Here is a 144,179-nt window from a genome sequence, read left to right as displayed (position 1 = left end):
ACTTCCTTATAACGTGTGTCCACTGCATTCCAAGACGACCAATCATGGTTTTATTTTTGTTACAAAATTTAGTTGTCAAAATATTTTGTCTAAATATGATTACATTATTTTGGACAATTGTCATTGCTACTTATTACAATAAAAAATATGTGGCTGGAAATAAATATGACAACATTAAATAAATACAACCAATATGACCTACATTTCATGAAGATGGAAAATCAAATTCAATGCAACTGACAATTGTCTTTGCAAATCAGAGATGAATGAAGGAGAAGATAGGAAATCACAGTAATATACAGGGTGCCAATAAAGTCATAATATTTGATACTACCATTTCTTTATGCGTTTTTTTATTGTATAGCAAATACATGGCTATCAAAATGGGCAAAAAAAAAATGCTCACACAGCATTTCCTGTAATCGGAGTTTAATTTTGCAGGAACCTGCAGTCTTTAAAGCTGAGACTTTTGTTCTGTCCTTCCGTTATTCTGTCAATAGTATATCTTAATAAATTATGCTTTATCTCAGTTGTGATACTCTACGAACGAATGAAGTAACGGCTTTATGAGCATATCTATATTGATCATTTCGATTAGAAATGACTAAGCGTTGAAACTACAGGGAGATTTAAAAAAAATACTGTAACAATCTTTATACATCGCTGTGTAGCCCACTTGCAAGTGAATGTTTCATTGGATTGTGCCCTCTTACTGATATATTCTCCAAACGACTGCAATAACCTTATAGATTAAATTAAATTATGATGTATGTATGTATGTATGTAGGAAAGTATAATATAACATACATTATATATATATATATATATATATATATATATATATATATATATAATATAGAATATGCATAAAACAAAGAATGATATATATTGTATGTGTATATATTTGGTAAATATAGAGTCTACATATTTCTAATTATGTATTATTTTGTCTGGAATGACTAGGGCAACTACACAATAGGTGAGATTAAAGAAGAATACTTTAACCATGTAAACAATGCTTACCTGTATGCCAAATTAGATGTCGCCGAGTAACTCGCTTAACGACTTCTCATTGATGGTTATGTCCTCTGTCTGTAACATAATGAGCCAAATGGCAAAAATTAACCAATTCTTTATTCGAATCGATTATCATTGCTTGAGCAAAATAAAAGAAAAAAAACTACAAAGTAAGATAACGTACAACAATGGTTTTGTATGTTCTTGCTGATTAGGAAAGAAGGCAAAGCTAGTTGCAGGAAATTCTCGTTTCAACTGGATTGCAATATGAATTGAGTGATGGAAGGCAAATTCTACATGATTACTATTTTATCGATTATGAAGATATAGTAAGAAAATACATATCGGGCTAATAATTCTACGAGTATCTCAATATTCTTGATACCGAAACGTCAGGTAAAAAAAAAAAGTGGATATGATTTCAGTTTCAATCTGTCCCGACGGACAAACATTGAAAATATTGCCTTCAAAAAGACTCGATAGAAAACTATGTCACTGTTAGACTACAATCTGTCGATATTGATTGCGTTTTGTTTTGACCACATTTTTTTTTCTGTGAATTAGATTTGAAACTATAGCAAATAAAAGCAATGTTTACGCACCGACTATTTCATTCTATCGCAATACATCAATCATCTCCACCAACACTATCATTTATTTTTGTATCACTTTTTTTGTTGACCCTGTTGTCATCAAAGTTTTAATTTACCATATCTTTATTAGCATCTATAGAATATAATATAACCTAATGCGTTCAGGTCTTTCCCCCATTCTGCTCAATAAACCTAATCGTTCATCTGCATTTTTTTTTCAAATTCGGTAACGTAATATAATCATATTTTGTTAATAGAGTTAAAATACAAGTTTGTTCCTTTTCTTCGAGTCAAAAACATTGAATCTGAATAGTGATGACTTTTGTGACATTACTGAAAAGAATTTTGATTTATGTTTGAAATTTCCTTGAAAAAAATATGTGAAGAAAAAAACACAAACATAATCATGTGCAGTAAATGATGGTATAGTCATGTATATATACATGTGCTATATCTGATACTTACTTTCCAGCGTCTGTCTTTTGAAGCAATTGTCGTCAAAAATATTCTAGGTACTTTACGAAAGTTCAAGGTGGCACGTTCCAGATGAGGTAAACAACACAGAAAGTTAGCTAAGTGTGTTGCTACAAGTGGTTCTGAAATGCAATCTCTGTAAAACCTCATATCAAGTTCGCGGATCTGCAGAAGAAAAAATAAAAATAGATTTTTAAGATGCTAATCTACGAAAACAAATGAGACAAGAAAAAAAAAAACCCGAAGCATGATAAGAGACAAGGCCCCCCCCCCAAAAAAAAAAAAATGGTTTGTTCCTTTGACCAACAAAAAATCATGGATATTTCCGGTGTTTCGACTGTGTGTTTGTGGGTGTGTGTGCGTCTTTTTTTTTTACTCTTTCAAGCTTATTTTTATTCCATTAATTTCATCTTCTACGAATTTTTGAACGATTGTGAGCCCAAAATTATCAATTTTTAAAGAGTCTATTTATGTTTCATCACATCGGCCCGTCGTAAATCGTGTTGTACTATATAGCGTATTAAAGCCGCGCGGAACGGCAGGCTAAGTTGAGCATGCACTCCTATAAAGCTATAGCTTTTTGTCGCACGTGCGTGCACGCACATGAGCAAAAAAAAGATATGGATGAGCAAACAAAAACAAATGGATTATGCATAGACAAATGTCAAACGTATACCTGACTGGTTGATGCTGAGGATGCTGCTACTGAGAAGAAACCTTCGGGCAAGCAGGGACATTCAAGAAGGAATCTCAAAAGGCGTGGCATGGAACAAACCCATCGGGCCAAATCTTCTCCCGCTGCGAATTGATATTCTTCATCACTTTCCTTGTTGCTAAAAATAATCATTGTCAAATCCCGAATCTGTTCACACACAGGGACAAATGCAGCAATCGAAGAAAATAAGGGAAGCATGTAACATGTATGTTCTTACTTTATTGCCTAGTGGCATTCGTATGTATAATATCTTGTATTGCATTTATTTTCTATTTTTTTTCTGATACACTGCATCGTTTGTAGATAATAGCATCATTGGCCGATAGAAATGATAATAAAGATAAAATTCGATTGCTAGTACAAGCATTGGGAAAATATCTTGAAGATCGTAACATGAACACTTACTGGACGGAATAGGAAGCATTTGTGGATTCATATCGAATCTCGCTCTATCTCATTGTCTTATCACAGGATACTAGAGCAAAGATACTATGTGCGCTTTGTATGATCTTATACAGTGGATGTGGTGGCAGCCTGTGTTTAAATATGCAATTTAATCGGACAAGGATCGCTATATTCATGGTTCAGGGCACCTGTAGTACAATATAGTTGTCTAAAATTTTACGCGCTCCTTGAAATTATGGAGGTGTTCATGACCGGTCACTATGAGGACATTGTTTGTCATGTGTTGTTTTTTTTATTATCCATTTTCACATACACACACACACACACACACGCACACATTCTCTCTCGCGCTTTGTGTTGAGGGTTGGCAGGTGGGAGATTGGTTCCTGTAATAGATAGAAGTTCACAAGAATTTAGGTAGGGCACAATTGTGTTGGGTGAAGAGGGCTTTCAAAACATAACAATGCAGAGTGCATTAATAGTCTGGGAGACATACCGTACAGTCTGTGTAAACCCATGGATTCGCACGGGTGGTGTTAGTCTCTTGAAAAGCAACTTCCGAGGTAAAATGATACTTGGGGATGCGAGAAACTGTACTAACATTTCACAACAAAATCATTTGTAATGCTCCTAGACAGAGGTCGATATGCTTTACAGAATATTTTCTAACGAGATATGAATGAGTGACCACTTAAAGATTTCATATTTCGGTGTGTATAGTTGTTGTTGGCAGAAAAAAGAAAATGTCGGTACAAATGGCGTGATGTAATTACATGAAGATAATGTTATTGATTTTGGAGGTATTCTTATGTTCTAGTAGGTTAAAGATAATATAAAGTTTTGGTACCTCAAAAGTTTCCCTGAATTTCCTTGTCTTAGTTTGTGTTTCAGGTCAAAGTACCTTTCATATAACGAACACTGTGAGACTTACTCGCCCCAAAGTACTTTAACCTGAAACACAAACTAAGACAAGGAAATTCGGGGAAACTTTTGAGGAAGCAAAACTTTATTATCTTTAAATGATTAGTGATAGGTGACATACCTGACAAGCTTCCGAGAGGTTGGCGGCTGTTGAGAAGAATTCATCTCTCAAACGATTCAAACTGAAGCTCGAAAGATGTCTCATATTACACACCCATTTGGCACAGTCTACACCCATTGACGGCTGATATTGAGACTTTTCATTCCAGATGTCGCCAAACAACTTCAGCTTATGTATCTGTAGAAAAACACACATACAAACAAACATCAAAAAATGTGAACACGACAGGAGCCCATGTTTGCAGCCAGTAGCAATAAGAATGAAATGACAAGAGCCGGGAACATGACTCGAAGAAGTTACACGCATTGATAAACACGAGGAGGATCAAATGATATCCTGGGATTTAGATGCCATAAGACATAATTATGCTTGCTTTATCTCTTTTGCTCTTGGTAATATTTCGAAATGAGGTTACTGCTTGGTAAATTTAATAGTCGCAAAATAAAAGGTTAAGGCACTGCAATTCTTACCTCGTGCACATGCTCCACAGACACACACACACTCACACATACAAACATGTATGTACACTCTTAGAAAAAAAGGTTCTTTTGAGCACCATTAAATGGTTCTCGGCACTGTCACAATAGCGACACCCTTTTAGGTGCTCGTGAGAACCTTTTCTAAATGGTGCTTGTCGGCACCTTTTGCAAAAGGTGCCCATTAGAACCTTTTTCCCGATGAAATGGTGCTCGTGAGTACCATTTAAAAGGTGCCCATGGGCACCTTTTTGACTCTTTTCAAAAGGTGCTCATGGGAACCATTTCATTGGAAAAGGTTCTAATGGGCACCAATGTTAAAAGGTGCTGACAGGCACCATTTAAAAAAGGTTCTCACAGGCTCCAAAAAAGGTGTCGCTATTGTGACAGTGCTGAGAACCATTTAATGGTGCTCAAAAGAACCTTTTTTTTTTCTTAGAATGTAGTATGTGAATTGATGTCTGTGTGTTTTTGGTGTGTTTCACATGCAGTGCTGGTAAGGTGCTTCACTGGCACCATTCTTAAAGGTACATTACCTATCAACTGCATTGAAAATGTGCATCACAAACTCATTTGAAATGAAATGAATTCATCTGAATTTCATCTCATCAGTCAAACATACGTTCAAAACATGTATATTAGCAATACATCAGCATATCATACATTATCGTTGACACTGGAAAAAAAAAAGAGCAAGGATAACACACCCATGCACACAAAGTTTCACAAGCATGAATACATGTACATGACATTCACCAATATTTTTTCATGAAACATTACTCAATAACTGAAAACCATAGAAATTTGTTCTTTCACATATTCGCAGAAATGTATTTATTCACCTTCACTTTTACAATCTAAAGGTGAGGTTTGTATTTGTCATGTTATAATCTGTCAAATATTCTTAACAAAATATTTTCATTTGTTCACTGATTTTTTTCCACAATATTTGTCATTTGTGTACCGAGCAGTTCTTGAAACACCATCACACATCTCTGTACAGATGATGTGAAATAGCAAGAGGTGCATCAGGCTTTTGAAATACAAAACAAAATGTCTAATTCTCTGTGAAATAATTCCTGCATGGATGAGATACAGTAATTGTGTAAGTCTTAAGATAGGCAGAATTCAAGTACATTACCTGCTTAAGTAGTATGAGGAACTTTTTCCACATATTTGCTATTTTGTTTGGTGTTGTTGGTTTTTTTTTCTTTTAACGCATATTTGTCCTAAAAGCAACTACAAAGGGCAGGAAAACAATTCTATTAAACAGGACTTTTGGTATTGTCACAGAAAACATACATTATATTGCTGGTATGATACTTGGGATAGGATAAGCTTTACACTTCGTCACTTCACTTCACTTCACATTCATAACGTCGAGTACTTGAATTAACTTATCTCTGTATACGAGTGACCTTTTTTGTTGTTGTTGTTGTTCTGCAATTTGAAAGCACCATAGACACATCTATACAACTGCAAATACAAGAAGAGTATCAATTCAGGTTAATCATGACTTCTGACAATTTACAGCATGTCCTACGGAAACACACACACACACACAAAAGAAAAGAAAAGAAAAGAACACATTGTTTTATAATGAGAAGGATAATAAGAATCCCAAGGGGAAAAGAGATAGGATACCACACCCACACAGTTTCACAAGCATGAATGAACAAAATTCCTCAACCATGATCTAAAATATATAACATTGGGAATCGATAAAAATTTGAAGAGTTTGATAGCAAAAACCGATAAGTCCATTTTTGAAGATTTTGAAGTACGGTCTCTGTCATAAAGTACAAAATAATTTATTAAATTATAAATTGGTTACTACATATAAAGGTACATTTTTGAAGTTATGGTCAAAAGAAGCAAAAATTTTCTTATTGTTCTCTTTATTTTTCTTGACCTTTAATCGCAAATATCTCCATTTGGCAAATATGGACTTATCGGTTTTTGCGAACAAACCCTTCATTTACACTTTTTTTAAAAGCAGAGCAACAAATTCATTAGAGTAAACTATATACAATGCAGGCCTAAAGCTGAGGTTTGAATTTGCTGTCCTATAACCTGCCTATGGCAATAATATGTTGTTAGCATTTGTCATTTTGTTCACCAAATTTGCCAACAGTCTTTTAAACACCACCACCACGTACATGTACATTTTGTATTTCTGCAAAAGCAATATAAACTGGTGACAAGAGGTGCATCAGTGCTTTGAAATAAATCACATAATCTTCAATTCTCTACACAATACGTAATTCCTGCGTGGGTATAAATGCAATAAGTTTTACCAGTCTAGGTGCAAACGTTAAAAGTGTGCAGAAATCGACCACACAATGACTGGAGAAGTAAAGAGCATTTTCCATTTGTGCTTTTAAAGTTTAGAACTATGAATGACTCCACTTTTCAGATTGGCATCTGGTCGGATCTCATTACGTCTACCCCCCCCCCCCCCCAATACAGTTGATTCAAAGCTGTTAAATGCAAATTATAGTGAAACATTATCACTGGTACATTGTAAGTTGCAAATACTGTACTGATTGGGATCATAACAACACATATGTGACCCTCCATCACACAAACCAACAAAAAGTCGCCTGACATGAATATTTGGTTGACGGCAGATTCTGAAAGAGCAGCTATAAAATACACTATAAAGTCAATGCAAATGGACTTACCTACCCTATCTACATAATTTCTCAAAGGTTTTCTCTGGCAGCATCAGTGTTTTTTTTCTTTGACTCAGCTCATTCTTGGCTAGCGTAGGTTTCTGGTCGATGCTGTCAACGGGCTATCGGGCTAAAATTGTCATTCTGATTGATGTATTCTTTTGGTCACCCAGCTCATCCTTGACTAGCCCATCGGTTCTGTTTGATGCTGTCAACGGGCTATTGACAGGCCGTCATTCTGATCGATGTATCGTCTTAGCCACACAGCTCATTCTCGACTAGCCCAGGGTTCTGGCTGATGCTGCAAATGGGCTATCCCGGGCTCTTACTCTGATCGATGAATTCCTGTGGCCGCCCAGCTCATTCTTGGCTAGTGTTAAGCCTACGGTTCTGGCCGATGTTGTCAACGGTCTGTCACGGGCTGTCTCTCTGATCAATGTAGAGTCTACCTTTTTCCCTAACCGCACCAGCGACCCAAACACGTACGTACTGCTTCATCGTCCCGGCCAGAGTTACTTGTTCCCTGGTTTCTGTGCATGTTGGTGTGTCCACTTCCCTGCATGATATATGAATTGAAAGATACAATAGACCTACACCGCGTTAATAAAACAATGTCATTGCTATAATTCGATAAACAGAACACGGCATTACATGACGTGACTCCTCACTTTAATAGAACAAGCCTGAAAACATACTGAAGAGATTTTGACCTAACAGTTAGGCCTACTGCCCACTGGGCTGTAGACAGACCTCTATTGGCTCTAACGTTAACACTGACAGTTATAACTTAAAGTTATAGAACAAATTGCCTTATTGCGCATGTAGACGGTATAGACCTTACCCCGGGGCGCTCCTTGTACACAGTTATCTTTGCGTTCGGCGTTTGGGCTATGTTTCGGAGTTAGTAGACTCTATTTTTAATAGACATAGAAATGTCTAAACGTTACATGCATACCTAGCAAAATAACTTAGCCCGGCCCAGTCGCTGTAAAAACGTACAGCTATGGCTATGCTCCGGCCCCGCACGGCGTCTGTTCGGGCTAGCCCATGAGCCATTGCTATGCCAAATTTCTAATTGTAAAGTGTCAGGCCTAACATGTTATTGTTAGATCTGGATCTACTGTACCTGGTAAACATATACACAAGATCAAATTAGATCAAATTAGATCTAACATTAGGATCTAGCTAACCGTTAAAGGTTAATCACTGACTGAAAACGAAAACTGAGTGATGAATCTAACACTTCTAACAGTAAACACGTAACATTCTAACTTGATTTTGTACCAACGAATGTCATCTAAAAATGAGATAAAACCACATTAAAACTAAAAATCTTACCTCTTCTCCTAAATTGTGATGACTGCCATGGCGAAAATGGAATTGACAGTGACACGTTTCCAGTCCACTTTGTCAAAATTAATGTCTAACGTTACCGGGTGCCCTTCGTTGTGGGTGTTGATGTGTAAGTGTATACACTAGCCGTCTGCTATTACTGCTGCATGTGTAATTATGGGTATTGCATTGGCACTCTGCCGCTATGTGCTCTGTGGTGGTAGGTTTGCATAGGCGCAGGCGCAGGCAGGCAGCACAGGGCTACATAGCCGCGGCACGCGCCGCGGTTACATAGTCCTACAGTGCAGTACTAGTATGTGTACGTTTACGCGTACGCATATCTGATCGAGCGCTAAAATTGGATGGTGGCAGCTGTCAGTTGGCACGCAGCCAAGAGAAGTCATTAGTCTACGATAAAAACAATTATGTACTTTTTATTATCACAGCAGTAGAAACAAATACAATATTTTTGTACCAATAGCACAGTTTTGGTGATTCTTACATCTAGCATTCGAATATACAGCAAGGGGAAAAATGAAAGTGGACCTAAAGATATTGTTTGACCTGCAGGAGTACCACAAATAACACTCGGGGACTGGGTCGCATACTAGCAAATGGTGACCAAGGGAACCATTTCGATTGGGAACCATTTATAGGTGCTCATCGGAACCATTTTGCGAGAACCATCTGATGAGAACCATTTTGGAGCCGACGAGAACCATTTGAGAACCTTTTTTTCTTAGAGTGTAGGAAGAGTTTGTTTGCAAAAACCGAATGGTCCATTTTTGAAGATTTTGAAGTACGGTCTCTGTCATAAAGTACAAAATAATACCTTTTAAATGATATATTGGTCACTACATATAAAGGTACATTTTTGATGATATGGTCAAAAGAAGCAACATGTTTCTTATTATTCTCTTTATTTTTCTTGACCTTTAATCGCAAATATCTCCATTTTGCAAATATGGACTTATCGGCTTTGGTGAACAAACTCTTCATATGTTTATATACGTGTATATATATATCTGTGTGTGTGCGCGTATCTCACTCTCCCTGCACAGTCTACTGTGTCCCTCTAGCTCTACATTTATATTCAACAATTATCCATGTTTCCAATTTTTTTTACCCTTTTTATCGTCAGTTGAACAAATTGTAATATCAATAACGATGTGTCTCACGAAGTAATCAAGCTGGAACTAGTTGGGTTTTTTAATAGTCACGTAACATTTTTTAAAGCATTATGTATTTTCTTATACCTCTGATTAATCACATGCATATTTGTAAAATGCCAAAAAGGTATGTATTGTGCATTGCATTGTGTTCAAATGCCCAAGAGGGTATGTATTGTGCATTGCATTGTGTTCAAATGCCCAAGAGGGTATGTATTGTGCATTGCATTGTGTTCAACTGGCATGTCTTGTATTCTTTTTATCTATGTTTTCATTCAACATGTGTAATGTATTGTGTAAAGACGTTAAAAATGGTATTTCTATAATTCATTTTGGATATGTTTTACATCAATTCTGTATCGAACACCAAGTCAGAGTGCACTAAACTTAGATTTCATATCATGTTGGTATGACATGTCTTTTTATGTTTTTATTCAGTTTTCATCTTCTCTTTTGGTGTTTTTTGCTGCATCCCTTAATCTTTTCATTTTTCTCTCCTCCTTTGGTGTTTTCCTTTTCCTAACCCCCTTTTCTTATTTTTCTTCCCCTTCTCTCCAATCTAACTCTCTCTCTCTCTCTCTCTCTCTCACTCCCGTTTCCTCGTCTCCACCTTCATTCTCAGTCTAACAACTTTTTGAATGCTTCTTTTCTTTCTCTTGATCCTTTTATTTTCTATCTTACTGTCACTTACAAGAATTGTGATGATATTTAAAAAAAAAATGATGGGTATCCTGTATGGAATCAATCTGGACTTATTTACTTATTGAGTTATCTTTATGATTTTATTCGATTATTATGAAGTGATTGTTATTATCTGTACACGTGCGTTTCCTTATTTGTTCTTCTCGTGTCGTATATTCTTTTATGTTTTTCTATGAGACACAATTCAGCAATTGAGCTGCCAAGTTTGAGAATACTTGAATGTGCCTAATAATCTCTTATTATTTGAGTACTGAAATTAAGTGCAATGAATTGAAATGAAATGAAATTGAATTGAATTAAATTGAACTGACTAGATTTACCTGACATGTCGAAGCCTTTTCGCTGAGGACTTTATAGAAGTCCGTGTGAAATTTCGAGTCACCTATTGTTACTTCCTGCAGCACACGGCTAGAACACATACCCTCCGCCAAGTCACGTGACAAAGTTCTCCCACAGCTTATAAGGTCAATATATAACGATTTCTACGGGAAGCAAACATTTGTTGATAAGAAACATTAATAACCAACAGTTCAATATTCAAGAATCGTTCTTGTTGTTGTTTTGAAAGTACAATAATTAGGGCACAAATGAACTATAAAGAGATAACAGGGCTGACTACGTCAGCACTCGTCGTACATTCTAAGCAAACTAGGTTCAACTTTGTACCTTTATTAATGTCACACTAGAAATATTTTCATGGGTGGAACTTTGCACCTTTTATACTTGACAGGTGCAAAGATCTACCTTTAAAGGTAGACTCTGGTCTGCCTCTCTTTCAGATATGATATAATGAGCAGTATAAAATCTTGCAATCCATTTACTCTGTCGTGACAGAAATATCGTTTAACTTTGTAAAAACAGTGCATGTTTCAATTAGGCTCGTGTAAAGGATGTCGTCGAAAGACATCCAATACAATAAGAACATTAACAATTACAGGTTTTGCTCGACAATATATGCCTAAGAAAAAAGAGATGACAGGGTCGAATCAAATTAGAAATCACCTCATCATCAATGACAGGATAATAATTCAAACTCTGACAATTTTTTTTTTCTAAATAGCATTCGAATTGGGACTCTCCAAACTTCCGTCTTGAAAGGATTTCGACAAATCAGGTTTTGAAATGTCAGTGAAATTAAACTAAAATATTTCTGATTTTGCATTCAATTACACAAAGAAAACGACGCACGCACACATTCAATTACTGAATGGTCATTTTTTTTTCATAATCTTGGGAAGCTTTATGAATGAATATCCTGGCTGATTCACTCACCACTTGGTCACAGTGCACCATAAAAACAATTCCCGACTTTGTGTATTCTGGTGTATGTGATACTAGTTTATATTCTTCCCATCTTTCTCCCACTCCTCTGGCGGCCTCCTCAGTATGACACTCAAATGCAACATCAACGCAGAAATACCGGTCATTAGTCTTTTTCAAGTCGTTGATGATATCAAGACAAAGCTCTGTCCCTAAAGCTGAAGTAAAGTAGAGTAGATAACGGAACTCCTTGTATCGACTGAGAACTCCGCTTTTTAGTTTGTTATACTTTGTGCGATCACTGGAATATAACGTTGCAATGTGCATCCCTGCAATATATTCTTGGAACAATTTGTGCGGAAACCTAATCCTTGACACCTCGAAAGAAGTTGGGATGTTGCCGTCGAGCCGACGATCCCTGCTGAAGATATCTCTTTCCATTGCCAAAACCCCGACTCGGCTGCATATTTCCATTGCATTCAAACATTCGATGAATTGCTCTTCAGGAAATGAAAGATTCCTTCGTAATAAACCAGTCAGCGCTGTCTCACTTATTTCTTGAATGGCTCTATCAGCTTCATCTACATGGTCATCGGCATTATGATTTTGTACATCATCATAAAATTTCGATGCGTAATGTACTTTCAAAAAAGATATTATTTCACGAAAGACATTAGAAAAAGATCGCAGTTGCTGCATTTCTTTTCGCCTTTCTTCATTTAAATCGTTCCACATGAGACAAAGCATTGCACAATATATAGGAAACGGAGCCATATTCGTCGATATAACACCATTCTCTTCCATGAAACTGATCAAATCATCTGCAAGATTGTCTTTCTCTCTCATTTCAAAGTACTTCTTGATATAAGTTGATAAATTCTCCTTGTTAAATCCTTCAATGCTTATAAAAGAGTAGGCTTCGCGAAGACTCTTTTCCGATTTGAACTCGTCAGTTCTCCATGGTCGTGTGGTTACAATTACCTTGACTGACTTATATTGATCTAATCCTAGAATGCGAAGGACCTCACCCTTGTTCTTGTCACTCAAACTCCCATTAAACTCATCGAACCCATCAAATACAATGAGAACTTTGTTTGGATTTGATGAGATATAATTGTTTATCTGTTTTGCTGTTGCTCCAATTGACTTGGAGAGATATCTCTGCACAATATCGCCTATAGTCTCTACATTCGTGACAATTCGTAGAGGGAAAACTAGCACCATGTCCAGATCCTGGTAAACCCTACCCTGGTACCAGTCCCAAGCAATTTTAGCGCAAAGCGTTGATTTGCCGACACCTGCCTCACCCTGGATCAGAATGCGCTTCGAAAGTTTTCCGCTTTCATCGTTGGTCAAAAGATCCTCGTACGTTATTGGTGCCTTACGCATGGTGCTAATGTCTATTAGACTCAAGTTGGTATAAATTTTGTCCAACTCAAACTGTCCTAGAAGTATGAAGATGAGTGGATCCAACGTAACATTGCGTTGAGACATGCGGTAATATGCTTTCAATTCTTCTTGACATTGCTGTACTTGTTCCTCCGTAAGTGATGAAGATTCAACTAATGGTCCTTGAAAGACAATCAAGACAGACAAAGAGAAGTATTTTGTTTTACTTTATATCAATTAAATTACACAAACCCACACACAGACACTCCAATGAACGTTTATGTACAATACTAGTACATGTTTATATCATATATGTATATATATATATATATATATATATATATGATATGCTATTTATTATCATAATATTATATTTATTATGTATAGTATCATATAAGTTAGTTTCCCTTGGCAATTTTGGATATATCTCAAAAAGTATTTTACCAATTTTTCTCATAACATGAATGGCATATCATTGCTACGAGATATCATTATTGTTGTGAAATAAAAAGTATTTTATGTCAAAATGCATGGGAAAAAAGTTGCACTTAAGGTTATATGAAGCATATTGTGTAAGTTAGCAAATGACCTTTTTCAATTGCTATGTAATTCTAAGGAATTTCTTCAGGTACAATGTGCTTCCCTATTAAACAGATGTAATTCATACGTATTAAACAGCATGCCTTTTCAATAATTATGAAAATGTTGGTCGAAGCCATGGGCTTTTTAATTCCAATTGTGGTTGATCACATTAATGTGCTTATGGCCATTTTCATCATGCCGTTTCTGCAAACTATGGAAGAGGGAGAGCTACAGCTTTCCTTGAAGCTGTGGTTCCGATTAAGGAGGTGGCCAGGAGACTAGGGGTTTCGCCCAACAAGTTTCAGGAAACTGGAGAGGTCAAAGATCTGATTGTTTGATTATTTGTGTAAAAGTCAAGGCAAATCACAAAAGTGCAACTTTTTTTCATGCATTTTAACATAAAATGCTTATTTTTCACACCAATAATGATATGGTGGCAATGATATGCCATTCATAATATGAGAAATAGAATTCCCTATTCATTCCCGTTTGAATTATGAAAATCGGTAAAATACCTTTTGAGATATATCCAAAAATTCTTGGGGGAGACTTACTTTTTTCGGTGAGCGTATTTTTTAGCGTATTATGACACATGTATTGTTATTGTTCATTAGGTAGATAGTAAAATTTCTAATCACTATATAATTGATATTGCGGCTATGCATTTTTTTTCTGTAATCGCGGTTATTGCAATCTTTTATTGATTGTGAAAGCAAAGAAAAAATTAGCAATCCCTGTAAATCAATGATAAACACTTCCTTCCCTCCTCAGGTTTCTGCTTTTTCTTTGATATAAGACTATTAACTTTTCAACAAGCCTATTAAACAAACAAAGAAAAATGTGTTTCCGGGACTAATCGGAATATTAGCTATCGTTATATTTTTGCCATAAAGAATAATAACTACAGAAAAAAAAAAGATTATGCAGAAAATAACAACTAAATGTCCTAATATAAAAAGAATATATAACTACAGATTATTCTTAACCAAGGATAAGAACGTAGTACGAGGATTTTTTTTTCATACTCAGCATTATATCTTCTTCTTCTCCTCGCTCTGGTCTGTGTGGTCTCTGCCAGCAGGGAATCCAACCACATCCTGTAAAATATTAAATGAACGACGACAACTAATACTAGCCATAGTTTTCAAGTTTATCAATATAAATGTAATTAAATGTATAACAATTGTAGCAATTGACTAGAATATTCCGTTGGATATTACATGTGAAAATTAATTTACTGACAAATCATCACATTTTTTCAATGTTTTCTTTCAAAAGCGGTAAACGAAGGACAAGTTGTAATGGAATATCACACTATTCATTTTACCACAAACTAGACATGCATCTGTCGTTGTTAACATCTTGTTTAACTTTATGCTGAATATACCGCTGAAAGGCTGTGCTGAACTGGTTAATCAGACAGATGATATTACAAAGATCCAAATCCATTTTTTGGGGGCTGATTTCATGTAAAATGTTTACGGTTATTAATCTTAATAATATTACTCTGCGCAATGTTCCACCCTAAAAAAGTATAGATATGATTATACACAGATAAAAAGAAAACAAAAGTCGAAACCTGTTCGCGGTAGGTAATCAGGGTGGTAGTGTTGAAGAAACATGCCAACAAGAAGAAATAGTGTGACCATGGTGACAGGTACAGCAATGACTAGTCCAATGACGAGACCAGTATTACCACGTTTTCCTGAAATTTGATATAGACACATTTTTCATTGATTTAGACAATAAATTGTAGCTACAATAATACCTAATTATGTTTAATGAAACCTTCACTTTATTTTTTTCATATATTGACATAAACAGAACCGTCATACACGTGTCGACGGTAGGAAGCTTTAGATCTGCAACGCGAATGCTAATAGGACGCAGCCTCTCGACACAACAGCCATGCCTATGTACTTACACCATTTTTAGCCTAACAGCGTGTTTGCATAACAGATCTAAGTGTCGATATGCATTTTTAAGTGAAATGCTGTGAATTACGTTCAAGGGTTTCTTTCCTTGTCTTCGCGAAATAAAACGTGATTCCTACAGAATGGACCTTTGTCCCTTGCCAGGTTATTACTTTACAAAAAACAACAACAACAACAATAAATAAATACAAAAAAATCCTGTGACAAACCTGTTAACATCTGTAAGGGCATTGATGTGATCCAACAAACATGAAGTTAACAACTTTTTACAAACCTGGTAAGTGTAGAATGGTGATTTCTATTGTCGACGTGCCAAATAGCGAATCTCCAGCAGCCGTACACATAAAGGTTTGCTCTGTCCCGTGTTTAGCTGAAACAGTGATTGTTTCGAACCTCTCGTACGTGTCGTCGGGTAGTGTTGTCTGTTTGGAAGCCACAGAATGCAGTGTTTTTCCCGTCTCATCGGTCCACAGCATGGAAATATTAGGCCTGAATCCACTCACGACACACGTAATGTTGACCGAATTAGTTTCGAAGTTAGTTTGGTATATGCACGGGCTTTGATGGGACTGACTCCCGTAGACGCATTGCTCGATTGTATGCTTTAACGCCACAGCTATATAGGGAGACATGAAATTATACATGTAATAAAGTATAATACATGCAGTGCACTCTCGTTACAACGAAAACGGTTATAACGAAATTTCGTTATGACGAAGGGAAGCTTCACGTACAAATATCATCATTATGAAAGTCCATGGGGGAAAACTCGCTTGCATCGAACAGGGGTACGGATAGATTTATCTTTTAACGAAGTCATTGACGAAGATAAACAAAAAGAAAATTGGCTGCGGTATAAAAGACTCAAAGATTACGAAGTTACGCAGCAGAACAAACATTTGGAGAGGGTCTCTCCATGGGCGAAAGTTTGACATTTAATTGTGTTTAAAAAGAAATCACTCTGCTTTCCGCTCAGTGGAACACCCAGTCTATATGAGGATAACATGCACTATTATCATGACGATCGGAATTAAAATAAATTTCTGTTGTTTTTTTTTTTCCTCTGGTTCGTTATTACTTGCTCGTAATTTGAAAATGAAATAAGAAAAAAATTCGTCAATCAGGAAATAAATGACAGATTAATGATACATAAGGAATACAATGAAAAATAAAATGATTACAGGGAATCTTCGTTGGGAGCATAAAACAATGTTCAGCAATCCGAAAAAGGAAGTAGATAAGAACAAGCCCAGCCAAAGCTTAGCAATCATATACGCATCATTAGCACCAACGTCGAGAGAATGACCCATAAACGGCGCAAGAATAAATTTTGGCTCCATTGCCGGCACACGTCCGAATGTTGGACATTGCGATCCTTTTGATTGTTTCCCGTTTCTCTTACATTACCTTATATCCATTTCTTCACATTCACCAATATTGTATACGGGGCTGTTATTGCTTTGTTAATTTTGGTAATCATAATCAAACTATTAACGGACGAACATGCAAGTTAATTCAGTCTACAAGTTTCATTTAAAGTCTTTTTGTTAATCATAAAAACAAGTATTTAAAGCAAACTTTTCACATAGTGTCATGGACAGAATCTTGTGGCTTGGAAGGTTCTTATTGGGCGAATTCAGGTGATTTTAGAAAAAGTAGTAGTAAATCAATTAAGTTTTGTGACACGTATTAAGATATTTACTTAGTTGTTTTAGTAATATTTTGGGTATTTAAAAACCCGCGGTACCTCACTTATTCGGTAAACAAACACACATGTTTGTTCCAGATTCTTAAAGATGACACATTAACGTGAAGGGATTATGATTTTGATCCCCTAGGAGAGGCTTTTGGAAGGGAAGCTAGCAAAATCACCACTTATCGTCAGTTTTGGGATCGGAAGATAGCACAGTAGCAAGATGTCTGTGCAAATGCATTTGGCGAAATGTAGCTGGCATGGAGAGCTGAGAAGTAGTGTCATAATTTAGTGTAATAGTACTATTATACGTCACCGTCCTTTTATCTCATTTGCATCATCATGTGTATAAGAATTCTACCACTGCGATCAAAGACGAACTACAGGAGAAAAGACACGTTTAGTATGTCTTTAATATATCTTTGGTCTTTAGTTAGTTAGATGCTACATGACGTATACTAAGCTATTTACGAGTCATTCTGTTATCTCTTGGTTCGCATGTACATTGAACTTTTGATCAAATAATGTATCAAATTCATTGAGATGGTATTTCTTCCTTTAAGTTTTTCTTTCACTTTGGAGGACACAATGAATAAATGAAGAGTTTGTTCCCAAAAACCGATAAGTCCATATTTGCCAAATGGAGATATTTGCGATTATAGGTCAAGAAAAACAAAGAGAATAATAAGAAAATGTTTGCTTCCTTTGCCCATAACTTCAAAAATGTACCTTTATATGTAGTGACCAATATATCATTTAAAAGGTATTATTTTGTACTTTATGACAGAGACCGTACTTCAAAATCTTCCAAAATGGACTTATCGGTTTTTGCGAACAAACTCTTCAAATATCACTTACAGCTAATCGTCATATAGGTGGAATTGTCATAATCGTCTAGATTCTCCATTACCACCTGACAATGGTAAAGACCCTCATCTGCCACTTTCAAGTCGGTGATGACCAAGCTAAAGTTCCTGTCAATGTTGAATCGTTCCTCCACGCTCTTAAAGTTCCCATCCACAAATTTAGCCATGGTCCTCCCTTGCTGCTGCTCATCTGAGATGCCCTTCTTGATCCAATAAACAACGAAAGGTTCCTCCTGGATATCACACGGCAGTCGGATGTCTTCCCCTTTCCATGCCCGAATGGTAGGAATCGTGCCTACAACTGAGGCTAGATGATGGAAATTTAAAGTTCATGATTATGCATGTTTTAGACTGACTACATGTTCTATCGTATGAATGCTACTTGACCCAATGGCATGTTTTCGAGAGTAAAGAAATCAGAATGTTAAGGTGCGTCACTTCTGCTAGCAGAGATAGCGAAAATATGTTTTACGCTCTCATTCACGACTATTTCTTTTTTCCAGCTGATACAGGAGAGCAATTTCTTTCATGTATGTTTGTGATTCGCACACTCAAGGTCAATTCTAAAGCTCTGTAACTATTAAAAGGACGTGGTAATGTTTAGGAACCTTCAGTTCAATCACAGCAATCATTGCTGACCTGCAAACTCTAAAAACCATGTTCCCCTTTCTTCTACTACCAAAGATATCAAAATAATTGTCAACAATCGATATTGATTATGACATAATCAAAATGATTATGGCATCTAAAATCTAGCAACAATCGATGACGCAGTTAAGTCTGCATTAAAACATCACTAATGATAAACTGAAAAGTTTTAGATTACATCTTTCTTATTCATTTCTTTCGTCCTGATATTATTAACAATTCGTATGCTGCTGTTAAAGATACTTTTTTTAACGAATTTACCGTTGTCCCTGCTCGTGGACCTCTTTGTAAAAGAATGACATAGCATCAGATGTAGGTGAGGATTAAACTAACTTTTCACGAGAGACAAAGAAGCACCTTATAAAAACGTACAAGAGCATACCATTCGAAGAGAAATTCAAAGTTTATGTGAGGAAAATATGTTTGGGAATGACTGAGACATTGAAAAACAAAGTAAATCAAAGCAACCCTAATAAAAAGTGAATACCACCTTTTATTCGAATCGTTCTGTTTTAGATATCTCAGCCAACTCATAACCAAATTTCATAAAATAGATAATGAAATCCTTTTGGAATTACATGTTTTTCACATTTCGTAAGAGGTTTCTCATTATCTCACCGACAAAAATGTGAGAAAGCTGAATTAGATCTCAGCCAAAAATCTACTATTCCTTTAAAAAAACATGAAAACGCTGAACTGATAGTGATGGCAGGTTTATGAATATAAAGATACGCTTACCTTTTGCATTGTGGCCACATAGCACAGAAGCAGCCAATGTTGGTATTACAATGAGAACGGTGGCTTTTGTATCCATCACGGGTAGTCAAGACAGAATAAGTCATAAAGAATAGACTAAATTCACGGTTTTATGTCCGAAAGAAAAAAATGTCCAATAATCCGAATTTCATCATTCTCAAAGAAACTGGGGGAGGGGGGTCAAACACGTCCAAGCAATGCACCTATCCCAGATGACCGAAATTTACTGGATGAATTTATAGTGTGCATAGAAATGTGACGCTCCTTCTCGTGATGTAACCGTTTGGTCGCTAGTTTTTACGATCAATAAGATATGCACATATGTCGTAGATTGCGTGCCATAGTTTATTCAACATGCACGTTTATACTGATGTTGTCAGAGTGTAAGGGTCAATGAAGAGTAAATATGAATATTTACATGAAAAGTACATGATGAGCATGATATCGTAAAATGCGCAGGAGTACAAACTTCTTAACTCGATCTACTGTTGTTTTCTTTTATTCCTCACACGGCCAAAGGTCAAACCGATACATTAGCTGCACAGTTGAAGTGCGTGCGGTCTACACTTGTTGTAGATAAGAGCGTCCTTTGCTTATTAGAAATATCAAATTAGAGTGGTGCAAGTTCCATCATGTCCATCGCATTCAAGACTATGTCATAACATGGAAGTGTAGAGAAGGAATGGAATCTCAATCCACTTTGTGCGAATTTATAGGTGGTTATATTGAATGACAATGAATGCTTAGCATTTCATGGACTTAGATGGTCCCTGCTCCAATCCTCTCTTCCATATAAAAAGTTAGGATGTGGAGATTAAAGAAGACTTTCTTGATTTTGACAATTTTGAGCTGTTTCAGAGGAAGCGTTGTCACAGAACTTTTTTTGGAAATATGCTCCGGAACAAATGTTTCACTTTGTCTTCAAATCTTTAATTTTTTCAATACTCCAGGACTGAAATAAAGAGCAATATTTGTATCCCTTAAAGGTCATTTAACTATCTTGCTCACATTTTCCATAAATTACTAAGGAAAAGAAAGATATTTTATCATGGAAATCATATACACACACACACACACACACACACACACACACACACACACATATATATATATATATATATATATATATATATATATATATATATATATATTGCATATAGCATTATTTCAGCAGTTGAGCATGGCAAAGTAGGCAGTACGCCTTACCTCGGTCTGCATATCTAGAAATGTCTCATATGACATGTCTACTAAATAATACAATGGATCCCAGTTGAAATGATGCGAAAAGATCACGTACCATATAGATAATGTCTGGGTGTTTGCATAGTACTATAACTATACTCATAAATGTTACACAGAAGACGGACTTTGGGCTCAATACAGAGTCTACAAGAACTTCACCAGTCACATACGCACCCAACAGCGTGTACGTCAAAAAAAAAACAACAACAACATCAACAACTATATTTGCGATCTTTGGAAGTCATAGCAGCGGTCACACAAAAAACAAGGTTTGCACAATGTTCCAGGCCACCAGGGGTGCTTCATCCAGTGTTCACATAGATAACATTATGAATGAAATGAAACTATGTGCACCCTATACAACGGTATTTCTCTTGTGAGTGACGAAATTTGACAGAGTACGCAACTTGAGAAAGAAGAATTTCCGTAGTTGTTCGTGTTTTCAAACGTAGAAATCATTCCGTTGCCTTCAATAACTGAAAGGCAACGGAATGAGTAAGATGTGTCAGATATAGTGTACGACGCTGCCACGTGTTTGAGAGGCTTATCCGTTATTATGCATATGAACGCAGTCCCTCATACAATGGTGGATCCAGAAGAGGGCGCGCCGGGCGCGATCCCCCTCTTTATTTTGTTTTTGTTGTTTTGTTTTTTTGCAAACGAAAGAAAAAGAAAAAAAAAGGGCGTGCGCCCCCTTTACTTTTTTAAAGGCTCCTCCCCTTTACGGAATTCCTGGATCTGCCAGTGTTATGGTGTACGCTATTGTCACATCACTCTCATGCGTATCATGGTCATAACTCGCCACAACCTTGCCTCAGAATACTTCCTTAGATGAACTAGCCCTTCGGCAAGACATTAGGACATAAGGAGGAATGATTGACTAAGACTTACCTGCAAGCTGTTGGTTTAGTTTTTGCTATGGATGTTTGATTTTGTGTGGTTTTTCATATAAAATGAATCTGTAATGATGGTATAGTAGGTAAAAGGAGTGTTTGTTTTTGTTTGTTTGTTTGTTTGTTTGTTTGTTTGTTTGTTTGTTTGTTTTAATTGTTCCATATTCCACATTTCAACAAATAAATAAACCATAAACATAACAACACAAAAGCATGTTGGATGAATTGTCAAGTGCAGCACTTATAAAGCCCAGGGGGGGGGGGGGGCACATTGTGCCCCCCTACCATATTTTCATTTGCCACTCCCACACCCTTTATTCGATTTCAACCAAATTTGGTGACTTTTCCTATAATCTTATTGCAAACATTGTGATATATAATTTAGCTATGTCCGATATTGCTGGTTGCCATGGCAACCGTAAACTGACAACCATGTTCGTCAGATTTTGCATGATTTTCTCTTCCAATTTCAGTTAACAGTATAATAATGGATGAAATGGGGGTTTTCTTGGCTGTAATTTGCTGAAGGACCAAAATATGAAGTAATAATGGTTGTGAATTACCCTGAAATGCTCTTCTTATTATTTCCTTTATTTTTGTACGACATAGGAATCAAACAATAGATATAATAGAAATAATTGAAAATATAGCATTTTTCAAAGACTACCATTTTATTTTGGGTTATTTTCACACAAGCTTTGCCTGTACCTGCAAACTCAAAATTTCAATATTTTGGAAATATGAAATGTGATAGCAATATATGTACCCATTCCAAGCTGTACATCATAGGTTTCATACATTTCTTTATATTGTAATGAATAGCGCCTCCACATGTTGACCTTGAGAAATTTCAACCATTACAAATAGTGAAATTGTACAAATTGAAGACCTGAATATAAGAACGACCCAAGTCCAATTTTTGGCCAAATTCAGTTTGACATGGGAAATTGTAGCTTATGCAATGACTCATCTTGTGTATAAATGATAAATCCTAATTACCCCCGGAAGTGCCTGAAATGAATGAGTTAAATCTTATATCAATGTAAGAATGAAGGACTTGGGTCATTCTTACATTCATATAATAGCGCCCTCTCTCATCCTTCTCTCATCTCTATAGCAGAATATCATGTATATGAATCAAAGAACGACCCAAGTCCACCACACAAAATGGCCTCTCCACAATTGATGTAAATGTTAATTGTCATGATAATATATGTTTTAATTTGTATATACAATGTTGCCTTCCCATCACAATTAAATAGAATATTATTGAACAAATAAAAAAGATATAACGTTTGTTTTTAGTTTACTCGAAATGGTCTTCCATGGACTTGGGTCATTCTTATATTCATATACTCAATTACTTTTCCTTTATGGTAAATATGAAAATGATTGATATGAGATAGAAACATATATACTGGGGATAAAGAAATAAAAAAGAAAAAAACATGATTTTAGCATATTTCCTATGTATTTCTTTATATTTTGGTAAATAGCACCCTCAGTGGATGACCTTGAGAAATTTCAAATGTCGGGTCATGTAGAGTATTAGTTGTTCTATTCATGTGGCAAATATGACGGTCATACATAATATAATAAAGAAGTTATATAGAAGGGCACAATGTGCCCCTCCCCCCCCCCCCCCCCCCCTTGGTCCTGGAAGGTGTCAAAATAGCTTGGGCTATATAGGGTTAAGACAATTTACCATGTGAAATATGAGGAATCTACATAGAAGCACTGCTTGTAGGGTGTAGATTCCCAGATGGCTGATATGAGATTAATTCTTACTTGATATTAATATTGATTGGATTAATTCTCTTTCCAAATCATTCCAAAATTTAGGTCCTGTAGTAGTTTTTGTTTTTAAAGCAGAGTAGTTTTTGTTTTTTAAAGCAGATACGGTCCGTACAGGAGAGAGATGAAAAGAATCTTTTTGCCTCCTAGGGTAAGAATGAATTTCAGTATTTTTAACAAACATGGAAGAAAATATATCGGGAAGACCACCTGAGTTTAACTGATACATAAGTGTTCCGATATTGAAATAATATATATCCTGGATCTTAAGAATTCTACTTGAAAAAAAGAAAAGAAAAATAGGCATTAGTGTGTTCAAGGAATGTGGCGACGTTAATTATCCGTATAGCTCTTTCATACCTCTTTTATAGAGTGTCATTCCTAATGTGAATATTTTGCACTTTAACCTTGATTAAATCATGTAGGCCCTACTTTACATGCAAGCATTAGGCATCATGATACATCATATCCCGATGACGTATTAACATCGTTCATGGTCTTCCTCAAGGATATTCATGTGACCATGCATCACAAAACCAACAAAAAGTCGCACGCCTTCATTTCACTTGAGGACTCAAAATAGATGAAACGGGTCAGCCCAGTCAATCTTGAGTTTTTCATGTTTTCTGAAAGGAAAATTTTTATTGTATATTATTCTAAAGTCAGGATCGTAAAACAGGAAAGATTGTTTTAAGTACTTAATATCGATTTGTTTGTTTTTTTTCTTGGCTTTGCTTCGTAAACGAAGATTTAGGGGCATTTACGTCCACGTCTGGCGCAAGCTCGCTGGTGGCTGAAGAGGCCAATTCGTGACAGGCACAATCGACCACAGCGGCTGCAAGGGAATGACAAGTCCGGGTTTTGTGCTGTGGCAACACGGTTCTTCCTCCTTCTTCGCTTTTCTTCGAGAGTAGCCCTACGGTTGCTCTCAAAGGAGGACACTGATTGGTGAAGTGCGTGTCGCCAGGACCCTCGGTCAGCGGCAAGGGATGACCACTGCCGATAGTCGATGTTGCAGGTAGATAGAGACTTTTTCAGAGAGTCTTTGTACCTCTTCTTTGGTGCTCCTCTGTTACGGTGCCCAGTGGAGAGTTCACCATAGAGAGTGATCTTGGGTAGGCGGTGATCCTCCATTCTCGTTACGTGCCCTGCCCATCGCAACTGCATTTTCAACAGCATGGCCTCGACACTGGTGATCCCTGCTTGTTGAAGCACATCCACGTTTGTGATGTAGTCGCTCCAATGGATGTTGAGGATAGAGCGCAGACATCGTTGGTGGAAACGTTCCAGGAGTCGCAGGTGGTGTCTGTAAGTGACCCAGGACTCAGAGCCATACAGGAGGGTGGTAAGTACCACAGCTCTGTAAACACTGATCTTTGTGGCTTTCTTGAGGTGCTTGTTTTTCCAGACACGTCTGTGGAGTCTGCCAAAAGCACTATTAGCCTTTGCCAGTCTATTATCCACTTCCTTGTCGATTTTTGCATCAGAGGAGATGATACATCCCAGGTAGGTGAACTGTTTGACTGCCTTCAATTCTTTCTCACAGATTGTAATGTGGGATGGGCAATACGCTTCCTGGGGGCGGGCTGGTGGAGAACCTCTGTCTTCTTCAGGCCGACTTCGAGACCAAAGAGCTGAGATGTCTCTGCAAAGCAGGATGTTACACGTTGCAGGGCAGCCTCTGTGTGGGTTACGAGGGGCAGCATCATCGGCAAAAAGTAGCTCTCGAATCAGTTGCTCTACGGTCTTGGTGTGGGCCTGTAGACGTCGTAAGTTGAACAGGCTACCATCGGTGCGGTATCGAATGTAAATGCCGTCCTCGTCACCGAGGTCATCCGTGGTCCGTTTAAGTATCATGCTGAAGAAGATAGTGAAGAGAGTTGGTGCGAGGACGCAGCCCTGCTTCACACCGTTTGTGATTGGGAAAGGTTCCGAGAGTTCATTTCTGTTTCTGACCTGGCCACACTGATCTTCGTGAAGCTGCATGACCATGTTAAGAAACTTGGATGGACAGCCAAGACGCTCCAGGATCTGCCAAAGGCCTTTCCTGCTCACAGTATCGAAAGCCTTTGTCAGGTCTACGATGGTGACATATAGGCCCTTGTTTTGTTCACGGCATTTTTTTTGGAGCTGCCTGAGGACGAATACCATGTCAGTAGTACCCCTGGAGGAACCTTTTGATTTCTTGGAAACACTTTGCACACTCTTCACTCGTAACTTTAATTTTGAAAGGATTGTACACTGCTTTGAAACTTGGTATTAGTCATTGATAGAAGTGATTTGTTGATAGAGCGAGCTCACCTTCCGCTTTAACTCATAATCCCTTCATTGTTGTTACTATGAAATTTTATGTCGATTTTTTTTTTGTCCTATTCATTGCACAGAGCACGGGTTGGTAGAGATGTTAAGGTTTAGATAGATCCTCTAAGGCCTACTTCAGGGCCTCTTTTCTTTTCCAGAACGTGTCCTTTCTTTCCAATACTTAAATAGGAGAGTCATTTTGAATTAAGTTTATTTCATTTTAAAGCTAAAAGTCTGCTCTTCCAGAATCTGGCCTTAACTAAAAATCCATGTCTGGCGACTTTTTGTTGGTTTTGCGGTGGAAGGTCACATTTGATTCTAGAACATGTTCAGCCTCAGCCTATCAGTAGTTGAAGGGCTGCACGCAATCATAAGCATACGATGAATGGCAGAGAGAGACAGAAAGAGTCTTGTGGCGAATAAATATCTAGTTATTCGTCAGGCATGATATTCTCCCATGACCTCATCTTCCCTTTAAAACGTAGGGGGACAACATGACTAAAATAATCGTGCATTTGGTAAAAATGAAAACGAAAAAAAAAAAATCTGTATATTATCTTACGTTGACACAGGAAAGTGAGCACACAAGATTTGAGAAGATTTCAAATGCTCACTACAATACATAAAACACAAGTGGAAAATGATAAATGATGACAAATAACATAGTTTCCTCAGTGGGATATCGAAAATAAAACCTTAAACCAGCGCATTAAAACGTGGCACAAAGAAAGATATTTTTCCCTTAAGTAGCAGAATGATGCACTTTTTTTTTCAAATCGAAACCACACAATCAAGAAAATATTAACATGGATTTTTCTTAATTTATCATTTGTTGTTTTTTTTTACATAGCAGATTTTGATCTATCACTGTGATTTAGCATAGTGTTATCTTAGACATTTTACAATAAATGAAATATTTCATGTAAAACTCTGGTGTGCCTCGTTGAATTGATCATTTCATTTTTCACCTCATAAAATATTCTGTTCATTGCAATCATTAAGTCATTATTAGTATTATTAAGAAATGAAAAGAGGTCTCTACGACAAAGGTACCTAATCACACTGTTCTATAACAGAGGTGTTCATGAAAAATTGTCAAATACTCATTTTTTTTTTATTCGTTGTACGATCCCAAACTTATAAGAATGATGAAGCAGAAATTCAGCTCTTTCAAAAAAATATACAAACTTAAGATTCGCCAGGTGGACTCGTTTCACCTTTATTGATCCCCACGTAAAATAGGGGGATGTGTTGGTTTTGTGATGCACCGTCACAATTTAAAGGCATTATTTACCATTTGCAGATGGAAAAAAAAAGACAGCTTTAGTACTTTAAAATAGTTTTAACGTGTGAGTTTGGGGTACAAACAACCAATGTAAAAATGTTAATGTTAAATGATAATACAAATTAATGTGAACAATAGAAAAGGCCCGTTTCACCTTTACTGAGTGGTCACGTAATTTAGGGTGTGTTTTGCTATTGTGATGCACAGTCACAATTTAAAGGCATTACCTATAATTTATTTGCAGGTGAAATATAAAAGTAAGAGATTTAGTGGTTCAGAATGTTCCTATGTGACTTGGGGATAGAACAACCATTGTAAAAATGGTATTAGTATTATCAATAGTAAGTATTGTTGATACAGAATAACGATGCCTCTAAGATCGAATGTTTCACTCTCAAATTGACAAGAGATGCAATTCTGAAGTTTCACAGCAATGCTGTGCTCTTGCTATGATACTGTAATAGTTCTAAGATACTTACATCGTTTTACCTATCATCAAACCTATACGTTAGACAAACGACCGATGAAAATTGTGCACAAATCAAAAGGAAGACATGTTTCTCGTTGTACGTAGTTCATCAAAACTTTACTAACCCGTGACAACAAACACACTGAACGGCCAAACAAACGGCCAGACAAAATCTTCCTGTACTTTGTTTACACAGGAATATTACACATGCATATGTAACCGTCAACAGTTGGTCAAAATGTCCAACTGTACGCAACAAAATAACACAAACGGTCCATGTGCTTTGAAAGCACTTAAATACGTATAGCAATCGACAAATAGTAATATGGAAACGAAGATAGAATGTACATCATTTTAAGGGAAAATGTTACCGTTTTACATAATGAAGAAGGTATACAATTTTTGACCGTTATAAACGCTAGTGAAGGTTTCAGCCATTGTTGTAAGCATGACCAAAAAAGAGTATCTACATAACAATAAGAAAGAATTAGATACTTACTATGCGAAGTTAAAGGGGGAAAAAATCTATCAGTGCATACTTTCATTTCAATTTTGACTACATATTCACACACAATATTGTGCAGTGAAGCAATGCAATTTGAGTGATGTATATCCTACATCCATAACAAATATTCAATTTTTACTTTACATGGGAGCGAGATTTTGATTTATATTGATAGAAGAGAAAAAAAAAACGGTTGCCGTACATCATGAAGGATAAGCATTGTGTCGCTTTATTGTAAATGCACAAGAATCCCTACATTACATTTACGACTGCTGTGAAGTAGAAATTCAAAAATTTTAAAAGAGTCTGATATCAAGCACACATGTACTTTCCAATATTTTACAAAGCATTTCTTGTACGGATTTGAAGTCTGTTTAAATACTAATTTACATATTATTAACATATACATGTAAGGAGCAACAATTTTATGAAACATCCTTCTTACAAGAATATACCATGATACAAAACATAAATCCCGTTGAAATACGATCATTTCATCGTTAGCCAATGTAAACTTGTTTCAAAATAGCACCTTGCTGTCATTTTGTAGTTGATAAACCATTGATGTCGTCTGGTATTATAACATATTTTTCCTAACATATAGCAAGCACCTGTAAGTGGCTCGGGATCTTGCACATCATTTTGATACCTTCAACTCCTGACTCTTTCATTACGCGAATTGTATAAAGATTCTCTCCTGTAATAACCACGAGCGGGACAAGTGATAGATACACTGTAATGAGGAATGAATATAACATATCGTGTTTGTATCATTCGTAAATATAAATGTCATCTTGGGAGATATACCAGCCTGAGAAAAGAAGAGTTGGATTGGCTTGTTAGGAGTGCTGAACATCTTTCACATTGACAAATCTCATATTCGTGCTGAATTGATTTTTTAGGTCGCTAGGGTTAAATAGTTTGCTTCTTGTCTCCATCGTCTAATTTATGATCATGATTACGACGTACTAACAAAAGGACATAGATTTTAGTCTCGTGTATGTACACACTGAATAAAAAACATCATAGCAATTCATTGTAATGACAAGTGTCATAACCCATCGTTCACGTACTTTTTTTTTCCTTATAGCATATGTCTATTTCCCATTTTTTTTTTTCCGGGGGAGGGAAGAGGGGAGGGCGGCCGTGGGTGATCTTTTATCTCATGCCGAAAATAGGTTTGAAATATCCTTTTCTGTTCATAGATATCTATTCACTTCTACCCATATCTCTTAAAAATACCAAAAACAATTGATCAGGTATCACTTTTCATCCATGGAATCAAAATCGATCAGTTCGTCTGATGAGCAGATTTTCGCACTTTGAAAGGAGAACTTAGCAAAGGTAATACTTTGAACTCAATTCAATTTTCTTTGTAATTATACATGGCAATAGGACGTATCGCATCTTTACAAAAAGAAGTGGAAACCTGACTAACAACTCCATCATTCAATATCTCAACCGCCCTTTAACACCTTTTTTTATTTACAATTACGTCCCCTACCTTAAGACTCACCAGAATAGGTGAAACTGAATTTTCACTCGTCCTCATAGTTTAACAGGTTATGCTCTATATGATATCACTTATAACTTGTCACTATTGGACCATCCTAAACATATTCAAAAGTGCTTGAAATGTTACATATTAGAGAGACCTGGCAGGTGCAATTTTCTAGAAAAGGGAGAAAAAAAACCTCGTATTGATTGTCACTCAATATTGTTGTGAACAAGCTGAGTGTCAAATCTTTTGGGTTTTTTTTTTTGAAAAAAAAAGTCTAGTACAGGAAATTCTACAATCCGCGGCATTTTGGGAGTTTTGGGCTGGACGGTCACAACCATCAAAAACAACACAAACCCTCTACACTCTCATGTCCCCTCCCCCTCTACACGCAGCCATTTCCACACTGACACCGACTATACTCCCCATGCCCTTTAAAGGGACTGTACAGTACTGGTTGAGGTAGGGATTCATGTTTTGAACATTCCTAAGTGAGATAATGAAAAGCCTCTTATGAAATATGAAAGAGCATGTAATTCTAAGAAGGATTCAACGTTTATTTGATGAAAATTAGTTTTCAAATGGCTGAGATATCCCCAAAAGTGCTAATAATTAAAGGCGACATGCCACAACTTCATAAGGATCTCTTTGTTTCACCTTGTTTTGGGATATCTCAGCCATTCCAAACCCGATTTTCATCGAATAAACTTTTGATACCCCTTAGAACTGGATGCTCTTTGACATTTCATAGATTGGTTTCTGAATATCTCGCAAAATGTTAAAAGCTAAATCTACACCTCGACCAGAACTGAACACACCCTTTAACTTTTTAAGGTATGACATGCATCCCATGCCTAATAAATTTCTCTTAGAGGATGTTGTGGCTCTTTCTTGTAACATTTAGCATCTCTTAGTTCCTCTCTGGTGTCTTGACTTTGTTCTCTTCTCTGTCTTTTTCTACGTCCTGGTGCTTATTGTCTTGCCTTTCTGGTCCTAGTCTAGAGACGCCATCTCCTGGAACAAATTTCCATCCCCGCTTGTTTCAGGTTCGTTCGGAGCTGGTAAGTTTTCTTGCCTAGAAGTCTGGCATGTTGTGAGTCTTCCCTCATCTTCTGGGCTGGTGCTAGCACTGGGTCTCTATGTTTGAAAGTGACAAAAAAAGCTTATAAGATTTATGAATAAAGCACAGAAATAGGTGATGAGATCACGATTTAATTTACAGATTGTTTCAGAGTATTTTTTTAATAAGGAAGATGTCTGTTACTAAATACAAGAACACGGATAAGGCCGTAGAATTACACTTAAACAAGCGATCTTTACCGGAATAATAATACATGTAATGCTAATGATGATAGTATAAAAAGATAAATACCAAGGGTAGCCTTGTCAATATCGACACTACCACAGGGCCCTGCCATACCATAACTTTATACATTATAGTGTTGGCAGGTACCCACTACAAATGTTGCGAGAGGGACATTGTGGGTAAAACATCGTATCAAATTAAGGACGTTAGCATTTGATTAGATTCGAACTCGGGTCCTCCGACTGGCCAGGAGTCTCTTATATGATTCCCACGTTTCCACAAAAAGAATTACCTTTACGGTTCATCATTGAACCTACAAAGTAAAGGTATTTACGAAGAAATATGTCTTAAATCATTTTTAAACTAAATGTTTTAATAAAACATGGTCAAACCATAGACGTAAGAGTCATTCTTTAGTTTTTGATATTTTCCACGACGATCGAAAAAATGCTTTGCGTTCACTGTGGAAAAAAAATAATGTCAATGGTGCAATTATTACTATAACAGATATGGAGAATATTATGTATTCAATAAAAATAACAATCATATGCGGTCATACAAAGTAGTTAATGAAGAAATTTTGATGATAATGAGTAAGGTGCCGGAACACACGTTTATACTTATTCTGAAGAGCTTGCTTGCAAAAGGAGCTAAATCGATAATTTTTCAGTAGATCCAGCGCTTTCTGGAAGTAAGCTCTTCATACACACACACACATAAGCAAAACTGATCTTGCCGCCTCCTTCTCCTTTATCAAAGGCAAAAATGTGGATATACAAATGAATATGTCCTACTAACACAAAGTTCGCTAACTTATAGTTTGCTACACTTTCCAGTTCATGTCGGGTTATAAATAAGGGTTTTCTTTTCTTAATTTTCTATTGTTTGTCTGTCACAATAAGTACCTAAAATACTAAACGAACGTGTGTACGTATATCTTAAACCTGTTTACGTATCATCCATCACTATCTAAAAACGAATATGAATCAAAACTGATGAAACAAAAGCAAAAATACCGATGAATAATTTGTCGCATTGAATATCGAGAAACTCTCTTAATGGCTTCCTGTTGACGGTTATGCTTTCCACCTGCAGTATTATGAGAAATATGAAATGAATACATCTAATGTTTTTTTTTTCAATTCAATTCAATCATAGTTTATTTCCAATCATCGAAAATCAAAAAAAAAATAGTACAAAGCATACATGTGACGAAATATTGTTCAAACGTTTGCAAAAGATTCATGTAATATATATACGAGACAAATTTTAGAACAACATATAACATGTACAATATTTAGGAAAACACTGTATAAATACTTCGTGGGCGAGCGGAAAATAAATTCGATTATGGAAAATAGTGATCCACTAAAAAGCATAGCTTGTCGGACGTGGATCGCTAGACAAATAATGAGTAAATTATATACTATTCTATAACAATATACATGTAATTATTTTGAGATACACCGGTTGGGAAAAAAATATAGAATACCAATGCTAGTGCCCGGACACTGCTCACTGAACCACGTGTACCGGGAAAATATGACAAGGACAACACGTTCGTACACACATTCGATTACCCACACGTCATATACACTGTAAGACGCGAGACAGTACCGAGAGGAGAGAAGACGGTAACAATACAAGTCTACGAAGAAGTTTCATATGAAGACCAATCGAATCTCATTGCTTTTAAGAATGATGGGATGGCAATACATTATGCATATTAGATGACATCATTATGTTCTTGCTGATAAAGATTGGTGCAGATAGATTAACTCCAAGGATTTTGTTGGTAGTTTCTTATAATCTTGCAGGTTATAAACTGTTGGTGCAGGAGATTATTTCACGCACTTTCACTCAACTGTGTTCTTTCAACTTCAAATTGATATTGCTTACATTAAATAAATAAACTACGCTTCTATTGAAGGAAAAATTAATGGTGTGCAATACAAGATGTTAACCAGTATACCCTGATTGATAACGTAACGTCAAAAATGTGAATGTTTTCATGTCAACTGCAAGTTTAGGAATAAACATATCACCCCTTTGAAAGATACCACTTACGAAAAATATAATTAGACTTTATAAGGTAAGATTATTATCATGTTTAAAGTGTTCATGATGTAAGCTTTCTTCTGGTTTATAACCTAGTGTATAAAGCTTACAAATATGAAAAAAAAATAATGTAAATCTGATAGACAGCTGAGGCGCAGAGTGGCGTAAGTCACAGTAATACCCCCATTCACAGAGACTTTCTCTCAACTGTCACTCATCGGAAGCTAACTTCATCGCTTTCGGCCACCCAAGCAGAAATACGAATCGTAGTCCGATGAATCCGACCCGTGTTAGTTGACTATCATGTCAGTGTCGGACATTTCGGGGGTTATCCGATGAGGCAAAATCGTCGGATGAGGATTATACCTGATATGTCTGACAGTCACCTGACAGTCAACTAACCAAGTCGGATTCATCAGTCTGTGATCCGATACACTTCGGTGGGTGGCGGGAACCAACAAACATTGTTTCCGATGAGTGACCGATGAGAACAAATTTCTGTGGAATGGGGGTATAAGGCTAATACGCTTACGGCTGTGTGTGATCTCATATAGATGTTCTGTGAACTGTACTTTGAAAGGGAACGCCAAGCAAAGACACCTGTTCTCATAACCCATCATAAATTCTTTGATGCCAGTCCAAACAATAGCACCAGGACACTACCCAAGATCACGGGCTGTAAAAAAATAAGAAATAGATAAATAAGAAATAAATAAATAAATAAAATGAAAAAGATAGGAAAAAATGATTGAATAGATAAATAACTACATTAAATCAATAAAGACATAAATAAATAAAAATGACGTCATCGCCCATGCTCCAGATATGCATGGTTTACAGCATTTGCGCGAAATACAAGGGTATCCAGTGGATCGGTGGATATGGGTTAATTTTTTTTTTCAGTACACTGTGTCAGGCATTTAAATGTGAAAATGAAATGCGAAGTATAATACTTACATTACAGTCTGTGACTTGTAAAGCAATTGTCGTGAAAAATATCGGAGGCAGGTCACGGCATTCGATCTGGGCACATTCCAGATGGGGTATACAACAAAGAAATTTCGCTAAATCTGCTGCTATTCCTGGCTCTTCTAGCCACCCTGTGTAAAACCACAGGTAAATTTCGCGGACCTGCAGGAAAAAAAAAAGAAACAACATCAACAATAAAGGCTGATTTTCAATGATATCGACACATACATAAACAATCAAACAAAAGCGACACCAAAGTGCCTGCCAAAAAGAAAGTAATGGCAGGAAATTATAACACACACACAGCCACAGACGCACGCAAAGTTTGACAGGTGAGAGGAGAGAGTCATTCCGCTGTTGTGGTTTTTCTTCACATTATGTTTCAATGATTGCACAAGTCATACTTATCACAGAGGAAGGACTGCAGAAAGTTTGATTGGTTGAAAAAAAAGGAGGAAGAAGAATCGAATGCCACGTCCAATTATCACAAAAGGGCTGTTAGGCTGATTTACTGCTATCTCAATACACAGAACAGTACAGAATTTCCACCAAGTTCTGATATCAGCTACTTGCCTACTTGCAATCATGACAGTTTTAACTTGGTCGCTTCAAGTGAGTTCATTTGCTTTTCTAATCAAATAAATATCACCATACATGCCATATATGTACCCCGACCAGAGAGTGAGAAAAAAAAAATGCATCAGATGAGTACCCCCCTTTGACAGATATATATATTTTTCACATCCGTTATTCGTCGGAGGTGATTTTGCTTTTGTTGGTTTTTGCTTTTCGTTGTTGTTGCTCTTTTTCGGGGGGGGGGGGGGGGGGGGGTTCTGGTCACCTACCGAGATGTTTGGTATCACAGTCCGATGAATCTGATTTCTGTTGGTCGGCCTGTCGGGCCAGTTTCACACTTGTCGGTTGTGATCCGTCAATCATTTTTTTTTTTCGAGATCAAAGCTTAGTCCGCCATCGGATACCATTTCCGGTCGAGTTATTGATTAATAAGTACAGAGTCAATAAGATGTGCGCATTACATTTGTGACATATATGGTGGCCGACGATTAAAAACAAAGGGTCCTATCAGGGTCAGACAACAGTGGTGCTTCAAAGAGTAGGATGTCATCAAGATTGCAATTGTGCGGATGGGTCCAAGGAAGAATAAGACTGGTCAAAAACTCATAGTACAGCGCCTAGGAGTCAACGACCAAACCCCCCTTCAGCATTTTAAGTCCCAGCAACCCCAATTTCAAGTGCCAGCTGCCCATCGTACTTCTTCACTCGAATCTACACCTACATTAGTTAATGCCTCATCGGATCACACCAACACGTCTGACACTAGCCTAACACGAATAGGATTCATCAGACTGTTATACGATACACTTCAGCGGGCGACCGGATGAGAATATTTTTGCTTCAGACTAGTGACAGATAAACAAAAAGTTGTGTGTGTGTGTGTGTGTGTGTGTGTGTGTGTGTGTGTGTGACAAGGACTTACCTGACAGTTCGAAGACTTTTCACTGAGGATCTTGTAGAAGTCCGTGTGAAACCGTGAGTTAGTTATTATCACTCTGCGCAGCATGCTACTGAAACTAACACCTTCTGCCAAGTCACTTGACATAGTTTTTCCGCAGTTCAGCTCGTAAATAGATAACACACGCTAATGGGAAGAATATTGAATGATATAAGGTGACAGCAAAAATCGGCAATAAGTGATATGGGAATGTACAGATGGAGTTGTTTGTATTTGAGGAAAAGTAGAACTGAACGGAAATGGGTATACCAGACATCGGCATTCATGCTAATGGCTCTTAATAGTTAATACAGATATTACGTAATGCGCAGTAAGACATCTCGCTTGAGATGGAGCTTAGGCAGCTTTTTAATAGCATGGTCACACCTGAACATCAACTACATTGTACAAGTAGCAGCTTGTCAGCTCTAAATTTTTCAAGATCAGTCTTATTTTACTAGAGCGTGAAACATTATAATACACTTTCCTCCCCTCGACATTAAAGTACTCTGTCATTAAAGAAATATGTCATACAAGAAGTGTACTACTTTTTTGCTGTTAATGCAAGAAGGTTCTTGTAAAAGACATTATGTGTTTACAGAATTAGCAAATTAAGTTTCTGCTCAACAAGACGTACAGAAAAAAGATGTGGCAGTTTCGAATCAACACACTTGTCAGTTTATCATCATAAGAACAAATTTGCTTTAAACTCTAACAAGATAACTTCTACATGTACATTTGACCTCTATATAAACTTATATCTAAAGGCGATTTCACCAAATTCGCGTTAGGTTTTAAAACAGAGGAGGCAAGTAATTTTGCAGTCAATCAAACATTTGGAAAGAAAAAACCGCACGCACGAAGAAAAGCATGATCTTTTCTCATATTTTTCTTTTGTGTGTGTGGCTTTATAAATCGATATCTATAAGCTGTGCCACTTACCACTTGGTTACAATGCACCATGAAAACAATTCCAGACTTTGTGTGTTCAGACGTATATGACGCTAGTATGTGTTCTCTCCACCTTTCTCCCACTGCTCCGGCGGCCTCCTCACTATGACATTCAAACGCAACGTCAACACAGTAATGCTGATCATTAGTCCTTTTCAAGTCGTTGATGATATCAACACCAAGTTCATTTCCTAAAGCTGAGGTAAAGTAGAGTAGGTAACGGAATTCTTTATATCGACTGAAAAGTTTGCGTTTCAATTCGTTGTACTTGGGGCGATCATTGGTGAATAAATTCCCAATATATAACCCTGCAATATATTCTTGGAACAATTTGTGGGGGAACGATACCGCTGGCACAAAGGATGAGCTGTGGACTTTGCGGCGACTCTGCCATGTGATGACATCCATCTCTCTTGTCAAGACCCCGACACTGCAGCAAGTTTCCATGGCATCGCGACGTTCTTTAAATTGTTCTTCAGCAAATGAAAGATTCCTTTCTAATAAACCGACCAATGCTATCTCACTAATATCTTCGATTGCTCTACCAGCTTCATTCACATGCTCAACAACGTTCAAATTCTGTAGCTTTTCACAAAATTTCGATGCACAATGTTCTTCCAGAAAAGAGATCATTTTTTGAAAAACATGAGAGAAAGTTTGCAATGTATGCATTTCTTTTCGTCTTTTTTCACTGAAGTCGTTCCACATGAGGCAAAGCATTGCACAGAAGATAGGAAATGGGGCCACGTCCGACCGGATGACATCATTTTCTTCCATGAAACTAATCAAGCCTTCTGCAAGAATGTCTCTGTCTCTAATTCGAAAGTATCTCGTGATATAAGATGAGATGTTCTCCATATTAAACCCGTCGACGCGTATAAAAGTGTAAGTTTCGCGAAGACTCTTGTTCAATTTGAATTCGTTCGTTTTCCACGGTCGTGTGGTTACAATTACATTACATGACGTATATTGCTCTAATCCTAGGATGCGAATTATCCCACTGCTGTCTTCTTCGCACAATTTCCCGCTAAACTCGTCGAACCCATCAAATACAAGAAGAATCTTACTTTGGTTTCCTAATATGTAATTACATAAGTTATTCGGCGTCGCTGTTTTGGAAGTAGAGAAATATCTTGTCCAAATATCACCAACACTTTTTACATTCTGGACATCTCGAAGAGGAACTAACAGCACCATGTCCAAATCCTGGAGAATATTACCCTGACACCAGTCCCAGGCAATTTTGGCGCAGAGCGTTGACTTACCGACGCCTGCCTCACCGTAGATCAGAAGGCGCTTTGGCAGATTTTCGCTTCCATCGTTGGTCAAAAGATCGTCGTATGATATAGGTATGTTATGCTCGCTACTTTGGTTGATAAGACTCAAGTCTACATAAATCTTATTCAATTCAACACCACTCATATCGAATGGATCCATCCTAACCTTGCCCAATGACTCACAGTAATATGCCTTCAGGTCTTCTTTGCATTGCTGAACTTGTTCCTTTGTAAGTAACGATGAGCTAAGTGGTGATTCTAGTAAGGAGAAAACAAAAATAAAAGAGGCAATGAAAGCATTTTCATTTCATCTGAATAATCTTTAAATGCACATTACAATATCTATAGTACAATTTACAGAAAATCAGATTAAACAAGAACATTACTAATTTCAAAACGTTCTCTACGAGATTCTGAAATTCATGCTAAGTGTAGCACTGTTGTGTGCTATCTCACAGTGAGCCTTCGACAGTACTCTTCTGTTTATGTCTTCTAACATATGAAGCCGTAGACTTACATTATCTTGACTGGTAAAAATTGACACGGTATAGGGGCTTGGGACTACAATGCGAGCGTTTAGAGAAATGTTTTGACATTTCTTATCAAAATAACTAGAACCCGAGTGCACTACCCACCTCTTGGTAAGGATAAATAAAGCAACAATTATTTCGGGAACTATTTTTGAATTGGCATAAATTATAGTGTCGTGGTATTACAAAATCAAAACAAAATTGATCTTGTTGAATATAGCGATACATTTCACGATATAATAGAAAAAAGTAACTACTATTTCATTCAAACACAAAGAGAACAAAAACACATTAAGAGGGAGAGAGAAAGAGAGAGAGAGCGTAAAGAGGAGAAATAGATATATCCAAATAAAGTCAAATATTTGCAGATATAATAATGCCTTTCAAAACTGTAAACTTTGGCTTAGAGGTCAATTTTAAGAATATTTTTTTTCTTCTTTTTTAATTCAATTTCAGTTTTATTTCGTATTTCTCAAAGACAATGAAACCCCCCCCCCCCAAAAAAAAAAAAAAAAAAAAAAATCCTAGTATCCCGGCTATGATACACAACAAATTATTAGAAACCTAGCAAACATGGGGATCAATCTATAAAAATTTAGATCTCAGTTTAAATGCTAAATCAATCACGAACCTACCAGATCTAACTACTCAGGATGAGGTTGTAAAGGTGTTTAAATGTGTTAGGTACCTTGGATTTACTTTTTAACACCATATTATAAACATCTGTAAATCTGCATCTTGGGGTATGTACAAAATAGGGAAGATCAGGCGTCTTTTTTCAATCATCAGCTGAGCGACTCGTCCATGCCTTCGTCTCCCCTTATCTGGATTACTGCAACTCCCTCCTTGGTGACCGATTTAACTTTCTTCTGAAACTCACGTGCTTTATCGGTTGGTTGTTGTTGTTGTTTTTATTTTTGGAAGCGCACACAATTAGTTATTTATGACTGTATCTCTGTTTGACAATTTTTTTCGTCTTTTTGTCACTGTTATTTTAATAGTTTCTAGGCATTTTCCTAATGTTATTGTGTTTTGTCGTCTTCTTGTCCGAACAGCAACAAAGCGCTTCGAAACACCAGTAAAGTTTACACCATATAAATGCAACTATTATTATCACTATTATCCTTATTACCAAGAAATACGATGGAAGTCTCATAAAATTGAGTTTTTTAAGCATATTGTGATAATCAATATGCTTCTTTTCAATACAAGATTACAAGACTGATCACCATGTTCGCTAGGATTTGTTGTGTGTCATAGCCGGATACTAGTATTTTTTTTTTTTTTTTTTTGGGGGGGGGGGCTTTTTCCTTGAGAAATACATATATAAAAACATTGTTCAAATTTTAATTCTAAGCCAAAGTTTAAAGGTTTGAAAGGCATTATTTTATCTGAAATATTTGACTTTATTTGGATATTTGGGGGTTGGTTTGTAGGCTTTGTTCGAATCCCCACTTACAACGGACTAAATAATGATCAATGAGAGCTACATGAATTACTCCACTCTGTCTTGTTTTATCGAAATTGTTTGTAATAAAGCGATCCGCTAATGCTGAAGTCACATTTGTTAACCTTGTTGGTTTAGTGATGACTTGCTTCAAATTAGAATTATTCAATATCTGACAAAAGCGTTTCGATTAAAATAAAGTTCGATCCAGAGTACCACAGTTTATAACACCAAATGATAACCACGTCCATGTTGATGTCGTCAGTTCTCTGAAAAATGCCTCAAATTTCTTCAACAACATTTAATGGTCTTTACCATGCCAACACAAATGTATTTTTTTTTCATATGTGTTAACTTCCTTTCAACCGGTAATAACTCCGACCTTTCATTTGCCAAATCTAAACGTAATTTGTGATTAATGCTCGACTTGATATGTGATTATGCAGCAACTCGTCATTCATAACTGTATTTATCATTCCAAATGAGATCGTAGCCATGTATTTTGAGTTCGGCATCATAAATGTTCCCATCACGCAACAATCGAATTTATCACATATTTTTGAAAGAATATACGAGTGAATGGGAATCCTTTGCACCGACAGATTTTCTAATCTGAACATTTGTATGGTTATCTTCATTCGGATTTACGTAACAACCTTCCTGCTCGTTTACACACTTGAAGTTTGCTCTGCAAAGGTATCATCTAACGATGAATGAAATGGAATTTCTATAAATAAACACCGATCACAAATCCAGTCACAGTCAGATTAAGATATTCTTCTATGGACATTTGTGCACTTTAAATGACACCACTTCTGGCAATACGCACACATCAAACCATTTTGATTACTTCGAACCGGAGTGCCACATGCAATACACGGAAAATCTAATCGATCCGGCATATTATAAGAGATACAAAGAATTGTATTGCTCATTTGAACTTAATAAAGTAAGTTGTGCCTGTGTTCCATCTTCTCAATATTTGCAATTGTGGTTATAGGACATTTCCGTTCCGTCGTCATGTGTTAGAGCAGTGTTTCTGTCATCCAAGATCCAAATTCGATGACTTTCACGTGCGTTCGTACCTCACCGATATAAAGTCGTTGTCTTGTCGGCGTTAGATCTTCGTGGATGATACGCGTTCCTTTTCATAGATCGGCGCGCTTCTTGTAGATTTCCATTCCCTTGCTAGTTTCACGATGATCGCCTCGTCTTCTGTCCGTCCCATTCTCGCGGGGTGACGCGATGACTCCGATCAGATCAATATGCAGTGGCATGATGTCGAACTTGAGCTTATGATCTCCCGGACGACGTCGATGACCAATTGGTCCGTGTTCTTGTCATTATGTTCAGGAATTCCTTGAAAGATTAGGTAATTCCTGCGACTGTATTGTTCTCGACCTTCACAAACTCGTTCGAGGTGATCGACCTTCTTCTGCAGTTTGTCAGCTGTTGCGACAAGTGATGTGATATTGGAAGTCCATTTCTTTTTGCCCTGTATACCTCCTGGGTTACATTTCCTTGATTGCTGCCACAGCAGCCTCGACCAGTCGACTACGTGTATGGTCATTATTCAGAGTTTTGCTGACATGATGGTCATGTACAGTGAGCAGGAGTTTGGCTTCTGCCTGGACGGTTGACTTACCATCAGGACCATCGTCACTATCTATGGCTGTGATACACCCGTTTCTGCCAGCAAGACCGCTGGTGAAGGTCCGGTCCTCCCTATGTTACGAGTCATCGGCATACTCATTGTATCTGGGGCTGGTTTCCGTGTTGATTTCTCAAGTTCCGTATAACGATTTTATTCCAGAATGCATCGAAAATGAATGTCACCGATGATCGCAGAGTTTCTTCTATGTTCGAACAGTGTGATATGATAAGTGTTCTCCCGTTCCCACGAAAATATTGAGAAGTTCCGGAGCCCAATAGACAATTTAACATGTAGCAACGTGTAGGCAACGTCTAACACAACACAGTGACTGTTGGAGAAGAGTCGAACTGAGTCATAAAAACGACAGGGATATGGACGTAAATATTTGGGAACCTGATTAATCATCCAACGTGAAAGTGGGCAGTCATGATTGGCACTGTCACGATTTCATGAGTCATTTATAATCACTTAAGTGTATTATGTGTTAGCAGCAAGAACTACAGCAATTGCACGTTCCCTTTTCCCTCTGTCCACAAATGCCAATGCACGAGCCGTCATGACAAAGAGGGAGGCGGAGTTACAAACACAACGATGATGGGGACCAATGACATTTTATTATATTCCCCTATTAACTCCCCGTCTCTTCTTTTTTTTCCTGTACCTTGCATCGACGCTGAGTATGTAAATAAAGGAAGGTGAATATAAAGCTTTGCTATGTTAACTGGGTTATGTGTGTGTAAAGTGCCCTGTTCTTCTTTTCTTTCTTTTTTTACCCAAGTGCCATGAACAGAAGGATTTTTTTTCTGGATATAAAAGTGATTAACTGTATGAATTTTGTGCGGACATGTCTGATTTGTTGTCATTAAATGAAGAGATGTGGCTGGTGAGTCAGAGTGTAAACTACCTGATCCTCTCGCGTCTTATAGACCGGGCGCGAGCCCAGCATACCCCCTGTCGCTGACAGCCCCAACCCAGGGCTGGTATGCTTGGTCGGGAATGTGTACAATATATACGTACACATGTTTATAATAATATACAAACATTATGCCAACAAAAGTTCATGACTTCTGAAACATGATTTAAGTAATTGATTTTTTCACCTCTTAGGACTGATGTTATCATTGAATATGATGAGAGTTTGGCCCGAGATTACCAAATTACAAAAGAGCCATTTTGTATCAAAATGCGACATACCCGATTTGATAACGCTGAATGGATTCCCCTCATCCCTCATATTATATAGATTTTCCGTTGATGAGTTTCACAGAATACTTGCACTTATGATTTAAAAAAGAAAATGAGTTGTACAATTTCATTAGCTTATCGCATTTTGATAAGTAGGGCCTATTAAGCATAGTAATGCATTGTCTTCAAACTAGTCACGGGTGCTTTTGAAGTAAATGGTCCTTAGTTAAGTTAACCCAGCAGAACAAAGATATATGTGGACAACATGAACTCAATTTGCTATAAAAAAAACAGCTACAAAGAAGAAATGGGGTTTTTATCTAATCTTACTCTAAATTGGGTTATTCTTAAGATTTGTTCATACCCATCAGCATTAGTTCGTATTCTTCATCAAACTTATCTGGTCTTCGTTTTCTCCGACTGCAGGAAACCACGACACATCCTGTGAAGGACAACATAAACAACGACACAGCAGTGATACAAATGATTAGTTTCCAGTGTGTGTATACATTATAATCAATATCTTATACCTGAATTCATTTGAAGTCCTAGTTTTGCTGAATTTTGTCTGCGGTATCTTACAAAACGTTATATTAAAAAAAGTAATAATCTATCATCCAAATGTTAAATCTTACCTTTCTTCCTGTTTTGTATAAATCCAAATCTGAGTGTGTTCTGAATCTATTACAATACATTTGTTGAAATTGGGGCACGTTTACTTATGGTATAGCCCAGCTACGGTTAATCGAAGGTCAGATGTGAAAAAGGACTGCAGCATCCTCCTTTTTCATAGGTCGAGTGTTAATGCAAAATCATTTTTTTTTATTACCCTAGATGTAATGAACAATCTCAGCCCCCCCCCAAAAAAAAAACCAAACAAACAAACAAACAAACAAACAAAAACGACCCTATGTCTAAACAAAATCAGACACCTTTTCGTCGTAGGTATTCAGGATGGTATGGTTGAAGAAACTTACCAACAAGGAGAATAAGGATGGCTAGGGCAATTGGTACTCCAATGACTATTCCAATGATGAGACACAAATTATCACGTTTTCCTGAAATTTGATAGAGACACAGTTGAATCACGTATCCATGCATTGAACAGTTTAGAAAACGGTTAAGAACTGAATAAATACCTCTGTATCTTTGCAACGTTAACCTGTTTCTTTTTCTGTGTGTTAATGTCAGAGATGTGGAGATTGTTTGCATGAATAATTATGATCGTCTAACTCGTTTCACCTCTGCATTTGATAATAAAACTCAATTGAGTATTAACAATAGATATCGAATACTTTTCAACCATAAATGTAACATCGATCCTAAATGTAATACGTTTAAACCATAAATTTGATAATCATGTCAACGCCTAATGCAATACATTTCAGCTCTATTAAAGTAAACCTTGCAGAGACAACATGTAATAAATCGTAATGTTCATTGACCATAAATGCAATATTAATGAAAATCCCAAATGAAATATCAACGGTAAACGTAATTCACTTCGTAATGTTGATTGAACATAAATGCAATATTAATGAAAATCCCAAATGAAATATCAACGACAAACGTAATTCACTTCAAACCCAAAAACTTAATACAAACCATACACGGAATACACTTTCATCAAGATTATTTAACATTGTTATCTAGGGACCTTTATAATCTTGGATTTACTTTTTAAGAGGTACCTCATATTTCACAACTGTAAGAGAAAGTCTCTTCTCTTGATTACGACATTATATTTCTCCTTATGTTCTATTGATTGTATTATGTTGAGATGTGGAGCAATAAAACCAACCAATCATCCAATAAAAAAAGATGATCGACTTCATGTTACCAAGATTAAGGTAACCATATTTAAGAATTGTCAGTGATTTAGTGTAGTTACAGAAATCATCTCGAGCTCGCCTGTACTAGCAGGCCTACACTTGCAAGTGTATGAAACTTTTTAATCAATACATACTATTGATTTATTATTACACCTATTCGAAACGTTTTTGAAGTCTATTTCAGTTACTGTGAGATAATAGGAAAAGCAAGTAATTTTGTCAAAAATATCTGGACCGAACTCAAACGAATAATGAATTACAAACAAAGATCTGTCACTCCAGAAACAAGTAAGTTAGATAGAAGTATTATGCTTGTTCCTTACGTTGGCTACCCTGAGTATCATAGGGTGAATGTAGTGGTTGATATTCTGTTTCAGGTTAATTGTATTACATTTATAGGGTCAACAGCATCACGGTCGATATTAGAGTTAACTTTTTTACATTTATAGGGATGATACAATACTAATAATGACAAAATTGCATGGTTGAGAGAAAACACCGCAAGGGGCGTATGGCTATCCTTTGCCTTTGATGTAGCAAAATTATGATTGTAAGCATGTTTCCTGTAGCCGCATGCGTTTTAATGGTAGATTGGACATTTCTGCGTGGCCAAGCAGATTTAATACTCAGTAATACCCTATCAAGCTAACGTTTCCTGCGACTAATCTTAATGAAAAAAAGTACTTCTACACGTATTGTTGTTCTTTCTACTCTTTTTCCCTCAGAAAAAGTAATAGACAAAGTGTCACAAAACCTGGTATAGGCAGAAGAATGATTTCAGCAGTCGACGTTCCATTCACTGAGTCACCGGTAGCCACGCACGTGAAGGTTTGCTCTGTACAATGACTTGATGTAAAAGTGATTGTCTCGAACCTCTGGTATGTGTGGTCGGATAGCGTTTGTTGTTGTGAATTCACGGAATCTAATTTCTTTCCCGACTCATCAGTCCACAGCATAGAAATGTTCGGTTTAAACCCACTCACGACACACGTCAGGTTGAAGGAAGGAGTGTTGGCTGGAGTTTGGTATATACACCGGCTTTGATGCGACTGACTCTTATCGACGCACTCTTCGATTATGTGTTTTGATGCCGTAGCTAAAGAAACATAAAATTATACATGAATTTACATATAGTTTATATTCAAAATCAACAATTCATTTACCAAATTCTACTATCAAAGCTTAAGCGGAGTTCAACTCTTTCTGGGAGAAAACACCTTTGTTATTACGATATGAAACACTTCGAGCTATTAAGTACTAGAATGGGATATGCACAGAAATGTAAACAATGACAATTGTCGACTGTATAAAAATATGACACATTTTTATGACAGACCTGTGATTCCATGTCTCTTGTTATGATTGCCGCATCTAATTGTGATCATGCATCACAAAACCAACGAAAAGTTGGCAGGCATGTTTTTTGTTGTTGTTTTTTATGATAAGGGCTGTGTAACTCAATTTAAATACTTCTCAACCTATCCTTATATTCCAAATGAAGCACACACTCTGAAAAGTGTGAGACTGAGAAAAGAGGTACATGATTAATGTCAACTTTCAAAGAAGTAGAATTATTTTTATGAGAGTTTAAAGTAAAGAGTATGTACATGGTTTTTACGAAGTGAAAGGGGGGTTCTATAAGACACACCTAATCACATTATTATACAAGAGAAAATCTTCTATAAAAAAAAGTTTTCAAGAAAAAACGCTAGTTTTTTTTTGTTTTATAATCCCAAATTATGGCATCATGTAGATGTCCGAAGACATGCTCTTTTAGAAAATATGAAGAACTCAGAATTGCCTCGGTTGACCAGTTTCACCTGTTTTTTTTTTTTCTTTGGTCCTCACACAAAACCAGTGCATGCGACTTTTTGATGTTGTGGTTTTTTTTTTTCGATGCAAGGTCACAAGTAGTTCGTCTCGGGCATTACTTCAAGATTCCAATTTTGCCACAGCTGCTGCAATCATCTTTTGGAAATTACTGTGATTACGATGGTTACCACCATGGTGAACATTATTATGCAACCCATGTTACTGGTGTATTTCGCAAGTAGCAACATAGTGCCAATGTAATTTTGGTGAATACATGAACTTTATCTTCCCTTGGCGTTGCCTTATAGTTCATATGTGACCGTGTACCTCAAAACGAACATAAAGTCGCACACACTGATTTTGCGTGAGGACTGAAAATAAGTGAAATGGGTCAACCTAGCCGAACTTGACTTTTTCATATTTTCTGAAAGAGCGGGTCTTCTTTTACATTATGCTAAAATTTGGTATCATAAAACGGGCAGGAAAGTGTGTTTTTTAGCAGTTTATCTCGAACATTTTTGGCAGAATAGTGTGATTAGGTGTGTCTTTAGAATCCCTTTTTCATTTCAGAAAAACCTTGTCTATATACACTCTTCACTTTCAACTCTAATAACTTTTGGAGGGATAGTGCTACTGCTTTTAAAGTTGGCATTAATTATGGACAGAACGTGTTTATGAGGCATGCTTAATTTCAGTTTAATCTGATAATCCCTTCGTTGTTGTTACTCTGGTGGTTTACTTCCTATTTTTGTCCCATTCATCGCACAGCCAGCACGGTTTGGTAAAGATTAAGCGCTTGAATAGACACTGTAGTTCAGAGCCTCTTTTCTAAGTTCACACTTTTCCTGCTGTTTGTGTTTTCTTTCCAGTATTTAAATAGGTTATGAGAGTCCATTTGATTTGAGTTATACATCATTTTAAAGCTTACAGTCTGCTCTTTCAGAATATGGTCTTAACTAAAAATTCATGTCTGGCGACTTTTTGTTTGTTGTGAGGTGCAGGGTCACATATTGTTTTACAGTTACGGTTACTCCAATTCCGCGTATAACAGTTTAAGGTGTTTCAATGCAATGACTTTTGTTCAACATATTAGTAACACGGACACATGATAACATGCAAATTATGAGTCAGTCCAGGGGAAGGTGCGTTGGAATTTCGTTCGTTAATCATTATCAGTAGGCTCCTGCGTGTTAAAAGGTGATTAAACATGATGTAATGAGCAGAATATTTGATTGGAGGTTTTATTAAACTTATATATCTAGGCACGTTAAAGACATAAAGTAGTTAAATTGTTGTGACATAGACATCATGACAGACATTTGGCAAACATCATTGATGTTGATGATAATTCAAGTCAAGGCATTTAAAAAAGGCATTTGCATAGCAAAGATCTTTTCAATCCTGGCTCCCACAACATTCCGGAGAGCACAAGCAGCCTGTATTGCATTTGAGGGTTTTCATCCCTGTAATACCCTTCAAACAATACCATTCTTCAGTAATAGGCCTAAATATGTTTAAGAGTTAAATCATTAAAGGTAAGACGACGAGGATGCGTGGAATTGAATTCATTCCTTCAAGAATTGACCTATTTGTTATTTCCCCCCAATGAGGACCTCAATGATTACCGTTAGCGTTCGGTGCACGGAAAGAAGGAGGTGGCGGTTTTCACTAGGTTTATGAATCAAGGCAACTGCCAAATTGTGTCTCTCTCATTCGCGTAGAAGAAATTAATACTATTCTAACTCCAAGAAGTTCATTGACCCGCCTATGACCTTTGACCTTATGGTGACCTTCAACTCCCCAAAGGACACCTTCCATCCAAGTTTGGTCACAAACGGACATAGTGATCAAAATTTATGAGCCATAATTAAAAAGTGCCGTAAAAACTTAACATTGGGCCCTTAAAGTTCGTTGACACCTCTCTGTGACCTTTGACATTGTGATGACTTTCAATTCCCCTAGGGACATCTACCATCCAAGTTTGGTCACAAACGGACAAAGGGATCATCAAAAGTTATGAGCCATAATTGCAACGCGTCGTAAAAACTTAACATTGGGCCCTAAAAGTTCGTTGACACCTGTCTATGACCTTTGTCCTTGTGGTAACCTTCAACTCCCCAAGGGACATCTACCATCCAAGTTTGGTTACAAACGGACATATACATAAAAAAATTATGAGCCATAATCGAAACGCGCCGTAAAAACTTAACATTGGGCCCTAAAGTTCATTGACCTCTGCCTGTGACCTTTAACCTTGAGGTGCCCTTCATGTTTGGTAAAATGTGTAATTTTGTATAACCACTCTTCCTATAAGCTTGATTGAAGTTGAAGTCCTCAGTAGAAAGTTATTCAAGTTTTTGTACCGTTACGGACGGACGACGGACGGACAGACGCCGCAGGCGATCCCTTATGTCCCTGTCAAACTTTGCCGGATATGGCAAACGTATTACAAATGAATGTCGATTTTTGGCTTTCGTTGGTATCTGTTAAAATGCGTTTCATGTCCTTTTTTTTCGTTGGAGGGACGTCTATCTGAGTTCCGTCAGAGCGGCCAGAAAACTTTGTGCATGCACAAAGTTTCTTTCTCGGCAAAAACGGATAGCGCGATCTGACCCTTGTCCGATAGTTGTACGTTTTCTCCTTTGTCTGTATTGTACTTTGTTGTTTTCCACTCGTTTCCATCCGCTAGGCCTCCTGTAGAGTCTGTTGCTGCGAGAAATGGAACGGATGGGACGGCTATGTACAGCACATTAAATGCGTACGCAAGGTTCTCTAACGTTCGATGTACGTCTCATGCGTCACCCATTTGTATTTGCATTTGCGCGCGTTCCACTGTCCTGTACACAATCGCCCAAGGTGCGTTTTGTTCGGCCACCAGACTGTGTATGTACGCTCCTCTAAAGAGGAATGTGTTATTGTCCACCGGATTGATGATTTGAACAACGGATGAGCAAAATCTCGCCCGTTTCTTTTACGCTGGGCCTTCCGACAAAGTGTGACAGGGGCTTTTAGTCTCCCCACACCTCCGGTGAGCACAATGGTGGGCTCGACAATAGAGGATGTTTATCAGGGCGAAAACTAAGAACAGCGTTGGGTTTATGCCACTGCACACTGACTGATACCCCCCCCCCCCCCCCCCCCCCCCCCCCGGCTGGGAAAAACTGTGTTATAAGAATAAAATGTGCTATAACATGATTCGTCGTTAAAAAAAAAAAAAAATTGTAACGTATACGTTAGTGACGATAATTTGGGACCTGAAACTTGAATTCTTATTTCGGTGTAACGAAATTTCGTTATAACTGTTTTCGATGTAGCGGGATTGTACGGTATTGACATATCCTCATTCTTTCATCTCTTTTTAATTCCTTAAGCTCGCATCGAACTTCCTTCTTTTTGTCATTATTATCATTAAATTCAGTAAGACTATTTATTTCTCCTTTGCAGTCTTTTCCCATTAAAAAAAAAAATGACACAGGCAACAGTTAATACTTATACTTACAGCCTATCGTCATGAAGGTGGAATTTTCAAAGACCTCAAGATTCTTCAGCACCACCTGGCAGTAATAGAAACCCTCGTCTGCCACCTCCAATTCGGAGATAACAAGGCTGAAGTTTTCGTCAATATCGAACCTTTCCTCCCTGCTCTCAAGCTTCCCGTCAACGAATCTAGCCTTAGTCGTTCTCAGCTGCTGCTTATGCAAGGTGCTCACTTTCTCCCAGTATACAACTTCAGGCTCCTCCTGGATGTCACACAGCAGTCTGATGTCTCCCCCTTTCCATCCGAGAGCAGTGGGGGCAGTACCTACGATCAAGGCTAGATAATGGAATTTTGTAGAACGTTAGTCCATGTCATTTATGCAGCATAGGCCATTGTCTGACATATTCTATAAACTAACTACAGTACATGCATTAATACTGAAACAACCTCGTACGTATGTATACTACTTAAAAACAAAGCACCCTCCAGGTAGCAGAGAAATCAGATTTAAGACCCGTCAGTTTTGTTTAGTGACTAAGGAAAGTAAATATAATATACACAAACAATTACTTTTTTTTCTTTATTGGCGCTTCTGTAGTTTGAAGCTTTTGGCGAATTCATCTCTTGCATCTAAAGGCGTTGTTAAGACTAGAGTATACCCTATAACCACACCCAATGACACCATAAATTCACTTTTAATCACGACAATGAATGCAGCTGACCTGAACATTAAGGTGTCATCCTTTCCATATCTACAGCTGATTTGCACTAAAGCCCATGTCAAACTTTACCACCGTACAAGAAGCAGGCGATATTTTGCTCATCCATTGTTTAAATCGCCAATACGGTGCACATGATGCCGCTGTCACACGTTGCCGGATAAGGCAAACGCATAAAAAGAGCTATGGCTTAGCCACCGTACTCAAAGAAGAAATACATTTGAATCGTTTATTACAACTGGATAGTTTTAGTCAGTTGCATCACTCCACAATGTCAATCAAAATTGAGAGACCTAGGACTTATAGTCTGCTTACTCTCTAAAAAAAGAGGGAACTTTTACTCAATTTTCACTCCCTTTGGTAGTGACGTCAAGGATCACTAGATTTGGAGTGAATTTCGAGTGCACAGAAATTTCACTCCAAAAAGAGTGAAAAAAGACGGAAATATTTTCTGGTAGGATATTCACTACTTTCTCACTCTTAATGCACTCCTATTGTATTTCACTCTTCTTTTTTATTTTAGCCGTTTTTCACTCCTTTTTAAGTGTGTGGGTTTTTTCTAATCCCAAGCGGAATTATACTCTCTACAAAAGCACATACCTCTATCACAGCACTCAGTGCACTAGTTATTCAACCCTGGAAGAAAGTGGCAGTACGGTGATGGATTTGGGAATAATCTAGGTGGCCTGGAGCCACTTCTGAAATAATGAATACCAATAAAAACAAAAAAACAGCAATTATTAAAAAAAAAAATCTTCATAATATAGATATTTATGTTGGCATTCATACATGTATTTTGAAGCCAACGATCCACCACTGATAGTCCAGTGTATTGCCCACTTTGTGTTCCAGTTTTGAAAGCCAATCTTACCCGAGCTGGATCAATAAATGAAACTGAATAAATATCTTTATATTTTTGATTATGTGGGAATATACACTTAACAAACATTAACCACATTGTACTCCATACCATCTGATTACCTACCTTAGCCTCCTGGTAGTCATAACGTTGACAGTTAACATTTGCATCAAAATAGCAGAATTTCTGAACAATAAAGTGAGTTCAAAATAGGTAAATTTTCCTGAACTGGGTGAAGTTCACTTGAACATAAAAGATGATCACGGCTGTTGGATTTTGGTCGCCGAGCAGGAAGGAAGACTAGGTAATAACGGTAGGCAGAGCGATATGTGGAAGCAATCAGCTTTATCAGTCTCCGCAATCGGACGTCCTTTCAAATTTCTTAGCAGTTTCGTTTGTCTGTGTGGACGCGGTCGTTGCGACAAGATCGCTGATTGTCTGCGAATCTAAAATACATCATGCCTCACTGAAACACGCCCGACATTGTCTGCCACGGAAATAATAGTCCACCAGTACAAGTCGGATTCATCAGACTGTGATCCGATACACTACGATGGGGTGCTGGAAGAAAAAAAAAACTTGCTTCCGACAACAGTTACCGATGAGAAAAAAAAATCTGTGGAATGGGGATATTAGACTGCATTATAAACTGGAGACACACTGTGGTACAACTGCAGCATCGTCCAACAACATTCTCTCTGCGAACTCAAAGTGTAGTGCCAGCACCGAGTAGGAATATGAGCTCGGAGTAGGACCCTTGAAATATGGAACATATTTCAAATAGTTGAAAACCATATCCTAATTTCACATACATTGTAATTCCTCAGTTATAATACATACTTAATCAGGTAATGGGTCTTGTAAACATTCTTCTATTGATTATCTACTGGTTAATCCAATTTTCCCTTGGATAAGTTTATCACTAAACCTGGTTCAAATTCCTATCATCTTTATCCGTTTCACATCAAAATACCGCCTACATGTACCATGAATATCAAATGTTTCTATGACATAACATGTACTGATAAACTTCAGTCGGATTCTACCGAAAACCCAATAATTATTTGAAGAATCTAGCTTAGGTTATGCTTCTTCAGTTTCTGGATACACATATCTAGCTATATCTCCAACAATATCAAATGTTCTAGCATTAAATTTCTCCACAGGCAAAAGGATACTGTAGATTTAGACCGATAGGAAAACTGCTCAACTCACCACTATTGTGGGCTCACAACTTCTCCAAAATTTTAGTAGCACTTGAGGCCCATAATCTTGTGACTCCACGAAACAAATTGACTCTCTGCTGCCAAAATGGCTTTCTCCTACACTGTTGCAATACAGCCTGGAACAAACCCAACTACAGCCTGTAGCTTCGGGCGTGTCTTGATATTCCAAGTATCTCTAGGTTAATCTAGCACATTTCCACAAAGTCTATTCATTTTTTCCTTACAAATACAGCTCTATACATAGCAACATGTTAACTTGGAAATGTCACACAATCAGGACTAACATGAATAAATGAAAGAAATTTTCTTTTGCAGTCTACCCAAATTTACAACACTTCAAAAGATGGATTCATCATTTTCAAAACTTTGCTGTCGGTAAAATGAACTACATGTCACAAATAGTACTTTGATAAGCTCATATCGTAGCGTGGGAAATAGTGCATCATGTCCTTTTTGATAAGATTCTTCGAACATGCAGGGACGTGATGTTTGGATCGTTAAAGGGATCGAACAGTTTTGGCTGAGATCTAGTTTCAGGTTCCTAACATTTTTGGTGGGATAATGAGAAACCTTTTTATGAAATATGAAAGAGCATGTAATTCAATGAGGAATTCAATGAAAATTGGTTTTGAAATGGCTGAGATATCAAAAAAAAAAAGAGCGATTCTAATAAAGTGTGGGACCCAACTTTATTACGATTGCTTTGTTTTATTTTATTTTTGGATGTTTCAATTATTCCAAACCCGATTTTCATCAAATAAACTTTGGATTCCTCATATAATGGTATGCTCTGTACGATATCACAAGCGTTTTCTTGGTATCTCGCAAAAGCTTGAAATCCCATTTGTCATCTCCACCAATACTGTATCATCCCTTTAACAAAAAACCTTTTTGTTCGCTCTTAATACAAGTATATCATTTTTCTCAGACACAGTACTTAGGGCTAGTGATCTATGTTCCAATATCTATGTACTCATTTTCCACATCAGATGATCTACTGTATTTTCAATCACGGTGAAAAGAAACGACGAATTTCTCCTGATCACAGGCGTTAATCCGCTCGACATAAAAAATTCGGGCCGAAGTTCGGTGGTCTAGCGTATAAGTCACCTGTGTGCCCATTATTGAATTGAATTTAATTGAATTGAATTGAATTGAACACTATGATATAAAGAGTGCTCATTTTACTTAAGAGTGCTTATTTAAGTCGATGTGGCACAATTTGTCAATCAGGTCTAATTAGAACTGTTTTTACTAAAAAATAAGATTGATAATAACTACGTATCATCGTCCTAAAGCCTGGAATTATCTTCCTAATAATGTCATTATTAGTCACTTAAATCATTAAATGTATCATAATTCATCAATTAATTAATCATTGATACAATGGTTATTTATTGATTGTTATAACAATTTTTCAATTGTTTAAATTGTTTTGAATGATTTTCTTTTTGGTTCTACCAACCCCTTTTATGTTATTTTTAACTCAGTTTTTATTTTTTTGGTGTGTCAATACAGTAATTTCACAAGGTTTTCTTTCAATAATACACTTTGTCTGTGCCGAATTGAGTATACATTTTTTGTCAGTCGTCATGGTCTATAGTATCTTTTCAAGCTTTTTTTTTAATTGTTTTGTGCATATGTGTTATACTTGTATGTGATTTCTTTTTTTATGAAGTCTATTGTAATCCCGTGTTTTATCATGTATTAATGTACACAGGGTTCCTCTGGAAAGCAGTTGAGAAACAGAGGGGACTACCCTGTTTAAATATGACGGAATAGATCATTAAAATAACTATTTCATTATCCGTACATTCAGCGTAATACAATTTCTGGCTATTACTCCTTTTCCCAACCCGAGAGCCCAACACAAGTATTTTTAATTCAATGATATTTTTTTTAATGTACATGGTACAGTTTCTTTCCATTTCTTCCCTTTAATTATTTATCGTGTTTTGTGTGTGTGTGTGTGTGTGTGTGTGTGTGCTTTTTTTTGTTACTGTAATCATCAAGATAATTTCATGTATTTTGTATATTAAACATTTAACCCTATCAATCGAATATTACCTATAAGCATTATACCGTTATTTGGTTATGTTTGATACTTCTAATCCTACCAGACCTTGTCGATTTGCTATATCATTGCATTAGGATTTGTGACAGTATTTCTTTTTATGTTATGAGTTCTATTTTGCTGAGTTTTACTTTGTCATTGTTTTTCTTTGTTATATGAGAAATAACATATCACGCAATGTGGCGAATGGAGGGGGGGGGGGATCATTCAAACTTTGTAAACCGTAACCTCCCTTTTTGTTTTGTGTTGGTTTTTATTGCTTAAGCAACTCTTGACCTTTGACTTGGCATTTCATGTGCTTGAAGAGGGCAAATGATATACCTCGTCACAAAAGTCGTATAATGACGGGATATATTGTTTGTTCGTTTGTTTTGGTTTTTCTTTATGGGGGGGGGAGGAGATATTGATTCGCTAAAAAAAAGGAAGAAATATTAATCATCAACTGGTGCTTATGACAGTGTTGACAAAACGTTTCTGAAAATTCCACTGTAGCATACAGTTTACTTGAACTAAGGATGCTTGCCATCACATCGCATTGGCGTAAGGGCTGCAGGTGATACAAGTTCATTTTAATCCTTCCTGAATAATGCTCGAAAAAGTCGTGTTTGGGCGATACTTTCTCATCTGGGAACAAAACCTCCAAAATAAGAGGGTTCTCTGATAGCTTACGATTAAGATAGATAACAGGCTTTTCTATATACGAACAACTCCTAATCCCGATATATTTTGTAAGGTCATTTATCTTTCATACAGGTACACCATATGATGGTATCTTTGGTCCGATTAAAAGAAAAAGATCAAACTTTTGAAGTGGCCAATTTCTATGAGTATTCCCTTGAATACTCCTAGATGGGAAATATTATTTGGAAGCAATTTTCGAGAATCTACCTTATCATTGAACTTGAATGGAATTGACTCGATGCTCTTATTCAAATTTTCTGGGTTTTTTTGGGGTTTTTTTGTAGAAATGAATTCAGGATTCTTTTATTTCATTACCCTCTGATATTTGCTGGACTATATAGATCAGTGCAAGCCCCGTTCCCAGCCACCCTCCAAGAATGAAGACCAACCCCATCGATCTTTGCCCATCCGATTATACCCCCATCCGAAATATCACGCGCTCCTGATCGTGTCGTGTCTCGACATGTCAAAACATGTACTAAGATTAAAGTTAAGTGTACTTTGATGGTCTAAATAAATGGAATTTACATTACGAATGTTAAGTTACAATGTTTACTTATGTCTTCAACAACACATAATGTCGCAAAATCAATATCTGAATACGGGACAAAATAAATTTCATGAAACGTTTTCGGTCATTATCTTTTTCAGATAACTTGTAAACGCCCGCAAAATAAGCAAACAAAATACCTTCCAAAGTAATATTTTGTTGACAACTGTCAATCATTGATAGATATATCGTATCATAACGCAGGGTAATTACACCCCGAGGGAAGTTTATTACCCCCCCCCCCCCGCGGCAAAATATTGATTAGTAGTAAGGTTAGAGTACAGATTAGGATTAGTACAGATTGGGGTTAGGGTTTATGAATAGGGTTAGGATCCGGTTTCGAGCTTGGGTTAGGGTTAGGACTAGCTTCAGTTTAGTTCAGTTTATTTCATTTTAGCACGGAAACCTGCTTTTCATACCCAATGGCTGTTCTTCAGCTCGTCCGTGCCCGATAAAATCGCACATACATCATCACACATTGTATAATAACAAACATATCAAACAAAAATAAACAAAACAAAACAAATACAAGACGTTGATTGAAATATTTTTAAAAAATGCACACATGTACAAAAAAGTATTAAAAAAAAAAAACAACAACGCCAAACGCTTACCCTCTCCCATCCCCCGTCCATTCATAACATAATACTGAATATTCACATGATACATATCTTTATCCAGGATCAGGATTAGGATTATGATTAGGGCTAGGGGAAGGGTCCGGGGTAATTGCCCAGTAGGTACTTGCCTTAGACCCAAAAATATCTATAAAAATATTTAACAAAAGACATTTTAATGTCACTTTTCCTAGACTGAGCATAACTCCCATATTTCCACATTACCTATATGACAGAAGTCAATGCAGTCAAGCATGAATTTATGTTTGATCTCTGTGAACGATCATTGATATCTTCTGTAATCGATATGAAATGAAATTACAACTTTAGCAATAATCATCAGATGATGTATCTTGTGGAATCATGGCTTGGAAGAATTTCTTGTTAGCATGACAAGCCTAGAAAAATCTTAATCTTTCAAAAAGTATTATGCTGAATATTTTCGTCTGGACTCACAATGTGATAATCACGGTATCATCAATCAATACAAATCAATATGCATTTCCATGTTCAATCCATTAAATGATATTGTGTTACAATGTTTTAAAAACATGAAATAACACTGATATTAAATTCCACAAAACATATGCTGTAATAATGTACTCACAATCAGGTGCGTACACAGACAAAATAAAAGAAACAAAACAAAACAACAAAAGAGCTTGTGATAAAATTGCACTTACAAATATGAAGTGGTAACCGCCAAATTGAGAATTTTTTCCTACTTTTTTACAGTGTTGGTTCTGTCATTATGAACACAGCACTCAATAGTATTTTTGTTTTCAGCTGGAACCAGACAAAGCTAAACTTATTATAACACCATGTTCGTGAAAATGAATTAACACTTACCCTTTACTATGTGCCCACAAATCACCGAAGTCAGCAATAAGAGCTCAGCAAGGAATATTTTATCCATCACAGGAGGTCAATGACAGACGAGAAGTCGTGAAGAATAAGTTGAATACATGTTTTGATCGTATATAGTAGGTAAAGCCTATATACAAATAACCACAATGGTCACATCCCTTTATCAGAACAATGGAACGACAGTCGAAAACGCTCATGTAATGCCCTTCCGACTCAAGGCGGATTCCTTTCTAGAATGGTTAAGTGATTGGAAATAATTATGTTACGCTCCTCCTCGTTTGTTTCCCGTTTGTTCCTCAGTTTATCAATTTCTCTATATCTCACAGATCACTTGCCATGCAACATGCGCGTTTACACAGCTGATGTAGAGGAGACAAAGTTCAAGGTTCGGTGATATACAAATATTGCAGGGGCAGCGAAACCAGGCCTGGGTGCAACCCCCCCCCCCCCCCCCCCTAACACACACACATACATGCACGAACATTTTGGGTTGTCTTTTCTTCGGAGAAAATTAAGAATTTAAAGAAAAAGCATGACTCTCCAAGAAAGTTCCGTGCTAGGGTGGAGGTTAGAGTTCGTACTTATGATAAGTTCGTTTTCCAGAAGGTTCGATTTTTTTTTTCTCTCTCTCTCTCTCTCTCTCTCTCTCTTTTTTTTTTGGGGGGGGGGTGATATTCCTGCATTTGTGAAGTTTCTTGTCAGTAAAATTTCAGGGTGTACTGATATTGAGACTTGTCTGGACAGGTTTCTCAAGTGTATTTGCCTCCCCAAAGCTGAACTTAAGGGATATAAAAGAGCTGGAAATACCCTGTCCTTTTTTTCTAGACACAAAGGATTTAACTTATTTTAACTTAACAAATGCATTTTCACAATAACAACAAAGGTGAAATAATGAGTCTTGCCTGATTCAAGTGGCATTAACATTTGCAACGGATGCAGAGAAATAAAAACAACTAACAGACGTATGATCTACGTTCTACGAACTTGTTCTCATTTTTATCGAATTTCTGATGATCAACGCTTTCCCGTCAACATGTTATGTTTATGTTTGTTTGCTTGTTTTCAATTATACATTATACTATTATTATCATGATGCTATAATAATGAAAATATTAGACCATAATTTCTTGCAGCGTCTGTGGAAGAATGCCATTTTATATACGTATCCCAACTCAGAATATTACAAAACAATCCACGAACGCGTCAGTTGAGAAATGATAATACTCGTTACAAGTCATATCTACGAAAATGAATCATCAATACATGTGTTATTCACGAAGTAGATAGAATACTTTGAAGAATATTGGGATAAAGATGAGAAGCAAACCGAATACATTTCAGAGACTTTATTAGGGCAATTAAAGGTTACAATCATTGTCAACATAGCGCATTGTTAAAACGACATTGATGATGCAGTATGCATACATTGAACAACATTAATTTGTAAACTCTAGGGCAAATTATATGGGTACTGTAGTGTTTAACTGTTCAAGACAGCGGTAAGATTTTCATTCAATGGAGGAATGTTGTTTTTGTTTTATTCTTTATATAGGAAGCATGTAAAAAAAATGTTCCTGATTCATCTTTTTGTGACGCTTATACTGGAGAATGATACTTAAATGGTTATTGCTGATCTGAAATCAAAACCCGACATCCTGCAAACATTTTTTTTTCTCAGTTGAGTATATGCCAGGCAACATATTTCGACTATATCTAGACGTGACCAATATCTACTAACTATAGGAGTGGAAAAATTGTGTGAAATGATCACGGATGTTGCCATATTATTTTACTGCAAGTTGAAAGTTTATTCAATTTTGGGCCACTTTCCTAGCATGAAGAGAATAACGCAGGACGCATGCACATATTATACCTGCTCAACATTCAAAACGTAATGGAAATTGAAAAAATATTGGCTTTGTACAAAGTAAATGGGAGAAAAACGAGTTACCTTTAGTTGGCAGTGCTAGTACGAAAACATCTTTGCAATATCCTGCGCACTGAATATAATATATACGCTAAAATGATGATATACATCCTACTCATAAATCGTAATTCCAAGGGGAAAAAATGCATACACCGCTTCTCATAAAGTCTGTTCATATATATATTTGTCAGTCGTCTATACGTGATCTACACTTGACCGTAATGTAGGCTAGACAACAACTTTAACTTAAGGTTTCGAGTCTTTCATGAGAAAGGGTTGCTTGCAATGATTACTTATACACGTATATTGTACAGAAAAGTTAGACCACACCAACAGTCAAGAATTTACAAGGAAAAAGAAAATGTATCGACTACGCTTTGTACAAATCAAAGATGAGCTGATGTGAGCCAAATTTTGGTCTTACTTCACATCAGTAGTAACTGTACAATATCACACAATTTGAACAACTAAATGAAGTCTGATGGTGTACAAATTTGAAGTTCAGTCTTATAAGACACATAACACATGCAGACAAGTGCCACTGTCGTGTTATTTTGTAACATTAGTTGGTCATATGATTTTGCAAGCTATCAATTGTTTTATTCCTCTACTTTACGAACCTAATAGCGAAATGTCCTCGTTAGTTTCTTCAAGATAAACATTTCATATGCATCTTAAGTAAGCTTATCATAATAATAAACAGCAGTCTTCATTGATAACATAGTTCATGACGACTGACACTGCTAGCAGACAAAAGACAAAAAGGAAGCCTTGAGTACGCGTTGCCAAATTTAAAAGAAACAAAGAGACATTATTTTTTTAGATTTTCATAGTACAGATTCAAGCTTGAGTTTTATGCGATAAGTGATAACGGAGTTTGGAATTCGGTGGTAGCCCATTATACGAAATACCACATTTCAAAATAGTGTTCAGTGCGAAACAGCATAATATACAACAGTGAGAAGCTGAGTTTAAGTAAATTCGAATATCTAAAATAATTGTTTATGGCGTTATGAGTACTGTGTTTTGGGTCATTGTCAGTTTTTGCAAGGTATTGTATTTTGTCAATCAATCGCAGGCTACGCAAGTCCACTACAATTAAAACTGTCGATCTAATTAACCTTATATCGTTTTCGAAAACAAGTCTTATTTCAATTTAGGCATAACGAAGAAGGTAGTCCTGCACCAAAAGTCCGAAAGAAGCAAGACACTGTATATTTTATATAACCTTAAATGAGACAAGCGTGTGAAATTTACTACCGACACTTACCAAGATGGTACTCACATCAAAACTTTCGTAGAAATAAAGAAGTCTGTTTGAAGTCAAGGTTACCGTCAGGCACTGCATTGAAATGTCAATCTTATTTTTCTTTATCGAACACTATACCACAAATTACAAAAAAAAAAATAAAACATGAAGGAAGCATCAGGCTAATCCTATTTATTTATCTCTTGCTTTGTAAGATTTTTCCTCGGAAAAAAAACAACAACTCCTACCGAAATATAGTGTTCCTCCATCTCAGTACAGTGTTATTCTTGTTTTCATGCACATAGCTATCAGGAGAGCCTAGCACAAGATAATCTATTACCCATGACTAATAACATGATCCGTTATGAGGATACACATACCAGTATGAAAGAGACAAACAATATTATTTATCACACACAAACGTCTTATCATATCAGCGTTTATAGTGTTAATTGATTGACTGAGATAATTGACAAGGAATGCATAAAATGATTCCTCCAGTCATTGATCGTCGAACCATGGTTATACATTGAAGTGATATATCATGCACCCTTGCGTAATACAGAGAAAACACCTCGGATATATCTTATACCGTAGTGTCTTATTAAAATGACTTGACTCATCGACATTTCCCTTGAGGTCTAAACACTCGGTCTATAACAAGTCAAATATATAATTTGACTGACTATCGGAACAACTTGAATATGAGTTTATGTTGAAATAGAATCCAAACTTTACTTATGACTGTTCAAATAATGGGAAAATTGATTGAACAATTCGGTACCCATCTACACTGGATCATACTAAGAGTGTAGATAATCAACTAACCAATAAACATAATTATGGACACGTGCAGGAATGTAGTTTTAAAAATACAAATGTTAGTCCTGGTAATATGACTGACGAGGTATTCACAATGTCATTGTGACGAATAGTGTGCGAGAATATCGTGCTTGCGATTTTCATCATAATTTGATATCTCTGCTTATTCTTGCACTGACAAGGCGATAATTAATTTGGTACAGTTAAAGCCATAGCGAAACACTCGAACCTAAGAAAACCAAGCAAACCAACAAACAGAGCAAAACAAAGGGACAGTTGGAAAGCAAACAGTACCATTTTCATAACAGTGGACATCAGGCATTTCTTAGATATGAAAATGTCTCAACAGGACAATATAACAATTTTATAGTGCCCGCGTTGTATCTCTTGCACCTTAATGTATGCTTTTTGTTTATTTTTTTCTGCTTTTTTTGTTTACTCTAAGGGTGCGTTTATCAACTCCTTTTCTCGACAGAAACAGGTTATCCAAACAGCTTTCAAGGATTTTTTTTAAGTTCAATCAAGTTCAATCATAGTTTATTTCCAATCAACGAAAATCAAAACGTAATACAAAGTATACATATCATAAAATGATATTGTATAAACTTGTACAAAAGGTTCATGTAATATACGAAATAAATTAAATACATCAACATATGTACAATAATCAGAACGAACAATGCGTATACATGTATACTTCGCGAGCTTTCAGAAAATAACTTCAATTTTGGAAAATAGCGATCCACTAGAAAGCTAAGCTTGTAGGACGTGGATCGCTAGATAATTAATGAGTAAGCAATATACTATTCAAGTTTGTTTTATTATTTTCTTACAGCATTTGCATTGAATGTAGAATACTTAAATCATTTGTGAAAATATAGCTTTTTTGAGATACACTGGCTTCGACAATAATAGGAAATAAGAATAGAGTATCAATGCTAATGCCCAGACGGTGTTCATTGAACTGGTGTACCGGGAAAATATGAGAAGGACGACACACTCGTACAGACATTCAGTTACCCACACACATTGTATACGACGCGAGACAGTACCGAGAAGAGAGAAGACTGTGACAATACAAGTCTAAGAGGAACAAAAGACAGGAAGGAAGAGGAAAGAAGAAAAAAGAGAGAAGAGTTGATAAACGTAAAGCTGTTTTGAAAGCCCTTTAGGAAAGCCTTTTCGAAAGCCCCAAATTTGTGGCTATCCAAACAGGTTTCCTAAACAGGTTTTCAGAAACCTGTTTGTAAAAGCCTTTTGGAAGTTGATAAACGCAAAGCTGTTTTGAAACGGCTTTGTAGTCTTGTACTTCAGTACTTGTACTTCTCCTCGGGTCGAATAGCGCAATGCAGCTGTGCAGTGACAGGCCAGTTAAAAAATCGTGTTCGCGAAGAAAGTTGATAAACGCAACTGTTTTGATAGCCGTTTCTAAAGGGCTTTGGAAAGGGCTATCGAAAGCCGTTTAAACAGGGGAAAGTTGATAAACGCAGCCAAAGTCTCATGCCGCCACTCAGAAATATTTGACGTATGTGCTAAACTGGAGCTGCCTCACAGATAGGAAGACAATTGATTCATGTGGCATTGCATCATGACTCGTCACTCTCAAAGGAAGATATGTCTTTATGATGGTAATTGCTTTTCGCCGTCCCTTCTTAGAAAACAAGCGGCACATTAATAGTACAGGCAGTCAGGGCTTTGGAAAGGGCTCTCCAAGGGGCTATGGAACGGGCTTTCGAAAGGGCTATCGAAAGGGCTATCGAAAGCCGTTTAAACAGGGGAAAGTCGATAAACGCAGCCTTAGATGATGCAGGTGTTTGCACTCTATGTCTTAAGTTCGCCAGTCAAACTGATAACGCTATTTTTCAATTTCGAGGGGTTTGGTCATACCAAGCCGGTTTTTGTTTGTTTGTTTGTTTGTTTTTTTTTGTGGTTGTTGTTTGTTGGTTCAAATTCATTTTCAGTAACGCAAATCTGTGCACACATCAATAAAATCTAAATTGCTGTCATTCAAATTCGAAAAATTAGTTCATATTTCTTTAATTTGTCTTTCTTTTTCTTTCCTCTGGAAATAGATGCTCAGCATACAAAGATGAGTATGATATACACAGCCTGCATAGTGGAATACGTCGTTTATTTCAAGCAGTAGAGGTATCTTGTGAGGTTGCTCAATGTGTTCGTATAACAACGAGAATGTTTGTTTGTATGTTTTGTTTTGCTTTGCCTTGTTTTCTATTGGGATTGTTGGTTCTTTTTTCTGTGAGGGGTGATGAAATATTATCTCTGAAAACTTAAATGAACTTACTTCGACTTCTACTGGGCGAATTTTATGTTTTAATAAACGCCCCGTCACATTTTGGCGAATTAGAGTTCTCTATACGACCATTCTAGTTTAAAATGATGTGATTGATGAATTGTTTGACCGAACTTCGAACCGAATGATCGATGAAAGGAAGTTGGATGACAATGTTTTTGCACTGATTTGAATGACCCGATAATTAAATTGAATGATAAACATAGGAAAATGACTGAAAAAAAAATGTTTACTTATAAAGCTCCCGAAGTCGGCAGGAACTTTCAGATAGATAGGCCATATTGTTGAAGCTCTCCTTAAACTTATTGTGATGTCATCCATTACGTGATTTCTGAGTGTGTGTCTTTACAAGCGGCCGACGTTCTCTTTCGTCCGTACCCCGTCATGTCTTCTGACTCTTTTTTCAGTATCCCGCTGAATCCTTCATCGGGCCCTTTCACTGCTTTTTCGTCTTCACACTTGTTCTCATTTGCTACCGATCAAACCCTCCTCTCCTTGTACCTCATTCTTTGTTTGCTTTTGTTTTGTTTTGTTTTGTTTGTTTGTTTGTTTGTTTTTTACCTTCGTTAGCCCTGGCTCATTGATCTCTTCCGAAAACTGTGTGACTCCTTTTACAACATTCAGCCTAGTTCTCCTCGAATGTCATAACTTTGTTCTCTTCCTTGTCTTTCTCCTCCTCCTCCTGGTGTATGTCATCTTGACCTTCCCGGTCCTCTCGAGAAACCACCGCCTTGAGAACGTTTCCATCTCTGCTCGTTTCTGGTTCTTCCGGAGCTTGCAGATTATCTTGCCCCGAACCGTGGCCTGTTTCTCGTCCTCGCTCATTTTCTTGCCTCTGTGCTTCAAAGTGAAAAGGAAATTGATCACAGTGACACGATGTTCATGTCTTTAAGAGGTAGAGTCTCATGTCCATCCCACCCCTTCCTCTTCAAAAAAAAAACGAAAAAAAAAAAAGAAAAATGAACAATGAATTAGTGCTTCCTACTAAACTCTGAGACAAGGTGTAAATGTTTCATAATTATGTTAACGTCCGGCCGTATAAAATGTTGACATGGGTAAGTATACTATAAACAGGAATTTCTGGCACTAGTTAACACTTATACGTTAAAGACGCACAGACATTATCTATGAGAGTGTGTGTGTGTTTGTCATTATTGTTTTCTTTGGTGTGTGCAGTATTAAACGAAAGATTTTTTTTTTCGCACCTGTATATTGGCCCCTGTAGTCTAGGTGCCAAAGTGCAATTTTTATCTAACCTTTCTTTAGCGTCCGCCCGATGTTTCTAGGACTGTTTTTGCCATATTTGGAGGGTGTTGACTCCGAATCTGGATGATGTAACTCTTGCATACTCATGGATTTTTGAGCTATTCAAGATGGTCGCCGAATTGATATTGGCGAGATGAAGATTTCGGTGATCATTTCATCCGCGGCCATCTCAAATAACTCAAAACTCTCAAGGATACAACCTTTGATCAAACAGATTCGGATTCAGCACCCTTAAAATAGCGTTAGACCATTAATTTATTGTCAAGTCATTCAACGTAATATAATGGAATACTTAATTCATATTTCAGTGTTTTTTGGCCATTTTGGATATCTCAAAATTATATAAACTCCGGAATGCATGAGTTAAAACTGAAAACCACAAAATTGCTTACATTTGCCACCATTTATAAAGAATTATAGGGCTTTCTGGAGTTTTCTTTTTCTCTTGCAGCCATTTTGAATATCTCAAAATAATGAACGACGTAATATTTGCAACATGGAATTTTGGAACTCAGTAGCGTGGATAGAATTTTCCACACTTTTAAAGGAGATAAACAGAATGTTTTTCATTTCATTTCAATTTATTTTCATATTTCTCACATATATTATAATATACGGTAAATTGATACGAAATTTATACAGAACATAATTCAAAAAAGAACTTCACCGGAATGTTCAAAAGTTTGTCTTGGTATACACAAGGTCTGTATACATGCGAGTTAAACTGAGATCATAATGCGAAAAATATGATGGGGCCTGCGTAAAAGCAAGCTTGTATAGAGCCGCAGGTCCCGATGCCGGCGGTTCAGATGCCGGCGGACATTAGGCGGCTATTTTGAACATCTCGAACTCCTCAAAGACACAAGAGTTAAATCATACAGATTCAGATATAGCACCTTCGAATTAAGGGAAACCATCAAAAACTTTGGACGGTAAAAGTTTAAGCCTCTCGCACACAGACTGTTGCGTTATGCTATCATCTTAGGAAAAACAAAGCGTAACAAAACCGTAGCGTGGCGTAAAATGGGTGATCTGATTGAATCGATTTTCACCAGTGGTAACAAAATTAGCGTCCACTTCAATGCTCATTTTCACTCGGTAACTCGGTGGCCAGCGAATCCAGTCGAGCCGCCCATGTCTCTCTACGCTACTGAGTCTCTGTGGTCAGTTGATGACATTAAATTCATCAATAAACAGTTCATGCATCTTAGATACATGCAGTGTTATTTTTGATAAGATAAACAAGAAGAAATCCATGGCTACTATGCAGTCCTGTGGCGTTCTTCCTTGACTGTCACTTACCAAGCAATTGCTTCCCATTCACTGTTATGCTCTCCAGCAGCTGGGAGATGAACAATATGGAAAAAAGGCACATAGATAGATACGAACGCAATTAATAACAAAGGAATTACAAACCTTACTACATTGATTTCTACTTCCTTAATGAAGAATATATATGTACGTAATGCATTGCATTATACTTTGTTCTTATAAAAATTACAAAAAAATGACAACTGTAGTATGTTGTAGTAATAAACATTCACCTTTAAAGAGCTATTTCTATATTTTCTTTGTAAATGATGCTTTGACATTGCAATAAAGTCATTTCTCGAATAATTAAGACCTTCAATGAGGAATGAATGAAACTTTAAAAGTTACCGTATATACCGTCAGATTCTTTCGTTTTCTCCCATTTGCGTGATAAAACTTATCAAAATCACTCGTGTTCCCATTTAATTCTATCGACCAGTTAGCACACGTGCGCAATATTTACTTTACAGTGCGGCACCCATACAGCGATTGTTGCGTCGAATGTCTCAGGCAGGCAAAGGATCTTGAGATTGGCCCTTTCAAGATGGGGCAAAAGACGAAGGAATTCACTCAGGTTTGCTGCAGCTAAATCTGAAATCCGGTCCATCGAAATCTCCATGGATAGCTTGCGAATCTAATAATAGCAGTGATATTAATGATGATGATGATAGTAATAGTAATAATAATAATAATAATAATAATAATAATAATTACAAAAAATAAAAGTAGTAATAAAATGAATAGATGACTAAAGTAAAAAAAAATAAAAAATAAACAAAGCGAGCCCACTTATCATACATATATTTTTTTTTTGTGGGGGGGGGGCTGTTTTCATAACGTATTTCTTCCCTCTCCATTGAAATAAAAAAAAAATCATCGAAGCAATGGAAACCGATATCATCTTCCGGGAAAGGGATAAATTATTATTGATAAAATTACAGAGTATTAAAAATTATTTCGTTATAACTATAGGATTCATCCGTGCATGTTCCTGGTGTGAATCCTGAAAGAATCAACAATTAATTGGTAACGGGAAGGGACCATGCTCCTACTCTAGTCTCTCGGCACTGCATGCAGCACTGAATGCACCAGTTTGTTTCATAATAGGAGCTGAAAGGGGAACAGTTTTTTTTATGCCTCCTCCACGAAGTGTCGCCAGGGGCATAATGTTTTCGAGTTGTCCGTCCGTCCGTCTTTCCGTCCGTCCTTCCGTCTGTCCGTAATCAATTTTTGTGGACAGCGTAACTAAACAAAAACTGTTCGAGGTATCCTAATGAAACTTGAGCATGTCTATGTATGAGTGGGCGAGGTTGTGCCTATCAACTTTTGGGTGCTCAAGGTCAAGGTCGAAGGTCAAGGTCAATTAATACTCAAAAGTTCACTATTTTCCCCATATATGCAATGCCAGAAGGTATTTTCTCGAAACTTATGCTATGTATGTACTGCTAAATAAAGATTCTTCAGAGAAAGATTTGGGTCATGAGGTCAAAGGTCAAAGGTGAAAATATTAAAATTTCACTTTTTTTTCTCCATATCTCCCAAATGATTCAAGGTATCTTCATGGAACTTAGTACATGCATGTACTGACTAGCAGTGATTACGTAGGAAATTTTGGGTCATGGGTCAAAGGTCAAGGTCAACTCCTTAAAATGTCACTATTTCCCTCTTATTTATGCAATGCCTTTAGGGTTTTTGAAACAGAATATGTCTTACCCAATAGAGATTATCTTGGAATTTTCTTGCCAAAAGGTCAAAGGTCAAGTAAAAGTGCTAAATTTCACTTCTTTCACCATATCTCGAAAGTGACTCAAGGTATCATCATGGAACCAGGGAGGTGAGCCACCTCCCTGATGGAACTTAGTAATTATCTATGCATGATCTACCTGACAGTGATTCTCTTGGGAATTTTAGGGTCATAGGGTCAAAGGACAAGGGACAAAGGCCAGGTTAAAATGCTAAAAATTTTATATTTAATACTGAAATTACACTTTTCTCCATACTTTGAAAATTACTTCATGCATAAACTTATCAAAAGGTCAAAAGTCAAGTAAAAATCCTCAAATCTCCAAATACCTGCACTCTTAAACAATATTCATCCAGTTATTCCTAGTTCAAGGAAAGTGAACATTAAACATATTTGCGACAAGCCTGTCATTTTAATACTTTGTTAATTATGCAAAACTATCATCACACATTGCCAAGTCATTGTACTATGAGGAGAACCGTGCATTATGGCGGAGGCATACCAGTCGCCATAGCGACATTTCTATTTTTTTTCTCTTTTTTGTCCATTGTGGGGAATGGTGCATATTGAATATTTGGTGAAAATTTGACAGTGGGTTCTCAAGAAAGGGATGAACGTGTACAATTTTGGCCCCAATTTGGATTACCTCCCCCCCCCCCCTACTCTTAGGGGGTCACCCCTGGATCTGCCAGAGGAACAAGCGGGGAACTAAAATCTTCAATGTACTCACATCATAGTCGTATTTTTTTATTGAGATATTACCCCCCCCCCCTCCCCTTTCCGGCATGCTAACTGCCGAATTTGGTGAAAATGTATCATGGGGTTTTTCAAGAATGTGATGAAAATGTACAGTTTAGGCTCCCATTTGAACCCCCACCCTCGAACTTCAAGGAGGTTCCCCTTGATCCGCCATGAACAAACTTGAAACTACAGTTATCAATGTACCAAACTTAACTCTACCACTTCTGGTTCTAGAGGAGATTTTTAAAGATTCTTTAAGTGGGGCAAGGCGGAGGGGGGGGGGGGACAAAGGCAGCATGATGCCCATTTGAAGAAATTGAGAACCTATCCCCCTAAGGATGCTCCCTGCCCTGCTTGGTGAAAATCGGTCATGGGGTTTTCAAGAAGAATATGAAAACGTTAAAAGTTTAGGCACGACGCACGACGCATGAAAAACGACATTAGATGAGGGATAGCAATAGCTCCCCTGAGCCGAAAGCTCAGGGGAGCTAGAAACTGAACGAAATCATAAATGTATATGGATAGGGTGCCAAATCAACATCTGTCTACTTCATTTTCAGACTTTACATCTTCTCGAGTCAGTATTCCAATCACAGTAGCTGCAGTCTTGCCTCAACTAGTCTCATTCATCATTTGTTTCATTCGTGACTAGAATATTTTGACCGATAAACAGATGTTTTTATGATTTCTTTTTCAACTCGTTTCAGCCTCAAGATACCTGTGTCTGAAACAGTCGATAGTTCCGTGCCAATGAATTAAATGTTCATGAATGTCACACGTACGCAAACCCATTTAAGAACAGAAAGTTAATGTGGCATGCAGAATGTCGAAGTGTGGAGGCCAAAGACAAGTCTTCACGTTAATATTTACTTCATTTCATTTCATTCCCTGCCAGACAATACATGCATTGAGTCGATTTTGTTTAAAGGGGAAGGCTAGTAACTGATCAGTGGGAATCAGTGGAAATGCTGGGAGATGATTGTTCCAATTCTTATGGGATTCATTCAAGAGTACATTGTATATCTATTGTTGTGTGAAAATGATTTGCTTCAGAATGGTCTGATATTCAAGTAATGTGCAGTTTAATGTTTCCAGGTTAGCGTCCCTGGTCAGTGACGGAGCATTAATCTGCACGTTACTTGAATATGAGACCGTTCTGAAGCAAATCATTTTCACACAACAATAGATATACAATGAACTCTTGAATGAATCCCATAAGGATTGGAACAATCATCTCCCAGCATTTCCACTGATTCCCACTGATCAGTTACTAGCCTTCCCCTTTAATTCGTTGGTGAGAATATATCCCCCAATTTGGGCCCAAGAAATCATCAAAATGTCAATTCCTACATTTTAAAAGAAATCGAATCACACGTAAATTGAGCATTTTTGAGCGATTTGGGCTGTTCGATGTGATCATTTAGGGGATTCCATAATATATCTGGCTCGTCTTAGTGACTTATTGATCATGGACATTGATTATGGACATTCTTGGATTAGTAATATTAAGATTGCCAGAAATCCGGGTTAGATAAGTTAGTACATTTATATCATAAACAAATATATTATTCAAAATGGAGGGGGGGGGGTAATAAAAAGAAACAAAATAATTTATTTCATTGGACTGTAGTGATAAGTCAAACCGACTTTATATATTCCCACAAATTATTTTTTTAAAAATGGTGTCGATAGGATGACTACGAATTTTATGACAAATTTGACAGAATTAATTGATAAATGACATGAAAAAGTAGGTACCTGATTTGGTGTGTAATTGGACAACACAAGTAATTAAAATTGAATTAGTAACAAACATAGTATACTGCTTTGTGCACTGTAATCAGTAATGAGAGCGTAATCAGTAATCTGAGCGTGATTGAACTATTTTGGGATTTTGAATCTTACTCCAGTTTTAAATAATAATGAAGATATTTTTTATCTAAGTGAATCAAGTTGTGTGGTGTCGAATTACACGTACGTTCAAAATGTCAAGGAAGGCATATCTTATTTCACCCATGACACTCATGGTTACATACTTTAATACTCCCTACTATACATGTTTGTCACAATACAGTGGCACCTCAATGACTGCGCCAACCTTTGTTTGACTTCAACTGAATCTAACCTAATCCGTGAATTAAACTCTATAAGCAAGAAAATGAAATGACACGATATGAACGAAAAGCAATCATTTACAAGCAAATTTTTAATGGAATTTATCTATTTATCTAAAGACTAAGGTCATATACCTGACAGGATGACGCTAACTCGGCGGCTTTTGCCAAGAATCCATCTCGCAAGTAGAAGCATTTCAAATTGAAGGTGGATAGTCTGGGCATTGAAGACAACCATGTGGCCAAGTCTTCCCCCACCGAGGATCGATGAGAACCTATTTTCTCGACGTTCAAAGACAAGGTCAGGTCCCGTATCTAAAACATTAAAACAAACCAATTCAAATGTATTAAAGGGAAACATGAAAGGAACATATTACGTAAATGAAAAAAAAAGTTAATATTGTATGGATACGTGTAAGTAATGCATTGTAAATACAGAAGTCCTGACATATCTTGATCAAAGAAGGGCAGTAACTGGGGCAGACGTCGCGAAGATCAAACAATTTCTAAGATTGAAAATTGATAAATCAATTTCTCTCTCCCTTACTCTATCTTTCTTACTCCACCGTACATACTAGAAGACTACAATAAGGGTGAAAGTAACGGTTTTCTGTTGTAAGTTACTAGACAGGAACCCCTATTTAAAAAAAATGAAGCACGTGGATCGTAGGGATCAGTACTCGTGTACGTGCAATCATAATACGACGGAGCCGTTGGGGTACAAAACAGGAAACAAATGTCGTCTCCGTAGGCTATTAATGTTCTTACATTTCGATTTGATTTTTTTTTTTCCTTTCAAAGTTCGTAGTCAAGGAAGTTTACAATGATTCAAATCATATCTCATATCGGTAGCGAATGACAATTACATAAGAGAGTGAGAAGAAAAAAATTATCGTAGAATTTTTCTCTGAAGGCTATTTTGACATCTCCTACTGTATACACGCAAACTCTGGGGGGTGAAAATTAACACCTTCCAGTGGTAGAGGGATACTAAAAATAAATTGTAGCACAATTTTCAATGATACTCTGTAACTTTATGTATGAACGTGATGAATGGTGCGATGCTATTGAGAATAGATATAAGTCAAAAGCAAATCCACATGTGAATTCATAGATTAATGTGGTATACCTGGCAGGATGACGCTAACTTGGCGACTGTTGTTAAAAATGCGTCGCGCACGTAGAAGCATTTCAAACTGAATGTCGATAGTCTCGGCATTGTACACAACCATTTGGCCAAGCGTTCTCCCGCCGAGGATTGATAAGAACCAATTTTCTCAGTGTTCAAAGACAAGGTCAGGTTCTGTATCTGTAACATTTCACCAACAAACACACAGAAATATAAAGGAAGCATAAAAACTGATATGTATACGAAAGAGTAGTCATGATTGCATATATCTGTGTGTATACAATCTGTTAATAATGTATAATATTATACAGAAAAAATAACATGTCTTAATTGGCAAAGACATAATATCAAACGCTTTCTCAGATTGAAAAAGAAAATGGTAAAGCCAGAATTTGTCTATAATATCTCCGGCTGTCTCGTGTTCTGTCACTCTGTCTTACTTACTTTATTATACATAGTACTATAAACTAAAAGTAAATTCATATATATATACTGTATACATTATAAATATATATGCACATTACTTATGCTCTGCATATTTCACTTATACACTCAGCCAAACAAAAAAAAAAAGAAAGAAAGTAAACACTTTTTTCAGTTAATATTTTTAAAAGAAGATTTTGATAAACATCTTTGTATTATATACCATATTAACCCTATTAAGCCCAAGCTATTTTGACCCCTTGCAGGCGGGGGCACATTGTGCCCCCCCCCCCCCCATATAACTTTTTTTTTAATTATTATTTGATGTATCATCGTCATATTTGGCACGTGGGTAGAGTAAATCATACTCTACATGACCGTTCATTTGAATCTTCACAAGGTCACCCATGGAGGGCGCTATTTCCCAAAATATAAAGAAATACATAGGAAATATGATAAAAACATGATTTTTTGGTATAATTTTCTTTATCCCCATTATAATTATATGTCTTATTATAGACCAATCACTTTCATATCTGCCACAAATGATAAGCAAGTGGAATTCTATTATTTGTAATGATTGAAATTTCTCAAGGTCACCACATGGGGGCGCTATTCATATCAACATAGTGATACATCATGAGACCTGAGATGAAATGTTTGGGATGGATCCATGTATAGTTATGGCATTTCATATTTGCATAATACTGGAATTTTGAGATTGCAAATTGATGATATGATAAACTAATGATATTACAGGCATAACTTGGGTGAAGGAATCAAAATAACTCAAAATATAAGGGCAATCTTTAGAAAATATTATTGTTTTCAATTATCTCTATTATATCTATTGTTGTATGCCTTTGTCACATAAAAACAAAGGAAATGATAAGAAAAACTTTCCAGTACCATAATTACTTCAAATGTTTCTCCTTCAACAAATTTCAGCCAAGAAACACCCATTTCATACACTATAATGCTGTTAAATGAAATGGGAACAGAAAAAAGATGCAAAATCTGACTGACATGGTTGTCAGTTTATGGTTGCCATGGCATCCAGTTACATCAAATATAGCTAAATTTTATATCAAAATGTTTACAATAAGATTTTAGGAAAAGTCACCTAATTTGGTTGAAATCGCATTAAGGGCTAAGGAGTGGCAAATGAAAATCTGGTAGGGGGCACAATGTGCCCTCCCCCCCCCCCTTGGGCTTTATAGGGTTAAAGATTATTCAAGTGGCTATCAACCTGGTAGGTTTATACAAAGGGAATTTTTACGCATGAGTGAACACATTTCATTTTTGTCCTCCAAGGCAGAAAAGTAAAACTGGCGAAAATTGTATGTTGATTTTTTTTTTTTGTGTAAATGCCTTTCAAGATAGCAATGATAACTAAAGACCAATTGAACACAATGAGAGACATGAATGAAATAGCAGAAATTCTCGTTATATTCTAAAACAAAAACATATGGGAAAACTGAAGAGGAAACATACGAATTTTCTATCGATTCAAACTTTAAATGACAAAGGGAGTAAACTGCAAAGGTGATAAAATCGACATAATTTCTTCATTTCTCCTTTTAATTAAGGAATTTAAGAAAGTACAGTAAAGAGAAAACGTAAAAGAACCAAATATCATTTCAAATTTCCTTGATTTGGAATAACGTTTCAAATTTAACCTTCTTTGTTACCATTACTTTTTCTTTTATGTCTTTTGCCTGTGGATTTGACAGAAGTTCTTCAAATTTACTCTATTAATTTTTGCCCTTCTTCATCTTTGGAGGGTTACAGAGACATTGCAGAGCTCATAAGTTGATTTTTGCAAATCAATTTGCATTTTTATTGTATTCAATTTGTCTTTTGTTCTCACTGTTATATGGAAGAGCATCACAACACGCTTGAATAACAACTCGTTCTTTTGGCAAATTTTAATTTTGTGCTTTGGAAGAGAAAATGGAATGTCTTCATTCATGCGTAACGTTTCCCATTTTATTGACCTACTAGGTTGATAGCCGATTAAATTACCTTTAACATGGTATACCATGATAACACCATTATTAGCCAAATAGTCTATGAGATAGATGAACGAAAAGGTGTTTACTTTCTTTCTTTTCTTTTCTTTTTTGCTGAGTGTATAAACATTTTGATTTGTCGTGTGTATACCATTATATAAGCAGTAACACGGAAATGTTCAGTCTGATTTAATTATATTTTTATGAAATATACCCAATAATATGAAATGATTTATTCATATCATTATCTTATCTTGTCATACAAATACGAATCCATTGATGAAATGATTAATTAGACTTATACTGCTAACGAGAAAAGCCATGTTAATACCAGTGAGTCATTAATTTGTATGTATCACTTCATAGCACTGATGAAGCTCTTAAAAAGACCGAAAGCTTGGGAATAAACTACGCATACGTTGAACCAACTACGTCTGTGAATACCCTTATCTTCTCGCACTGTATTAATAATGAAGGAGCTAAACTGGTTCTGTACACGGCCGGGACCCCTTCTCTCTCTCTCCTTCTCTCTCTCTCCCTCTCTGTCTGTCTGTCTGTCTGTCTCTCTGTCTCTCTCTCCTTATATATATATATATATATATATATATATATATATATGAAGGGTTTGTTTGCAAAAACCGATAAGTCCATTTTTGAAGATTTTGAAGTGCGATCTCTATCATAAAGTACAAAATAATATCTTTTAAATGATATATTGGTCGTTACATATAAAGGTTTATTTTCGAAGTTATGGTCAAACAGTAGCACAAGTAGTAGTAATAGTAAAAATTATAGTAATAATAATAATAATAAATATCGAGACACGTGGCAATTAGATTAGGTGCAAAGCGTTCATTTAGAGGATCTACTCAACTCCCTCCCCAAGCCTGCAATATCTTAATTTTCATTCCTTTTTCCCCCCTCTCTCTCTTTCTCTTTCTCCTTCCTTTCTTTTACCCCGACTAATTCCTTGACTTATTTATCGTTTTGATCCCACCTTTAATAGTCCACATCCTTTGCCAATTATGCCCCCTTCCCCTCCCCCTTGGTATCAAGAATCTTCACTATCTCTTCGATTTTCTATCTTTCAACTTTTCCCTCAGTGGTCTCTCTCTCCCTTTTTCATCTTTTTTTTCCTAACTTGAATCTGATTTCCACTCAACTCTCCCTAATGACTCTCCATCTCCACCATAGTGCTTTAACTTTAACTTCCAGTTTTCTGTTGTCCCTCACTTTTCACTAGTTGCCTTTGTTTTACACTCTCCCTCCGCTTCTTCTCCTCTTTCTAGGCTTTTTTTTTTCTTGTTTTGTCATGCGACGATCCCTACGATGAATGCAAACACGGTGCTACCGCAAACCTCTCCCCGTCAATCGAAAGTTTATCTCATACAGGCCGTCGGCAACGCCCACTACAGGTAAACTGAAAAAAAAAATATCACATTTCAAATCTAGTTACAGGATTTGACCTACTGAAGACAAATCTTTTCACAGTTAGCATTACATGCAGTATCTTTGACTTCACAGTGAAATAAAATTGTATTTCTCCAAACAAAAATGTGTGGATTTGCAGGCGAATGTGGTATACCTGACACGATGACGCTAACTCGGCGGCTGTTGTTAAGAATCCAGCGCGTAAATGGAAGCACGTCAAATTGAAGGTCGATAGCTTTGGCATAGTACACACCCATTTGGCTAAGTGTCTTTCTACCGAGGAACGAAAGGAACCAGCATTTTCGACGTTTAAAGACACAGTCAGATCTTGAATCTGTCACAGCAAACAAACAAATGAACACAAATGGAGGAACAAAAGCAATCAAAAGTGGTTGACTAGATATAAGCAAGAGATTTAATCGTTATTAAAACAGAAGTGATAAGTGACCTAACTTGGTTGGGCATGTGGATAAAGCAAAATTTCGGATTGAGATAGGGATAAAACGAATTTTTGGTTGATTGATATTAACATACCGGACATATTTTGGAGGAAACATGTTGTGAGTAAGCTCGGTTATTCATTGGAGGACCATGTACATTCATGTTTTGATATTTTTGCTACCACGCTCGTACCCGTAAAGCCTTGGAATAAAAAACTCTCATGTAAAGGATAAAAAAAGAGAAAAACACAAAAATCCTTGACGTTTCTCTTCTCCCTTCATATAATTCAAATCAGAAAGCCATGACGGATACGAGAACAGAAAGAACCAAAGAACCGTTCCACTATATAGTGGTTTGTAGAACGTGCACAGCCGCACGGTGTGAGGTGTAGAACAGTTGCCGCAGATCGACACAGAGAATGCAGTAGATGACTTAAATAAACTGAGAGCAGAAAAGTTGAGCAGGCAAACGACAAAATCGACTTCCAGGGATCTTATCTAGTTAGTCTACATGATATATTTCGAACATATCTGACAGAGACGTCTTCGGGACCTCTCCACAACCACCACTTAGCCGCCTAGTCTCCAAGCAGGAAGGTGCCCTTTCACCTCCCTGGTCCGAGCCATTGAGATACCCACTTAACAGTTCCCTGAAAGCTCGCAGAGCTACACTGTAAAATGCTTTGGGCATGATGAAGGTTATGTCTTTGGAAATTGGTCAGCGTGCAGGTCATGATCTACTAGTAGTTATGAGTAACATTGAGTAATAGTCTAGTGGGATTTGGGGAAAATATGACTGTCAGAGGCATTTTTTAGTAAAAGTTGGGAACCGGTCTATTTTGGATAATTCAAGTACGCTGAATCCAAAAATTTCGGTTCCCAAGCGGAATTTTGAGTCTAAGAGCATCTAATTTGCATAAACAAAATGGCCGCCAATTCATTGCTTTTTAAGGTGTTTTGATGATCTAATTTTCATAAAATTTCCCTAGACATGCAGAAATAGTAATAATTTCAGAAATTAAGGTGCAAAGACAATAGCTAGGTCATCAATTGTTCATAACTTTCACTTTTATATGCAAATTAAGAAGTGAAATATGCAAATTAGGAGTTGTCGCTGATGCAGCAATGCATTACCGCATATATGCACATGATAGTACCTAGGTATTCACTTCTGTTTTTAATCATTTCAACAAGTTATCGGGCAAACAAAAAGTACTTGGTGTCGCCAGAGTCGAATCAAAATTAATCAATTCAAAACTATTCAATCAATTCAAAAGAATTGAATTACACTTATGCAAATATGTATGCAAATTGGTATACAAGAGGATACATATTGGCAGGATTCTAGATTTACAACGCATTGCCGCAAAATATGGATCTGAATCATAATTCTGATGATATTTATCATTGTATCAAGACCAGTTCACGATTCCTAGTGTGATAAAGAGATACAAGAACCAATTTTAAGTATCAAAATAAAACATGCATCTCATTTGCATAATAAATTATGTAAATATTTCTCCATTTCCTCAAGATATTTTCCCCTAAAACAAAGTTTTGCTATTAAAATGTACCTTGGCGTAGTGGAAACTGGATATGCTATCGGTCAAACAAAGTGTACATGGTGTCACCTGAGTCCAAGGAAAATCAAGTACTGGAATCAACCAATTCAGAATAAAAAAAAAGAATAACAATATTTGCAATAACGTATGGAAATTGGTATGCAAGAGGCTATACTACGACAGGCTTGGAGATTCTCCAACACATTGCCGCAATATATGAATCCGAATCATTATAGTTATAATATCAAGACATAAGTTGATGATTCTTTTGTGATAAAGAGATACAAGAAAATAAAAACAGCTTTTAGAAATACCCTCATAATCTAATTTGTATAATAAATTATACAAATAGTTGGCCATTTCTAAGGATAAATTCCCTAAAACAAAGTCTTGCTATCAAAATGTACCTTGGCGTACTGAAATACAGCTAAGTTATCGGGCAAACAAGTTGCACATTATGATGTCGTCAGAGTCCGAAGTAAATCAAGTACTGGAATCAATCAATAAAGAAGAACTGAATGACACTAAAAGGAAATATGTTTGCAAATTGATATTTAAGAGGCCGTAGACCAGGCAGGTTTCGAGATTCTACAACACACTGCCGCAATATATAAATAAATATGTTTCATAACAGTTATAACATGAAGACCTGTTAATGATTCCTGGTGTGGTTAAGAGATGCAAAAATTAACTGCAACTACTAAACAACACACATCTATTATTTCATTTGCATAATAAATTATGCAAATATTCACCCATTTTCTATGCATATTTACCAACAAAACAAGGTCTTGCGATCAAAGTTACCGGGCAATCACATCACTAAATATTACTCTATGGATTAGTGAAAGATTACTTTATCCTTCCCTGTACTTTGTCGTTTTCATTGGATAGATTGGTTTATAATTATTTTCAATCTGTTGAATTTAAAATCAAGTGGCAACTTTCATAAATCTCGTCTTCGAACATAATTAGTGTTTTTTTAATCTATCTCTTCACCCACCTTGCAGGCTAAAGCAAAAAAAAAAATGTAAGAAAAGTCCTGGTATCTCGGACAGTGTCGGAAACAGAAACGAAGGATTAATTCTAGTCATCAACACCTTTATATTTTGGCTGAAAAGAAACATAATCTGAGTCGAAAAGTCTATTTCTCAATCGAGCTAAATTAATCTACATTCATGCAAGGTTTGCATCATCATATTGTTGCCAACATGCACACACTGCTGTACATCGTAGGCCTGATGTGTGACATTTGCATAGAAATGTTCTGCATTGCCTTCGCATGCACATTAAATCATCTCAAGGCAACTTTGCAGGATTGGAGCTAGACATAATGTACAGGCTGTAGACCAGATCAAAACTTTCCCATCCGTTGTCTACTGATGAAGAAAGATCAGGTCTGGCACAGTGAGCAGGATTTTCTTCTTTCTTTATCTTTTTTTTTTAAATACATGAGTATTGTTGAACTGCTTCCGCGAGCGTTCAGTATACTTTTGTCGGTAAAATGCCGAAACATATTTTGTGCCAAACGAGCTTGTGTGATGCATCTTTTGAATCGAATATAAGTTTATTCTTATGAAGACGACTGATAACAACCATGTTCTTGGAACCCTTTAGTTTTCTTCTCGTACAAGCAGCATCCTTGATGATTGTGAGTCATTGATCACTTGCTTTAATAAGAGTGCTACTGTCAGTATCAGTCTGGCAGAAAAAAGCACAACTCCAGTATCTAGAAGGCCTCTTTAAGGTAGCTATCGGATCGATGTTATCTCTCAAGGGAACAAAAGTAACTTCATGTTCGCAATGTAGTGGAAAACTCAGGTCCTCCATTAAAAGATCCATATCCTAATTCTTGAGCAGAAATTCAAGTCACAACATGGATATTCAAAAACTATACTTGATAAAGCAAATAATAAGAGGCAAAATGGCTACCATTTACGTCTGATATATAGTGGAATCTTCTGTATGTAACAGGGTTTCTCATGAGTATTCATTATTCCTTTGTTCTTACAATCCACTGGCCCTTAAAGGGGAAGGCTAGTAACTGATCAGTGGGAATCAATGGAAATGCTGGGAGATGATTGTTCCAATCCTTATGGGATTCATTCAAGAGTTCATTGTATATCTATTGTTGTGTGAAAATGATTTGCTTCAGAATGGTCTCATATTCAAGTAATGTGCAGTTTAATGCTTCCAGGTTAGCGTCCCTGGTCAGTGACGGAGCATTAATCTGCACATTACTTGAATATGAGACCGTTCTGAAGCAAATCATTTTCACACAACAATAGATATACAATGAACTCTTGAATGAATCCCACAAGGATTGGAACAATCATCTCCCAGCATTTCCACTGATTCCCACTGATCAGTTACTAGCCTTCCCCTTTAAAGCTAGAGGCCTGTTTGCTAAGAATGTCATTTCTATGATCTGAATCACACCTGGTGAGATATATCATAAGTCAGACAGACGAGGGAGCGACGCGGTGTCGTCCAGTTAAGAATAAATTGAAATGCATCATACCTGGTGGTTATCACTGGCGGCATGTTATCCACGTATATTGAAAACAAAAACAAAGAGGAACAGGAAGGTGTTACTAAATCCCCTTATTTCGCAGATTGCACTGGCCGAGGCAATTTCAGAGTTCGAACTGTCTTGGAAGTTGACTAAGTTACATTCTTATAACAGATGTAGAAGGATCAAATATAGGTAGATGCGTGCCACACGTCTTTTATTTCCATTTCTTCTCCCTCACTGCTATTCTAACATCGATATTTCAGTTTATCATGATAAGGCGCGGTCAGAGCGGCAAAAGATCGCTAAGTTTAAGATCGCGAAGTCTTCACGATCTTTTGTTGTCCGGTCACACTGGCAAGAGATCGAGAAGTTTGGCGGGGACAGCATTATAAAATGAAATATCATTAGCTGATGTTGAGGGAAGTTTCGCGGAAAGTTTGCAGTCACACGCACTTGAAAAACTTCAAGATCTTAAAGATTGCGATATTAAACTTTTCGATAATTTGCCAAATTGGCCATGCCTTTTGAGATCTTGGAGATCGCGATCTTAAACTTCTTGATCTTTTGCCAGTGTGTGATCGCGGCTATTCTACAAGCTTAACTTTCCAATGGATCCTTCTCCAGTCTTAAAGGGACTGTACAGTACTGGTTGAGGTGGGGGGATTCATGTTTTGAACATTCCTAATTGAGATAATGAGAAACCTCTTATGAAATATGAAAGAGCATGTTATTTTAAGAAGGATTCAACATTTATTTGATGAGAATCGGTTTTGAAATTGCTGAGATATCCAAGAAAAGTGATAATAATAAAAGGTGACAGGCCACGCCTTTCATTAGGATCTCTTTGTTTCACCTTGTTTTTTGATATCTCCGATTTTCATCAAACAAACTTTTGATACCCCTTAGAATTGCATGCTCTTTTACATCCCATAGAGTGGTTTCTGAATATCTCACAAAACGTTAAATGCTTAATCCTCACCTCGACCAGAACTGTATACACCCTTTAAATAAAAACATATATGATATATATATATATATATATATATATAAATTCATCTGACGGACTAACATAAGTTTGTTTCTTCATTGGGGCATCAGTAACGTTTGTTGTGACATTAAAGGTATTTTTCGTGGACTTGCAAGAAGAAATGCTTCTAGAGAAAATAGAATAAAACCACCTATCCCATTTTAACCTATAGACGAATGTTTGCTATATATAATCATAATCATTTATATATATAGTTATATATAGTTATATATATATGATTACCATGCTCTGGTTAACTGGGAAATACAATTTCCGTGCTGATGCTACAGATTTGCATATTGGAACAATGCAATAATGGATGGTGCATAATTATGAACAAAATGTCATTGCTCAATAACATCCCCCCCCCCCCATAAAAAGTTGAGTCATGATCCGCGTAAAGAGAGTTTTCATCAATTCGTTTTGCGATTATCGATGTACTAAAAATATTTTTCATGGAATTAACAATTTTATGGCAATATTGCAGCTATTTTGTATGTATTATGCAAATGAGATGTTAAAGTTCATTCGATTGAAGAAGACCCGTTTTGTTTTTTGTTTTGTTTTGTTTGTTTTTTGTTTTTTGTTTTTTGCCCTAGCGCAATCATTGTTGGTTGAGAATCGGGTTCCTAACTTGAATTCTTAAAAGAAAAAAATCCAAAAGGACCTTTTCACAGGATTTGAAAAAATAAAATTTTACCAGGGTATATAGGCTATTGAATGAACTGCATGCATATAAAACTCATGAAGCCTACATGATAATTTGCATACCAATTACAATATTTGCATTTATTTTGATACCACTGAGAAGGGATTCCGGTTTTTATGTAACCCTCAAAACCTTAAAGTCTATATTATATCTTGTGTTTTTAACTTCCCCTTAAGAAACAAAAATATGAAAAATCTTCCAGTGTTGATATATATTTATCCGCACATTTCAGTACTAATTTGCATAATTATGAAAGAAATATACTATTTACCGCCTGAGAAACGTTTATCCCTCAAGTTGCTAATTCCATTCTATGTACATAGATTTCAAATCACTTTTTTCCAGGTCGTTAAAAAAAGACGACAATTCTAGAAAATGCGTGTCTGAAACAATTTCTGTGCCTGGGCAGCCATTTTGTTTATGCAAATTAGATGGTCAAGATCGGTAAATTTCGCTTGGGAACCAGAGTTTTCCCTCAAAACCTTTAAGTCTACATATTTAGCATTTAAATTAAATACCGCCTGAGAAACGTTTATCCCTCAAACTGCTACTTCAATTCTATGTATAAATACAGTATTTCAAATCACTTTTTTCCAGCTCGTTTGCAAAGAATTTCTAGAAAATGCGTGTCTGAAACTGGGAATTTCTGTGGCTTGGTAGCCATTTTGTTTATGCAAATTAGATTGTCAAGATTGGTGAATTTCGCTTTTGGACCGGAGTTTTCCCAAACCTTAAAACCATAAGTCTACATATTTAGTATTTAATTTGCCTCTCAAGAAAAAACAAAAGTCAAAATTACTCTTCCAGTGTTAATGTATATATATTTATCTGCATATTTCAGTTCTAATTTGCATAATTATGAATAAAATATACTATTTACCACCTGAGAAACGTTTATCACTTAAATTGGTAATTCTATTCTCTGTACAAACATTTCAAATCACTTTTTTTCCAGCTCGTTTGCAAAGAATTTCTCGAAAATGCGTGTCAGAAACTGATAATTTCTGTGGTTTGGCAGCCATTTTGTTTATGCAAAATAGATGGTCAAGATCGGTGAATTTCGCTTGGGAACCGGATTTTTCTGATCCAGCATACTCAAATTAGGTAAATGAGACCGGTTCCCAACTTTTACTAAAAAATGCCTCTAACACCATTTTAGAGAGCCCTTTTTCAGAAATCCTACTAGACTATAAGGTGTTCATTAGACTTTGAAGTCTTATCACTCTCAGTCTAATAGTGAGAAATATTTTCTCTTTTTTAATTTTGACTGTCAAAACTGTTTTGCTTAAAGGGGAAGTAATGTGCAGTTTAATGTTTCCAGGTAAGCGTCCCTGGTGACGGGGCATTAAACTGCACATTACTTGAATATGAGACCATTCTGAAGCAAATAATTTTCACACAACAATAGATATACAATGTACTCTTGAATGAATCCCATAAGGATTGGAACAATCATCTCCCAACATTTCCACTGATTCCCACTGATCAGTTACTAGCCTTCGCTTTTAAGGCCCTGTCACACCTTTCGCAAACCTTGAGTGAGACTTGTGAAGAAAAATTTTTGCTACGGTACACGGAGGTCCCCGCAGGTGACCAGCACATGACAGTACCAAGCACGTATCTCACCCGAGTTGCGCACGCAAGTCCTCTTTACCCGCAGCCAAGTTTTGGCCCTGTCACACCTTGGGTATTTTCCAGCACGTAGGGCAATATTGTGCGGGCGGACAAAGACTTGAGCGAGTTTCGCATGCGTCTTACCTGCTGGACCCGTGCTACTTACGTTAAACATACGTCCATTCCGTTTGACCTGAGTGTAGGCGCATGGGTGGCGAGTTAGGGCTGACAACTCGGTGAAATATTTCCTCTGAATGAATTTCTTATAGCAGATGTCCCACAGAATGTCATGCAGATGACACGCGCTTGCGGCTCCAAAGCATACACGAGCTTCTAGTAGGCCTACTTCAAGTGGGTCAACTGCCTGTGACTTGCGGCAGCTACGGTCCTCCTACTGGTGTTGTGCGTGTACCTCTGCGCGCAATCCCCGCAACTCACCTGGAAATTTTGGGTCATGCTCAAAACTTGGCTGCGGGTAAATCGGACCTCCGGGCAACTACGGGAGAAATACGCGCTATGTACTGTAAGGTGAGGGCCAACTGCTGGAAGCACACGTATAACACCAGTAGGAGGCCCTAAAGGCCGTGTCACACCATAACGCGGGCTTGTGGCGAGGAGGTAGTTTCCAGCACGTAGAAGATTTTCAGCGGGCGAACAAGAATGTTTGCAATTTTCATTCATGCCTTGTCATACCGTACGGGGGAACTTCTGCGGCTTGACTTGCGGGGAAACAAATTTACTCCATGGAGCTCTCCGCAGTTGGTCCGCACCTGACAGTATCTAGCGCGTAGTGCTCACGCAAGTCCGATTTAACCGCAGCCAAGTTTTGAGCATGACCAAATTTTTTCCGGGTGAGTCGCGGGAATGCCCGTAGAGGTCCACGCAGAACGCCAGTAGGAGACCCTTAGCGGCAGTACTTCCCAGACAATTCCCACGCAGGTACTTCGCAGTCCCGTATGTAGCCAAGATAATGAAATTCTGTGAGATTTCAGCCATTCCATTAGAGGAATTCCTTCACTAAGTTGTCAGCAAGTAAGACACATGCGCTGACTCGCACAAATCCTTTTCCGCCCTCAGGAATGTCCGGTATGCTAGAAAATCCCTACACGTAACAAGCCCGAGTAGCTTGCCCGGAAAGGTGTGACAGGGCCTAAACAAGGTTGCGGGTAAAAAAAAAAATATGCGTGAGCACCTCCGGGCGACTACTTTTGAGATACATGCTAGGTACTGTCATACTATGTGCGGATTTCTACGGGGGCCTCCGGGTAGTCAAAATTGTTCTTTGCAAGTCGCACGCAAGGCTGGTGTGACACGGCCTTTATAGCGGCAGCAAATCGCAGGCAACTCATACGAGAGTTACTATTTCATAGCTGTATTGCAGGAACTTCGCAGCCCCCCTCCCCCCCCCCCCCACATGTCGCTCGAAGCTCTCACGCAGGTCACACGTAATACACGCAAGTAGCAGGTAAGTAGCACTCGTCTTAGTCTGGGTGCCAAAGGCTGAACCTTGTTTTACCGTCCACCCAATGTTTTTTGACGGTTTTGCCCTATTTCTGGGGTGCTGAATCCGAATCTGCATGATGCAACTTTTGCATCCTTGGGGGTTTTGAGATATTCAAAATGGCCGCCAAAATGGCCGCCCAAACCGGAAATTCCCATGTATTTCCTTCTAAATGGTGAGAAATTGAAAACAATTGATGGTTCTAAGCTATTTCGAGGGTGCTGAATCCGAATCTGGCTGATGTGACGCTTGCATTCTTGAGGATATTGAGATATTCAAGATGGCCGCCAAAATGGCAGCCAAATTACCCGGAAATTCCTATGTATTTCCTTCTAAATGATGAGAAGTTCCAAAAAAATTTATAGTTCTAAGCTATTTCGAGGATGCTGAATCCGAATCTGGCTGATGCGACTCTTGCATCATTGAGGATTTTGAGATATTCAAGATGGCCGCCAAATTGGCCGCCAAAATGGCCGCCCACACCGGAAATTCCCATATATTTCCTTCTTAGTGGTGAGTAATTGAAAACAATTGATATTTCGAAGCTATTTCGACGGTGCTGAATCCGAATCAAGATGATGCAACTCTTGCATCGTTAAGGGTTCTGAGATATTCAAGATGGCCGCCAAAATGGCCGCTGAAACCGGAAATTCCCCTGTATTTCCTTCTAAATGGTGAGAAATTGAAAAACTATTGATGGTTTTACCCTAGTTCGAGGGTGTTGAATCAGAATCTTGATAAAATTCTTGTATCCTTAAGGGTTTTGAGATAATAAAGATGGCCACCAAAATGACCGCCAAAAATGGAAACTTACATGTAGACCCCCTTTTTCCTTCTAAATGGTGTAAAATTGAAAACAAATTGATGGTTTTACCCTATTTTGAGTTTGCTGAATTTGAAGCTGCAGGATACAGCTCTTGCATCCTTAATGGTTTTGAGATGATAAAGATGGCCGCCACATGGCCCTCAAATGGCCGTCAAAAACGGAAATTCCCATGTAGATCCCCTAATACGTTCTAAATGGTGTAAAATTGAAAACAGTTGGTGGTTTACCTTATTTTGAGGGTGCTGAATCCGAACCTGGTTGATGCAACTCTTGTTTTGGGGGGTTTGAGAATTCCAAGATGACCGCCAAAATAACTGTCAATACTGAAATTTTTGAGACCCTATTCAGCACCCTCGACATTTTGTTGTTGCCAGTTTTGCGTTCCTTAGGGTTTTGAGATGTCCAAGATGACCGCCAAAATAATTGGCAGAAATTGAAATTCCAATGTTAATATTTTTTTGGTCTAAATGGTGAAAATTTGAAAATAGATTGATGGTCTCACCCCATTTCGAGGGTGCTGAAGGTTTTGAGATATTTACAAATGTCCTGTATAAACGGAAATTCCTTGATATTTTCGTATGAATTGTGAAATATTGTGCTATAACGTGAAGCGAGTGATTAAAAGCACTAATCCGTATTCTTGAATTCAACTCGGTTGAGCAAATTTGTCAAATCAGCCAACAATTAATGGTATCCAAAATGACTGTCACAATGGTATTGTAATATACTGAGATATTCCGATATGTCTCAAACGGAACTTTAACACGTAATGGAAAGAAAAATTATATCGACATCATACTGAAACGTACACACACAAAGATAAGACTGAACATTTCTTTATGCACAATTTTTATAAAGTAATGCCTGTGGTAGCCAATAAGGGCTCCGCAGACTGATGTGAAGTTAATCCTTTGTAGCTATAAGAGTAATATTGAATTATGGCCTGCTGGTATTTGGTGTTGAAATTTGTCTTGTATTCTTATGAGTCTCGCCGCGTACTCTTATGAAACTTGTGGCATATTCGGATTACGTCACTAGAAATGGTTGCATCCATGACCACTATAGCAGATATCAATATAAGGGTAATTTCAAAAGCACTCTGCGTGATTCGTAAGTAGTGGACTATCAACTATTACCTTACATGTTGTTGTTTGTTTGTTTGTTTGTTTGTTTGTTTTTGTTTGTTTTTGTTTTTACTGCGCGTTACCTGTGATTTTTCCATCCCCTCGTGTGTATATATTATGATATTGTCGCTTGAGCGACAAGACCTTGTATCTGAATTTTTTGTGAAAATGACTTTTTTGAATAAACATAAACAGATAATCAGTTAATGATGTCCTGTCCAAACCTTAGCTGTCTTACCCAAAAAATGAAGCTACCATGGCATGTCAAAGGAAAGGTTCTTTCATTTGTTATAGTGCTTTGGCTTCCATGTTTGTTTGCTTTTTGTTTTTGTTTTTGTTTTTCTCTCCTGAACATGCGATATTTTGTAGATACGAGGTTTGTCGCCATATATATATATATATATATATATATATATATATATATGATATTACATCATATTGAAGAAAAATTTGAAGCGGAACTATAAAAATGTCCAACTCTTGTCTTCAACAATGTCATCAAGACCACCAATATAAACCAACTAACCAATGTGAGTGCTCATGGATGAAACGATTTAAACTGTTCATGGATTAAAACAGTTAATATTGGGAATCTCAGTAAACTTCTCTATTTACATCACTATCACAATAATGATCGAGATGGGTATGTCTCGTCCACTGATTGTTACTGTTCAAAACATATCCATGATATGTAGATGAAACAGTGTAATCTTTCAAATATTCAACCGCATCTGTAGTCTTGCAGGATCCATTCCTGGCACCGCTGTATCTTACAAACTCCAAGATATCCGGTAAAGCTGGTTTCACAGTACAGCAAACTGGGATGAACAATATGCGTTCGTTTATCAGCAGAGTATGGTTGAGGTTAGATTTTGCCATTGACGAAAACCTGAAATTGGGTAAAACCATCAATTGTTATCAGCTTCTCACCATTTAAAAGAAAAAACATGGGAATTTTCGGTTTTGGCGGCCATGTTGGCGGCCATCTTGAATATCTCAAAATCCTCAAGGATGCAAGCGTTGCATCATCCAAATTTGGATTCAGCACCCTCGAAATAGCGTAAAACCATCAAGTGTTTTCAATTTCTCACCATTGAGAATGAAATACGTGAGAATTTCCGGCTTTAGCGGCCATTTTGGCGGCCATCTTGAATATCTCAAAATCCTCAAGGATGAAGGAGTTGCATCAGGGTAAAACCATCAATTGTTTTCAATTTCTCATCATTTAGAAGGAAATGAATCGGAATTTCTGGTTTTAATTGGTGGTCATTTCGGCGGCCACTTTGGCGGCCATCTTAAATATCTCAAAACCCTCAAGGATGCAAGAGTTGCATCATCTAGATTCGGATTCAGCACCCTCGAAATAGGGTGAAACCATGAATTGTTTTCAAGTTCTCACCATTTAGAAGGAAAAACATGGGAATTTCCGGTTTGGGCGAGCATTTTGGCAGCTATCTTTAATTGAGTATCTCCAAACTCTCAATGATGCAAGGGTGGTTTCGTTCAGATTCGCATTCAGCACAGTGATCGAAATAGGGTAGAATCATCAATAAAATTGTTCTCAATTGCGAAACATTAAAATTGAAATACGTGGAAATTTCCGGTTTTGGTGGCCAATTTGAAATCGGAATAGGAGAGAACCATCAATTGTTCTCAATTTTGAACCATTGAGAATGAAATACGGGAGAATTTCCGGTTTTGGCGGCCATTTTGGCGGCCATCTTGAATATCTCAAAATCCTCAAGGATGCAGGAGTTGCATCATCCAGATTCGGATTCAGACCCTCCAAACAGGGTAAAACCATCAATTGTTTTCAATTTCTCACCATTTAGAAGGAAATACATCGGAATTTCTGGTTTTAATTGGCGGTTATTTCGGCGGCTATTTTGGCGGGCATCTTGAATATCTCAAAACCCTCAAGGATGCAAGAGTTGCATCATCCAGATTCGGATTCAGCACCATCGAAATAGGGTAAAACCATCAATTGTTTTCAATTTCTCACCATTTAAAATGAAATACATGGGAATTTCCGGCTTTGGTGGCCATTTTGGCGGCCATCTTGAATATCTCAAAATCCTCAAGGATGAAGGAGTTGCATCATCCAGATTCGGATTCAGCACACTCCAAACAGGGTAAAACCATCAATTGTTTTCAATTTCTCATCATTTAGAAGGAAATGAATCGGAATTTCTGGTTTTAATTGGTGGTTATTTCGGCGGCCACTTTGGCGGCCATCTTGAATATCTCAAAACCCTCAAGGATGCAAGAGTTGCATCATCCAGATTCGGATTCAGCACCATCGAAATAGGGTAGAACCATCGATTGTTTTCAATTTCTCACCATTTAGAAGGAAATACATGGGAATTTCCAGTTTGAGCGGCCATTTTGGCGGCCATTTTGAATTTTTTTTTTTTTTTTGTGGTTGCGCGCGCCCGGTGGCTGCCCGCCAGCAGAGCTCTTAATTCTTCGCTTATTTCTCCTGTTGTAAGTTTTTCATTGAGTGTGTATTGTATTCTATCTTTGAATGTTTGTCTTCAAGCACTTGCTGGACAAATTGTAGTGATTTCTGTACTGTTTTTGCGCATTTACAGTGGATTGATTTTTCAGTACAGCTTCAGTGTATACAGTGCAGACAACCACAGCCATTTTATACCTGTTATAGCATAGGCTTCACTGCACTTGATTCTGTGTGGTTCACTCTCACTGACACAATGTTACCATTGGCATTGCATTCTTTTGTATATATTTGTTGCCCTTCTTTTGTGTAATAGCACTCAGCTATCACAGACCTATTGTCGTATGTGTGCTACCCAGCCTGGTATGTCCCATGGCTCTGCTGTACAACCAAAGGGCAAGTTCATTGGGAGCCCCATACTGTACTACTCCAATACTGTATCAACTTATCGTGTAAAGTTGCTTATATGTGGGGACATTAACCCGAATCCAGGCCCTTCTGAAGATGTGTCTGATTCTATAACTTTTGGCACACGCAATTCTAGGGTTCGATATTCTAGTGAGCTTCTTCACTCATACAACTGTGGCAATAAATCCCCAAAATGGCGTGAAGAAAACAAGGAAGTATGGAGGAGTATTCTGTCCCTGGGTATCGGTCGGAGGTCGAAGACACATCGAGGGAAAAGAGGAGGTTATGACAAATTTAGTGATCATCTTAGATTCTGTACAATCAATGCCCGATCCCTTTGTAATAAGTCAACAATTTTTCAAGATTTTGTTGTTGATAACAAGTTTGATGTAGTTGCAGTGACTGAGACTTGGCTGACTCCATTAGATGATGCAGCCATCACAAATCTCACTCCACCCGGTTTTGTATTTCTGCACCAGCCCCGAGCCTCCAGGCGTGGTGGAGGTGTTGGGTTCTTGTACAGGGACAATCTCTCTGTAGTTCTCAATCCATCAGATCACCATTTAAGTTTTGAATCTATGTCAGCCGTGGTCTCTAACAACACTACTAGTCTTGAGATTGTAGTTATGTACAGACCACCAGGATATCGTTCTTTTTCATCTTTTATTGATGAGTTCTCGGATTTGTTAGATGAAAAGTTGTATAAGTTATCTTCTCTCGTAATCACAGGAGATCTTAATATACACTTAGATAAGCTCTCATCCCAGTACACGCAGAAGTTCAACGACCTCGTCGATGGCCATGGACTCCGCCAGTTGGTGACTACACCTACACATGATCATGGCCATATTCTCGACGTCATCTTGATACGGCAATCTGACAGACTGCTATTTTCTAACACACGGGTTATTCCCGGCATCTCCGACCATTCCGCCGTAACCTGCTTGTTTCGTTTTAACAAGCCAGAGAGGAATGATGCTACGTTCTCATCTCGCAACATAAAAGGCATCAACAGGACTGATTTCGCCAACGACGTGTCTGACAGTAACATTTCGTCCTTGTCAACAGCCGACGTTGACGATGCTGTGAACCGCTACAATTCAGAACTTAGCAGGTTACTGGACATTCACGCACTAGCCAAGACTCGGAAAGTGAAGTCTCATCAGTACAGTCCCTGGTATGACTCTGGTATCTCTGAAGCAAAGAAAGAGCGGCGGCGACTTGAGAGGAGATGGCGCATCAATGGAAAGCTGCAGACAGACAGAAAGTTGTTCTGTGATCAGAGAGACCAAGTAAACTACCTTGTGTCCAGAGCAAAACGCATCTATCACACCAGACTCATCGAAAACTGCGGAGATGATCATAAGAAGCTTTTCAACGTCGCCAATCGACTTTTGAACCGCAAACAGTCATCTCCATTGCCTAAACATGTCGATGGCTGTGCCATGGCTGAAACTTTTAGTCAGTTTTTTCATTCGAAAGTTGAAAAAATCCGAGATAATTTCAATTGTAATGTTGTACTATCTGAATCTGAACCTGTTACCTCTTCCACACTGGAAACCTTCCAACATACAACTACTGATGAAATACTTCTCCTTCTTCGTAAATTGCCTCCTAAATCCTGTCCATTGGATCCGGTTCCAACCATTCTCTTAAAGGACTGCGCACCCACGTTTGCCCCGATTATTTCTCAAATTGTTAACCTCAGTATCGAGCAAGCTACCGTACCCTTATCTTTGAAGAAAGGTCTGATCCGTCCTTTGCTGAAAAAACCTTCATTGGATAAGGAATCATTGACAAGTTATCGTCCTGTATGCAATCTTTCATTTTTGTTCAAGATTTTAGAGAGAGTTGTGTTTTCGAGACTCTCAGACTATATGCTGGAACATGGTCTATTCGATCCTTTACAGTCGGCTTATCGCCCTCACCATAGTGTGGAGATCCTTTTGATAAATGTTTCTAGTTATATTTTAAGGGAAATGGATTCCGGATCCGTCACAGCAATGGTTTTGTTGGATCTGTCTTCGGCCTTCGACACTGTAGATCACAGAATTCTTGTCAATACACTTAGAAGTTTGGGTATCCAGGGACAAGCTCTCGAATGGTTTAAATCATACCTATCACACCATTCACAGTCTGTTCTTTTGAATGGCGTCACATCGTCTTCAAAGCCATTAGGCTGTGGTGTACCTCAAGGCTCTGTTGGCGGGCCCACCCTTTTTTCTATCTACTTGATCGGTCTGCGGAAAATATTTCAAAGGCATTCTGTTCGGTATCATCTATATGCAGACGACATACAAGTTTTTGTATCTTTTCCACCACATCAAATCCAAGCATCTCATGCACTGCGCTGTCTAGAAAATTGCATCATTGATATTGATGCTTGGATGAGGTCTAACTCATTGTTTCTAAACCACAGCAAGTGTGAATTTATCCTTTTTGGTTCTAAATCTCACTTGAATAAGTTGGATATTAATTGTATTTCGATTGTAGGTAATGATATTCCTCTGTCAAAGTCATGTCGCAATCTGGGTGTTATGTTTGACTCTCACATGGCTATGTCCGATCAAATCACCAACATTTCTAAATCAGTCCGTTATCAATTGCGCAATATTGGTTTTATTCGCAAGTATTTGACTCGCTCTGCCACGGAAAAAACTTGTTCATGCACTTATTTCTTCACGCCTTGATTTTGGTAATGGTTTGTTTTTCAATCTACCAAACTCGCAAATTGCCCAATTACAAAAGCTACAAAATGCCGCTGCACGTATTGTTTCTTTGTCAAGTAAACGCAGTCATATCACACCTATCCTGAAGAGTCTTCATTGGTTGCCTGTACAGGAGCGTATTCGGTTTAAGATACTTCTTTTGGTTTATCATGTTATTGAGGGAACAGCTCCTGATTACAATGTTTGTTTGTTTCGTCAATACCAACCTTCACGAACTCTTCGATCCTCAACTTCAGGTCTCTTACATATTCCGTTTTCTAGGAAATCTTGGGGGAACGTGCTTTCGCTCACGCTGGACCAACACTGTGGAATTCACCTCCTCGTGAGCTGAAAGACTCAAGCTCTATAACATCTTTCAGGAGTAATTTAAAATCCTATCTGTTTAGCAGTGCATTTTGAAGACCAGTGTCTTTTGAAGACAGACTTTCATGTCTTTTTTTTCTGCTTCTTCATCTTCTTCTATTACTGTGATGTACTTGTATTTTCAATCTGTTTGCTTTGATGTACCTATTGTAAAGCGCCTTGAGCATTTAATCAAAGTGGAGAACGGCGCTATAGAAATTGTATGTATTATTATTATTATCTCTAAACCCTCAAGGATGCAAGAGTTGCATCACCCAGATTCGGATTCAGCACCCTCGAAATAGGGTAAAACCATCTAAAAACATTGGGTGGACGGTAAAACAAGGCTAGGCCCAAAAAGTGGCTTTGGCACCCAGACTATCTGGCAGGTAACAGGAATATACGGAACTCGCCATCACCCTTGTCTTGGAAATTCATCCTGCGTGCTGGAAAATTCCTACTCGCAGCAAGCCCGCGTATAGTTTACCTAGAAAAGACTGGTGTGACAGGGCCTTTACAGTTCTGACTTCATATTTTCATCTCATTTCACCTGATAATCCATCACAATTTGTACTTTAATCTAACAATACATGTAAACATCAAATAATAGCAACAAGCGTTTCAAGCTACCTAGAAAATGAAATACATACATGATGAAAGTTTCAAAACACACTTAAATCACTTTAGAGCTCCTCATTTAAACAAAAAAAAAATAATTGATTAAATGATTAATTTTAAAAAAGATAAGTGTGGAACCAAGCAGAAGAAGCAGATCTTTTGGAAGTAGGGTCTCAGCGAAAAATTCGATGCACACACACATACAAAACACACACACACACACACACACACACACACACACACACACTCGAACTTCATGTAATGCTATGACAGGAGTTAGGACACTTTAGGGGCAGTTTGGGTACTATGAGGTTGCGCGCCTTGAAATTGTTGAATTCTTATTCCTGCGATTTCAATCAGCCACAGCCGAGGATTCGTGATATTCATTCCATAACAAGTGATTATTTTTGTTAAGTCTAGTAAATAATTATGTATTTTGACCCTGTGTTTTCTAGGAAAAAATATGAAATTTGCCCAAACTTTGTTGTCCGCCCCTTCCCCCCCCCCCCCCTCCCAGGCCCAACGGGCTCACCGTCTGATCTGACGTTAGCAAACTTGAAACTACATTCAGAAGCGTAGGTACCTATATCATTGTTTAGAAGTTCGTTTTTAAGATTGACCACTTCACTGGATGGGGCGTGGTGTCAATGTGTACAAAGACAATGTATACTACAAAGATATTCAATTATCCTATCGATAGCATACCTGCCGAGTCTTGTGAGAAATATAAACGTGTGTTAAGAAGAGGAACATTATACAGTTGGCTCCAACACTGTTTTTTAATTACCTGACAGATCGCAGCCTCTTCGCCGAGGATTTTGTAGAAGTCCATGTGAAATTGTGAGTCTTGTATTGTTACTTTGTGCAGTACACGGCTGGAACACATACTCTTCGCCAAGTTACGTGACTCAGTTTCTTCACAGATCATGTTGACAAGAGATAACGATAGCTAATTGGGACGAATATTGAAAATGATATTATGAACAGCAATAACCGAGTGTTATATTGAAAAAAAAAAATGCGAATGTGTTTTGTATTGTAGGAAATCAGAGACAGAAATGCTCTTAAAACATTCAATATAAAATGATAATTCAAGAAAAGATCATTGTAAAAGGCTAGCTTTATGCTCAATTATGTATTTTCTTGTATATGAAATAAACACTAACATCTCCCCTATTTAGGTCCTACAAATCTTGCATAACGGATACTTCAAGTAGCATTTTGGTAACTGTAATTACAAGTTTGCCTAAAGTGTAAAAGTGTCTATCCTAGCATGAAAATCAAATACTCTGTCACTCTTGCCTCTACCTCAATCATTAAAAAGAGAAAAAAATCTGTGTCAGCGAGATCTTTGCGCAATTTACCTTTTTGTGTGCAAAGATAATGATTTAATAATAACAAGGTCTTATTTACCCAAGGAAGCCTCTTCTGTGTTGCCACTGCTCTACCAGAGGTCCCTGCTATTATTATTACGCTAGCATTGCCGGTTACCCATTTATACACCTGGGACGAGACGGGTAAACATCTTGTCCAAGGGTGTAAGCTCTTTTAATTGTTGGAATCGAACCCGGGACCTCCGATCGGGAGTCGGGAGTCTTATTCTCCAGTGCCGTATAAAAAGAGTATGGCCAAATCCGTTTTCAGCTAATGAGTTTTGAAGCCTGTGATTGGTCAAAAGTGGTCCCGTGATACTTGTGGAGCCACATCGTTACCAAAGTGAGCTCATACGCAGTGCCCATTGTTCACTACCCCTTATTCGGTAGGTTTTCTTTATTACGTCTAAGCATACACGCTTAAGTTGGTATCTCACCGATGGAGACATCTCCGCGACGTCTCCAACTTATCAGTGGGGCAGTATTATGTAGCAAAAATTGGTCGAGATGCTCACATCCGGCGGAAAGTATGAAATTTTGCATCTAGGGGTATTTGGGGGCCCTGTTTCAAAAATTGTCGGATCCAAGAGATCTGACCACGGGGTCAGCCGCCATTTTGAATTCCAATATGGTCGCCATCACAAAATAAATTTATAGATCCCTATCGTCAGATCTGAATGACCAGTCATCTTGCCTGTGGCACCAAAATTTAGTACACAAGAGCGTTTTGACGTGTTGAATTTGATGACAGGCTAATTTGAAGTGTCTGACAAAAAACGAATGGCCCCCATTTTGATTTCCATTATGGCCGCCTCGACGAAATGTTCAAAATCCCTATCTCGAGTTCTATAAGTGGTGAGTGATGATGAAATTAGGTGCAAACGAGTATTTTAACATACTGAGTTTAAAAAAAAATGGACTAATGTAATGTGTCTGACAAACGCATTGCCCACTATTTTGAATTCCAATATGGCCGCGAAGACAAACATTGACAGGCATGCCAAAAAGTGCAGCAAAATGAAGCATAATGCACCTTTCACTGACGTCACAATGTAAATACAGCAGCGCGCACTTGAATAATCAGTTACAAACGCGCGTAGCCTAATTTACAAACCCGAGATAGAGATTTTCAACACTCCAACATGACAACTATGCAGGAAAATTCAAATTGGCTGCCGTGCAGCTTGTCAGACATATCAAACAAGTCTGTTATTGAAGTCATTTTATCACTTTAGTTTTATGTATCAAATTTCAATGGCTTTTGTCATTTAGAACTGAAGATAGTGATCTTTGACGGCGGCCATATTGGAATTCAAAATGGCGGCCGACCCCGTGGCCAGATCTCTTGGATCCGGCAATTTTAGAAATCAGCGCCTCCAAATACTCCTATATGCAAAATATCAAACTTTCCTCCGGATGTGAGCATCTTTTTCACATATCTGCCCCACTATATCAGTCGCAGCAGTCGCGGAGACGTCTCCAACATAAAAATGGCTTGCGGTCTCACCAAGGAGACGTCTCTGAGACGAGTTATGGCGTCAAAAAGGTGTCAAAAAATTACAGAGTCTCCAAGGAGTCGCAAGAGATTTAAACATGTTCGATTTTTCGCGAAGTCTCCGCGACGTCTCCGAGACGTCTCCATCACTTGCGGAGACGTCGCGGAGACTAATTATATCCGCGACTACTGAGACGTCTCAGAGACGTCTCCGAGACCTGCTGGAGACCAGAAAAAAAAAAAAAAACTGGTGAGAGGTCGCGGAGACGTCTCCGCGACTCTATTTGCCTCTGTTTGACCTACTTTAGAAACCACGTGACCATCTGCGTGCAGACATCCTACCTGGATCAAGTCAGGTGATCATGCAACGGCTCCATCATATTCGAAATTTTTTGACACCTGCCATAACTCGTCTCAGAGACGTATCCGCGACTGCTGCGACTGATACGTTGGAGACGTTGCGGAGACGTCTCCGTTGGTGAGATACTAGCTTTAACCCTGCAAAGCGTAACACGCTGGACATCGACATGGCGTCCAATTTTGTAGTTGGTCAGACTTTCTTTATATACGGCGCTGTTATCCGCTATGCCACAGCGCCCCCTAAATCTATACACAAAAAAAAAAGGGGGGGAAAAGGTCTCTGTGTGATTTACAAATCAACCTTTCCATTTTGAAGGGAAAAAATATTAGGGTAAAGACAAAAGTGATGGATTTGCAGCCAAGAATGAAACTACCAGAGCCACACCAGGTGTGTGTGAGAACGGGAGTGAATGTAACAGAGCGGGTTAAAGATTTTGTTTCTAATAGCACACGGAAAAAAAAAAAACCTGCGCGTAAAATTACATTGTCATAATGATGCAAAATAATAATCTTTCTGCGGAGTCTAAAGCCTAACTCCGCTTCATTCTATGTCACTCACCACTTGGTTACATTGCATCATGAACACAACTCCTGATTTTGTGTGTTCTAACATGGATGATTCAAGTGTGTAGTCCTGCCACCGTTCTCCCACTGCTCTGGCGGCCTCCTCAGTATGACTTTCAAACGCAACGTCAACGCAGAAATACTGTTCATCAGTCCTTTTTAAGTCATTGATGACATCGAGGCCAAGTTCCGTCCTTAAAGCTGAGGTGAAATAGAGTAAGTAACGGAACTCCTCATATCGATTAAGAAGTTTGCTTTTCAAATCGTTATATTTCGCGCGATCGTTGCTGAATAAATTTCCAATATACAACCCTGCAATGTATTCTTGGAACAATTCGTGGGGAAACGAAACCGTTGACCGAATTAAGGATGAATTGTTAGCTTCGTGCCAAAGCTGTGTACTATTGACATCTCGCTTTATTGTCAAAACCCCGACTCTGCAGCATGTTTTCATGGCATGTGCACACTTCCTGAATTGCTCTTCCGGAAATGAAAGATTCCCGACTAATAAACCACTCAGCGCTATGTCACTTATTCCTTGCATTGCGCTCTCAGCTGCTTGTACATACTCAGTAGGATTCTGTGTTTGAAGATTTTTACAAAACTTTGATGCATAGTGTGTTTTTAGAAGAGAGATCATTTTTTGAAAGACATCGGAGAAAGAATTCTGCTCTTTTCTCTTGTCACTAAATTCGTCCCAGAGAAGGCAGAGCATAGCACAGTAGATAGGAAACGGGGCCACGTTCAACCGGATAACATCATTTTTGTCCATGAAGGCGATTAAATTTTCTGCAAGATTGTCCTTATCTTTAACCTTGAAATACTTCCTGATATAAGTTGGCAAGTTTTCCTTGCTAAATCCATCGATCGTAATGAAAGTATAAGCTTTGGCAAGAGTCTTGTCCATTCTGAATTCGTCTGTTCGCCATGGTCGTGTGGTCACAATCACTTTGCATAACTTATTTTTCTCTAATCCTAGAATGCGAATGATCTCGTTGTTGTCGTTTTCATGTAATGTTCCATTAAACTCGTCGAACCCATCAAGAATGAGAAGAACTTTGTCAGGATTGTTTGAAATGTAGTCATCAATCTGGTTAGAAGTCACAGTGTTAGAATCACAAAGATATTTTTTTATAAGGTCACCAATAGTTTTGTCGTCAGTGACATCTCGAAGAGGAATTAGGAGCACCATGTCCAGATCCTGGAGAATCCTACCCTGGCACCAGTCCCAGGCAATCTTAGCGCAAAGTGTTGATTTACCGACACCTCCCTGACCCTGGATCAGAAGGCGTTGTACAAGACTTCCATTTTCACTCTTCGTAAAAAGATTTTCATATGTCATTGTTTCATTTTGCATGTCATTTCCATTTCTTAGACTCAAATCTGTGTAAATGTCATCCAGTCGTATTACTTTCGTGAAGTCTAAGGAATGCACTCTGACTCTGCCTTGTAACAAGCGGTAATACTTCTTCAGCTCTTTTTTGCATCGTTTTACCTGTGTCCTTGTAAGCGCTGGTTCTGGGAAGTGAAGCAGACATGCGAGGATACGGACACTAATTACATTCAGAATACCATGATACGTAATTACAATAGATGACTTCCAAATGATGCTGAAACATTGCAGATAGGCAATGGCTTGAATCATTTCAGTTTTTTACGGGCAAATTGACTTAAAGGAGATATCCGGATGATTTTCAGATTTTGACATTTGAACAATTATAAATTAGTTATACTTGCGAAAATCACTAGAAACCCAAAGTCAAGGAGTGCTTCATAAAAGCATACCAGTAGGATCATATTACACTATAAGCGTCTGCTTGTCACGAGACCGACACCATGACACAGCCTACGGGCTTATCACGAGTCATTCAGCCCAGAAGTCATACATCCCACTATATAGTTATAGGCCTACAGCCTGAGAGTTGGACATCGAGTAAAATAGGCCCACGCTAGCCATCCAGCCCATGAGTTCAACACTACGTAAAACAAGGAAAAGTAGAAATTACGCGGTGCGTAATATATGTCCCCGCCGGAAGTAGCATTTAGTAGCAAAATGTACAATATAGGTAAAAAGATCAAGGTCAAAGGTCAAAGAAGTCAAAGGTCAAAATTCTATGTAGAAGTTTTGAAGCCCTCACCTAGTGCCATCACATAAAGCAAACGGAATCGAAATTGGGTTAGAAATGGCGAAGGAGTAGCATTTGGTAGCAAAATGTACAATAAAGGTCAAAAATCAAGGTCAAAGGTCAAAGAAGTCAAAGGTCAAAATTCTGTGTAGAAGTTTTGAAGCCCTCACCTAGTGCCATCACTTAAAGCAAACGGAATTGAAATCGGGTTACAAATGGCGAAGGAGTAGCATTTTGTAGCAAAATGTACAATATATGTCAAAAATCAAGGTCAAAGGTCAAAGAAGTCAAAGGTCAAAATTCTGTGTAGAAGTTTTGAAGCCCTCACCTAGTGCCATCACATAAAGCAAACGGAATCAAAATCGGGTTAGAAATGGCGAAGGAGTAGCATTTTGTAGGCAATGTACAATATAGGTCAAAAATCAAGGTCAAAGGTCAAAGAAGTCAAAGGTCAAAATTATGTGTAGAAGTTTTGAAGCCCTTACCTAGTGCCATCATATAAAGCAAACGGAATTGAAATCGGGTTAGAAATGGCGAAGGAGTAGCATTTTTAAGCAAATTGTACAATATAGGTCAAAGGTCACGGTCAAAGGTCACAGCTGAAATTCTGTGTAGAAGTTTCAAAGCTCCCATGTAGTGCTATCATATAAAGCAAACAGAATCAAAATCGGGTTAGAAATGGCGAAGGAGTAGCATTTTGAACATTTTGATCACACACGGACGCACAGACGGACGGACGGACAGACGGACAGACGGACACAGACACGTACGGAAAAAAATAGTAATACAATTACAAAAAAAAAAGAAATCACGAGACCGATCCAAAGCAAACAAAGCCCACGAGTTCAACAAAAGGAACAGCCCCCTCCCCCTTAAAATCAATGATTCAAGCAGCGTGCGTAATTGTATGTGCCTAGATAACGGTATATTAGGAGGATATTAATACTAGGTCCTCAGGGGAAAAGAGAGGGGCTTGATCTGAACTGGGCGCTTGTGTGTTATATACCGCTTCACTTTTGCCCTTCCTCGTTCTCTGGAAATTTTCAAACCTTCATTAGTGTGTGCATGTGTGTACGTGAATGTTTGTGCAATAATAATATTCGATTAAATGTTCCACTATATCTTTCCAATTAAATTCCAAAAATGCTCTCGCGAACCCTTTTTGCGTAGTGTCGAACTCATGGGCTATATCACTATATAGTATGTAGTGTCGAACTCATGGTCCGTGTGCTCGTGGATGTCAGCCTCGTAGGATGATTCCCTATCAAAACGCCAATCAGTCAAAGTTTGGATAGCCATTTGAAAATGATTTTTTTTTCTATTTTCCTCATCTGAGGTACTTTATTTTTCCACATATCTTCGCATATTTACAATCACATTATCTGCAAGTATCCAAAAGGCATTCAACATAATCATTATGACAGGAAAAAAATAATTGAAGGGTACATCAATGGTACCAACCAAAATAATTGCGTATTCTTCTTAATCCAATATCATCGAATCTCGTTTGGTTGCACTTCAAACTGATATAAAATCTTAATTCCGCTTTCAAATCTTCTATTAAATGATGTACATTGAACAAACATTTGTTTCTTTCATTGCGTTCTCTGACATAATTCCTGTAGACAATGAATTGGGCATAATTCAAAAAAAGGTTTACTAATTTCATCTTTTTGTTACCTATATCATATCCGAGAATAATGACTTTTTCATTGATATCTATCACAAGATCGAAAATATTTCGAATTAAAACCGAAACCACTCTCCAATACATTTTGATTTTTTTGCATTTCAGCAAAAAATGACAAGTGGTTTCTTTACAATTACATACAGTACACAAATTATCATTCAAAATTTCCCATTTAAACAAATTGTCTTTACTGGGCAGTATTCGATGAAAAAGCTTAAAATTAAATTGCTTTATTCTGTTATCATTAATCTGATGAAACTTATATTGCAATACCTTTTTCCAATCAAAATCACAGGGTAAATTCAAATAACCTTGCCAGAGGTATAAACATGAAGGTTCTTGTTTTTTCTTATGCAAAAATAATCTATAATAATGTTTAGCTGATGTTTTCTGTACACTGATTTTATCACCTGTTGACAACTCAATAGCATCAAATTCTTCTGTGTGCAGCAGTACAGGAGTCTGTATATTATTACGTAACTTGTCTAACCAAAACCTGGGGAATGCTTTTTTTAACTTAGACAATTCAAATGAGGCGAGCAGCTGCCTGTCTCGGAAGGTTTCATTTATGGATGTAACGTCTTTCCACTCCCCATCTTCTATAATCTGTTTCACTGTGATAACATTTTCCTTTATCCAGCTCTGGAAACATAACATTTCGTTGTCATATCTAATATGACTGTTATTCCAAACAACTTCTTTCTTTATATCATTAACATTAAACATGTCTATGTACTTTAACTCAGACCATGAACAGAAAAGGTCAATGTAAAACTCAGGTATTTTTCTCCTTCTGCATATTCTTAATATATCATTTTTCTTGCAATTAAATTTCCAACACAAAGGCATTCCGCCAATTTTCTGGGTCCAATATTGAAATAAAATCTTCCATGACATTTGTTCCTCAGAAAAATACTTCTTAAACCATGATAAACGGAGAGATAAACATTTTGAAAGCAAATCGACCATTTTAAGTCCTCCTCCTGTTTCTGGGTTGCAGCATACGGTGCGTTTTACCTTTTCCCGTTTGGAATTCCATAAAAAAGAATACAGTAATCTATTTACTGACCTAATGATCTTTAAGGGCACAGGTACTGCTGTAGCTGTGTATACTAACTGAGATGTAACTAATTGTTTGATAATGGTCACCTTTCCATACAATGTCAAATTTCTCATTCTCCATAAATCTAGTGTATTTTTTATTTTCCCTATTTTGCCTTCCCAGTTAAGGTCTTCAACTTCTTTATAGCATTTCCCAACATATATACCGAGACATTTTATGGCGTCTTCTGTGAGATTTAATTCTCCAATAGTTTCAATATCTAAGTTCAGTCTCATAAACTGAGATTTTGACCAATTAATTTTTGGGCCAGCATTTTCACCAAAAAATTCTATTTCTTTCATTACTTCTGTGAAGGAATCAACAGAATCAACTAAAATTGTGGTATCGTCAGCAAATTGAATAATTCGAATATCGTTATACTCATTTTCCGATTCAATATTAGGTACTAAAATACCTTTTATTTGAACATTCTGCTTTATCTTTGCTGCTAAAATTTCTGCAACAATGATAAACAAAAGAGCTGATAACGGACATCCTTGCCGCACACCTCTTTTAATAAAAAATTCTTCAGATATCCAACCATAATTCATTACTCTACCATTAGCATTACTATACAACGTTTTGATCCATCCAATGAAAGATTCTTTGAATCTTAGTTCCTTCAACAAACCAAACAAAAAATCATGATTAATAGTATCAAAACCTTTCTTGAAATCCAATGACATAATAATAGCGGGTGTTTCAGTACATTGACAGTAATCAATTACATCCTGAACTGTCCGTATACACTCTGATGCAGAACGATTTTTCATAAAACCATATTGGTCCTCGGATATAATACAATGAATTATTTTTTTCAATCGGATTGTCAGAACACGAGCCGCCAACTTATAATCTATATTAAGCAACGAAATTGGTCGCCAATTATCTAATATGTTCTTATTACCTTTCTTATACAAGAGTGTTAAAATGGCTTGACTTTGAGAAACAGACAATTCTTTTTTATCATATCCCTGATTCAAGCTGTCTATTACCATCTGTTTCAGGTCTTCCCAGAAACATCTATAAAATTCTACACTAAGACCGTCACTGCCAGGTGACTTATTCAAATGCATAGATTTGAGTGCAAACCAGCATTCATTTTCTGTGAGCTTCCCCTCGCAGATGTTTGCATCTTCCTCACTTAATACATTAAAGTCTAAATTACGAGTGTAGTCTTTGATATCAGACTTGGAATCGTCTTTTCCGTAAAGACTGCTATAAAAATCATGTATTTTTTTCAAAATCTCTTCATCTTCTCTGAAAATCTTACCATCTATTTCAATACTATTTATTTCTTTTTTTTTACCCTTTGCTTTTTCAAGCTGAAAAAAATATCGAGATGACTTCTCTCCTGACTCAAGCCACCTTGCCCTTGATCATTTGAAAATGATATCATTCTAGCCATTATGATTATTTTAAGGATCTCGTTAATACTGAACAAATCCGCATTTTATTCTACATAACGGTACAGATAGAATGCTTTCGACTATACCATTTTCCTTCCGTACTGCCACTGCAGATTGCAAGACCATTATTTCGAATTTATAAGACAACACACCACAAAGATCCCCACATAATCAAACGAAGACAGGCAATTATCTCATTTTTAAGAACATTCTTGAAACCTAAAATACTATCCAATTAACTTGCACACAACCATGCCGCAAAACATCATGGCATGCAAAACTGAACAACAATCTTGAATAACGAATTGTGACACCAATTATGAATGTTTATATTACAAACAGCACGACCCCTTCAATTGACTAAGGAAATATGATGATGGTGTAGTGTTACTCATACTTGGCATTAATTCTACTTCTTCGGGAGATCTCTCTGTTCCTTGTGGTCTCCGCCAGCAGGAATTCCAGGCACATCCTGCAAAGCACGGAATCAATAACGACAATAGCATCAATTCCTAACGTCATCTCATGCATATTTTGTATCATATATTACTTAGATTAGATAAATTGTACTGAATTAAAAAAAAAGAAAATCAAAATAGAATTCCACATTATCATTGTAGACTATTCATATCCTACATCCCGAAATTCTTAAACGAGGTTTGCCCGAGAATTTATCATTTGACTGAAAATAATCTGTCCATGAGTAAAAGTGGATGTGTCATGACGACATCGTCCGTATTTTTGGCCATAGTTAACTCATCCTCCTCTAAAAAGGAAAAAAGAGAGAAATAAAATAAACAGATATGTAAACAATTAAATAATCCACAACCTTGCGTGGTAGGATACGCGGATAGTACTCTTGCAAGCACTTCCCAACAAGAAGAAACAGGGTTGCAACAGATACTACACCAATGACCAGTCCAATAATGAGACCAGAGTCGCCATGTTTCCCTGAAAAAAAAAGAATATATATGTCTGTATGTAGACACAGTTTTAAAAAATTGTCCATTTTAGAAGACTTAAACATGTACATTATTCATATTGTATCATAACATCAAAACTTCTCGAGCTTTTACTGACAATTATAGAAAGCTGATTACTATAGGTGAAATCGTGTCCACAAGTTTGACAAAATTACATCGTTACGAACAAAAAAGACAACTTTTTTTTTAATTTAATCTACTAGCTATACATTCTTGCATACTGTGGCATGAATTTGGTTTTAATGATAAGATGGTACGTATAAGAATTCAGAGTACCTGGCCAAGTAATCAGTTTTATATACAAATATATCAAATCGCGTTAAATTTCCCCTAAATAAATATCGATACAAAATTTGTTAGATTATTGCTACATTTAGATTTCCAGAATATATAAGGCATTGACAAAACTTAAACACGTATAGATGATTATATACATACAAAGTGTATTTTATTCATCATAACATAAAAATCTCGAATTTATAGTACGAAAATAATAGAAAGCTGATTACATGGGTATGAGGTATTGACAGGAAAGAAAAAAACTTTTTGTCTTGTCCTGATATCATAATAATTATCACACGCACAAATATATTATGTATATCATTATTTTATAAACCTGCTGTAGGAAGAACGGTGATTTCCGCGGTTGACAATGTTCCATATACCGAGTCCCCGCTAGCCAAGCACATGAATGTTTGCTGAGCCCCACGTTTGGATGAAACAGTGATCGTATCAAATCGCTCGTATGAGTCGTCAGGTAGTGTTGTCTGTTGCGAAATCACAGAATCAATTCTTTCTCCAGCCTCGTCGGTCCACAGCATAGAAATGTTGGGCCTAAATCCACTCACGACGCAGGTAAGGTTGAAGGAAGGAGTGTTGGAGGGGATTGGGTACGTACATCGGCTGTGATGAGTCAGAATCTTACCGACGCATTCTTCGATTGCATGTTTTGATGCCATTGCTTGGGGAACGGAAAATATTATTTGTAAATGATACATGTAATGATAATGATATTTTGTATTCATTTTACGGTATTATTTACGATACCCAATCCTTTCATGGAAGAAGGGTCTTTTATAAGCGATATGGTTTGCTACTGCAGACTATTAGAACGTGAACAATTTTTTAAATATTTTTTATGTATAAGAGAAAAAACAATTTTCGTGTTAAAAATGTTTAAAAAGATGTTTTAGAAAATATGTCAGATACGGGATACTCCGCATTGCGTGAAGTAATTGTCACAGCTCCCCGTTTTGTCGTAGTATTTTGTTTTGTTTTGTTTTTTATTGTTCCATATTCCACATTTCAACAAGTACATAAAACATAAACATCACAATACAAAAGCATGGATGAATTGTCATGTACAGCTTATAAGACAATAAAACATGTGAAATATGAGGAATCTACATAGAAGCATTGCTTGTAGGGTGTAGATTCCCATTGCTTGTAGGGTGTAGATTTCTGACCAAGTACACTTCTTAAAACAGTACTTCCTTAAAGGGGATCTCTATTAATGATCAGTGGGAATCAATGGGAATTCTGGGGGATGTTTGTTTCAATCCATATTGTAAATAAGGAGGAATGATGAATAAACTTGAAACTTGAAACTTGATTCATTTAAGAGTACATTGTATATCTATAATAATTGTTGTGTGAAAATTATTTGCTTCAGAATGGTCTCATATTCAAGTAATGGGCTGTTTAATGTTTCCAGGTTAGCATGCCTGTACAGTGACGGGGCGATCTTAAACGGGCCGTTAGCCATCCCCTTTAAACACGACATGATTAAAGGTTTGCCAGGTGCTTATGCACCTGTCCGTGTATTCTACGGGAACATGCAGCAATGTGTCAGTGAACGTATCGTGCACTCTTTATAACTCCCTGATTTCCGCAATTGTTGAACGGGAGGCTGAAACCAGTCCAATTCTCAAACATAATGTCGAAGTGCATGTGATTCCAAAGCGTTTCTACCGTGAAATCTATTTTTTGTAGGGATGGCATTAGGGTGCCCTGACAAGTTACAAAAATGAAGCGTGTGTGTTTAAATTCAACAAAACCTGTGCATTCATTAGTGCTAATTGTCATCAATATTTTTTGTTCTCTGTGACATTGTCTATCGTTTGTGTTAAAAGAAAAGAAAGAAAGGAGATCCAGGAAAGTAAGAAATGTGTTTCATTATTCACGTTGGGTGTAGACTTCTAGATTATTTTGATTTCGGTGTCGCTCGAACGTAGTATATGCATTATACGACCCTGCACCACTAAACATCAAAAAGTCGCAAGCTCTGTAAGAGTCTTGCAGATGCAGTCAATGAATCTTCACAAGCCAGAGTATATGACTGAGTGTTTCAATGAGCTACTCCATCCCTGTATATACCAATTTGTACTGTATGGACGTCTGACAGTTTTCAGTGCTCTGTTTCAACTTTGGCTTCTGCAATCACCTATTTATCTAGACACATTCCACTTAAATGTGTGAAAAGAGAGTGAGAAGATTTTCATGTAACTCGTGAATTTTTAGTATTACTGTTGCGCATTCGGAATTCTTCTTCTTCTTCTTCTTCTTCTTCTTCTCCTTCTTCTTCTTAAGTCTCCGTCCTTCAATTAAGTGAAGAGTCTTGCAGACAAAATTAGGACCCGTTCGGAATTTCAACATCTTGGTAAACTGATCTAACGTTAGACCTGGCATGTTTTGAATTTTTCCTGTATTACGATTGTAACGAGTTAGATTCTCAAAGAGCAACAGCCCAACATCATTATGCTGTCTGGCCGAACAGTGTTGTTTGGAATAAACAATGTAAAAAGGAGCACGTATAAAATGTGGAAAAGTTGGACATAGCTGAGGCTTGCGTAGGACTAGTCAAGTCTCAACCAAGTTTTACCTACACCTATAACTTCATTGATAATTGTTCCGTTATAAGTGCTTCCGTTGTTTATAGACTATCCTTCATGCAAAAGTTTCCCGTATAGTCACTTGAGTGTTTATTTCAGAGAAAATGCTCTTCGTCATCTACAATTTCTGTTTCTATCAATTCTACAACCTTTTGGCATAAGTGAATCAAACAATATAATTACATGTAATTCACAAAAAAGTTGAATGTTTCATTTTCAAAGTGTTTTATATTAAAGGTACAATCGATCGTTTATTCACGTTCCTTCAGTGTATATCTACAGTTTGTATTGTTTCTTTTACCCGCTCAACGCTAGCGGCGGCAGCCACTTCCGTTTTACCAGCGGCCGTGTAGAATCGGGAGAGTTTATCACCTTATGTAGTGTCCGATCTTTGGTATAAGTAGCCAAGAGATGGTACTAGGTGTTACAAAAAAAAAACTCCTACTTTTGATCCTTAATAGTTCAAAAATTATATATCAGATACCGCTGGTATTGATATGAGCAAGAGCTCAATAGTGCACAATTTGTTGAAAGTAATCTAAAAATGAAAGCATAAATAAGTTTCATTAAATTCAAAATTCATATTTAAGTAAGGTTACATATTTTGCTCTATTTTCAACTCTCTATACAAAACTTTGCACAGAAGTCAATTCCCAGCTAACACGGGGACGTTTTCTGAACGTTCTTGAAACGATTTAAGTTCGTTATTTGGACGTTTTGTCAAAACATTTTCAGAACGTCTTTTTGTGGAAGGTTTTCGACGTATGTAAAACGTTTCAAATGGACGTTATAAAAACGTTTTTCAAACGTAAAAAAAAAACAAGACAAAACCTTTCAGACTTTTTAAGGACCTGCAGAAAACCTTTTGGACGTTCTAGACGTCAGAAAACCTTTTAACAATATTCGGAACGTTCTGTGGACGTTCTGCGGACGTCCAGAAAACCTTTGAAAACCATCTAGAACGTTTAAAAAATGTTTTAAGAACGTCTAAAGAGTCTTATGACCCCTTTTGGAACGTTTATAGAACATTTCATATCCGTCTAAAACTTCCGGAAAACCTTTAAGAACGTTTAATGTTTACTTTTTTATGGGGCATTAAAAAAGTATGGTTATGAGATTATACAGGCACAATCTCGGATATTATTTACCTACTACATCCGAATCTGTACCACATTCTTTTTATATACCGGCAAAAGTATAATACATGAAGACATGGTTGCTAAAATTGAATCACATAATCTTAATTTCGCCTATTAACATCTGAAAAATACCTCTCCATAGCCTAATTTGTAATTGTGAATAACTGAACAATAACGTAGGCACAATTTTCTAAACGGAAAGTTTGAACCCAGCATAAATACCTCACATTTCAATGTCTTTTATCTAGTTTTCAAATTTTTGATTTTCTTTACATGAATAATCATAAATATGCATGAATATTTCATGATAAAGAAAGCAATGACGAAGACGTAGCGGGCCAAATAAAAACGTTTTTTTAAACGTTCATTAAAAACGAAGTCGACATAGCAGACGTAATAAAAACGTTTTGTGGACGTTTAAATGAAGAAGAGGTAGCAGACATAATAAAAACGTTTTGTAACGTCAATTAACGTTTTGAGACGTTTTCAAAAAAAAACTGTGCTTTGTACGTCCCACATTTGACGTTATAATATACGTTTTTAAAACGTCCATTTTATACGAAGACGTATATACGGAACCTAAAAAAAAAAAAAAAAAAACGTTTAGGAAACGTTCTGAAAACGTTATGTGTTTTCTGAGTTGGTGTGTATGAGAGTGTGTGGTTAACATCCAGACAATGGTCTAGAACAATGACCAGGGTTTGAATGCTCTATTACATATTAGTGAGAAATTCCACTATAACAGCTAGTCTTAATTCATCTTGAAATGTAGTGTACGCAAGCATATGAAAACATGTGCTTACTTTTTCATGTGTATGCATTTTGCCGTCCACCATGAATTCAGACTAACAGTGTCCATGGCAATCCATCCTGAATTATTCATAAAGCTTTCATGCGCCTTGGAGCAAGACTCCGTTTACAGTGAGTGAAAAGGCCGGGCTCGGCCGCGGCCGTGCCCGGCATTCATTTCACCGTAAACGCGCAAAAGGCCAAATGCAGTACCAAAATCGGCAGCGCATTTGGCCAAGCTCTGGAGGCAGTCTCGGCAGCGGCTTGGCCGCGGCCGAGCCCGGCCTTTTCACATCCACTGTAAACGCTAACGGGCCAAATGCTGTAACAAATTGCGACCGGCGCGGCGCGCTCCCAACTAAAGTCGTTTGTTTCCGAGCAGAGCGCCACGACGACAAAATATTGAAAGGTTTTAATTAAAAGCCCGGGCCGAACCCTCCACTGTAAACGGACAGAATTGCTCGGCCGAGTACCGCTATTGAGGCCGGGCTCGGCCGCGGCTCGGCCCGGCCCTGCACTGTAAACGGGGTCTATGAGACCAGATGCTTAGTCATCAGAGTTCTGTAGAAAGGTGTTATTCGTGGTATTCATGTCTATTGTTCAGGGTCATTGTAAGTACACACTCACATACACATCATTGGTTTGTGTGTAAAGTTCAATTTTGTACAGAGGGTTCAAATTTGACCAAAATCTGGAACTTAACTTTAAGATTAATCATGGATTTAATGAATCTGATTCATGCTTTCATATTCAAATCACCTCCGACTAAATTGTACACTATTCAGCTATCACTCATATCAATGACAGTGCCATCTGATATAATACTTTTCGAACTATTGGGGATCGAAAGTGAGAAATGTTTGTTGTAACACCTAGCGTTAAGGGTGCGTTTACACCAAGCATGGTAACGGCAACCGTTTTTTTTTTTTGCCATGGTGCGCCAAAAGCATCACGTCTGGTTCTGTTAAAGCAGAAATTTATAGAGAATTTAGAAATATGACAAGTTAGATATCTACGGAAAGCTAAGAAGCTAGTTAACAAAACTGGATATCTTTTAGACGATGTAACTTAATTTACCCCCAAACTGTTTTTGAGATTGAAAAAACACCAAATTTCCATGACCACGTAGCTCCGTTCGCTACAAGAAACATCGGATTTGAGCGACGTCAATGTGTATGAGCTGACTTGCCGTACGGCTTTATAAGACTAGCTCTGGCAAAACCCGAAACTTCTCGGCAAAATGTGATTTCGCGCGACAGCCCGAAAAAAGGTCAAAAAATGACCTACCTCAGGGACCAAATTGACATTTTGGTATCACGTCGTAGGGGAAATTTTCTAGTTTCTGACTGATATCAACAACATTTCGAAATACAACCTACAAAATGTGGGATTTTGAAGAGAGAAGTGGGATGTCAATCTCAAAAGTTGGCCAAAATCTTACGTCTAAAGACCAAATCGCCTTCGCTCACGGCGAAAATGACTGTTTTTTGGCGGTCGTGTCTTACAGTGTAGATATTCTGCGTTGAACCCTGACACATTCGGTACCTATAGAAAGCTCTACCTCTGCTTATTCCAAATATGGTCATGGCATGATGTCATGCTACTCACTTTCATTCATAAATTCGTCTGAAACATGCGTAAGTTTGTGCAAATCGTCTCCCAGACGCGTAAACAGCCTTGTTGCTTACCAAGACGCGTGATCGATCGAAATACGTGTTCACGATTGGTCAACTGCGCCGAGGACCCCCTTGTTTACAAGCAACCTACGTGTTATACTATGGGGATCGCTGCAGCAGCGGTGCATGCTTGCATGCAACACGTGTATCGAGACTGCTGCTCAGCACGGAAATGTTGCAGTTTCCCGCTTTGTTAGACTGTTTTTTTAGCAAGTTGAGGTAGAACTTAGAATTTAAACCAGCACACAAGAGAAAAAGAAGGTCATATTTGTCTAACAGACATTCATCATGCCATTTCGAAGAAGAATCAAGCTGAAATCACGGCATCAAGGAATACCTCCTTCACTGCCGATTCTGCCGGTACTGCTGTGCGTACACCTGATCACGGCAATCGCGAATCTTGAGCTGATTACGGTAGGTTTTGTGCTTTTCAAACGTCGTATTTCCGTAAATATAATATGGGTGTAAAAATGATTTCCAATCAATTACAGCTCTTTGACTTAGTTATCATCCTTCATGAGTATGTAAGATTACCTCAGCTATACGCAATTCCCCCGCAATGATTGATTTGTTGTGTCAATGATAATAGCAACTTGTGGCCGTACGAAGGAACAGCTGATCACAGCGATCGTGAATCTTGAGCTGACGATAGGTTTTGTGCTTTTAAAACTTTGTTTTTCCGTAAATTTATGGGTGTAAAAATGATTCCAATGAACACAAACAAACAAACAATTTCACGACATGAATATATAGTTTTGGCGGACGATTTATTCTATATTGACAACAAATTACACACCAATTCCTGAAAGGTGCACACAGTTTGCCTATAGGCCTAGATACGTAAATCCCACTGGGTTGCATACACATTTGGTGACGTCGCAGATTTGGCACTTTTCGTAGCCGCATCGACCTTTTTCCAGTGCTCAAATTTGGTAAAAATAAAGATTCTTATATTCAAAGCAGAGACAACTTTATTGCATGATTTATGTCAGAAATTAATCAAAATAACATTAAATGATGGAAAACAGTGAATTTATATGATATTATTTCCTATGAATTTCTTCTTTAAGAAAATAGTAATTCGGCACAAAATCATCCAAAATGTTATTCTTATGTCAAAATCAACAGCAGCAAAATCACGAGTAGAAGATTAATTTCGCAACAAAATTATTAGCGCGGAAGTGATATTGCAACAGAACCAGACAAGGCACAATAGAGAGAGAAAAAAAATCGGACCGTTGCGTTACAGTGCTCGGTGTAAACCACTAAATGGACCCTATTTCTTTAATGCGCGCTGCAGCTGTGAAGCGCGCAGATCTATATCAACATGAACATAAAAGAAAAAAAAGAGAAAAAAATTCACCTCGCTCCGTCATCGCATTGTCCTTGCTTCCTCTACCTCCCCGACTTCGTCCCTATCGCTCTCAGTGTCATTGTTACTGCCATCACTCAATTCACCCTCGACATCACACTCAAAGTCTTTATCATACAATATAAGGTTACAATAAATAGGAGAATAAGATAAGATGATAAAATGTCGGCGGAGCAAAGTTCGGGGAGCATTAGAGTCGCAATTGTCGGAAGAATTGCCTCTACAGCATAATATGTCAGTCACCTTCTCGTCAGATCCGTTGAGACATGCCTGTATTGATATGTATATATATATATATATATATATATATATATATATATATATATTATATATATATATATATATAATTATGTATTTAACTAAACAATTATGAGTTGGTCGACAGATCTTCTGGAATTCCGCGTAATGACTTACGTGAGGTTTATTATTTTATTACATTAGAGAACTGCAACAAACCTTGTGTTCGACATCATTTTTCTCACGTTATCTAATTATGATAGAATTATCATACCAAGCAATCAAATGATGATGAATGCTGACCTAAATGTACAAAAAAAAAATAATTCATTAGTCAATGTTATGTTTTGTCAAATTCATTAACAAAGTAGTGTTCCGTCGCTATTTAATTGGACTATACATAACACCCAGTGACATTTTCTGTTATTTTTCACCAAATATATTATTCCTACTGGAAAGTCGTCTCCATTACTCTTCGATAACGTGACGACATAAAATTCTACTTACAATTGATTGTCATGAAGGTGGAATTTTCAAAGGCGTCGAAATTCTTCAGCACCACCTGACAATGGTAGAGACCCTCATCTGTCACCTCTATGTCGCTGATAATGAGGCTGAAATTTTCATCAATATCGAACCGTTCTTCCCTGCTCTCAAAGTTCCCATCAATAAACTTAGCCTTGGTTGTTCTCAGCTCCTGCAGATGCAAGATGCTTTCTTTGACCCACACCACAGCGACAGGTTCCTCCTGTATGTCACAGCGCAGTCGGATCTTTTCTCCTTTCCATCCTCGAACGTTGGGGGCAGTACCTACAACTGAAGCCAGACGATGGAAATTTGCATTTTGCATTCCTTGACTTCCTTAATTATGTACTACATACCGTAGAAGAAAAACAAAAATAAATTGGTTGCTTAAAGATAATACTAAGGCTTCAAATTCGCTTGATCACCAAAACTTAATCAAGCAATTGATAATCAAGTACTCTTGCATGAATGCTGTAGTTACGTAGGATGCTTTAGGAATCATGAAACGTCTATAATAGTGGTCATTTAAATATGACGTAAATAGAATATGCAACAAATGTACATGTACATTATTCATATTGTATCATAACATCAAAACTTCTCGAGCTTTTACTGACAATTATAGAAAGCTGATTACTATAGGTGAAATCGTGTCCACAAGTTTGACAAAATTACATCGTTACGAACAAAAAAGACAACTTTTTTTTTAATTTAATCTACTAGCTATACATTCTTGCATACTGTGGCATGAATTTGGTTTTAATGATAAGATGGTACGTATAAGAATTCTGAGTACCTGGCCAAGTAATCAGTTTTATATACAAATATATCAAATCGCGTTAAATTTCCCCTAAATAAATATCGATACAAAATTTGTTAGATTATTGCTACATTTAGATTTCCAGAATATATAAGGCATTGACAAAACTTAAACACGTATATGTGATTATATACATACAAAGTGTATTTTATTCATCATAACATAAAAATCTCGAATTTATAGTACGAAAATAATAGAAAGCTGATTACATGGGTATGAGGTATTGACAGGAAAGAAAAAAACTTTTTGTCTTGTCCTGATATCATAATAATTATCACACGCACAAATATATTATGTATATCATTATTTTATAAACCTGCTGTAGGAAGAACGGTGATTTCCGCGGTTGACAATGTTCCATATACCGAGTCCCCGCTAGCCAAGCACATGAATGTTTGCTGAGCCCCACGTTTGGATGAAACAGTGATCGTATCAAATCGCTCGTATGAGTCGTCAGGTAGTGTTGTCTGTTGCGAAATCACAGAATCAATTCTTTCTCCAGCCTCGTCGGTCCACAGCATAGAAATGTTGGGCCTAAATCCACTCACGACGCAGGTAAGGTTGAAGGAAGGAGTGTTGGAGGGGATTGGGTACGTACATCGGCTGTGATGAGTCAGAATCTTACCGACGCATTCTTCGATTGCATGTTTTGATGCCATTGCTTGGGGAACGGAAAATATTATTTGTAAATGATACATGTAATGATAATGATATTTTGTATTCATTTTACGGTATTATTTACGATACCCAATCCTTTCATGGAAGAAGGGTCTTTTATAAGCGATATGGTTTGCTACTGCAGACTATTAGAACGTGAACAATTTTTTAAATATTTTTTATGTATAAGAGAAAAAACAATTTTCGTGTTAAAAATGTTTAAAAAGATGTTTTAGAAAATATGTCAGATACGGGATACTCCGCATTGCGTGAAGTAATTGTCACAGCTCCCCGTTTTGTCGTAGTATTTTGTTTTGTTTTGTTTTTTATTGTTCCATATTCCACATTTCAACAAGTACATAAAACATAAACATCACAATACAAAAGCATGGATGAATTGTCATGTACAGCTTATAAGACAATAAAACATGTGAAATATGAGGAATCTACATAGAAGCATTGCTTGTAGGGTGTAGATTCCCATTGCTTGTAGGGTGTAGATTTCTGACCAAGTACACTTCTTAAAACAGTAATTCCTTAAAGGGGATCTCTATTAATGATCAGTGGGAATCAATGGGAATTCTGGGGGATGTTTGTTTCAATCCATATTGTAAATAAGGAGGAATGATGAATAAACTTGAAACTTGAAACTTGATTCATTTAAGAGTACATTGTATATCTATAATAATTGTTGTGTGAAAATTATTTGCTTCAGAATGGTCTCATATTCAAGTAATGGGCTGTTTAATGTTTCCAGGTTAGCATGCCTGTACAGTGACGGGGCGATCTTAAACGGGCCGTTAGCCATCCCCTTTAAACACGACATGATTAAAGGTTTGCCAGGTGCTTATGCACCTGTCCGTGTATTCTACGGGAACATGCAGCAATGTGTCAGTGAACGTATCGTGCACTCTTTATAACTCCCTGATTTCCGCAATTGTTGAACGGGAGGCTGAAACCAGTCCAATTCTCAAACATAATGTCGAAGTGCATGTGATTCCAAAGCGTTTCTACCGTGAAATCTATTTTTGTAGGGATGGCATTAGGGTGCCCTGACAAGTTACAAAAATGAAGCGTGTGTGTTTAAATTCAACAAAACCTGTGCATTCATTAGTGCTAATTGTCATCAATATTTTTTGTTCTCTGTGACATTGTCTATCGTTTGTGTTAAAAGAAAAGAAAGAAAGGAGATCCAGGAAAGTAAGAAATGTGTTTCATTATTCACGTTGGGTGTAGACTTCTAGATTATTTTGATTTCGGTGTCGCTCGAACGTAGTATATGCATTATACGACCCTGCACCACTAAACATCAAAAAGTCGCAAGCTCTGTAAGAGTCTTGCAGATGCAGTCAATGAATCTTCACAAGCCAGAGTATATGACTGAGTGTTTCAATGAGCTACTCCATCCCTGTATATACCAATTTGTACTGTATGGACGTCTGACAGTTTTCAGTGCTCTGTTTCAACTTTGGCTTCTGCAATCACCTATTTATCTAGACACATTCCACTTAAATGTGTGAAAAGAGAGTGAGAAGATTTTCATGTAACTCGTGAATTTTTAGTATTACTGTTGCGCATTCGGAATTCTTCTTCTTCTTCTTCTTCTTCTTCTTCTTCTTCTTCTTCTTAAGTCTCCGTCCTTCAATTAAGTGAAGAGTCTTGCAGACAAAATTAGGACCCGTTCGGAATTTCAACATCTTGGTAAACTGATCTAACGTTAGACCTGGCATGTTTTGAATTTTTCCTGTATTACGATTGTAACGAGTTAGATTCTCAAAGAGCAACAGCCCAACATCATTATGCTGTCTGGCCGAACAGTGTTGTTTGGAATAAACAATGTAAAAAGGAGCACGTATAAAATGTGGAAAAGTTGGACATAGCTGAGGCTTGCGTAGGACTAGTCAAGTCTCAACCAAGTTTTACCTAGACCTATAACTTCATTGATAATTGTTCCGTTATAAGTGCTTCCGTTGTTTATAGACTATCCTTCATGCAAAAGTTTCCCGTATAGTCACTTGAGTGTTTATTTCAGAGAAAATGCTCTTCGTCATCTACAATTTCTGTTTCTATCAATTCTACAACCTTTTGGCATAAGTGAATCAAACAATATAATTACATGTAATTCACAAAAAAGTTGAATGTTTCATTTTCAAAGTGTTTTATATTAAAGGTACAATCGATCGTTTATTCACGTTCCTTCAGTGTATATCTACAGTTTGTATTGTTTCTTTTACCCGCTCAACGCTAGCGGCGGCAGCCACTTCCGTTTTACCAGCGGCCGTGTAGAATCGGGAGAGTTTATCACCTTATGTAGTGTCCGATCTTTGGTATAAGTAGCCAAGAGATGGTACTAGGTGTTACAAAAAAAAAACTCCTACTTTTGATCCTTAATAGTTCAAAAATTATATATCAGATACCGCTGGTATTGATATGAGCAAGAGCTCAATAGTGCACAATTTGTTGAAAGTAATCTAAAAATGAAAGCATAAATAAGTTTCATTAAATTCAAAATTCATATTTAAGTAAGGTTACATATTTTGCTCTATTTTCAACTCTCTATACAAAACTTTGCACAGAAGTCAATTCCCAGCTAACACGGGGACGTTTTCTGAACGTTCTTGAAACGATTTAAGTTCGTTATTTGGACGTTTTGTCAAAACATTTTCAGAACGTCTTTTTGTGGAAGGTTTTCGACGTATGTAAAACGTTTCAAATGGACGTTATAAAAACGTTTTTCAAACGTAAAAAAAAAACAAGACAAAACCTTTCAGACTTTTTAAGGACCTGCAGAAAACCTTTTGGACGTTCTAGACGTCAGAAAACCTTTTAACAATATTCGGAACGTTCTGTGGACGTTCTGCGGACGTCCAGAAAACCTTTGAAAACCATCTAGAACGTTTAAAAAATGTTTTAAGAACGTCTAAAGAGTCTTATGACCCCTTTTGGAACGTTTATAGAACATTTCATATCCGTCTAAAACTTCCGGAAAACCTTTAAGAACGTTTAATGTTTACTTTTTTATGGGGCATTAAAAAAGTATGGTTATGAGATTATACAGGCACAATCTCGGATATTATTTACCTACTACATCCGAATCTGTACCACATTCTTTTTATATACCGGCAAAAGTATAATACATGAAGACATGGTTGCTAAAATTGAATCACATAATCTTAATTTCGCCTATTAACATCTGAAAAATACCTCTCCATAGCCTAATTTGTAATTGTGAATAACTGAACAATAACGTAGGCACAATTTTCTAAACGGAAAGTTTGAACCCAGCATAAATACCTCACATTTCAATGTCTTTTATCTAGTTTTCAAATTTTTGATTTTCTTTACATGAATAATCATAAATATGCATGAATATTTCATGATAAAGAAAGCAATGACGAAGACGTAGCGGGCCAAATAAAAACGTTTTTTTAAACGTTCATTAAAAACGAAGTCGACATAGCAGACGTAATAAAAACGTTTTGTGGACGTTTAAATGAAGAAGAGGTAGCAGACATAATAAAAACGTTTTGTAACGTCAATTAACGTTTTGAGACGTTTTCAAAAAAAAACTGTGCTTTGTACGTCCCACATTTGACGTTATAATATACGTTTTTAAAACGTCCATTTTATACGAAGACGTATATACGGAACCTAAAAAAAAAAAAAAAAACGTTTAGGAAACGTTCTGAAAACGTTATGTGTTTTCTGAGTTGGTGTGTATGAGAGTGTGTGGTTAACATCCAGACAATGGTCTAGAACAATGACCAGGGTTTGAATGCTCTATTACATATTAGTGAGAAATTCCACTATAACAGCTAGTCTTAATTCATCTTGAAATGTAGTGTACGCAAGCATATGAAAACATGTGCTTACTTTTTCATGTGTATGCATTTTGCCGTCCACCATGAATTCAGACTAACAGTGTCCATGGCAATCCATCCTGAATTATTCATAAAGCTTTCATGCGCCTTGGAGCAAGACTCCGTTTACAGTGAGTGAAAAGGCCGGGCTCGGCCGCGGCCGTGCCCGGCATTCATTTCACCGTAAACGCGCAAAAGGCCAAATGCAGTACCAAAATCGGCAGCGCATTTGGCCAAGCTCTGGAGGCAGTCTCGGCAGCGGCTTGGCCGCGGCCGAGCCCGGCCTTTTCACATCCACTGTAAACGCTAACGGGCCAAATGCTGTAACAAATTGCGACCGGCGCGGCGCGCTCCCAACTAAAGTCGTTTGTTTCCGAGCAGAGCGCCACGACGACAAAATATTGAAAGGTTTTAATTAAAAGCCCGGGCCGAACCCTCCACTGTAAACGGACAGAATTGCTCGGCCGAGTACCGCTATTGAGGCCGTGTGGAGCCGGGAAATGTGCAAACGCCGGGAAATGTGCAAACGCCGGGAATTGTGCAAACGTCTCGCCGGGAAATGTGCAAACGCCGGGAAATGTGCAAACATCTTGCCTGGAAATGTGCAAACGCCGGGAAATGTGCAAACGTCTCGCCGGGAAATGTGCAAATTTCATCAACGGGAAATGTGCAAACATGACGCCGGGAAATGTGCAAAAGTTCAATTTTGCCGGGAAATGTGCAAAACGTCGCCGGGAAATGTGCAAATCATTTACTTTAGCGACATTGTGTATAAAGATAATAGATAAACTCCATATCAAAACTGCCCATGAACTTCCACCATTTAGATTTTCTTAATAAAATCCTTGACAGATTTTCAACAAAATTGGCAGGTAGTACGATTATGGCAATGGGATCTCAATTTGTTTATATAGTAGCCACCACCCCCCCCCCCCCGAAAAAGGGGAGGGGGGCTCAATTAAGTCCCCAAACTACGGTATTATCGAAATTCTTCTTGTATTATATAACCAAATAAGAATGAGCTAGGATGTTTTTTTTTTTTGCTATGCTCACACCGCCCCCCCCCCCCCCCCATGAGATCTCGGCCACTGGTGGTGCGATCGCGATGAAATTTCGCATGCGTGAGACCCACGTCATAATCTACAAAAGATTGTGTCATAAGATTTTTTGAAACAATCAATTTCTAATTCAAATCAATTAATTATGCAAATTAAGCTCAAGATGATATTTTAGCCTAATTAAAAGCATTGAGAGTCTAATTTTCGATCTGTAAATCTGTTTTTGCATATTCAACAATTGTACATCACAAAAACTTCCACAAAAACTTCCGTCCGGATCGCGGGGGAGGGGGTGAGGGGAGGAGAGGGATTTTCTACATTGTCAGTATCTTCTTGAAAAGTCTAGGACAGATTTTCACGAAACTTGTCAGATAGCTTCATTACGGTGATATGATCTTTATGAATTGAAATTAGCCCCCAATCCTCCCCCCCCCCCCCCCGGCCGAAAAGGGGGGGGGGGTTAAGCCTCAGAGTCCCTAAACTCTGGATTTTTAAAAATCTTTTTCTGTCGAACAAAAAAAAAAAAGATAGAGCTAAGTTAGTGCCTTGTATGACTGAAATTTCATGTTTGATTATGGCAGATCCAGGGGTGCCCTGATTGGGGGTGGGGGGAGGGGAAGTAATGGAGAGGAGGGGGATTGTCCACATTTACTGCATCTTCTTGATAAATCCCAAGAAAGATTTTCACCAAACTTGGCAGATACCATCTTTACGGTGATATGGTCTTATATGGTAAAATGAGCTCCACCCCCTCCCATCGCCAAAGGGGGAGGGGGGGGGGTGGGGAGGAGGGGTGGAAGTTTTAGGTCCCTAAACTCTGGAATCTGTAATCTTCTTCTGTTGAACCGAAGAATATGGAACTACGTTATATGAAGACACTACAGTTACTAAAGTTACAGGTTTGATTATGACGGGTCCAGGAGTGCGCTGATAAGGGGTGTGAGGGGGATTTTCCACATTTTCTGCATAGTCTTGTAAAATATATGACGGATTTTATACCAAGCTTGGCAGATTGATTATGGTGATTCGATCTTAATTTCTTAAATTGAATCCCCCTCCCCCCCCCCCCTCCCCGCCGACGAGGAGGGGGGGGGGGGTGAAACCTCAGAGTCCCTATTCTTCTCTTGATTTTTTTCTTTTTACTTCTGTCGAACCAAAAAAGTTAGTGCTGTAAAGCCATTAATGACCGAAATCTCATGTTTGATTATGGCGGATCTAGGCGTGCTCTGATCGGGGGTAGGTGAGGGTGAGGGGGAGGGGGTGTTGTTCGTTATTCCGAAGGTTCGCTGTTCCGAAGGTACGTTATTCCAAAGGGTCGTTAATCCGAAATACGCAAAGTCCCTATATCTAGAGGTTCGTTAATCCGAAAATGAAAAAGGGTTCGTTAATCCGAAAATTTGTGGCTTTATCTCGAAGTTTTGTTATTCCGAAGACTGGTTAATCCGTAAATAAAATTCGGAACAATGAACCTTCGGAAGACTGGTTAATCCGTAAATAAAATTCGGAACAATGAACCTTCGGAATAACGAATCTTAGGAATAAAAAAGCCCTCGGAATAACGTTCCTTCGGAATAACGAGCTGTAACCAGGGGGAGGAGGGGGATTTTCAAAATTTTCTCCATCTTCTTGAAAAATCTATGACGAATTTTCACCAAACTTGGCCATAGCATCTTTATGGTGATAGTACTGTAAATACAGTTAATGCATGATGTACAAGTAGGCTCAAGTTTACAATGACAGATGAAGGGATGCCCAACAAGGTGAGTGGGTAGGAAGGAGGCTTAATTTTCACATTTTTTGTCTTTTTCCTGAAAACTCAAGACGCATCCCTCGGATAATAAAATTATATATCAGCTTTAAAAAGAAGAAAAAAACCTTCTATACAAAAATGATGGAGCTAATAGAGTGCTGGTGCCTGTTATGGTAAATTAATTCATGAATATTAACGTTAAGTGCGGCGGAGGCGGATTTGTCACTTATTCAGCTTCTTCTTGAAACCCTTATAATAGATATTTGCCAAGCTTGAAACGTAGCGTAGCGTATTTATCTGGTGATATGACCTCAATTTGTCTAAATGAGCACTGCCCCAACCCCTAAAGTGGGAGGAGATGGAGCCCCCCCCCCCCCCCTACCTCATCTCCGCCCCTTGAACTTGAAAGGAACCAACACGAGGGGGTGGGGTCGTTCGGGTGGAATTCAGAATTTTGTTGGAAACCCTATACATATGAAAAAAAAACCCGGAAAGAAATTTTCTATACAACCAAGAGTAATAGAACACAATCTTATCACATTTTTAGAAGGTAGATCTATACTTTGATGAAATTTCACTTCTGCTTACTAAATGATGTGGGGGCTACCCTGGTCTTATCCCTATAGCTTTGGGGAAGGGGAACAACTTGGACTTGTTGCCCCTTCGAACAAAGTGGGACTCTATTACCCTATGAGAGATGCTACCTCCCACGTTCGGTGGAAATCCGTCAAAGATTTCTCAAGAGGATGCAGAATGTGTGAAAATCCCCCTCCTCCCCCTCAACCCCCCCCCCCCCCCCCCGATAAAGACACCCCTCGATCCGCCACAATCAAACTTGAAATAAAATTTCAGCCATTAATGTCTTCATAGCACTAACTAAGCTCTCTTTTCTGGTTTGACAGAAGAAGAAAAAAATTGAGTTTAGGGACGCCGAGGCTTCAACCCCCCCCCTTAAGCAGTGTGTGTGTGTGTGTGTGTGTGTGTGTGTGTGTATGGGGGGGGGGGGGGCTCATTTTAACAAATTAAGTGCGTATCACCGTAAAGAGGCAATCTGCCAATTTTGGTGAAAATCTGTCGTAGATTTTTCAAGAAGATGCTGAAAATGTGGAAATTCCTCTCTTTGCCCTCACCCCCTCGATCTGGAGACCCCTTGATCCGCGCCATAACCAAACATGAAATTTCATTCATTAACGCTGTGTCTTCATAGCACTAACTTAGCTCTATCTTTATCGGTTTGACAGAAGAAGTCCTAGAGTTTAGGGACGTTGAAGCTTCAACCCCCCGCAGTCCCCCCCCCCCCCCCCCCCCCCCTTCGGCGAAGGGGGGGGGCGCATTTTGACAAATCAAGATTATATTACCATAAATATGACTGTCTCTATATTTCACAAGTTGGGTGAAAATCCGTCCTAGATTTTTCGAGAATGTGCTGAAAATGTGGAAAATCCCCCTCCTCCCCTCACCCCCGATAAGGGCACCCCTGGGTCCGCCATAATCAAACATGAAATTTTAGTCATTAATGTCTTCATAGCACTAACTTAGCTCTTTCTTTTTCGGTTCGACAGATGAAGAAAAAAAATCAAGCGTTTACCATGGTATAGGGACTCTGAGGCTTCAACTCCTCCCCCTCCCCCTCCTCAGGATTGGTGTGTGTGTGTGTGGGGGGGGGGGGGGGGGGGCTCATTTTGACAAATTACGATCATATCACCATTAAGATGTTATCTGCCAAATCTGATGAAAAATCGTTGTAGGGTTTGCAAGGAAATGCTGAAAATGTAATAAAAAACTAGAAATGTCGCTATGGCGACTGATGCCTCCGCCATAATGCATGATTCTCCCAATAGGTGTATACTAGTAGTACAATGTCTTCACAATGTGTGATGACAGTGTCACATAACTGGCAAAATATTGAAATGACAGGTTTGTCAGAAATATCTTGAATGTTCACTTTCCTTGAACTGGGTTTGCTATAATTATTGTCTAGGAGTGCAGGTACACATATTTAGGAAATTGAGAATTTTTACTTGACTTCTGACGGACCCTTTTATAAGTTTATGCATTGAGTAATTTCCAAGGTATGAAAAAAGAATGTAATTACAGTACAAGATAGTTTTTGTTGTTGTTGTTGTTGTTGTTGTGTTTTTTTGTTTTTTGTTGTTGTTTTTTTTTTGGGGGGGGGCATTGAAACCTGGCCCTTGACACTTAACCTTTGACCTTTGATCTTCTGGCTGGAAATTTCCCGGAGAATCTCCATTAGGTAATGCACGTATATATTAAGTTTTAAAACTAATAATGCAAGCATTGCATATACTAGTATATGAGGGAAATAGTAAACTTTGAGGAGTTGACCTTGACCTTTGACCCCCTGACTATTGACCCACGACCCCTAAATTCCCTAGATAATCCCTGCCAGTCAGTACATGCGTGCACCAAGTTCCATGAAGATACATTGAACCATTTGCGAGAAAAGTGATATTGCAACATTTTCACCTAACCTTTGACCTTTTGACCTTTGACCTTATGACATGAAACTCTCCTTGGAGAATCTTTACGCAGTAGTACATGTCTACACTAAGCTTCAAGAAAATACCTTTGGGCATTGCATAGATATGGAGAAATAGCAACATTTTCAGCATTTGACCTAGACCTTTTGACCTTTGACCTCTTGCCAATGTCACCTAAATCTACTCAACTAATTGATCCATCCTACATCATCCTTGGACCAAGTTTGGTGAAAGCTGCTTCATCCAGTTTTGAGTTATCACGTAAACAGATAAATTTTAGGATTTGACCTTGATATTTGACCTTTGACCTCTGTCCGATTTCACTAGAAAACTAATCAAGTAATTGCCCCATCATACATCATCCTCCGACAAAGTTTGGTGAAATTTGCTCGATCCAGTCTTGAGTTATCGCGTAAACGGATACAATTTCATGATTTGACCTTGACCTTTGACCTCTGACCTTCGGCCGATTTCACCCAAAATCTTATCAAATAATAACCCTATCATACTTTATACTTGGACCAAATTTGGTAAAATTCCAGTCAATATTACTTATCTTACTTATATTACTTAAAGTTATCGCGTAAACGAAAGCGGATGGACGTACGTACGGACGGACAACCCGAAAACATAATGCCTCCGGCACCACTTCGTGGCGGAGGCATAAAAAGACAGATGGTCGCTAAGACAGGTGGTAAAGATGGTAATATCGTGCGCAGCTTTGATTGAGAGTTTCTCTTCCATCTCTACATAATATAGGTGAAATGAATGGTTTGCACATTTCCCGGCGACGTTTTGCACATTTCCCGGCAAAATTGAACATTTGCACATTTCCCGGCGTCACGTTTGCACATTTCCCGTTGATGAAATTTAGAGATTTGCACATTTCCCGGCAAGACGTTTGCACATTTCCCGGCGTTTGCACAATCCCGGCGAGACGTTTGCACATTTCCAGGCGTTTGCACATTTCCCGGCGTTTGCACATTTCCCGGCTCCACAGGCCGGGCTCGGCCGCGGCTCGGCCCGGCCCTGCACTGTAAACGGGGTCTATGAGACCAGATGCTTAGTCATCAGAGTTCTGTAGAAAGGTGTTATTCGTGGTATTCATGTCTATTGTTCAGGGTCATTGTAAGTACACACTCACATACACATCATTGGTTTGTGTGTAAAGTTCAATTTTGTACAGAGGGTTCAAATTTGACCAAAATCTGGAACTTAACTTTAAGATTAATCATGGATTTAATGAATCTGATTCATGCTTTCATATTCAAATCACCTCCGACTAAATTGTACACTATTCAGCTATCACTCATATCAATGACAGTGCCATCTGATATAATACTTTTCGAACTATTGGGGATCGAAAGTGAGAAATGTTTGTTGTAACACCTAGCGTTAAGGGTGCGTTTACACCAAGCATGGTAACGGCAACCGTTTTTTTTTTTTGCCATGGTGCGCCAAAAGCATCACGTCTGGTTCTGTTAAAGCAGAAATTTATAGAGAATTTAGAAATATGACAAGTTAGATATCTACGGAAAGCTAAGAAGCTAGTTAACAAAACTGGATATCTTTTAGACGATGTAACTTAATTTACCCCCAAACTGTTTTTGAGATTGAAAAAACACCAAATTTCCATGACCACGTAGCTCCGTTCGCTACAAGAAACATCGGATTTGAGCGACGTCAATGTGTATGAGCTGACTTGCCGTACGGCTTTATAAGACTAGCTCTGGCAAAACCCGAAACTTCTCGGCAAAATGTGATTTCGCGCGACAGCCCGAAAAAAGGTCAAAAAATGACCTACCTCAGGGACCAAATTGACATTTTGGTATCACGTCGTAGGGGAAATTTTCTAGTTTCTGACTGATATCAACAACATTTCGAAATACAACCTACAAAATGTGGGATTTTGAAGAGAGAAGTGGGATGTCAATCTCAAAAGTTGGCCAAAATCTTACGTCTAAAGACCAAATCGCCTTCGCTCACGGCGAAAATGACTGTTTTTTGGCGGTCGTGTCTTACAGTGTAGATATTCTGCGTTGAACCCTGACACATTCGGTACCTATAGAAAGCTCTACCTCTGCTTATTCCAAATATGGTCATGGCATGATGTCATGCTACTCACTTTCATTCATAAATTCGTCTGAAACATGCGTAAGTTTGTGCAAATCGTCTCCCAGACGCGTAAACAGCCTTGTTGCTTACCAAGACGCGTGATCGATCGAAATACGTGTTCACGATTGGTCAACTGCGCCGAGGACCCCCTTGTTTACAAGCAACCTACGTGTTATACTATGGGGATCGCTGCAGCAGCGGTGCATGCTTGCATGCAACACGTGTATCGAGACTGCTGCTCAGCACGGAAATGTTGCAGTTTCCCGCTTTGTTAGACTGTTTTTTTAGCAAGTTGAGGTAGAACTTAGAATTTAAACCAGCACACAAGAGAAAAAGAAGGTCATATTTGTCTAACAGACATTCATCATGCCATTTCGAAGAAGAATCAAGCTGAAATCACGGCATCAAGGAATACCTCCTTCACTGCCGATTCTGCCGGTACTGCTGTGCGTACACCTGATCACGGCAATCGCGAATCTTGAGCTGATTACGGTAGGTTTTGTGCTTTTCAAACGTCGTATTTCCGTAAATATAATATGGGTGTAAAAATGATTTCCAATCAATTACAGCTCTTTGACTTAGTTATCATCCTTCATGAGTATGTAAGATTACCTCAGCTATACGCAATTCCCCCGCAATGATTGATTTGTTGTGTCAATGATAATAGCAACTTGTGGCCGTACGAAGGAACAGCTGATCACAGCGATCGTGAATCTTGAGCTGACGATAGGTTTTGTGCTTTTAAAACTTTGTTTTTCCGTAAATTTATGGGTGTAAAAATGATTCCAATGAACACAAACAAACAAACAATTTCACGACATGAATATATAGTTTTGGCGGACGATTTATTCTATATTGACAACAAATTACACACCAATTCCTGAAAGGTGCACACAGTTTGCCTATAGGCCTAGATACGTAAATCCCACTGGGTTGCATACACATTTGGTGACGTCGCAGATTTGGCACTTTTCGTAGCCGCATCGACCTTTTTCCAGTGCTCAAATTTGGTAAAAATAAAGATTCTTATATTCAAAGCAGAGACAACTTTATTGCATGATTTATGTCAGAAATTAATCAAAATAACATTAAATGATGGAAAACAGTGAATTTATATGATATTATTTCCTATGAATTTCTTCTTTAAGAAAATAGTAATTCGGCACAAAATCATCCAAAATGTTATTCTTATGTCAAAATCAACAGCAGCAAAATCACGAGTAGAAGATTAATTTCGCAACAAAATTATTAGCGCGGAAGTGATATTGCAACAGAACCAGACAAGGCACAATAGAGAGAGAAAAAAAATCGGACCGTTGCGTTACAGTGCTCGGTGTAAACCACTAAATGGACCCTATTTCTTTAATGCGCGCTGCAGCTGTGAAGCGCGCAGATCTATATCAACATGAACATAAAAGAAAAAAAAGAGAAAAAAATTCACCTCGCTCCGTCATCGCATTGTCCTTGCTTCCTCTACCTCCCCGACTTCGTCCCTATCGCTCTCAGTGTCATTGTTACTGCCATCACTCAATTCACCCTCGACATCACACTCAAAGTCTTTATCATACAATATAAGGTTACAATAAATAGGAGAATAAGATAAGATGATAAAATGTCGGCGGAGCAAAGTTCGGGGAGCATTAGAGTCGCAATTGTCGGAAGAATTGCCTCTACAGCATAATATGTCAGTCACCTTCTCGTCAGATCCGTTGAGACATGCCTGTATTGATATGTATATATATATATATATATATATATATATATATATATATATTATATATATATATATATATATAATTATGTATTTAACTAAACAATTATGAGTTGGTCGACAGATCTTCTGGAATTCCGCGTAATGACTTACGTGAGGTTTATTATTTTATTACATTAGAGAACTGCAACAAACCTTGTGTTCGACATCATTTTTCTCACGTTATCTAATTATGATAGTAGTGTTCCGTCGCTATTTAATTGGACTATACATAACACCCAGTGACATTTTCTGTTATTTTTCACCAAATATATTATTCCTACTGGAAAGTCGTCTCCATTACTCTTCGATAACGTGACGACATAAAATTCTACTTACAATTGATTGTCATGAAGGTGGAATTTTCAAAGGCGTCGAAATTCTTCAGCACCACATGACAATGGTAGAGACCCTCATCTGTCACCTCTATGTCGCTGATAATGAGGCTGAAATTTTCATCAATATCGAACCGTTCTTCCCTGCTCTCAAAGTTCCCATCAATAAACTTAGCCTTGGTTGTTCTCAGCTCCTGCAGATGCAAGATGCTTTCTTTGACCCACACCACAGCGACAGGTTCCTCCTGTATGTCACAGCGCAGTCGGATCTTTTCTCCTTTCCATCCTCGAACGTTGGGGGCAGTACCTACAACTGAAGCCAGACGATGGAAATTTGCATTTTGCATTCCTTGACTTCCTTAATTATGTACTACATACCGTAGAAGAAAAACAAAAATAAATTGGTTGCTTAAAGATAATACTAAGGCTTCAAATTCGCTTGATCACCAAAACTTAATAAAGCAATTGATAATCAAGTACTCTTGCATGAATGCTGTAGTTACGTAGGATGCTTTAGGAATCATGAAACGTCTATAATAGTGGTCATTTAAATATGACGTAAATAGAATATGCAACAAATGTAAGAAGAACATGAGACGTGATTCATCAGAACAACAGATGAGTTTTGACACTTTATTGCTGCAGGCCACACCATCTACTCCAGCCGAAATGGAGAAACTTTACATCTTTCGGCCGTATTTGGAGGTCATATAGCCATTTTGTTATTTTAGGGTTTTTTTCCTATTTGGGAAGATTAAATTATGAGTGCCATCTCATTGTCATAAGTAAATATCAATCTTTTCAGTACGCGTATAAACACAATATGCCGTTTCTTGTTTGTTTGTTCGTTTGTTTTTTGTTATATTTTGTGGATACCATTGACTTTTGGCTGATTTGGCAAATTCGCTCAAGTGACTCGCACCTAAAACTATTAACTATTGCTTTTTGACCTGAATTTAATCCCCAAATTACCTTAGATCACAATATTTCATCATGTAAAAATGTAAAGGAATTATAGTTTATATATAAAAAAAATATACCTGAACATCTTCAAAACTTTCAAAGATGCAACAGTTGAATCAAATTAGTTTGGCTTTAGCACCCTCGAAATGAGAGAAGACCTTCAATTTATTTCCAATTCCAATATTGGAATTTTAATTTTTGGCACCCATTTTTGCAATCGTCTCGAGCAACTCAAAATCGTAAAGAATGAAAGTGGCATCAGCCAGATTCGGCTTTTATAGCTCCCTCGAAAAAGGTTGAATCTATTAATGTTCTTTTTTTTTACCTTTTAGACGGATATACATTTTAAATGTCCGTTGTTGATAGCCATTTTGACAGTGATTTTTAATATAAAAAAAAAAATTCGAGGATTCAAGAGTTGTATCATGCACGCTGATATGGATTCAGCACCCTCGAAATAGGTTAAAACTTCCAATTAATTTAAAATTTTCACGATTCCGAAGGAAATACATAGGAATTTTCGGTTTTGGCGGTCGTTTTAGCGGCTTTCTTGAATATCTCAAAATCCTAAACATGCTAAAGGATGCAAGAGTTGCAACATCCAGATTCGGATTCAACACCCTTCAAACAAGGTAAACAAAAAAAAAATCATGGGGCAAACAGTAAAACAAGGTTCAGTCTTTGGCACCCTGTCTATTTCAACAATCCATTCAGTGGTATTTTTCAGCTGCAAGCCAACAACGCTAAACAGCATAATTATGACTGGCACGTTCATGAGAAATAAAGTTACACTTACCCGTTGCAATGCAACCAGTGAACTGAGAAGCTGACATAAATAGGAGAATGAGGGCTATTTTATCCATCCTAGGTCATCGAAGACAGAGATCAATATAGTCAAAAACAATCAGTTAGATACACAGTTTGTTCGTAATATCCGCAACGTCTGCCAAATCATCACAGGAAGGCCTATAATCCGTCAAAAAGGCGGCGGAAGTCAAACACATCCAGGCAACGCACCCTTCCGAGACAAGTGGAATTCATTTGCAGAACTAGAGAAATGAGACTGGCCCTTCTGGCGTCGTTACCCATCTCAATATCTCGCAGATTATTGACATAAGCCCACAACATAGTCCGTTTACACAGTTGTTTGATACGAGACGTAGATCAAGGTTCAATAAGTGATAAAATTGCATGTTTGCACATAATCTGTTATTAGTCCCTAGCATGGGCGTAAATCCGGGGGGGGGGGGGATATATCCCCCCCCCCCGAAATGGAGGAGGAGGGGTGGCCTGTACAATCATTCCCCCCCCCCCCCACCTGAATTTTGAAAAAAAAAATTGAGGGAGCAGAATGTGATTGTATCAATTTTGGCATGACGTTTGTACGCCGGCCTTCAGACAGGCAACAAAGCTGAACAGTATTCTATCTTGTAGGATAATGTATACATAATTTTCTCAAGCGCTCGCTCGCTTCGCTCGCTCGCGGAGAAAGTAACATCGACATACACTGTAAGGTATGGCTCAGACGTTGACAACGTCAAATAGTATAGGCCTACATGTAAACATGCTATGACGCGAGTAACTGGGAACCATCTGCAAAATATGTACGAAAACAAACAAACAAACAATAACAAAAACTAAATCGCCATAATTGAACCCCCTCCATTTCCTGAATCATTCCTGAGAAACGACAGTGACTGGTGACTCAGTCAGGATACATCTATGAGCATACCCAGGGAAGATCAGGGGCGTCGAATCTATCTCGGGTGGGGAGGGGGAGGGGGCAAAGGGGCATTTGCCCCGCCCCTACGGAAGTATTTAGGCAGACAAATCATTTATCCCCCAAGCAATTCCCTAGGTGAGGACAAATCTCGAACTTTCTTAATTGAAAATTGTCCAAATATCGCCAGAACTATGCACCAGATCGTTCATTGCAATCATAAACATGCAAAAGCTCCGCTAAACAGGATCCCTTTCGATAGACTTTGTACACTTTTGAGATTGACGTATATTTCCCAAATTTATCAAAGAGTGTGCAGCAGATCTTTCGCTTAACAAAAGCGCACCCTCATTTGCAGACGCGTCGATGGGAGGGGGGGGATGGTTCCCCCATAAAAGTGGGCCAAACAAAAGCGAAAAATATAGCTACAAACGGCAGTTTTTGGAGTGTGAAATGTCAAAATTTTAAAGCTCGCTCGCTCCGCTCGCTCGCATTTAATCGCTATGCCATTCTCCTGATGTTGCTGCCGGTGACTGACAGCAGTTTTCGCCCGGCGCGCCCCCCTTAATTTCCAAAGCGAAAAATATAGCTACAAACGGCAGTTTTTTGGACTGTAAAATGTCAAAATTTTGAAGCTCGCTCGCTTCGCTCGCTCGCATTTAATCATTATGCCATTTTCCTGATGTTGCTGCTAGTAATTGCCAGTAGTTTTCGCCCGGTGCGCCTCCTTAATTTCCAAAGCGAAAAAATACAGCCACAAACGACAGTTGGGGGGACTGTAAAATGTCAAAATTTTCAAGCTCACTCGCTTCGCTCGCTCGCATTTAATCATTATGCCATTCTCCTGACGTTGCTGCCAGTAAACGCCAGCAGTTTTGGCCCGGTGCGCCCCCTTAATTTCCAAAGCGAAAAAATACAGCCGCAAAGGACAGTTTTGGGGACTGTAAAATATCAAAATTCTCAAGTTCAGTCGCTTCGCTCGCTCGCATTTAATCGTTATGCCATTCTCCTGATGTTGCTGCCAGTAATTGCCGGCAGTTCCGCCCCGTGTGTCCCCCCCCCCCCCCATAATTTCCAAAGCGAAAAAAATACAGCCACAAACGGCAGTTTAGGGACTGTAAAATGTCAAAATTTTCAAACTCGCTCGCTTCGCTCGCTCGCATTCAATCGTTATGCCATTCTCCTGATGTTGCATGCTGCCAGTAATTGCCAGCAGTTGTGCCCGGTGCGCCCACCCTCCCCCCCCCTAAATTTCCAAAGCGAAAAATATAGCTACAAACGACAGTTTTGGGACTGTAAAGTCAAAAATTTCAAGCTCACTCGCGTCGCTCGCTCGCATTTAATCGTTATGCCATTCCCCTGATGTTGCTTCAAGTAACTGCCAGCAGTTGCGCCCGGTGCGCCCCCCTTAATTTCCAAAGCGGAAAAATTCAGCCAAAAACGGCAGTTTTTGGACTGTAAAATGTCACAATTTTCAAGCTCGCTCGCTTCACTCGCTCGTATTTAATTGTTATGCCATTCTCCTGAGTTGCTGCCAGTAATTGCCAGCAGTAGCACCCCGTGCGCCCCCCATAATTTCCAAAGCAAAAAAAAAAAAAAAATACAGCCACAAACCATGCAAACGGCAGTTTTTGGACTGTAAAATGTCAAAATTTTCAAGCTCACTCGCTTCGCTCGCTCGCATTTAATCATTATGCCATTCTCCTGACGTTGCTGCCAGTAAACGCCAGCAGTTTTGGCCCGGTGCGCCCCCTTAATTTCCAAAGCGAAAAAATACAGCCGCAAAGGACAGTTTTGGGGACTGTAAAATATCAAAATTCTCAAGTTCAGTCGCTTCGCTCGCTCGCATTTAATCGTTATGCCATTCTCCTGATGTTGCTGCCAGTAATTGCCGGCAGTTCCGCCCCGTGTGTCCCCCCCCCCCCCCCATAATTTCCAAAGCGAAAAAAATACAGCCACAAACGGCAGTTTAGGGACTGTAAAATGTCAAAATTTTCAAACTCGCTCGCTTCGCTCGCTCGCATTCAATCGTTATGCCATTCTCCTGATGTTGCATGCTGCCAGTAATTGCCAGCAGTTGTGCCCGGTGCGCCCACCCTCCCCCCCCCCCCCCTAAATTTCCAAAGCGAAAAATATAGCTACAAACGACAGTTTTGGGACTGTAAAGTCAAAAATTTCAAGCTCACTCGCGTCGCTCGCTCGCATTTAATCGTTATGCCATTCCCCTGATGTTGCTTCAAGTAACTGCCAGCAGTTGCGCCCGGTGCGCCCCCCTTAATTTCCAAAGCGGAAAAATTCAGCCAAAAACGGCAGTTTTTGGACTGTAAAATGTCACAATTTTCAAGCTCGCTCGCTTCACTCGCTCGTATTTAATTGTTATGCCATTCTCCTGATGTTGCTGCCAGTAATTGCCAGCAGTAGCACCCCGTGCGCCCCCCATAATTTCCAAAGCAAAAAAAAAAAAAATACAGCCACAAACCATGCAAACGGCAGTTTTTGGACTGTAAAATTTCAAAATCTTCAAGCTCGCTCGCTCCGCTCGCTCGCATCTAATCGCTATACCATTGTCCTGATGTTGCTGCCAGTGATTGACAGCAGTTGCGCCCGGTGCGACCCCCTTAATTTCCAAAGCGAAGAAGTATATCTACAAACGGCAGTTTTTAGACTGTGAAAGTATATATGTCGACATTTTCAAGTTCGCTCGCTCTCTCGCATTTAATCGCTATGCCTTTCTCCTGATGTTGCTGCCAGTGATTGACAGCAGTTGCGCCCGGTGTGCCCCCGCCCCCCCCCCCCCCTCCTTAATTTCCAAAGCGAAGAATATAGCTACAAACGGCAGTTTTTGGACTGTAAAATGTCAGAATTTTCAATGTAAAAAGATTTCACCGTGGGAGGGGGAAATCCCCCTACGATACCCTACCCCCCCCCCCCCCTCGCTTGCTTCGCTCCCTCACGATCTCATAACCGCTCCCCCTAAGATCAAATCCTGTCTACGCCGGTGATAGGCCCCACTATTTAGTAAGCCTTCGCAGTGATGTCGCAAAGGCGGAGCAAGAGCTGAAATACCACGATTTAGTCATTCAATAATATATTGTGAATATTTCATTTTCTATTGGGTTTTTTTTAAAGAAAAACAAACAAAAATTTCACCAAAAGTGTGCACCAGATCGCTGAATTTCAGGTCTGAAAATGCAACATCTTCCTCGTGTGTGAGAGGGATACACCTCCCCCCCCCCCCCATACACACCCTCCCCCCGTTCGGTCGCTCCGCTCCCTGTCACAGATATTTCAAAAACAAAAAATGTCTTCATACTTTTAAGGTCTGATTTTCCGCCGCAAGTCATCTGACAAGCAAAACAAAAAAGCAACAACAAGAACAAAATGTCTTCATATTTTTGCTGCCACTTTCCTCCCACTTTATATTTCATGCAAAAGAGTGGGACATCCGATCCCTGTAAAGTGTACGTATGTGTGTGTGTGGGGGGGGGGGGGGGGGGGGGGGGAGAGCACCAAGCTTCTCTCCCCCACCCCCCACCTACCCCCCACCCCCACTCCTCAGTGCGGATTTACGCCGTTGGTCCCTAGAGCATTCATGGAAACTGTGAGCTTGTAAAGTGCACACAAATGCTTCTTCTTTGCCCTAATGGTGCTTCCTGTTTTCTTTCCCAGCCAAAGGTCAATCCTAAATGTATTTACCTACAAGACTACGTGCCGTCGACAATCAGTGCAAGGCAGAGCATCCAGCATTCTGTCAGTATTTCTACTAAAGAACTAGCGCTTGAATTCAGTAAATTTCTGCTCGACACAAAATCTTCAAATTCCATCTGAATTTCTGATTTTTTTAAACGATTTAACTCACAGTCGATTGTATGTACAAATCTAATACTCGAATTTTCATTTTATTCTATTTTATTTCATTTTATTTTATTTCATTTTATTTTATTGATTGGTTCCTGTATTAATGTACATAACCGTCTAACATACATTGCTCGTGCCATACATAAAAAGAAGTTGTTAACGTTCTCGTTTTCCCCAGAATGGAACGTTTCTTGGATTTGATCATGCGCAGAAACAAATTTTGCGCTCAACTACCGGCCGCGTCGTACTTGCGAAAACTCGCTAAGAGGGGTGTCTCACTGTGCGATAACGGAGCGAAATTGAGATTCGCAAACTTTTCTGACGAATGTTTGCGAAAAATCAGGGTTCGCTTCTGCCATTAGCGACAGTTAATTAGCAACACTTGAAAAACGTGTTTGCGAAACACAGGTGGTGACTATTTAGCGACTGTTTGCAAATGTTAGCGACAGTTTTACAGATATAGGCAACTGTTTTCCAATACCTTGCGACAATTTCCGAATGATTTGGGATCTGGAAAATTACCAGGCGATTATTCATAGTCAGACCCATAAAACGAACGTACAATATTCCACTGCATTCAGATCTCTTGTGGCCACCGTTCATGATGGATTTCCAGAATATGGAAATGAATTTATGCCAAGTAGAGGCTGCTATCCCCGAAGAGCTGCTTTGCATGGCTGCTGCTACAGCTATCCTGCAGCTTAAGAGAAAGAAAGACTATGAAGAAAAGCAAGAAAGGAAGAAGAAAAGAAAGACTGTTTGGGTCAGAGAGTGGTTGTTGCAGAGGACAGACTTTGGTCAATAGGCCTATGAAAAGCATTTTGCAGCAATTACATGATGGAGATGTCAAGAGCTTTAAGAATTTTCTATATTACAAATTTCTCTCAATGGCTCAATTTTAAATAGGAACCACATGGTTACTTGTTCGCTAGCAGTGGTGAATCATTAAAGAAAAAACGTTAGCGACACCATATTACGACCGTTTGTAAATTCTTATGAGTGTTTTGCGAATGTTTGCAACCGTCAGCGAAAATACAAATTCGCAAAGAAATTTTGAACATGTTCAAAATTTCTTTGCGACAAGAAAAACTGCTTGCGACAATAAAAACCGTTTGCAAATTTTCTTGCTACTGTTAACAAACCTTTTGCAACCCTTTACGAACCCTGGCGAAATCCCAAATTCGCTACGGTCGCAAACGTTCGCCGCTCAGTGAGATACCCCCTTTACGAACGCTGGCGAAATCCCAAATTCGCTACGTTCTCAAACGTTCGCCGCTCAGTGAGATAAGGGGTACGCTCAACTACCGGGCCGGCCGTGTCGTGCTTGCGAAAGCTCGCTGGTAGAAAGGAGAAAGGGAGAGGAGAGGGGTGTAGAGCCCACTAATTTCAAAATCGACCACTAATGTCATAACACGTCGACGACAAATATCATAACAACCACTAATGTCATAACACGTCGACGACAAATGTCAAAATCGGATTAACCACTAATGTCATAACACGTCGACGACAAATGTCAAAATTTCCATTTCTACTGCAAATGTCATACCGCGTCACAGCTGGGGTCGAACCGTAAAGGGGAGTCGCCTTTACAAAATCAAAGGCTGGCGCGACCCTCCCCCTCCCCCCTCCATTTTCTTATTTCTATTCCTGTTGCGTTAACAAAATAAAGAAAGGGGGCACCAAAGGGGAATGCGCCCCCTCTCAATCCGCGATTGCGTCAAACGCAAATGTCAAAATTGTACTAACCACAAATGTCATAAGACGTCGACCACAAAATGTCAAAATTTTCAAACGTACTGCAAATGTCATAACGCGTCACAGGGGCGGATCCAGGAGTTTCGTAAAGGGGAGGTGCCTTCACAAAATTAGAACTGCCGCACCCCCTATTTTTTTTTCTGTTGTTCAAAAAAAAAAATTGAAAGGAGGCACCAGAGAGGGATGCGCCCCCTCTCTATCCCCGATTGCGTCAACCGCAAATGTAAAAATTGGATTAATCACAAATGTCATAACACGTCGACCACAATGTCATAACGCGTCACAAGGGCGGATTCAGGAATTCCGTAAAGGGGAGGCGCCTTTACAACCTCAAAGGCCAGTGAAACCCCTCCTCTTTCTTTTTCTTTTTTCTTTCTTTTGTTTCAACAAAAACAGAGACGGGGAGGGGCTGCCGCGCTCCCCCCCCCCCCCCCCGATCCGCCACTGCGTCAACCACAAGTTTATGTCAAAATCCATTGTTTTCATTACAGAGGCGGATCCAGGAATTCTGTAAAAGGGAGACGCCTTTACAAAGTCAGAGGCTTCCACAATCCCTCCCCATTTTTTCTTTTTATTTCTGTTGTTTATTTTCTGTTGTTGTTTCTGTTGTCTTTTTGGGGATGCGCTCGTGTCGATCCGCGATTGCGTCAACCACAAAATGTCAAAACTTATTGCTTGCATTACAGGGGCGGGTCCAGGAATTCCGTAAAGGGGAGGCGCCTTTACAAAATTAAAACATGCCGCACCCCTTATTTTTTCAATTCTGTTGTTTTAACAACAACAACAACAACAACAACAACAACAACAACAACAACAACAACAATAGAAAGGGGGCACCAGAGGGGAATGCACCCCCTCTCGATCCGCTATTGCGTCAACCACAAAATGTCAAAACTCATTGCTTGCATTACAGAGGCGGGTCCAGCAATTCCGTAAAGCGTACAGGGGCGACGTCTTTTCAAAAATGAAAGCCTAGCGGAGTCCACCCCCCCCCCTTTATTAATTTATTTTTATTTCTTTTGTATACTAAAACGGGGGGAAAAAGAGAAAAAATGGGAGGTGCGGCAGACTTTAACTTTGTAAAGGGGCCTCCCCTTTACGAAATTCCTGGTTCCGCCCACTGTAATGTACACAATGGATTTTGCCATTAACTTGTGGTTGACGCAGTCGCGGATCTAGAAGGGGGCGCGGTACCCTCTCCCCATCTCTATTTTTGTTAACACAAAAGAAATCAAATGGAAAAAAGGGTGAGGTGGTTTGCGCAAGCCTTTGATTTTATAAAGGCGTCTCCCCTTAACGGAATTCCTGGATCCGCCCCTATAATGCAATCTGTCCTCTCTGGTGCCTCCTTTCGGTTGTTTTTTTAACAATAGAAATAAAAAGAAAAAAATAGGGGGGCGCGGCAGGTTTTTTTTTCTTTATCCTCCTTCGAGGGACTTTATTTCATTTCAAATATCTAAAAAAGTTCACAAAGACATATAGAGAGCAGAATGTACGAACGTAGAAAATAAGGATGCGAACAATTAATTGTCAAAATCATATCATCACGTAAATTGATACTTCAAATAGATTATATCCACAATATTCCCTGAATGTAACATTACCTCAGCATATTGATTTGTGCATCCACAGGTAATCAAATATAATTCTTATGATCCAACTTTTGCTCTAATTCACAAAGTTGCCTTTCTGTGAAATTAAGTAGCTTTTTTTTAAACCAAAAATTTCAAATTCATAATGAGCTCCGTTCTAAAATCTGTCAATAGTGCGTAAACATTCGTTGCTTTTGATGTGTAATTGCTAAGTATACAAACGAAAAATCGTATATTGGGCAAAAACTAATATCAAATTCAACAACATTAAAGATTTATCACTTACATTAAATCCTGTTAATATCATTTGCTCATTAACAGTGATATCAATATGAAAATAAGCGCATAAAATATTTGATATTATTTCCCAATACAACTTTGTATCTGGGCAATATATCATAACATGCTAAATAGATTCAGCTTCGCTGCATTTCTTACAAATCATATCAGACGTATTTTTCCATTTCACTAAATTTTCTTTAAATGGTAATATTCTATGTAATAACTCAGAACTGTATTGCTTTACCTTATTATTGACTAACTTTCCAAACTTGAAATCACACAACACTTTCCAATCAAATTTTGGAGGTATATGCAATGTTTTTGCCCAAAAATATATCACACTTAACTCAGATTTCTTTTCATTCAGCAACAACAAATGTGACCGTGCACCTCAAAACGAACATAAAGTCGCACACACTGATTTTGCGTGAGGATTGAAAATAAGTGAAATGGGTCAACCTAGCCGAACTTGACTTTTTCATATTTTCTGAAAGGGCGGATCTTCTTTTACATTGTGCTAAAATTTGGTATCATAAAACGGGCAGGAAAGTGTGTTTTTTTAGCAGTTTATCTCGAACATTTTTGGTAGAATAGTGTGATTAGGCGTGTCTTTAGAATCCCTTTTTCATTTCTGAAAAACCTTGTCCACACTCTTCACTTTCAACTCTAATAACTTTTGAAAGGATAGTGCTACTGCTTTGAAAGTTGGCATTAATTATCGACAGAATAAGTTAATGAGGCATGCTTAATTTCAGTTTAATCTAATAATCCCTTCATAGTTGTTACTCTGGTGGTTTACTTCTTGTTTTTTGTCCCATTCATTGCACAGCCAGCACGGTTGGTAAAGATTAAGCACTTGAATAGACACTGTACTTCAGAGCCTCTTTTCTCAGTTCACACTTTTCCCGAGTTTGTGCTTTCTTTCCAATATTTAGATAGGTTTTCAATAGGAGAGTCCATTTGATTTGAGTTATACATCATTTTAAAGCTTAAAGTCTGCTCTTTCAGAATATGGTTTTAACTAAAAATTCACGTCTGGCGACTTTTTGTTTGTTTTGAGGTGCAGGGTCACAAATAAAACTGTTTTGTTTTTAAAGCTATCAATTCAATTATATCCCCAGTATTCATCTGAAACAATCCTTTATCAAACGAAACATCTTGAGTACATTGCCTTTTACACAAATAATCAAGCCACACCTGTGGCAATGCTTTTTTAATTCTTTCATATTGAAACGATATTAACAAAGAATGCAGATTCATTTTTTCATATATTTGTTCATGATTTTTCCATGATTCATTTTCGATCAACTGTTTAACATGAATAATACCCTTTTCAACCCAATCTTTATTAAATAAAACTTCATTCATATACTTGATATTCGCATTATTCAAAATAATTTCATTTGGTATATCATTTACCTGCAGTATATTCGTATAATGCATTTTTGCCCACGTAGAAAGAAGATCAAAATAAAATACCGGTAATTTATATCTTTTACACAATAACATCATATCTGCAGCTGAATTACTATAATGCAGACATAAATAAACCCCTCCAATTTTATATAACCAAAATTTACATATATATTTCCAAGATCTATCACTAGCATCTAGTAATTTCGGCAACCAAAAAAGCCTAAGTGACTTCATTTTTGCATCTAAATCAATCATTCCTAAACCACCTTGTAGCACACAGTTCATTACAACCGCTCTGTTAACTTTATCTCTTTTTGAATTCCAAAAAAAGAAGAAGAAAATAATATCTTATTCAACTCTTTTACATATTTCTGAGGAATTTTATAACAAGTTGAAAGATAAATCAACTGAGATACAAGTAAAGATTTAATGATAACAACTTTTCCATAATACGTTAAATTTCTCATCCTCCACATTCTTATTATTCGCTTAATTTTCTCAATTTTCACTACCAATTCAAACGATTTTCTGTCTGACACAAAACAACACCAAGATATGTAACCGGCTCTTCTGTCCATTCTAAATTTTCTAAACAATTTACTTCATTAATATTAATATTCAATGGTAATATTTTTGTTTTTTGAAAATTCAACTGTAACCCAGCATATTCACCAAAAACTAATACCTCTTGGATTACAATGTTACCCGACTCTACCGAGTCAACAATTAATGTAGCATCATCAGCTAACTGTGAAATACGTATATCATAAACATCACGGGACGGATCGTTATAAACCGGTATACTAATACCGTGTATATTAATGTTAGAACGTATACATATACGTGTTGCCATTACTTCAACTACTAAAACAAATAATAACGCTGATAGGGGGCAACCCTGTCTAATACCCCTTTTAATCTTGAATACATAAATTGTAACCCATCCATTATTGATAACCTTTACCATTACATCTGTATATAAAACATGTATCCATTTAATAAATGATTCTTTAAAATTCAATCTTTTTAAAACCTGCAAAAGAAACTTATGACTCACACAATCTAACGCTTTTTGAAAATCCAAAAAAAATAAGTATACCTTCCTTTTTAAATACATGACAATAATCAATAATATCTTGAATCAATCTACAGCTGAACGCCCTTTTATATAACCAGTCTGATCACATGAAACTATTTTATGAATAACTCTTTGTAATCGCTGAGAGGCAGGTTTTAATTTTGTAAAGGCGCCTCCCCTTCACCGAATTCCTGGATCCGCCAGTGTAATGCAAGCATTGAGTTTCGAAATTTGTGGTTGACGCAATCATGGATGGATAGGGGACTCATAGAAATAAAAAGAAAAAATGTGGGGGGTGTGGAAGGCTTTAATTTTGTAAAGGCCCCTCCCTTTTACGGAATTCCAGGATCCGCCCCTTTAATGCAAACGATGGGTTTTGACATTAACAATCGCCGATCGAGAGGGGGCGCATCTCTCCTGTGGTGCCCCCTCTCTATATTTTGTCAACGCAACAGAAATAAAAATAATAAAATGGGGGGGGGGGGGGGGGGGTCTCGCCAGCCTTTGATTTAGTAAAGGCGACTCCCCTTCACGGAATTCCTGGATGCGCCCCTGTAAGGCAAGCAATGAGTTTTAACATTTGTGGTTGACGCAATTGCGGATCGAGCAGAAATAAGAAAAGAAAATGGGGTAGGGTTGCGGCAGCTTTAATTTTGTAAAGGCGCCAAGAGCCCTCCCCTTTACGGAATTCCTGTATCCTCCCCTATAATGGAAGCAATGAGTTTTGACAATTGTGGTTGACGCGATCGCGGATCGAGAAGGGGGCGCATCCCCCTCTGGTGCCCCCCTCTCTTTTTTCTTTACTTAAAACAATAGAAAAAATGGGCGTGGGGGTGCGGCAGTTCTAATTTTGTAAAGGCGCCTCCCCTTTACGGAATTCCTGTATCCTCCCCTATAATGGAAGCAATGAGTTTTGACATTTGTGGTTGACGCGATCTCGGATCGAGAAGGGGGCGCATCCCCCTCTGGTGCCCCCCTCTCTTTTTTCTTTACTTAAAACAATAGAAAAAAATGGGCGTGGGGGTGCGGCAGTTCTAATTTTGTAAAGGCGCCTCCCCTTTACGAAACTCCTGGATCCGCCCCTGTGACGCGTTATGACATTTGCAGTACGTTTGCAAATTTTGACATTTTGTGGTCGACGTCTTATGACATTTGTGGTTAATACTATTTTGACATTTGCGGTTGACGCAATCGCTGATCGAGAGGGGGGGGGGGGGCGCATCCCTCTCTGGTGCCCCCTCTCTATATTTTGTTAACGCAACAGAAATGAAAATAAGAAAATGGGGGGGGGGGGGGTCTCGCCAGCCTTTGATTTAGTAAAGGTGACTCCCCTTTACGGAATTCCTGGATCAGCCCCTGTAAGGCAAGCAATGAGTTTTGACATTTGTGGTTGACGCAATCGCGGATCGAGAAGGGCGCGCATCCCCCACCTTTGGTGCCCCTTCTCTTTTATAATCAAAACAATAAAGATAAAAACAAAAAAAATGGGGAGGGGTACGGCAGACCTGATAATTATATTGTTAAGGCGCCTCCCCTATACTAAATTCCTGGATGCGCCCCTGTAATGCAAATGATGGGTTTTGACATTAACTTGTGGTTGACGCAATCTCAGATGGGGGGGGGGGGGGGGGCGCAGCCCCCTCTGGTGCCCCCTATCTATTCTTTTTTTTTTTTTTAACGGCAGAAATAAAAAGAAAAAATGGGGTAGGGTTGCGGCAGCTTTAATTTTGTAAAGGCTCCTCCCCTTTAAAGACCAGGCGTCCACTAGGGCACGGACAAGACGCGGACAAGCCCCGGAATGCAAATTTGGTATTCCGCACTCCTTCGGGAACCTGTCCGCACGTTCCTGAACGTGTCTGCTCACTGTCCTAAACATGTCCGGGCGTTTCCGTACCTTCGGGAGAGAGAACAATTTCCGCATCCAAATTTTGATCGAGACCAAAATTTGGACCCGGAAATGAACTTCCTGACACCTTCGGCGTCTTGTCCTGACGATGTCCTGAGGATGTCCCGCTTGTCCGGAACCCTTCCGCTCCTTCCGCACACGCTCCGGAAAAAATCCCGCGGTGTGGGGAAGCTTCCCGAATGAAAGCGGAAGACACCAGGAATGTTTTAGGACAGCGCGGAGCCGATGCGGATCTATATATGCAAGTGTCCGGAACCTATGCGGAAATTTGTGATCCAGACACGAATATGTCGACACTTTCCGCGAGCGTCATGCCAATGAAACGCAAAATGAGCAAGAAGGGAGGCGAGGCCCCCATGCAAATATCCCCATCACAGGCACACCTTTCGTCTAGTGATGAAGAACAGGTAAATCTAAGGAATTACCGGTCCCAGAAGGCGAAGAAGAAGGTAGTATAGAGACTGTGCCAAAAGCAACCAGAAAGAAGTGAAATCAGAACCCTAACATCCTAGAAAGTTTGTGTTGATTTGATCTTTTCAGAAATTATTTTTCATCTGAGTGACTTTCCTGGTTCCTATTACTTACTATAGTACATTTTCCTTTATGTTGTTTTCGTACTTTATTTGCAAACAAACTAGGTTGTCCCATGTGACAGCCCAGCTGAAAAATCACAAAAGTAGGTGGAAGTACATTCAGAAAAAAAAGCATAGAATTTTTGGCTAAATGTTAATATATTATATAAACATGAACAAGTTGTTATTCATACGTAAATGCTTTCTAATGATACAACATATTAGAACAAAAGACAAATTCACCACACTAAAAAGCATGAATTCGATTGCAAAGATATACCTGTGGTCTCATTACAATGTAATATCTTTGAAGCCCAAAATAACAATGAAAGCTAAAGATGATGGAGGACAATGGAGAATTATCTGTCACTTCAAAATTCAAGTGAAATGAGAGAAAAAGCAATAAATCATGAACTCGAAAAAGTGTTAAATTTCTGTCTTTCTTTTGTTTTTTGGTTCTTTTTTTTTTTTTTGCTGAGTGTATATATTTATGTACACATTAAGCATCACAAATCATTTCAGAAATATTCTTTACCTGAATGATTTTCGTAGTTGTTATTACCTAATAATTTTTTTCTTCTCTTTTTGTTTTAGTTGCAAATAAACTCGATTGTCCAATTTGACAGCCCAGCTGAACCCCCCCCCCCCCATGAAAAAAGGAAATTAAAGTATAGGTTAAAAATATTTCCACATTTTTACACTTCATTGACAATAGGCTAGTAAGCTCTAAGCATGAAAAAAAAATTCTCGGACTTGAAAATGTTCAAAAGTGATCAAAATAAGAGAG

General features: G+C 37.9%; 6 protein-coding genes across 11 annotated transcripts; all 6 read right to left on the bottom strand.

Annotated features, from left to right (window-relative positions):
- Positions 1 to 10,246: 10,246 nt before the first annotated feature.
- Positions 10,247 to 13,249, bottom strand: LOC139739236 (protein NLRC5-like). Its single transcript, XM_071649853.1, has 3 exons — positions 11,873 to 13,249; positions 10,921 to 11,082; positions 10,247 to 10,252 (listed from the first exon to the last, which is right to left on the bottom strand). Exons 1-3 carry the CDS (start codon positions 13,247 to 13,249, stop codon positions 10,247 to 10,249), a joined length of 1,545 nt encoding a protein of 514 aa, XP_071505954.1.
- A 16,749-nt stretch (positions 13,250 to 29,998) lies between these two features.
- LOC139739218 (protein NLRC5-like) lies at positions 29,999 to 43,395 on the bottom strand. 6 transcript variants are annotated; one of them, XM_071649835.1, is made up of 7 exons: positions 42,970 to 43,395; positions 37,973 to 38,047; positions 36,504 to 36,615; positions 35,547 to 35,708; positions 34,037 to 34,210; positions 32,038 to 32,110; positions 29,999 to 30,852 (listed from the first exon to the last, which is right to left on the bottom strand). In XM_071649835.1, exons 2-7 carry the CDS (start codon positions 37,999 to 38,001, stop codon positions 30,839 to 30,841), a joined length of 564 nt encoding a protein of 187 aa, XP_071505936.1. In that variant the 5' UTR covers positions 38,002 to 38,047; positions 42,970 to 43,395; the 3' UTR covers positions 29,999 to 30,838. The 6 variants fall into 6 exon arrangements, with proteins under 6 accessions (XP_071505936.1, XP_071505937.1, XP_071505932.1 ...); XM_071649836.1 differs by lacking the exon at positions 42,970 to 43,395 and adding an exon at positions 40,596 to 40,948; XM_071649831.1 differs by having other exon boundaries at positions 36,504 to 38,047.
- Positions 43,396 to 43,529: 134 nt separating this feature from the next.
- Positions 43,530 to 57,554, bottom strand: LOC139739235 (uncharacterized). Its single transcript, XM_071649851.1, has 4 exons — positions 57,303 to 57,554; positions 49,749 to 50,063; positions 45,192 to 45,533; positions 43,530 to 43,663 (listed from the first exon to the last, which is right to left on the bottom strand). The coding sequence occupies exons 1-4, from the start codon at positions 57,367 to 57,369 to the stop codon at positions 43,530 to 43,532; spliced, it is 858 nt and encodes a 285-aa protein (XP_071505952.1). The 5' UTR covers positions 57,370 to 57,554.
- A 6,514-nt stretch (positions 57,555 to 64,068) lies between these two features.
- Positions 64,069 to 94,591, bottom strand: LOC139739257 (uncharacterized). The gene is made up of 7 exons (XM_071649872.1): positions 94,458 to 94,591; positions 75,955 to 76,134; positions 71,935 to 72,114; positions 70,941 to 71,120; positions 66,670 to 66,840; positions 66,198 to 66,237; positions 64,069 to 64,469 (listed from the first exon to the last, which is right to left on the bottom strand). The coding sequence occupies exons 1-7, from the start codon at positions 94,554 to 94,556 to the stop codon at positions 64,255 to 64,257; spliced, it is 1,065 nt and encodes a 354-aa protein (XP_071505973.1). The 5' UTR covers positions 94,557 to 94,591; the 3' UTR covers positions 64,069 to 64,254.
- A 2,848-nt stretch (positions 94,592 to 97,439) lies between these two features.
- On the bottom strand, positions 97,440 to 99,339 carry LOC139739234 (NACHT, LRR and PYD domains-containing protein 3-like). Its single transcript, XM_071649850.1, has one exon. The coding sequence runs from the start codon at positions 99,105 to 99,107 to the stop codon at positions 97,440 to 97,442; it is 1,668 nt and encodes a 555-aa protein (XP_071505951.1). The 5' UTR covers positions 99,108 to 99,339.
- Positions 99,340 to 99,745: 406 nt separating this feature from the next.
- On the bottom strand, positions 99,746 to 128,761 carry LOC139739217 (uncharacterized). The gene is made up of 6 exons (XM_071649830.1): positions 128,252 to 128,761; positions 114,538 to 114,882; positions 113,384 to 113,692; positions 105,389 to 105,733; positions 104,619 to 104,740; positions 99,746 to 104,261 (listed from the first exon to the last, which is right to left on the bottom strand). Exons 1-6 carry the CDS (start codon positions 128,592 to 128,594, stop codon positions 104,199 to 104,201), a joined length of 1,527 nt encoding a protein of 508 aa, XP_071505931.1. The 5' UTR covers positions 128,595 to 128,761; the 3' UTR covers positions 99,746 to 104,198.
- Between the last annotated feature and the right edge of the window lie 15,418 nt (positions 128,762 to 144,179).

Source organism: Diadema antillarum, unplaced genomic scaffold (genome assembly GCF_040938485.1).
Source record: "Diadema antillarum isolate AM-2024a unplaced genomic scaffold, OU_Dant_1.0 seq00000791_RagTag, whole genome shotgun sequence".
Taxonomy (NCBI): domain Eukaryota; kingdom Metazoa; phylum Echinodermata; class Echinoidea; order Diadematoida; family Diadematidae; genus Diadema; species Diadema antillarum.
Note: the sequence above shows the minus strand (reverse complement) of the source record. Positions and strands in the feature narration are given on the sequence as shown.

What these genes read in the sequence shown, in the direction of transcription:
- LOC139739236 (XM_071649853.1), bottom strand. Translation starts at nt 13,249, where the DNA reads ATGCGTAAGGCACCAATAACGTACGAGGATCTTTTGACCAACGATGAA. An exon ending in TGGTGCACTGTGACCAAGTG is followed by an intron (nt 11,083 to 11,872) that starts GTGAGTGAATCA and finishes TGCTTCCCGTAG; the next exon opens with AAATCGTTATATATTGACCT.
- LOC139739218 (XM_071649831.1), bottom strand. Translation starts at nt 43,063, where the DNA reads ATGTTGTCCTTCACAGGATGTGTCGTGGTTTCCTGCAGTCGGAGAAAA. An exon ending in ATACGAACTAATGCTGATGG is followed by an intron (nt 38,048 to 42,969) that starts GTATGAACAAAT and finishes TCTCCTTACTAG; the next exon opens with AATCACCACTTAGCTCATCG. An exon ending in AAAAGTCTTCGAACTGTCAG is followed by an intron (nt 34,211 to 35,546) that starts GTAAGTCCTTGT and finishes TTTTTCCTGCAG; the next exon opens with GTCCGCGAAATTTACCTGTG.
- LOC139739235 (XM_071649851.1), bottom strand. Translation starts at nt 57,369, where the DNA reads ATGGATAAAATATTCCTTGCTGAGCTCTTATTGCTGACTTCGGTGATT. An exon ending in TTGTGGGCACATAGTAAAGG is followed by an intron (nt 50,064 to 57,302) that starts GTAAGTGTTAAT and finishes TCCATTATCTAG; the next exon opens with CCTTGATCGTAGGTACTGCC. An exon ending in CACCTTCATGACGATAGGCT is followed by an intron (nt 45,534 to 49,748) that starts GTAAGTATAAGT and finishes ATGTTTCTTTAG; the next exon opens with CTACGGCATCAAAACACATA.
- LOC139739257 (XM_071649872.1), bottom strand. Translation starts at nt 94,556, where the DNA reads ATGTGTTCCAGCCGTGTACTGCACAAAGTAACAATACAAGACTCACAA. An exon ending in TATGGGTGCCGCACTGTAAA is followed by an intron (nt 66,238 to 66,669) that starts GTAAATATTGCG and finishes TTCATCTCCCAG; the next exon opens with CTGCTGGAGAGCATAACAGT. An exon ending in GAATGGGAAGCAATTGCTTG is followed by an intron (nt 64,470 to 66,197) that starts GTAAGTGACAGT and finishes TTCACTTTGAAG; the next exon opens with CACAGAGGCAAGAAAATGAG.
- LOC139739234 (XM_071649850.1), bottom strand. Translation starts at nt 99,107, where the DNA reads ATGATTCAAGCCATTGCCTATCTGCAATGTTTCAGCATCATTTGGAAG.
- LOC139739217 (XM_071649830.1), bottom strand. Translation starts at nt 128,594, where the DNA reads ATGCAAAATGCAAATTTCCATCGTCTGGCTTCAGTTGTAGGTACTGCC. An exon ending in CACCTTCATGACAATCAATT is followed by an intron (nt 114,883 to 128,251) that starts GTAAGTAGAATT and finishes CCGTTCCCCAAG; the next exon opens with CAATGGCATCAAAACATGCA. An exon ending in CGCGTATCCTACCACGCAAG is followed by an intron (nt 104,262 to 104,618) that starts GTTGTGGATTAT and finishes CGTGCTTTGCAG; the next exon opens with GATGTGCCTGGAATTCCTGC.